At 40.9% G+C, this 125,527-nt stretch overlaps 4 protein-coding genes and 1 pseudogene across 7 annotated transcripts; 1 reads left to right on the top strand and 4 right to left on the bottom strand.

The window, feature by feature from the left end:
• Window positions 1–4,483: 4,483 nt before the first annotated feature.
• Window positions 4,484–5,633, top strand: LOC141493182 (olfactory receptor 6B2-like). The gene has a single exon (XM_074194157.1). It carries the CDS (start codon window positions 4,550–4,552, stop codon window positions 5,486–5,488), a length of 939 nt encoding a protein of 312 aa, XP_074050258.1. The 5' UTR covers window positions 4,484–4,549; the 3' UTR covers window positions 5,489–5,633.
• Window positions 5,634–17,407: 11,774 nt separating this feature from the next.
• LOC141512537 (phosphatidylinositol N-acetylglucosaminyltransferase subunit Y-like) lies at window positions 17,408–17,960 on the bottom strand. Its single transcript, XM_074221557.1, has one exon. The coding sequence runs from the start codon at window positions 17,947–17,949 to the stop codon at window positions 17,653–17,655; it is 297 nt and encodes a 98-aa protein (XP_074077658.1). The 5' UTR covers window positions 17,950–17,960; the 3' UTR covers window positions 17,408–17,652.
• Window positions 17,961–29,759: 11,799 nt separating this feature from the next.
• On the bottom strand, window positions 29,760–67,223 carry LOC141493174 (uncharacterized). 3 transcript variants are annotated; one of them, XM_074194134.1, is made up of 6 exons: window positions 67,120–67,223; window positions 48,205–48,246; window positions 45,673–45,725; window positions 37,791–37,917; window positions 35,441–35,536; window positions 29,760–31,373 (listed from the first exon to the last, which is right to left on the bottom strand). In XM_074194134.1, exons 3-6 carry the CDS (start codon window positions 45,703–45,705, stop codon window positions 29,980–29,982), a joined length of 1,650 nt encoding a protein of 549 aa, XP_074050235.1. In that variant the 5' UTR covers window positions 45,706–45,725; window positions 48,205–48,246; window positions 67,120–67,223; the 3' UTR covers window positions 29,760–29,979. The 3 variants fall into 3 exon arrangements, with proteins under 3 accessions (XP_074050235.1, XP_074050228.1, XP_074050241.1); XM_074194127.1 differs by lacking the exon at window positions 67,120–67,223 and having other exon boundaries at window positions 48,205–48,472; XM_074194140.1 differs by lacking the exons at window positions 45,673–45,725; window positions 48,205–48,246; window positions 67,120–67,223 and adding an exon at window positions 37,475–37,597 and having other exon boundaries at window positions 37,791–37,874.
• Window positions 67,224–71,275: 4,052 nt separating this feature from the next.
• On the bottom strand, window positions 71,276–92,854 carry LOC141493158 (uncharacterized). Of its 2 annotated transcripts, none has more exons than XM_074194108.1 (4): window positions 92,658–92,854; window positions 85,539–85,665; window positions 83,284–83,379; window positions 71,276–77,070 (listed from the first exon to the last, which is right to left on the bottom strand). In XM_074194108.1, the coding sequence occupies exons 1-4, from the start codon at window positions 92,754–92,756 to the stop codon at window positions 74,876–74,878; spliced, it is 2,517 nt and encodes an 838-aa protein (XP_074050209.1). In that variant the 5' UTR covers window positions 92,757–92,854; the 3' UTR covers window positions 71,276–74,875. The 2 variants fall into 2 exon arrangements, with proteins under 2 accessions (XP_074050209.1, XP_074050218.1); XM_074194117.1 differs by lacking the exon at window positions 92,658–92,854 and adding an exon at window positions 92,405–92,482.
• Window positions 92,855–122,195: 29,341 nt separating this feature from the next.
• Window positions 122,196–125,126, bottom strand: LOC141493155 (class I histocompatibility antigen, Gogo-OKO alpha chain-like; annotated as a pseudogene).
• Window positions 125,127–125,527: the final 401 nt, after the last annotated feature.

The raw sequence follows: 125,527 nt of genomic DNA, 5'->3' as shown, positions 1-125,527 counted from the left end.
GCTCTCCATGTACCACAAGGGAGACTGGAAAGTCTTTGGCTACTTTCAGGTTTTGAAGCCAGGGTTCTAATCCCAAGTTCGGAGACATTTACCAAGCCTCTTTGTGACTCTGTTTCCCCTCAGAGCACACCTGTCCTAGAATGTCTCCTGTCTGTCCACTAGTAACTCTTAGCATTAGTTTGTGGATGGTCAGCAATGCAACCCTCCTGTCTGGTCAGTAGAGAAGGAAAGAAATCCATGACTTTCCAGGGATGTCATAGAAACGCAAGGGGTATATTTAAGTGGATAGTGAAAGGAACAGGGCGGAGGCAGCAGAGGCTTCTCCTTGGCTTTCCTGCCTTTGCCCAAGTCCTCTACAGCACAGGTCTCAACCGCCAGCAGATCTTCAAAGAGCTGTGCTATTGGGTTCTCAGAGTCACACTCTGAGGTTTGAGTGGGGGTTGAGATCAGTCATTGATGGTCATCTACAAGGAAATAAGGAACAGGGAATTTTCACAGACTTTAGACCCTGGCCAAAGGTGAGTGCTGTGCTCATGCCTATACCTGGAAGTCCCCAAATGGAGGTTTATTTTGTAGAGTCACTCAAGGACCTAGAGGAGGAAGGAAAATGCCAAGTCCCAGGGCAGGTTCAGCCATATCTGCTCCTCCAGGTCCTGAGACCAATGCATTCTTTCACTCTTTCCTGTGTTAGAAGCCCCAGGTCTACAATCAGAGGCTTCAGCTGGAGACCCCACTCTGTTCAGGCACTCCATGTGACCTTGGGAATGCTCTTCACCCCTTCTCAGGTCCCACCCAGTTGTCTTTGACCTTTCTCTCTTCCCCTCTGTCTCTCTTCTTGTTCCTTCACTGGACCTCCTCTGCTTTCTCCTGCGCTTCTCTGCTACCCTCCCTGCTATCTTGCTTTCCACATCTCTTAGAACTCTCTCTTTCCCTAGCTCTTTTTCCTTCTAGCTCGTGCCCTATTACTTAAAGTTCATTCATGACTTTAAGAGTTCTTTTTTTAAAACATTAAAATTTCAACTCAGTTGATATGGATTAAACGTGAAAGAGAAATATGGCAGGCATTGTCTTGGGAACTCACACATAGAAATAGGTATGATATGGGAGAGACCATGATGGGTTCAAAGCAGGAGACAGATTGGATTATATAAGAAATCTGTGCCTTTGAGGAAAGGGAGCAGGTAGAGACATCCATCCAAAAGGGAAATGACATTCACCAAAGCAAGAAGATGGTAGGGTCAGAAGGAGAACGGGGGGCACCTCTGACTGTGTGAGGAGCAATGACCCCCTGGGAAGGTTGGAAAGTCAGATTCCAGCCACACAAGGGAGAGTTATGGGAGCCATTGGTGATCAAAAGGCTGTGCATCAGAGAGAGGGAATGAATGACTAAACAACTACTCTGTGACAGACCAAGTTCCTGTTCCCTAGGTTCTTTGGGGTAGATTATACAAACATCACTGTCCTCATTCTGCGGAGAAAGAAATTTCGGCTCAGAGACATCTTTTTTAGAGAGCTGTTAACATCTGTAGTTTCTTTCTTCTAGAGGGTGACAAGGTATTTGTCCAGGCTGGGGGCCAGGTCTTCCCTGACTTTAGGCCCAAAGATAATTGACTGAATCACCCAGTGCTTAGAGTCAAGTAGAGAGGGGAACTAGAAGGTAGCACAACCAGGTCAAGAATTAGTATAATGGTTCAACAGTGGCTTGTTAGGGTTAGAAGGAATCAGGATGACTTTAGGGACAGAATAAATGGAAGAACCGATAGGAGTTCTGAACAGAATGGATTTTGGGGAAGGGTCAGGAAAAGGGAAGCATGAATGTAGCTCAAGGTGATGAATCTAGGTGCCCAGAGGATGGGAGAGGGTGATAGTGGTAATTAGAACTCTTTTTTTTGGTTTCTCTAGGAAAGATGGATGGATGGATTAATAATTGGATAAGTAAATAGAAAGATGAATAGATTGATAAATGGTAAAGATGGATGGGTGGATGAATAGGTGGGTGGGTAGGTGGATGCATGGGAGCGATAGATGGATGAATAGCTGGCAGATAGACGACCAGCCAGCCAGATAAGTAGGAAGACAGACAGACAGGCAGAGACAGCTACATTTTGCGTCCAACCCAAAGAGAGAGAAAACAGATGCCTGGGTCCCCTCTAAAAGGGACCTCCTAATCTCCCCCTGCTGGGGCCACTCCAAAAGTCAATGGACACCACAATGCCATGAATTTGGGTCTTCCTTCTTGTTAAGGAGAATCACACATTGGCTTTGGGTGGAAAGCTGTCCCTGAGGTGAAGCCAGTAGAGTACTTCAAAATAAAGTAGATTTCCTCCCCCTCAACTGACCAATACTTGTCCAGCTCTCTCTCTAGTTTGATGCAGATGTCAGGAATTCCCATTTCACTTCTTGGTACTTCTTTCAAGTAGGTGGAAGTGGCCTGAGGCTACGGATAGGTCTTGCACTTCTTGGTCAGAGCTGCTTCTTGCTGAGATGCAGAGGTGGGATCCAGGCTTCAAGTCTACTCCTCAGGCAGAGGCTAAAGTACATCACACAAGACTCAGCATCAGGGAGGAGGCAGATATAAGGTCAGAAACAGGAATTCAGAGTTAAGTGGTCTCAAATCCCCTCTGGCCAGCCAGACTCTCCTTGAAGGCATCAGTGGGGGTCCCAAGGTCTGCCCCAGGGAGGACAAAATCAAAAGCTCTCAATGCCATAGTAGGTGGTGCTCCTGCCCAAAAGGGATAGTTCAAATCAATTGGGGGTAAAACTAGTTCAGTGGTTTCTCTGTGTGTGTGCGTGTGTGTGTGTGTGTGAATGCATGCATGTGAATGTACATGCTCAGAGAGGTGACTGACAGACATACAGATCATAGGTCAGCAGAAGGTGTGATCACACCAGGAGAAGTTCGAATCTTTCCCCAAGGATGTGGGGTTTGGAGTGAAGCTGGAGAAGACAACTCTAGAAGATTGTGATGACAGGCAGGGCAATGGTAAGGATAACTTCCAGGTCCAGCTGGTGCACCCCTCCCAAGCCCTATTCTATCTCGCTAGAAGAGGCTTCCTCCCTAGCTGTCTCTATTGAGTTCGACCCTTTCCTGGGAGGTCTCAAAGCTTATAAAGATTGTATCATGATGCTAATAGAACTCATAGTACTTTAGGTTAGATGTTTTTCAATCATGTCTGATTCTTCCTATCCATGTGGACCATATTTTTTCTTGGCCAAGACACTGGAGTGGTTTGCCATGTCTGTCTCCAGTGGATTAAGGTAAACAGAGGTAAAATGATTTGACCACAGTCCCACAGCTAGTGTCTGTGGTCACATTTGAATTCAGGGCTTCCTGACTTCAGGGCTGGTGCTCTAACACTGAACCATCTTCTAGTTTAGGGCAAGCTTTCCTTAAAATGACCCTGGATGGAGGCAGCTAGGTGGTGCAGTGGATAGAGCACCGGCCCTGGAGTTAGGAGGACCTGAGTTTAAATCTGACCCCAGATACTTAATAATTACCTAGCTGTGTGACCTTGGGCAAATCATTTAACTTTATTGTCTTCTTAAAAAAACAAGACCCCAGATGACCAGAATTCATACCAACCTGATACAGAGTAGCAGCTTTCTCTGAGAGATGTTGTTAAAATGACACTAACTTTTACAATTGTTTTGTTTTATATTTCTGAATTCTTGTACCAGATCCAAAGCTCTATTGTACAGCAATTTTTGCTTCGGAACAAATAGCCATATTGGAAGCTGTATTTCCTGTCCTTTTTGTAGCTAGGACACTGTGATCCATCTTGCATATGGGAAGGCTGCAAGAGGTAGACTATCTGAGCCAAAACTATTCCTTCTCTTTTCCTTGGTAGGTGAAAGACAAAAATCCTTAAATAGAAGATCCCTGTTCCTCTGAATTTCCATCACATATTTTTCAGTAATGATAGAATTTGTTCACTAAGTACCTTCCTTATTCAATATATTAAGACCATGTGAATGTTAATTGTAAATAAATTATGTTCTTAGAAAAATAAAAAAAAAAACAAGAAAGCAAATTACCCTGGGAAACAGGTAATGGGTTGCTACCCTCTTCTCACAGATAGGAAAGCTGAGTCTCTGAGGTGATTTGCTATAGGTCACAAAGCAGAAGCATAGAGACCAGGTTGGGGAGCAGATGGTCCCTCATCTGAGATCTCATGGAAGATCTTTCTGGGGGAGTTCAGTTATGACTTTTTGAAAATGGGCCTTTTTTTGGTCCAATGGGCTACCCTTCCATGATGCTTCCTGATTCAGTTTACGAAGTCAGGAGCGGCAGGAGGGTGGAGGAAAGCATGTTTTGAAAGAAGGAAGAGCTCTGTCTGTCATAGCTAGGGGACCCTGAGGAGACCATGTAACTTCTCACTGTCCCAAGAGGGGAGCTGGCAAAAGCCAGTTTATGTCTTTGGCTGGAATTATGCCCAGACCCCAAACCAGAGCAAGGCTAGAGCTCTCTGGAGGGTTTTTCCCCTCTCTGAGCATCTCTGCCTCTGTTTCCCCCTGCCTCAGAGCCAGCTGTCTTCAGCCCCACCACAGAATGAGGGGAGAAAACGTGACCAATGTCAGAGAATTCATCCTCGTGGGCTTCCCCACGGCCCCATGGCTGCAGTACCTGCTCTTTCTGCTCTTTTTCCTGGCTTATCTCTTCGTCCTGGCAGAGAATGCCACCATTATCCTTGTCATCTGGGCCTCTGCTGTCCTCCACAAGCCCATGTACTACTTTTTGGCAAGCCTGTCCTTCCTGGAGGTCTGGTATGTCTCCGACATCCTCCCCAAGATGCTGGATGGTTTTCTCTTCCAGCGGAGAAGTATCTCATTTGTGGGCTGCATGACCCAGCTCTACTTCTTCAGCTCTCTGGTCTGCAGTGAATGTGTCCTCCTTGCCTCCATGGCCTATGACCGCTCCGTGGCCATTGGTCAGCCCTTGCGTTACTCAGTTATCATGACCACAAGCCTCTGTGTGCGACTAATAGCCTTCTCCTATACTAGTGGCTTCACCATCTCCATGATTAAAGTCTATTTCATCTCCAGTGCCACATTCTGTGGCTCCAATGTCATGAACCACTTTTTCTGTGATTTTTCCCCCATTCTCAAACTGGCCTGCACAGACTTCTCCACAGCTGAGTTGGTGGACTTTGTCTTGGCTTTCATCATTTTGGTGTTCCCACTCATTTCTACCATGCTCTCCTATGGACATGTCTGCATGGCTGTGTTGAGAATCCCCTCCTCTACTGGCCGATGGAAAGCCTTCTCCACCTGTGCCTCCCACCTCACAGTGGTGGTCATCTTCTATAGCGCCATGATATTCACATATGTCCGGCCCCAAGCCATTGACTCTCGGAGCTCAAATAAACTGATTTCGGCCATCTACACGGTCCTAACTCCAATTGTGAACCCTCTTATCTACTGCCTGAGGAACAAAGAATTCAAGGGTAGTCTAAAAAAAACTCTGGGCATTGACCAGGCTGCAGGGTAGGACCCCACTCTCCACTCTTAGTGACATTCTATGACCCAGGACCCAATGGAGCCACATCAGTCAACTTGAAGAGCCACAGTGATAATAGAAGCGCTGGTGGTGCTGCACATGTGTAAGGACTGAATCAAAGACCAGGGATGGAAGTGGGGTTAGATTTTTGGTGTGTCCTCTCTCCATCCTTGCTGTCATCTGTCAACCACTGTCTTCATTTCAGTAGTGTCTTTGGTTTATTTCTCTGTGCCACTGTTTTATTTTTTTTGGCAAGACAATGAGGCTAAGTGACCCATCCAAGGTCACACAGCTAGGTAAATATTAAGTGTCTGAGGCTGGATTTGAACTCAGGTCCTTCTGCCTCCAGGGCCAGTGCTCTATCCACTGTGCCACCTAGCTGCTCCATTGCCATTGTTCTTAAGGATCCGCCCCAGACCATCAGATTTGGAAGGCCCTTAAGGGCAGTCTAGTCCAATACATAGCCAAACAGAGTTTCCCTTCCATAACACACCTAACCAAGCACTTTGAGCCACCACACCCAAGGAAACAATAGAGAATTTCTCTTCACTTAGCAGTGCTGAGAGTCTCTTCTTCCCTCCCCCTCATCTGCAGCTAGAGATTTTACCCAAAGCTTCAATCTGTGTTCATTGTGCTGAGTATTTATTGTTAATCTTGATTCATTTTAATAAAGCACTCATCCTTGTTTTGTTTTGTTTTTGGCCAAGTAAGACTGTAAATGCTGCAAAAGTCACTTTCACACAAACCTGGGTAAGTTCCCTGAAGGACAATCCTTCAGATTATATGGCGGACCCTCCAGAGAAGGACGTTGCAAGAGGGGTCTGAGGGGTAAGGGTGGACTTTTGAATGGCAAATTGGACAACTCTCCAGAAATGCAGAAATATGAGGAAACCAGCCCTTGCTGTGATCCTGATTTCTTATGCTTGCAACCTTAGAGAGGTCTAAGAGCAGACCACCTCTGCTCTTAGCTCCTTTGAGAACTGATTTGAGTTGCTGTTTTGATTGTTTAGATTTGAGAAGGGGCAGCTAGGTGGTGCAGTGGACTCTGCCTGGAGTGAGTCATTACCTTGAGTTCAAATCTGGTCTCAGACATTAACTAGGCTGTGTGACCCTGGGCTTAGCCCTATTTGCCTCAGTCTCCTCATCTATAAAATCAGCTGGAGAAGGAAATGACAAACCACTCCAATATTATTGCCAAGAAAACCCTAATGAAATCACAAAAGAATCAGGCAACCTCCTGAACAACCTAGTACCCTGAAGGGTGCTGGATATATAGCCTCTCTGTCATTGATTCTAGACCTCCATGATGGATTCTCTTCATTTTATGGGGTTCCCTGCACTGCAGTTTCATTTAATCATTTAACAATTGGATTAGCTTTTTTGACTTAAAGTTATAATTGGAAAATAAATCCGCACAAATGCTCATAGACTTGGGTGCATAATCCTATCTCCTCCAATATCCCACTTCATACTAAGGGAGAGGGAAAGGATTAGGTTCACAGATTAGCTGAGTTCCCAATACAGCACATCTCTGAAATCTGAATTTTCCTTGGGCTTGATTAAATGACTTGCTGACTTTTCAGGGCTTCCCACCTGGGCTGACAGGGTTCAACATCAACCTTAGAATCTTGCCTCCAAGAGTTCTAATATAATCCTAAATTCATGTTTGGAGCTCCTGGATCAATGGGGATTCTACCTGTTGCACCTAGAACCAGATAGGATAAATTAAATAGTAAAATGAACCTATAAACGCACCCATTTCTTGGGGTCATGGAATAGAAGATGGCCCTTTCCATTTTACCAGCTCAGTTCATGATTCCAATACCTTGAGGGACCTTGGAGCTTCATCCTCTGTAGATAATGTGGAAAAGAGAGGATAACTACCCCAGTCTGGTTATGCAGTTTATCAAAAGAGGTTACCTAGCTGGTAGGGGAACATCTTAGAAGTAGGGTGCTTTCATACTAGGTGCTATGAACATGTGCCAGCCAAGTCAAATCAAATCCTGGTTACTTGTAAAAGAAAGTAAAGGAAAACTCATCTCCAATGGATCCCACCTTCCCTTCTTCCCTCAGGCTGCAGTGGGTGTCAGCATGGACCTCTTCCTACTCTCTACTATGGTAGAAATTGTTATCTTAATGGAGAGTGATTCAATCCTAGATCTTATCCATTCATACAAAGCACAGTTCTGCTGTATCTGTATATTAGAAAGCTACCGATCATATTAGCTGTGAGGTGGTTGGTGGAGACAACCTGGAATTGTAGTTTATGAGTCATTTAATCCTTTATATTTCATTGTAACTTTTTCCTTCTGTTTGCCCCTAAAACCTTAGACCTGTTGTTCATTTTTCTTGGTTGTAATTTTCTGGTGTGGCTCCCTTCTTTGTGAGCTAGGCAGTTCTTCTATTTCCAGTTTCTGGGAGAGGGAGGGAAGGGATCTAGTTGAGAAAGCCCTGTTTCCTTTCCAGTTGGCCCATGAGGTGGGGACAGAAGTCTGAAGGCTTTCTTTGACCTTGTCCTTTTGCATAGGAAGAAGTAGGAGTGAGAGGTTGCAGATACCTTGATCAATAGCAGCTCTCAGGGGTTCCCATTACTCAGGTTATCCTTCCCCACTTTCCTCCCATACTGGGGGAGAGACTTTCCTCCTTTACTTGGATATCATAGGGGTATCTCTCATTACAGATGCAAGGACTCAGCCTCTAGCATGAGAAGTATCGACCTAGCCCCCATTGTGTATAATGCTGGCAGTAGTTGTTGGCCACGAATCCTTTTCTCCAACACGGGGGCAATTATGTCCTTATCCCAGACATAGTATAAGACCCCCAATACCCTATGTTCTTCTCCCCACCCCCAATGAAGGAGGTACAGGGGGCCCAAAACACCTAAATCATTCTGCCAAAGTAAAGTCTGTGGTGATGGAGGCAGGGAGTTTTTCTCTACTAGCTGCCTGTCCCCTACACATAGAAGATGGATGGAAGACATCCACTGCAGAAACTTTGCCCAAGCTAGAGAAAGGAGAAGAGAGGGAAGAGATCAGAGGACGAGAATGGATTGGAGGTTAGTAGGAGTTCTAGGAGGAAGGAGGGAAGTCATTGGATGTTAGATGTTCGGAACAACTTCCTCTCACTCAGATCTGTCTCAGAGTAGGAGGGTCTACCTAGGAAGGTAGTGAGTTTGCTATCCCTGAAAGTTTCCAAGACTGGTTGAGCTCATGTTGTGGATGTTGGGGAGGGTATTCTTGGTCAGATATCAGTTGGAATTAGAGGAGAGTGAGGTTTCTTCTAAACTGGTAGTTTTGTGGTTCCTTGAGGAGGGTAGGTGAGTTTATTTCTATTACAATTGTAGGATCCTAACCCTCTCTTCTTCCCATATACCTGGGACCCCCCCTCTCATCTACCCCTGGTGTCCTTACTTCACTAATTACCTGAACCACTTCTTCCCATTCTTCACCAACAAGGTGTGCCTTGTCAACATGGCTGGCAGAGTTGATTGTTAAATGTTTAGTGTAAACTTTTTTTTTAGTTTTTTTTTGTAAGGCAATGGGGTTAAGTGGCTTGCCCAAGGCCACACAGCTAGGTAATTATTAAGTGTCTGAGGCCGTATTTGAACCCAGGTAGTCCTGACTCCAGGGCCGGTGCTTTATCCGCTGAGCCACCTAGCTGCCCCTTTAGTGTAAACTTTTACTTACAATTAGGTTTTGATTAGTTGCTTTGTTGACTGACTAGGCTGAGAAGACTGTGTTACCAAAGCAAAGTCAGCTTAAAATTGTTTCTGAGAGGTGTTCAGAGGACCCAGTGAAGGGAGGAGGGTTGTGGGATTAAATCCTTTTCCTCTTCCTCAGCTCTTGATCTGACCCATCTGATTCACCCACATCAGGGGAGATGAGGAAAGATCTGAAGAACTTCTGCTGGCCCCCCCAGGGGTACTGGGGTAACTAGACTCAATCCTTTTCTTTAAGACACTCCTATGTTTTGGCCCTAAACAAACAGCAGAGTGAGACTTTAAAGGTTAGATTATGGTTTTACACCCATGGTCTGCCCCGAATTTCTCAAAACACAATATGAGCTATTTATTTTCTACACATCAAAAACATATCAAACCAGAGGCTAAACCACTATTCACAAAAGTTCATTTGACATAAATCAATCTAAAATAGGAGTGAGTGACTTCCTCCTCTCATTTGTGGGGAGTGGGATGGGGAGGGGACATGAGGTAGGAGGCATTTCACATTGACTCTGCACCCACCAAGGCCAGGCTTCGATCACTTCCTTGACTGTGGTTGTCTTCTCTAAGACCAATGTTGTTCTCTAAGACCATCCAGCTCTGACCGGAAAGAATCCCTGGACTTTCAGGTTCCCAAAGTCTCCTCCAAGCTTGGGATAGATGCTCACACTCACCTAAGATCATGAAAAAACATAGACAAATGAGGATAAAGCAGCCAGAGGCCTAGAAGCAAACATGCTTCAGGTAGAGAGGGCATCCCCATGGTTCCCAACAGAAGCAGAGAAGAGCCAGCCCAGCCCCCCCCCCTCAGTCCATACTCAAATCTCTGAGCTATATGATACTCTAAGGTGTATTCAAATGAGATATCATTCAGGCAGAAGCTGACCCTTTGAAGTGACTCAGATCCCTGCCCCAGCTCCCTCACAGGGACCATTCTGGAACTTTGGTACTAAAGCTAGAGATCTTGATTGGAGTGGGTTATCTGAGACCTCCATGTCCATGGAGACCCCAGCAGTTTGGAGAGAAGCTGCATGTACACACTCCACAGAATGGTTCCAAGACTCCTTTAAATGCTTGTGGAACAGGAAAAGGAGATACAAGGGAGACCCCTGCTTGCTTCCCTAACCCATGTCCTGCCTCCCTCTGAAGCTTTCTCCTTCATCTTCAGGTACACCAGCAACCACAGTCCCAAAGGATACCATCACCAGCAGCAGTAGCATCCCACTCTGAAGGTGTATGAATGGGTGGGGTATGTGTGGGGCTGGGGGTACAACTTGGTTATATGCCACCATGACCCTTGGTTGTTAAATGGAAGTCCTGACCCCTCTCCCTGCACTCTGCTCCAAGTCCTCACTGCAGAGCACAGCAAGATTGTGGCTCAGTACCCAGGTTTCCATGTGGCAGGTATATCTCTGCCCCTCTCCAAGCCTGGCAGGTCCTATTCCACCTGTGCAGGGTGTCCTCTTCCCTTCTGGGAGACCTGCCTCTCCTCCTCTTCCTATAACCAAGTCATTCCATAATCAAAAAAGTTCTGGAAGTGGAAGCCCACTACCTCAGGGTATGGGTCCCATGTTGGTCAGAGATCCTGTCTGGGGGCCTGCATATAAGGCATGCTCATTGAAGGGAGAAGAGGATTGAATGATGACTCTCCAACATCTTACCCTGAGAGTCAAGTCTAAGACAATCACTAATTCTCATGTCCTTGGGGATTAGTCCTTAGCAGGGACTGGTGTTACCCCAAGGGGCTGGGTAGAGTCAAGGTTAGGACTATTTTACCACTCAGGTCCACCAGAGAAGAGAGATTTGTAATCAGGACCCCAGGGGGCAGATTGGGGGCTGGGGGGATATTATCCTGAGTTCAGTACCTTTGTCATCCAAGAGTTTCCTTTGGATCTTAAGGAGTCTCTGGATAGAGTGGACCATCATTCATTTCCATCCTGTTCCTCAATTAGGCCTCTCTCACTCTCTAGGAAGTCCAGTCCATTGTAGAGGGCTGCTGTCTTCTTGGAGATCACAGTCCAATTTGACCTAGAGGATGTGGGACCCTGAATCCCCATGCTTGTCAAGTCCCTGTTCATCTCCCAGGGCCCAGGCCTGGTCTGTGTCTTTCTGCTGGCCTGGGATCTTTTGAAGATCTGACTGATTTTTCTAAGGGACCAAGGTTCCTTCTCTCAAGCTTCAGAGGCCTCTGACCCCTTCTGTTATCCCCCGCCAGACCTTGCAGGGCCCAAATTTCCTTCCTACTTCCACCCACATACTCACATCCTAGGTCACCAAGAAGCTTCTACCCTTGTCTTTTACCCTTTCTCCTTCCCTCCCTTAATCATGTGTTAGGTCAACTTCCCTAAAGAAGGTTTCTCATCTCTCCTTTTCTGTCACAGCTTTGGTCACTAATTCAGAGAAAACAGTCATCTTGGCATATGATACAAAGGGAGAAGATGGTGGGGTGTGAGAGAACACAGACCAGTTAGATGGGTGAGGAGCTAGTTGAATGGCTGAGGCTCATTGAGGGTTAATTGGGAGAGAAGTGCCACCAGGATCTAAACTTTGGCACCCTTGGTTGTCTGCCATTTTGCTCGTGGACTTCCATTAGGCCGAGATTAGATGAATCAGTCTATTTCTTCACTTTGTCTTTATACTGCATGTACTTAAATATGTCCTTGTCTCCCTTCATTTCAGGGAGCTCCTTGGGACAAGGGTTGATTCCATTTCTTGTAGGAACAGCACCTATCACATAGGGAGGGCTTAGTAAAGGTTCAGTGTTAGACTGAAAGACAGGTAGCATTCATATGAGATCCACTTCTGACATTGGGCCAGGAGGGACAGGTTGGGTCAATGGTCCCAAGTGAATGAGAGGAAGTTCAAGAGAAATTGAAATTAGAGGCATCACAGAATAGACTCAGAACATAGAGCAAGCTGGAGGTATATGGGCTCTTTAGCCACAATTGTTAGAAAGTTTCCTCACTTGAGAAATCCTCATGACAATAAAATCACAGGACTGGGTCCTATCCTTGGGGTTTCTTGTCAGTGCAATGATGGAACAGACCTATTACTTTGGGGAGAAAATCACAAAAACTGATGACAGTTTTTTATTCAGATCTATTCTACCTTTTCACAGAACCTATTGGAACAAAACTCACAGGCAGCTCACCAAACTGAGGTCTGAGCAGGAATTCTTTCTCTACCCTGTCTTGGTAGATTCCCAGTCTTGGTTCCTTTTGAGCCCAAAGACAATCTTACCCACTATCACTTCTGTAAGGTTTCTGATAAAAATTTTGAAAAAGGATTTATTCAGTTAGTGGCACTTTCTCTTTTTTAAGGTGTAGAGTAAGTTTATAACTTTAGCCTTTCTCAGAATGCATAGCCTTTCTGAAGCAGAAGGGAAATGGGGACATTGCCTTGGGGTCCCCAAAATTGATAAAGGTCAAATTTGTTCTGCTGAGAAAATGTATTTTTCAATGGCTAATCTTATCAGAATATCCTGGGTTAGCAAGAAATTTCTAATATTTCTAATAATTCTGTTTTAAAATGGAATCATTCTTATTTAGCCAGGAGGGAATGAGGTAAAGTCAAGATTGTCCTTTTTCTGTTCATTCCCCTTGGTCTCAGGGCTTATTTAATTTCCCCAAATCTAAGAGTCCTTAGGTTCACTCTCCTCTTCACAATTTTCCCCTTGGATCCTTCCTTAGGACTTTCATCAAACTTGAACTACTTGAGGTTTTATCTTTAATATATCAAGGCAGTTGTTTGTGCAGCCAAAGAGGAATCTTAGTCCAAATTGGGTCATGGCAGCGAGGAAACCAAAATATGAGAGGAATAAATACTACAGAATCCAAATCAAGGCTAAGGAGGAAATGTGAATCAATCAGTTATAATCACCACAAATCTGAAAACAGTAAGAAGGCAGCATAAGTGCATGACATCAGGGAGGTATGAATGGATTTGATTAGAATTATGCTAAATCACCAGTCCCACTTTCTCCACCATAGTCATCTGGGTCCAATGGACAGATATCAGTCAGGATGACTGGAGATGGCTCTGGATGCAAGACAATCAGGGTGAAGGAATTTGCCCAAGGTCATATAGCTAGTGTCTGAAGTCACATTTGAACTCAGGTCCTCCTAACTCTCGGACTGGGGCTCTAACCACTGCACCATCTAGCTGCCTAAGAAAAACCACTAAGCAAGAAGTGAGGGTTGGATTAATTTCCAAAACTCAATTCTTCTAAAGTTTCTGAAGCAATTGCATTGAAAAATAATAAATATTTAGCAAAAGTATCCATAATTATATGGGGAAATTGGATATTAAGAGTAGGTATCTCTGTGAGACCCAAGGTGTTCCCATTCAGTGATAAAAAACATCACCAGTAATTTTGTGAGGAACTGGAACAAGGAGGAACTGGGTTTAAAGTTCCAGTTTTTGTCTTGAATCTGTGCCTACATATCCTTCTAAAAGGAAAGAAAATTCTAAGAGTCAGAGACATAAAGATAAGTGTATAGTCAGGACAAAAAAGGAACACAAAATGTATCTTAATGTCCTTTAAGACAATACAATCCTTGCTCTAGGGTCTTGGGTTTAACTGGCTAATTCATGAAATATCTGCTTCTGGGAGACACTTTTCCCTTGGGAATTCTGAGTCAAAATGTTCTGTCTTAGACCACTGACCAGAACGTGTCTAACTTTTTGTTGTCACCAATCACATAATGCCTCTTAAGCGGGTTTCTTGGGTAATGTTCTCAGATCTGCTAGTGATAACACTTAATATAAATGAGTAAGGTGTGACCAAACCTAATCACATTGTCCGTCCTTTAATTAGTCCTTAAGGTGAAAACTAGTGCAAACCTTATGGTTAAGCTTATAAGTGTCAAGGGGACCTGAAACTGCATTTCAATTTTCACATACTATTTGCTCTTTTCTATCTTTTCCAAGACCTTTACATGCTATTGACATAAGACTTAAGGAAGAATTTTAAAAAAGAATCCTTGAGGACCAGACCTGGGGAAGTATGTGCCCCAAATAGGAAAAACCATCAATGGACATTTTCTTAGCAACTACTAGGATGATTTTCCATATGAAATCCTCGATCCAAATGGAGAATTTATAGACAATGATAAAACGTATTTAAAGCTCTTGGTTTTAGATATTGGCATGAAATCTATCTATTCAAATGAATCTTCTGGAGGAGGTCTAATCCCAGGCTCCACCTTTATTACCTCCAGAGTCAAATATAAAATATATCATTATAGGATCACTGTCCTTATGTAGCCTTTTGTCATTGTTTTCACTGGCACAACAGAGTAGAAGTTCTAAAGCTCCTAGTATAATTGTAGCTGCAAAATATTTCAGTGTATTTTTGAAAAACAACCACATGGATCCCAGTCCCAGGAGGAAATAGTTTAATCTCGATGCCTTTCTCAAGTTAATGCTTACTATTCCGTTAAAAATGCTAGTCTTTATATATTTTTCAACCTTTCTCCCCTTTTGAAGATTATACTTGAATTCATGTCTTAGCTTCAGCTCATGGAATAGGGAAGGGTCACTTGCACAGAAAGAAGGTGAGACTCTTAAAACCATAGGCTTAAACATCAAAATGCAACTTTTAAACTAGTGAGTTATTGATCTAGGTCAGGAAGGTGAGGCAAGTAATGACTACACAGCCAGAACAGTAGAAAGACAAATAACACAGTCCTTTACATTTGCTCAGAGAATGGGTTGTTTGGAAAAATGAGACTCATTCTAAAAACCTTCACAATTCTTTTCCCAAGGTCAGGGAATTTGCTATGAAAGCTGAAGTATAGATAAGATGGTTACAATATCAGGACTGTCCCAGAAGGGTCAAATCTAAAGTCACAGAGAACAAGCTTTATCTGATTTTTAGCTAAAAGTCAAGGAGAGCCAGTTGTGCATTTAACCTCCACACTATCCAAAGCATCTGATGGATAGGTTCACATTCTAACAGGTGGGAAACTTTCTACTCATAAAGGAAATAGCATATTGGGGAAACTGAGTCAAGAAAATTATTTCTATAAGGTTGTCTTCTCCATATCACCAGCAATTTCCCTACATTTTTAACACATGGAGATGATACTTCTTTTGACTATCTCTTGACATTTCTCTTGAATGGTTGATTACTAGCTTAAAAATCATTCAGTTAGACACAGATTAAATACTTGGAGCAGATCAAATTACTATCATCAGAGGTTCCATCTCACATAGTAAATCCCATTGTTTAAAATTAAGGCAGGGCACAGTTGTTCCTCAAGCTAATGGCAATATCATAAGTTTTCAATAAATTACAATTACAAAATTTATCCTCAGTGCTTTTTAAGTAAATACAATGATTTCCAAAACTTTTAGTAGGTTCCTTCTAATTTAATGTGTTTTGATGCAAAAAAAATCAGTAAAGGTTTAGAAAATAATCACATTTGAGAATTTTACTCACAAAGTGAATGTATTCAACCCTACCCCCAAAAAACCCTACTTATCGTTACCCCGGATGGCTTAATACACTGATTATCATCCCCTATGACAAACCCCAAATCTTTGAAAGTAGATTCTGATGATCCAAAGTGGACTCAAAGATGTAACACCAAAACATACCATTTAAGTAATCATTTTATCTAATAAATTTACATAGGTTGCATAACATTCAGGACTCAGACAATTTACCACATACAAGGCAATATTTAAACCATCACCCCATTAGCATGTGTGGTGGGAAAATGGGTTCCTCTGCCAGCCTTAGTCTCAGGGCAGAATTTACAAAACCCTTCCTTTCTCCTCTTGGGTGGCAATACTGATGAGCTTTGGTGACCTTACCCAGGCAGATGATTCAGTGGGGCTGGCCACTTGGTAGCACTTTTCACAGTGAATCTTCCCAAGGTAGCAAATTAACTTTGACAACCCAGAGAATACATTTTAAGCCAGAAGAGCACACTATCTTCCTGACAGAAGGTAGCTAATAAGTGATAGCTTGAAGCCCTAAAAATCATAGCATTGCAATCAAAAGAAGAGCAAATCACTGAAGGATACAAATGCATCATTGGGAATCACCCCACAAACTGACAGAGCTTCTAGTGAATGATTTTCCCACCTCACAAGGCAAGCCACACATCAGCCTAACCCTAACATAAAACACTATTAGGGATTTAGCACAGAAAACACAAAGTGCTCAAGAGCATCAATATAGCTGAATGAGTCTCTGTAGGATTGCTGCAACACTCTACAACTTTACCTTCTATACCAGAAGCATTGGGCACTGACCAATTTGCACTTGAACTCTCAGAAGGAACTACAAGGGTGGCACCAATAGTTGCTGTTCAGGTCACAGGTCAGCCACGCTGTAAATAACAAGTTTCCTGAATTAATTGATTAAATCCAATACAAATCTGTACTTCAAATAACTCAATTTTTAACATACAAAACATGATTTCAACTACTTTTGGGCACCCAGAATGCATCCAGAGTCATTGCCATGAAGTTTAGATATGAGAAGCCTAAACACTGGGGGAGAAACCAGAATTTCTCCAAGAGTAATCTACAGCTTGCTATGTCTATCAGTTCTTCTATTCTCTTATCTCAATGAGATCTCAACCTTCTGTCAACTTTCTCCAGTGCTTACTGAAAACCTGGGTTTTTCTTGAGTCCATTGTCAAGATTATAATTTCTGGCAAATCTTTCCTGTTTGGTGAAAAATCCACAGGTTGGCATTCGTGCTCTTTGAGAATCAAAATTGAGGTGGATTTCTAATGTTTCTACTTTTAGGACCATCCTGCTTGAATCGCATTTCAAGTCTACACTGTATCAAGATAGATCACCTTGGATTCCATCCCCCCTTTTTCCTATCCAGATCAATTTCCAATTTGTTGTATGCTTTTGCATGAATATTAGTTCAAATGAATTTAACTGAGACTAATTAATGAGTAAATGATTTGGCATAGCCTAGTCTTTGAAAAGATTTTTCGTTATCATTTCCTTCCATTTCAAAGCCTTTCACCCAGGAGAAAATAATCTCAAAACCTTTTGACGAATGTGTTTCACTTTGAGTCGAGGATAATCAGAACTAAAACTGAAGCCCTTCCGCAGATTAAGATACAGGAGACCATCTGAAAGTAAAGAATTAGGAGCAGGAGCGAGGGCCTCCCCACCCCACCCCGCCCTTCCCACCCCCAGCACCCCACCTCCGGCTCTGGAATAAGAAGGCAGGATGAAAGTGAGCTGGCCTAAACAACTCTTACTCCTACTGGATCTCTGAGAGGGATGAAAACCTCAGGTCCCCATGAAAATGAAAACGAGATCATCCCAGTCCATGAAGTGTTAAGTGGAATGAAATAAGAGAGCATCTTCTCATTTAACTGGAGACAACAGGCCCTACTAGGAAATGCTCTGGGGGAGGTGGGCTGGGCTGGGGCTGGGGGGCGGGGCTGGGCTTGCATTAATTCTGGGTCCAGGTCCAGAGGTAGAGGATCACGCAAACGGGCAGAATGATGGGCAGGAGCAGACTGTAGAAGCACAGGCTGGTGGTGCTGGTGCAGCCATGGGGGAAGTTCTCCTCCACCGAGGCCGAGTAGATGAGGCCCGCCAAGGAGATGAGGGGCACTAGGACCGTCAGCGTGGGCAGCGACATCAGCATCTTCCTCTGCTGCTTCCTGGGGCTCGGGGCTGGGCTGGCCTGGAGTAAGGTCCACGACTCCGGCTCTTTCCCCTCCGGCTGCTTATTGGGATGGATCATCCGAGCTGCCTGAGCTGAAGGACCAGGGAGAGCGGCCGTCAGCACCGAGGCCAGCTCCCGGGCAGCGGGAGGAGGGGGAGGGGGAGGATGGGGGCGGGGGGGACCAGGGCATACCTGTGCGGCTCCGGAAAGCCAGGTCAGACCCGAGATCCGCGTCCACGGCGGCGGGAGGCGAGGCCGGCCTTCACCTTGGGCTGGCTGGCACCCCCTGGTCCTCCGCGCCAGCCCCGTCGGGTGATGCCAGCTGCTCCCTCCTCCTCCGCAGCGCTGACGCAGCTATGCCGCACAGCCTCCCTCTCCCTCCCTCCATCTCTCTCCCTCCCGCCCTTTCTCCCTCTCCCTCCCTCCCTCTCTCAATGTCTCTACCTCCCTCTCTCTGACTCCCCTTTCCCCTCCTCTCCTCCTCCTCTCTCTTTCTCTCCCCCTCTCTCTCCCTCCTCACCCTCTCTCCCTCTCTTTTTCTTCTCTACTTCGTTTCTCTCTCTCCTCCACTTCTCTCTCCCTCTCCCTCCCCAGAGTTTCAGGGATGAAAAGCTTTCATTATAGTTCTAATTTCCCTTTTTAGAGTCTACAATCTTTCAATAACCAAAAACATAGATAATCTCTAAAGCTCAGAGATCTACAAAGAAAATCAATCATGCCAAAGGAAAATACTGTAGGAGGTCTCTCTTTATAGCTTAAATAAAAGGGAAAAAATGGAATCCTAGGAATTTTGCTTATTATATTTATCCTTAAACCAAGTTGCATGCTCTGTTGGTTTCCAGTGACTCAGTCTATCCTTCAGGTTGAACTAGAATTTCTATCTCCAGAGACCATACAAAAGTGAAACGATCTTAAGAATGATCAGGCTTGGGGCAGCTAGGTGGCATAGTGGATAAAGCACTGGCCTTGGAGTCAGGAGTACTTGGGTTCAAATCTGGTCTCAGACACTTAATAATGACCTAGCTGTGTGGCCTGGGGCAAGCCACTTAACCCCATTGCCTTGGAAAACAAAAGAATTTCCTGATTTAATGTCAAAGTAGAAGGAGGGCTTATGCCAAGAAGAGTCAATCAGGGTTTCAATTTGGCTGGGAATTAGGGTTAGGAAGAAAATTAGTTTCTAACTTCCCTTTAGGTCAGAGTCCCTAAATCTTTCAAAGTGATTTGTCTTTACCAAACAGTTATCAAAGTATAAACCATTCTCTTGATTCTGCTCACCTCTCTGTATCACTTCATAGAAATGTTCCCAGGTCTCTCTGAAACCTTTGCCTTTGTCTTCCTCTACAACACAATTATATCACATCACATTTATATCTCATAATTCGTTCATTCAGTGCCCAATTTCTTGCCACTTCTTCAGTTTCCAGTTCTTTGGCACCATAAAAGAGAATGACTATAAATATTTTTGTTCATCTTTAGTTAGACTCTGCTTTGCTTGAGACAAATACCTTTCTTATTGCTTCCTCTACCTTCTACTCTTTCCATCCTGTTTCCCTGTTTGAGAAATGAAATATCTGTGCCCAATATGTATATGTGTGTGTATTTTTCCCTCATTTGACCAGCTCAGATGACAGTGAGGTTCAAGTACCACCCACTCCATCATCCGGAGGCAAGAAATTATGGGCATAGGGAAATATTATAATTGGAAACAAATTTTGTAATCTTTTTGGACTGTTAAAATCCTATAATCATATATATTGAGAACTGCTCCTTGTAACTTTCTCTGCACTCTTAAAACATTCCTTTTTGACTTTGACTTTGACCTTTCCATGCTTCTTTTGAGATCATTGGAACATAAAAAAACACTCAAATATCTGGTCTAATTAGAGACCCTCTATTATCTCTGATGATAATTGGGTTCAGAAGTGATACATGAATTATCTCCCATTTTGGTATGTAAATTTATTCTTATTTCATTATGATTGTCTTCTCACGTTTGCATTTTTTCTTGGCTTCTGTATTTGTATTTCAAATTTTTCATGCACAGCTATAATCTCTTAATAAGGAATGCTCAGAGGTCTTCTGCTTCCTTAAAGATCCATTTCCCCCCCTCTCTACTGGTCCTGAAATTAAGACTTGGAGAATAGTTGTGGCTAATACATAGTAAGATTTAGGATTGTACTTAGTTTAGCTACTAGGCTATTCTTGGTTGTAAGCCTATATCCTTTCTGGTATATTCCAAGCTCTATATCCCTTTATGGAGTGACTACTAAATCTTGTGTGTTTCTGCCTTTGGCTCCTTGGGAGTTGAATTATTTCTCTCTAAGTTGCTTGCATTATTTCTTCTTTAACCTGGAAGTTCTGAATTTTGGCTATAATATTTCTGAGAGTTTTCATTTTGTGGTTTCTTTTAGAAGGTGAATAATGGATTGGGTTTTTTTTTTTGTATCTCTGGTTCTCAGATGTCTTGTAACTTTTCTTTATGATTTATCTTTTTAAAATATAATTTAAATTTTTTCTCTTAAAATTTTATTTATTTGAACTTAAATACAAAAACCAGAAAAAAGAATATTTCCATGTACATAGAATATAACAGCATTCAATACGAAATCAGTTTCCACTTCACAGTTTACTTTCTTTTTAAAAAACCAAGAACGTTACACATCATTTTCTGTCACCCTGCTTTTCTGTGCTTCCTTCTAATTTTTTTCTTTTATTCTCTCCTGGGCAATTATTTTTTCTCCCTCCCTCCCTCCCTCCATCCTAAAGAAGGCTGTCATTAGACAAAAACACATATATGTAAAACCAAACTATACATATGTCTATTGAATAGTTCTTTCTCTGGATTTGGATAGCTTCTTCTTTCCCAGGTCCTTTGTACCTGATTTGGGATTATCTTTAAATGTTTGTTAGAATTCACTTGCAAATCTATCTGATACATTTTTCTTAGGGAGCTCATTTATGGCATATTCAATTTCTTTTTCTCAAATAGTTTTAGTTAGGGCAGCTAAGTAATGCACTAACTAGAGCACCAGCCCTGGAGTAAAGAGAAACTTAATTCAAATCCCACCTCAGACACTTAATAATTACTTAGCTGAGGGACCCTGGGCAAGTCACTTAACACCATTGCCTTGCAAAAACCCAAACAAATAAACAAATTAAGTAGGTTTGGTTAGCTATTTTATTTCTTCTATTAATCTAGGTAGTTTATATCTTATAAATATTATTCTATTTCCCTTGCATTTTAAAATTTCTTGTCATAGAATTGAGCAAAACAATGCCTTATAATTACTTTGTTTTAAACTTCACTACAGCATAATCATCCTTTTTATTTTTAGAACTAATGATTTGATTCTCTTCTCTCTTATTTTTAAATCATTAAACAATGATTTAAAATTTTTTTCCACAAAACAATTCCTAATTTTATTAATTCAATGGTATTTTAAATATTAATTTTATTCATCTCACCTTTAATTTTTAAGATTTCCAATTTGATGTTTAATTGTGGATTTTTAATTTGTTCTTTTCTAGTTTATAAAATCGAATATCCAAGTCATTGGTTTACTCTTTCTCTATTTTATAGATTATAAACCCCCTAGAGATATAAAATTTTTCTCTGATGACTGTTTTTGCCACATACCACAGGTTTTGATATGTTGTTTCATTATTGATATCCTTTTTCATGAAATTGATTGCTTCCATGAATTTTTTTAATCTATTCATTCTCTAAGGTTGTTTAGTCTCTAATTAGTTTTTCATCTTTTCCCATTGTCTGTTGTTGAGTATAATTTTTATTACACTGTGATCTAAAAGGGATGTATTTATTATTTCTACTTTTCTGTATTTAATTTTAACGTTTTTGTGCTCTAATACATGGTCAATTTTTGAAAAGGCACCAGGTACTACTGAGAAAAAGATATATTCCTTTCTATAACCATTCAGTTCTCTCCAGATAATTATCACTTATAACTTATCTAAGAGTCTATTCATTTCCTTGACTTCTTTCTTAATTATTTTTGGTTAGATTTATTTATCTCCAAGAAAGGAAGATTAAAATCCTCCAATATTATAGTATTACTATGTATTTCTACCTTTAATTCATTTAAATTTTTAATTAAAAATTTAGATGTTATAGTATTTGGCACATATGGTTTAGTATTGAGATTGTTTCATTTTCTATGGAACCTTTTATCACAATGCAATTTCCCTGTTTATCTCTCTTAATTAAATCTATTTTAACACTAAATTTGTCTAAGATCATAATTACTACTTCTACTTTCTTTTTAAACTTCAGCTGAAACATAATAAATTCCTCTCCAGACTTTTAATTGTTTATAACATTCACTTTTAAATGTTCCTTGTAAACAATTTATGACAGAGTCTAATTTTAATCCATTCTGATATTCATTTTTGTTTTATAAGTGACTTCATCTCATTCATGTTCTTTTTTAAAAAAAATTAATATTTGATTCTTTTCTATTTACAAGTAAAAACAATCCTTTAAAAAATTTTATTTAAAGTTGAGTTTCCGGGTGGCTAGGTGGCACAGTGGATAAAGCACCAGCCCTGGAGTCAGGAGTACCTGGGTTCAAATCTGGTTTCAGACACTTAATAATTACCTAGCTGTGTGGCCTTGGGCAAGCCTTTAACTCCATTTTCCTTGCAAAAAACCTAAAAAAAAGTTGAGTTTCAAATTTTATCCCTCCTGTTGTCCCTTCTCCATCTCCTTCCTGAGATGGTAATTATGTATAATTTTGCATAACATTTCTATATTAGTCATTTTGTACAAGACTTGAATAAAAGAAAATAATGAAAATGAAAAATAGCATGTTTCAGTTTATATTCAAATAACATCAGTTCTTTCTGTGAAGATGTATAGTATCTCTTGTGGAGATTCAAATTGTCCCCCCTTCAATAAGTGACTAAGGCAAAGCTCTGAGACAATGGTAGGACTCATGGTTCTCTCTAATGGAGTGGTCATTAGATCTTCCTTATGATGTGAGAGGTTCCTTCTGGGACCTTGTTTTTATAGGGTTTGATACTCAAATATGCAAAAGACACATGATAAATTACAGAATCTTGAGGGTCAAATAGACATATTAGGGGAGTGGAGGGGGATAAGTTGGGTGAAGTATGGGACATTTCTATCGACTATAAGTTGTCATAAATTGGCTAATCTTTACATGTTCTTTGAAGACTGGGTAGTCTTGAGGATGGAAATCAACTCTGACTGATTAACAAGTAAGGAGAGAATCAATATTATAATGAGAAGTGGGTCTGTTCTAATGTAGGTTTGGGAGATGTGACACTGTTCACTCAGTTTTGATCCAAGAGACTTATCAATTCATTTAGGACACTCTAGATAAAAGGGAGAGTCTAATAAAATGTTCCAGAATCTGCTAGTTCATCTAAACCAGAATTTCTTGATCTTTTAAAAGACAATATATGAATTTTCCTGGTTTTGCTCAAGATTTCATCTCATTATCAGCTCTGCACTTTTAAGGCTGTCTAAATAGCCTACAGGGATTGAAGTATAAGGAAACAAAAAAGGGAAAATTCTAGCTCTCCTCAATAGTAAATGATTATTAATATGAGATAAAATAATTTCAATTGTTTAATAACCTTTTGTGCAAGTTCCAAATTATTCTACAGAATAGTTGAATCAGTATATAACTTTGTCAACAGTCTATTAATGTTTCAACTTTCCCACAACCCCTTCAACATTTGTCATTTTCCTTTTCTGTCATATTAACCAATCTAATAGGGGTGCGGTAATAGCTCAGAGTTGTTTTAATGTGCATGTCTCTGATTGTTAGATTTAGAGCATTTTTTTCATATGACTCTAGAATCTTTAGTTTTTTCAACTTCACATTCTCTGATCATTTATAAATTGGGGAATGAATTATATTCTTAAAAATTTGACTCAGTTTTCTACACAATTAAGAAATGAAGTCTATCAGAAACACTAAAAATAATATCTCATCTTTCTGTTTTCCTTCTAATCTTGGTCACATTGATTTGTGCAAAAAAATTTAATGCAGTCAAAATGCATTTTATAATTTTGCCTTTATCTTGTTTGGTCATAAATGTTCTCCACAGATCTGACAGATAAATTATTCCTTTCTTTGCATTCTTTTCATTAATTCCCTTGATTTTCTTGATCTTTTATTCTTGCAGATGAATTTTATTTTTCTAGCACTATATTTTATATTTTTTTGGTAATCTGCTATGGCATTGAATAAATGAATTAATTTAGGTAGAATTATCGTTTTTACTGTATTAACTCAGCCTACCCAGGAGCAATTGACATTTTTACAAATCTTTTGATCTGACTTTGTGTGAAGTATTTTGTAATTGTGTTCATATAGATTCTGGATTTGTCTTGGCAGGTAGATTCTCAAGTATTTTATACTGCCTACAATTAACTTTAAAGGGAATCTCTCTTCCTTTCTCTTGCTAAGTTTAATTGGTCATATATAGAAATACTGGGTTTATTTTGTATCCTGCAACTTTGCTAAAGTTTGTTTCAAGTCATTTTTTTTAGTTTATTCTCTAACTATACCATCATTATCATCTTCAAAGAATAAGTTTTATTTCTTTATTGCCTATTCTAATTCCTTCAACTTCTTTTTCTTCTATTATTGCTAAAGTTAACATTTCTAATATAATACTGAATAATAATGGTGATAATGGGTATCATTGTTTTACCCCTTGTCTTATTGGGAAAGCTTCTAGATTTTCTCCATTATGTATAATACTTACTGATGGTTTTAGATAGAAACTACTTATCATTCAAGACAAAAATACATTTATTCCTATACTGACTACTGTTTTTCTTAATAGGAATGAGCTTTCTCAATTATCTATCAAGATAATTATATAATTTATCTTTGTTTTGTTACTCATATGGTAAATTATGCTGACAGTTTTCCTAATATTGAGCCACCCATGCATTGCTGGTACAAATCTCATCTGATCATAGTGTATTACCATGTTAATACATTGCTGTAATCTCTTTGCTAATATTTTACTTAATTTGATCTGTTATTTTCTTTGTTTTGGCTAATCCTGATTTAAGGATCAGCACTATATTTGGGTTATTAAATAATTTAGTAGGATACCTTTTTCATCTATTTTTTCAAATAGTTTATATATTATTAGAATTATTTGTTCTTTCTATATCTGATAGAATCCACTTGAAAATCCATTTGATGGGGCAGCTAGGTGGTGCAGTGGATAGAGCACTGACCCTGGAGTCAGGAGGACCTGAGTTCAAATGTGACCTCAAATATTTAATAATTGCCTAGCTGTGTGACCTTGGGCAAGTCACTCTTAACCCCATTGCCTTAAATAATTTTTTTTTATAAAAGGAAAATTCATTTGACCCTGGAGGTTTTTTTTTTAAAATGGGAATTTATTGATGGCTTCCTCAATTGCTTCTTCTAAAATGGAATTATTTCAGTATTTCATTTCCTCTGCTAATCTGGGCAGTTTATATTTTTGTTAATATTCATCCATTTCACTTCCATTGTTAGATTTATTGGTAGACATTGGGCAAAATAGTTCTTAATTATTATTTTGATTTCCTCTTCATTGGTAGTGAATTCAACTTTTACTCTGTATCTCTGCTTCAAATGTTTCTTGAAAACATTTTATAGGATTTTATTTTTAATTCACTGTTATCTGTTTCTGTTTTATGGGAGAGTTTAACCCACTCATAGTTATGATTACTAGCTGTACTTCATCCTATTTCTTTCCCCTTCCCCATTTATACTTGTCTCCTTTCAGTCTGTCCCTCCTTACCAGTATTTTGCTTCTGACTATTGCCTCCCTCATTCTCCCCTCCCTTTTCTTTTCCTTATTTCTTCCTACTTCTGCTCTCCCTTTTATCAGCTACCCTCCCTTTTCTTTTCCCCTTCCCCTCCTACTTCTCTATGAAATAAGTTAAATTTCTGTACTCAAATGAGTGTGTATGTTATTAACTCTTTGAGCCAAGTCTTATGAAAGATTTAAACAATATCCACCCCCACCTTCTTTTTCTATATTAGAAGTATTTTGCACCTCTTCATGTGATATAATTTTTTTTTTAGATTTTGCAAGGCAATGGGGTTAAGTGGCTTGCCCAAAGCCACACGACTAGGTAATTAAGTGTCTGAGGTCGGATTTGAACTCACGTACTCCTGACTCCAAGGCCAGTGCTCTATCCACTGTGCCACCTAGCCGCCCCCATGTGATATAATTTACTCCATTCTGCATTCTCCTTTCTTTTTCTCCCAGTACAATCCTTTTATTTTTTATATCATTATATCAAAGTCAATTTATACCTATATCCTCTATGTATACACTAAGTGACCTAATAGAGATTCAGTTCTCCAGAATTACAAATATCTCCCTGTGTAGGGAGGGATGTAAGTAATTTAACCTTTAAAATTTTTTTCTTTCATGTTTACCTGCTTATGCTAAACTTGAGTCTTGTATTTGAAGATAAAATTTTCTGTTTAGCTCTGCTCTTTTCATCAGGAAAGTTTGAAAATACCCTATTTCATTGAATGCCCATCTTTCTTCCCCTGAGGGTAGCTAGATGGCACAGTGGGTAAGAGCACTGATCCTGAAGTCAGGAAGACCTAAGTTCAAATATAACTTCAGGCACTTACTGTGTGACCTTGGACAGATCACCTAACCCTGATTACCTTGCATCCAGGGCCATCTTCAGTCATCTGGATTCATATATGGCCACTGGATCCAGATGACTTCAGAGGAGAAAATGGGCCTGGTGACTTGGCACAGCACCCCCTCACACAAATCAGTTCTTGTGCTTATAATGGCATCACCTCCCTGATGTCATCATCTTCTTCGAGAATGAAGGACAAACATAAACATCATCATTTTGCTCTCTGGTTTTAGGGTAACAAGGCAGTTTTCCTTGCTAATTTCTTGAAAGATTCTATTCAGATTTTTTTTATCATGGCTTTCAGATAGTTCAATAATTCTTAAATTATCTCTTTGGACCTATTTCTCAGGTCAATTTTTTTCCCAGTTAGTTAGCTTACATTTTCTTCTATTTTTTCATTCTTTTAACTTGTTTGACTAATTTTTTATGTCATTGTCATTAGCTTCCACTCACTTGATCATAATTAAGGAATCATTTTCTTCAGTTAGTTTTTGTCCCTTGTCAAATGAGAATTATGATTTTTATACTGATCAGTCTGATGTACAATGAATTTACCAATAATTTTGTTTCTAGAGATCATTTCCCCAGGAAACTCTGGATTGGGAGTTAGAGACAACAAAATAGCCTGGAGTAATTTCTTAACCTGAGAAGGCTGCATTATTTCTCTGGCCTGTACTTGCTTATATTAAGTGAAATGAATCAGAAAAGTGTATAAGCTTTTCTGTACCCAAGCTTTAGTATCCCCAAGACTAAACAATCAACTTAATCATTTTCACAGGATTTGGGAATATTTGTATTGTCCTATACTAGATAGCTTTTTCTGAGAAAACCACTCCTCTTTTTCCCTCCCTTCCCACTTATTTCATATATATAATTCCAGTTCAGCAAAGTGGAGAAATCCCAATTTGCAAATCTGTTACTTATAATGAAAAGAAACTACTACTTCATTACTGACACTGTCACTGACTTGCTCCATTTTACCCAGGTTAGAGACTGGCTTAGCAAAATTCTATTAACCACCTCTATTTGGTAGATTCTACTTTTTAAGGAGTTATTTTATTCAGTGGATTTTCCTCCCTCCTTTGACCAATTGTATTTTTCAAGGAATTGTTGTCTTCAGTCAATTCTGTCTTTCCTTTTTCAAACTGTTGACTCTTTTTCATATCTCTCCTTTCTTTCCCAATTCTTCTTCTGTTTCTCTTATCTGATTTTTAAAATTCTTTTTGAGATCTCCCAAGAAAACCTTTTGGGCTTGAAATCAATTCATATTCTCCTTTGAGATTTTGCATGGCATTGACATTTAGACCTCTTTTAAGTTTGTATTTGAAATTTCCCTGTTATCATATTAGCTTTCTGTGGTTGGGCAGGTCTTCTCTATTTCTTGTTCACTTTTTAAAATTGATCTCTTCTTCTGAGGCACAGGGGCCATTATCCAAAGCTTCTTGTGCTGGGCTCCAGGAGTCTGGTCACTGGCTTTCTGCTCCAGTGCCTTAGGTACTGGTGGCTTGCCCACTACTCTGAGTGATCTGGTAGACTTGCACCTGTAATGTTCTGGGCTCCAGAGTTGGCAATTTGTTGCTTTTTCTAGAGCTGGAGATCTCACAGCCTGCCTGTTTTGCCATTGGCATGCTGAGCCAGGGCTCTGGGCTCTTGGTTACTGATCTGTCCTGTGGCTAAGAATCTTTGGCTGGAGTGGAATCCATTCACCTCTTATCCCACTGAGACAGATGTTTGCTTGAAGTCCTTCCAAGTTATCTTATCTAGAAAATTGTTTCATTCCACCTCCTTGTGAATTCTGTCACTCTAGAATTTTTTAGAGACTTGATTTATTGTTGTTTCCAGGGGAAACTAGGGAGAGCTCAGTCAACTTCCTGGTTTCTCTCCACCATCTTGGCTCCACCTCCAGTCTTGGGTAATTTTGATGAAAGGGTCTCCCAAGCTTGATTGAATGAAATTCACCTTAGACTAGAGATGTCTTATAAGGTTGGTGGGGTCACATAGAGGAGAAGGTTAGCTCTACCCCTCAGAAACTGAGGTCTTGAAATGAGGATAGGAAAAAGATGAACTCTGAATTTCCCTAAATCATTAGCTATTAATAATCATTTGTCGTGTGTGTGTCTGTGTGTGTGTGTGTGTGTGTGTGTGTGTGTGTGTGTGTGTGTTCCCCATTGTTGGGGAACAATGCTAGGTAGGGATAAGAGAACAAAGACATGATCCCTGTGGAATAGAGAGTAATGAGTGAAGTGGTCATCCTTGTTGGTCAGTTATAATGAAGGGGAATTTACAAACAAATGGGGAAGGTCATGAGAGGAGCAGTGCTCAAGACACCAAGGTGCCAATGAATCGGCTTAAAACACAGAAGATGAGAGCAGGACAGTGTGATTATTTCTCTATTCAATTTCATGCCGATTTTTGTAAAAAAAAAAGATTCACAAATGAGGTATTGCCAGCTTCATAGACAACTCTATGTCTACAGAAATGGCCCCATTTACTGATGTTGGTTAAGATTGCACTCACCCCAGACCTTGAAACTTCCAGAGGAAAGTTTTCATCTCTTCATCCTCTTTATCCTTTTGCTGATCAGATCATAGGAAAAGGTCAGTTTGGATTTACCTTTTCCTCAAGGAGTTGCGACAGGGCCCTTTGGCTGTCCAAAACCCCTGAGTGCAAGTGACAAACAGCATAGATGCCTCTTCTGAGGATTCAGCTCCTTGAGAATAGCCTTCCAGACTGGTGGGGCAGGAGCATCTGTGGGAAGCTGCAAGGTCCTCTCAACTTTTTGACCTAATAATTCAACTCTGCTTCAAGTACATCAGGAAAATCCTGTCCTTATCATCAGGAATGCTGGATCACAAAAATCAGAAGGCAGAGGAGTTTGTAACCCAAATGTGGGCTGAATACATACATGTAGGTGGCCACAAAAGAGCACAAAATTCCCCTAAGTTGCTCCAATTTTTATACCTTTGATCAAACGTCTCTGATTTCAATTCTCCAGAGATTGTTCCCCAGTTTACAGAATACTAATGCTCATCCTTTTCCTTATTCTGAGAATATTGTGTTTTTGAAAACATCAAGATGTCTTTTTTTCACCCACTCCTGTAATTTGTGAGTTTATGAGCAATTTGATTAATTCCTTTTGCTGTTTTGCAATGTGGAAGGTCAGCACAAATTAGCTTCCTTAATTTCACCATTCTGATACTTCAAGACAAAAATTAAACTCTTCACCAGTGGCCCCCATGTTCCAGAGAAAGTCATGACCCCATGGAGCACCTTCATATGACTTCTGTACAGTATGAATTCTCTGGTGTAAAGTCAAAGATGATCCCTGACTGAAGGCCTTCCTACATTGAGTACATCAATGACATACCTAGAATGAATTGTCTATGAAGCTCTGAACTCCATTTCAATGCCTTCTCTCATTCATATCAGCTATAAGATTTCTATCTCCTATGAATTCTCTGATGGGAAATAAGGACTGACTTTTCCCTGAAGGCTTTACCGTGTTGATTACATTCATAAGGTTTCTCTCTACTGTGGATTATCTGATGTTTAATAAGATGGGAATTGTCTCTAAAAGTCTTTCCACATTGATTACAATCATAAGGTTTCTCTCTAGTGTGAATTCTCTGATGTACTGTAAGATTGGCCCTCTGTGTAAAAGCCTTTCCACACTGATTACATTCATAAGGTTTCTCTCCAGTGTGGATCCTTTGATGTACAGCAAGACTTTTTTTACATTTGAAAGTTTTCCCACATTGATTACATTCATAGGGTTTCTCTCCAGTATGGATTCTCTGATGTGCAGTAAGTGTTATCTTCTGTGAAAAAGTCTTCCCACATTGCTTACATTCATAAGGTTTCTCCCCAGTGTGGATTCTGTGATGTGCAGTAAGTGTGGTCTTCTGTGAAAAAGTCTTTCCACATTGATTACATTCATAAGGTTTTTCTCCAGTATGGATTCTCTGATGTACAGTAAGAGTGGTCTTCTGTGAAAAAGCCTTTCCACACTGGTTACATTCATAAGGTTTCTCTCCAGTGTGAATTCTCTGATGGTCATCGAGGCTTTTCTTGCATCTGAAGGTCTTTCCACATTGATTACATTCATATAGTTTCCCACCAGTGTGAATTCTCTGATGGTCAGCAAGACTTTTCCTGCCTCTGAAAGTCTTTCCACATGGATTACATTCATAAAGTTTCTCCTCAGTATGAATTCTCTGATGATCAGCAAGACTCTTCCTACATTTGAAAGTTTTTCCACATTGACTACATTCATAAGTTTTCCTCTGATGTACAATAAGACTGTCACTTCGTGTAAAAACTTTTCGACATTGATTACATTCATAAGGTTTCTCTCCAGTGTGGATTCTCTGGTGTACAGTAAGACTGAACCTATGTGTAAAAGCCTTTCTACATTGATTACATTCATAAAGTTTTACTCCAGTGTGGATTCTCTGATGTTGAGTAAGATTGGAGCTCCGTGTAAAAGTCTTTCCACATTGTTTACATTCATAAAGTTTCTTTCTAGTGTGGATTCTCTGATGCTCAGCAAGACTCTTTCTATATTTGAAAGTCTTTCCACATTGATTACATTTATAAGATTTCTTGTCAGTGTGAATTCTCTGATGTATAGCAAGATAGGACCTTCTTCTGAAAGTCTTTCCACACTGTTTACAGTCATAAGGTCTCTTTCCAGTTTGAATTCTCTGATGTGTAGTACAGGTTTCTCTCCAAGTGAAATCACAAGGCCCATCACTCATCAGTCTTTGCTTATGAGTTTCTTCCATGGAAAGGCTAAGTTCTGTAGGTACTCCTTTCATTTTAAGTCTGATCTCTTCTGAAAGAAACAAACAATAAAACAAATCTACACAGACACTCTACACAATACACACACACACACACACACACACACACACACACACACACACATCCCCTTCCCTCCATTGGCAGAACACGAACTCATTTACTTTCTATTTTCCCAGACAAAGAAAGAAAAATATTTAAACTGAAATGAGTATAACCAAGGATGATTTAATAAACAAAGTGCTTCACACACAATCACACTGGATTCTCACTACAAACCTATGACATAGGCTAGGCTGGCATTCTCATTACATTTACAACTCAGGCCACAAGCTCAAAATGGCTTCACAGACTAGACAGAGGTTTTCACTTCCACTGTCTTCATTTTTCATCCTTTCTTCACAGATACGCTGTTATTTGGTGCACAAATACTAAATATTCAAATTCTTTCATGAAATATCCTACCTATAAATATAATGTAATTTCCTTGGTGATTTTTTTGCCTCTTGCAGTATCAGAGGGCACATGAAGAATACCAACAATATTTTTTGCGTTTACCTGAGGCATAAGAGATTTTGTTCTGATTCATTAATTTTTGAGGGGTTGCCATTAAATAAATAAGGAATAACCATTTTTTTTTTAAAAACAAGCCTTCCCCAATTGACAAATGGTCAAAGGATATGCAAAGGCAATTTACAGATGAGGAAATCAAAGTGATCCATAGTCATATGAAAAGTTCTAAATCACTAATTATTAGAGAAAAGTAAATTAAAGCATCTCTGAGGTGCCATCTCACACCTCTTAGACTGGCCAATATGATCAGAAAGGACAATGATCAATGTTGGAAGGGATGTAGGAAATCTGGGACACTAATACATTGTTGGTGGAACTGTGAACTCATCCAACCTTTCTGGAGAGCAATCTGGAATTATGCCCAAAAGGCAACAAAAATGTGCATAACCTTTCATCCAGCAATACCAATACCTCACAAATCTCTTGAAGGATTGAGATAATAGTCCAAGGAATTTGAACTAAACATTTGTCAATTTCTTTCAGAAGAGTTCACCATAAGCAGCAAATAATTGTCCATTTGGGTTACAAAGATATTTATCCATTGGGATAAAACATATCCATGTTTCAACCATAAAAGACTTCTTTCAGCAGTGATTCCAAACTATCATGATCATATACTGCTTTTGATCATACACCTGCAGTGATTAGATCAAACTCTGCTTTTGACAAATTATAGCACATTTTTTCAATTTCTCAATTTGATATCCATGTGCATATGGTCACAGATCCCTACTGTCTGTCTGGCATTGCAATTATAGCTCATCAAAGCCATATTCACCAGATGAAGATGTTGCCTGGGTTTACACTCTAGCTCTTTGAAAACCATGGTTGTCAGGCAGGCATGGTAGAAGCCATTATGAAACCATCATGGACCACCACAACCCTTCTGCAAAAGAAGACCTTAGCCTACCACTCACTGCTCAGTTAAGCTCTCTAATTTGAACCTGTTTTCCATTTATGTTAATATTCTTTGATCTGGCAGCTTCTCAAAGGAATTGGCTGGCAACTTGGGTTAGTTATTCAGTAGAGCTTCAATGAGAGTGCAGTCACTTGGCCAGTGGTGGAAAAACAAGTTATATCTGAAGAAATTCTATTCTTTCAAAAATTGTTTTGTATATAAACATTATTAAATAAACAAACAAGCCCAGAACAGGATGTAGATTTGATCTTCAAGAGTATTTTCATGAAATAAACTACTTGCAGGGCAGCTAGGTGATGCAGTGAATAGAACACCAGCCCTGGAGTCAGGAGGACCTGAGTTCAAATATGACTTTAGACACTTAATAATTACATAGCTGTGTAACCTTGGGCAAGTTGTTTAAGGCCATTGTCTTGCAAAAATAAAAAAATTAACTACTTGTCATGAGCCAATACAAAAATAAATGGGTTATTTTTTAGGTTTTTGCAAGGCAATGGGGTTAAGTGGCTTGCCCAAGGCCACACAGCTAGGTAATTATTAAGTGTCTGAGTCCAGATTTGAACTCAGGTCCTCCTGACTCCAGGGCTGGTGCTCTATCCACTGAGCCACCTAGCTGCCCCCCAAATAAATATTTTTAAAAGTAACTAGCAATTCATTTTGGCTAAAATGAATTAGAGAGCTAAAAAAAAATGGATTTCCATCCCTCAGAAAGAGAGTTTGTTCAATTCTCCTTCCATTTTCCATGTTACTCATGTGTAAGCATTTTCAAGATATTCTGTCTAAAAACCAGAATACAATGAGTGGCATAAAGAAGAGAATACTGGGCCTAGAGTCAGGAAGTCCTGAATTCCATTCCCTCCTCAGAAACTTGCTGGTCTTAAGACCACAGGCAAGTGACAGGACCTCTATTTGCTAGAGTTCAAGGGACATCATATTTTTAATGTCCATGAACTTTACATAGTGCCATGAAAATGCTAGCTAGCCCTTTTGCTTTGTTTTTGATTTTGTGCCCCCTAATTCTGTTCTCCTTCTTATACCATATTACCCTCATTCCATTTATTCCTTTATTTCCCTGTTGAACTCAGTGTATCTCCATTCAAAACCACTCTTGTTTCCTAGTGGATCAACTCAAGAGTGAGGTTTATGATATGTTGTTCCTTCTCAAAATCTCTCTGTTTGTAAACTAGATTCTGAGCTCAGGACAGTAGGGACTGTCTCTTACCTTCTGTTGCAGGGAGCACAGTACTGAAAATAGAAGGTGCCTAATCAATGTGGATTGATTTCCTGAATGTGCCCTGGGCTGACACCAGGCCCAATCTCTACCCCAATCCCTGCATTCTGGTCTTTTCTTGTCCATTCCTTGTCCATTATTCCCTTTTCTGGCCACTCTCCTTTCTAGGTTTTAGGGACATTACTTTCGCCTGATTCTCATCTCCCAGGGTCAAAACTAAATTCATTCCCTTTCTGCCAACCTTCCCTTCTTCCTGTATTCCTAATGCTGTTCAAAGTATCCTCCCAATAGTCCAGGCCCAGAAATACATAGTTAGGCACTGCTCATCCATTCTCATACTCCCTCCTACCTCCCTACTACCATATTCAATCTGTTGCAAAGTCCTGTGATTCCACCTGTTGACATCTCTTGGGTCTACCTCCTTCTTCCCCAGTACTGTCACTTTCTTGGTTCAGACTCAAATCACCTCACACCTGAAGTATTTAAGAGCCTCCTGGTTGGTGCAGCCATCTCAGGTTTCCCTTCAGACTGGTCATTTCTCTACCCTGTTGTCTAGTTCATCTTCCTTCAAATCTTACCTGACCATGTCACCATCTACTCAACAACCTCCTCCAGCTCCCCAGCAAAACAATCAAATATAAAATCTGTTTTAAGGTTATTAAAGCACATCATATGTAACCCCTCTCTTACTCTTCCAGTCTTCTTTCACCCCATTCTCCCCCACCCTCGATTCTGACTCTGTGGGTTTTCCTCCCTACACTTATTGCCCAGAATCTTGCCCTGTATCTCCAAAATCTCAGTCAGAGCCCAACCTTCCACAATAAAGCCATTCCCAGTCCTCCTTAATCTTAGGACATCCTCTCACTTCACTAGCTCTATTCTATCTTGTCCCTAGTTGGTTTCTATATACTTGTTGGTGTATTGTTGGCCCCACTAGACTGGGAGCTTCATGAGAACAGGGGAAGACCCTTGCATCTCTTTATGTCCCCAGTGCTTAGGGCCTGGCGTGTAGCAGCCTCTTAATAAATCTCTGTTGACTTGAGGAAGGTCTAAGAAAGAGCTTATGTTGTGTAGCCTAATCCCTCTTTACACTTTCAGCAGAGATCCACGCCTCCAAATAACAAACAGTGAATTCCTATATGTTCATAGCTTGATCAATGGCAAGAGCTGAAAGACCAAGGAGTTCAACCCTTCATTTTACAGATGGAGAAATGGAGGCTGTTCAGGAGTTCAGGAACTGACCCAGGAATCAACTGCTAAAAAATATTTGAAAAAGAATTCCACAGCAGGTTTCCTGTCCCCAAATCTAGACCTGCTTCATCACAATGTAGAAGTCTCATATCATCACAGCTCATAAACCTGCCTTCCCCTCACTCACCTGGACCATGGCTCCTTAGGTCTTCTTGCTTCAGTATCCATGGTGCTTCCCTTTGTTCAAAATAGGAGATCACATCTTCTCTGGGAACTGACAGACCTGGCATGGAGAACCAGATAGGATGAGCTTGGAGTGAAACTTGGAACTTAGTCCTCTTTAGGAAAAGGAGTGTGGATAAACTGCCCCACTTGGAGAATCTCTTCATTATGTTCACATATACAAGTCTGCACTGACCCATTAGTGTTTGTAATGTTGATAACCTAAAATAAGACATGCCATATTATACTGTTGTGTGATCTGTTCTAAGGAACAACCAAACTCCCTGTCACCAATCCTGTTATGCTCCATCTGGAAGAAACACCTAAACCCAAACCTGGGTCAAAGGGTTATTATGCCAGATCAGTCTTAAGCCCTAATAAGGACCTTGATCCTTCATCTATCTCCCTATTCTCCTGAATGGTTTCTCCCTTCCTGAAACTTGTGTAAACCTTGTATGCTGTTCATTTGCAAGTGTTTATCTCTTTGAGTGAGAGTCTCCTGGTGGTGAACTTCAGAACCCTGGTTGATCCAAATTCTGATTCTTGGACAGTCTGCTCTTCCTAGCAACACCAAAGCCATGGACACAAGGACCACAGGACTTCTGAAATATGGTTTCATAGCATTTATTTTGGGGAGTTTTAGGGAGAAGATGGAGAAATTACAGAACCAATCTGGAACCAGAAAATTTGGCCTTGGTGCATTTTCTTCATTGGTTTTTGTCTTTGGTCCTCGAGGACCAAAGTGACATAATTATGCTAATCTTGCAGTGAGTTCAACTTGGCTAATCAGACCAATATGAGCTCAGAATGCTCTACAGATGTGGGCACAAATAGTCCATGTGAACATCTGGGATGGATTCTCTAAACTGAATCTCACATTTCCTTTGAAATGTAAAAATGGTAAAAATGATATGGGCGATGTCTTTTGATTCATAAGTAAATTGGATTTAAGTGTGGCAGAGCTGCACAAAGTCTTTAACCTCACTTTTTCTTACAAAGTTATCAGTGTCCAATGGCAAGACAGAGTCTAGATAACTGAGGATGGCTTGAGATGTAGTGGATGACCTTAATGTTTTCTATGTCTGGCCAAGCTCCAAGCACTCCACACTTTAGTCCTGATTCAGCTGCCTTCATGGCCACTGGACTGAATTGTTCTCTTCTATTCATTCCACCAGGGAAGTCTTTTTTTTTCTATTTTGCTTTGTTTTTGTTTTTGTAGATCAATGTGGTTAAAGGACTTGTCTAAGGTCACACAGCTAGTGAGTATCAAGTGTCTAAGACCAGATTTGAACTCAGCTTTTCTTGATTCCAGGGCCAGTGCTCTATTAACTGTGTCACTAAGTTGCCTCCCCCCCTTTGTTTTGTTTTGTTTTGTTTTTGCACTAAGGAAGTCTTTATATGCTTGGGGTAGACAACCCTCAAGCTAGTTTAGCCTATCTGCCAAAAAAGTTTCCTGGGCTGTTCCTTGGTGGGAAGTTTGGTGGATCAGGTTGACAGGAAATGTGGAAAGTAGTCCTGAAAAGGTCCTAGTCTTCCCTGAACACACTATACACTCCACCTTCTTCCTAGAAGGATGGACTCATTGCTTGGTTTCCATCTTCTAGAAACTAGGGGCAGCTGGTTGTGTAGTGGAGACAGCTCTACAGACAGGAGACTTGAAATCTGGCCTCAGACAGCTACCATCTGAGCACCCCTGGAGAAGTCACTAAACTCTTTACCTCAGTTTTCTCAACTCTCAAATGGCGATAGTAATATAACCTAATTTGGAGGGTTATTATGAGAATAAAGTGGCCCAGTCCCTGGCAAATAGATATGCTTAACTTCCCTTCCTTTCCTGCCATCTGTGCTGGCATTTGGGGCCACATGAAGGAAGATTAAGGACAAACCTGCCTCACTGGACAATGGAGAAGCTGTGAGCTATAAACTATGCTTTTGAAAAGGAGACTATTCCAAAAGCTAACTTCATCACAATGAGGAAAGAGTTGTAAGAGAGAGTCACCTGAGTGATTTTCAGAAATATAGCAGCAAAGTTCATATCCAGGAAGCAGTTAGGCTCAATAAATTGAGATTAGGCTATATCTGAGATGCTTCCACTGTGGCAGGACCTTTGGTCTGAAGCAACCTAGAATTGGGAAGAAAAGCTTCCTCAGGTTCCCATCACACAACAGAAAGACCTTTTGAAGGAAAACCAAGTACAAGGAAGAGTCTGTCTCATCACATAGGAGATCAGCTCTATTCTCTCTCTATTAATGGATACGTTCCAAATCCCGCTCACTGGGGAATGAAGACATTCCCTTTGACTGCAGATTCCTTACCTAGGGAGAGCAGGTTCCCAGCATTCTCCAGCATGACCTCTTTGTACAACGCCTTCTGAGAATGGCCCAGGAGGTCCCACTCCTCCTGGGTGAAGCTCACTGCCACATCCTTGAAGGTCATTGATTCCTGAATCATCAAAAGGCAAGGAAAGTAAAGCTAAAAGATACTTCAGAGTTAAATAGTCCAATACTCATCAATTTGTAGGAGGAAAAAAATTGAAGCACAAAGAAGGGATTTGCCACAGTCACTAAGAGGCTAAAGATATTTAGGGAAAAGCACTTATATCATTTTATATCATCAGTTTTATATTTTATATTTAATTTATTTATTATATAATTATTATATATTGTATATTGTATAATATATAATATTTGCTATATTAATTATATTATGTTTATTGTATTTATATTATATATTTATGTTTTATATCATCATTTTATATCATCAGTTGAAATATTTTACTATAAAATGGCCTCCCTTGGAAACAGGGAGAAAATGTGTGTTCTGTCTATCCTATCTGAGAGAGGGTGATATGAAATTTCTTTCTTATCAAAACTGATTTAAGTGATATCTTATATAGAAAATTCTGTGAAGAGTTTACAAGAAGCTGGCAAATACAATGTATTCTGAAGAAAAGATTCATATGATTACTTAGATCTAGTTTGCTCTTGAGAGATTGAAATAAAGTTTTATCTGGATGAAAATATAAAGAGGATGCCAAAGAGATATTTATCAAAATCCAAACTACACTAAGGGTCTAAGGGTTATGAGATACAATACAGCCTTTCTGCAACCCCAAAGATTCTTTTTTTTTTTTTTTTTTTTTTAGTTTTTGCAAGGCAATGGGGTTAAGTGGTTTGCCCAGGCCACACAGCTAGGTAATTTAAGTGTCTGAGGCTGCATTTGAACTCAGATTCTCCTGACTCCAAGGCCAGTGCTGTATCCACTGCGCCACCTAGCTGCCCCAACCCCAAAGATTCTTAAGCAATGAATATGCGCAAACTGCTTTATGGTTCCTTTATGAATCTCATTTTTATCATCACAATAACTCTAGGAGGTGAGTGCTATTATCTCCAACTGAATATTTCTTTCCATTTTATTTTTTAAAGTTGCTTAAAGCATAGTGAAGGCCAAAGTATACAAGTAACCCCCAAAGAGTCTGAGACACTGGCCCACAAGACCATTCAGAACCCAGAGACCAAAGTATAGACATGGCAAAAGGGTAATTCAAAGTGCTAGATAAATGGAAATTCTCTTCTTTTTTCTTGGAGTCTCCATGAAAATCCCCTGGGCTATAGCTCTTTGCTGGGCTTCAAGAGGTTAGAGTTCCTGTAGTTCTGAAGCTACCTTTCCTTGGTGTGTCTAGTTCTTGGCTCCTAATTCTAGAGACAAAACTAAATGTTCCCTAAATCTTGATAAAACTGGGGAGAAAAAATATATTACCCCATGGATAAGAAATCCTCCTTGCTCCCTATCCCCACTGAAAATTAAATGCAAAACCAACCTTCTGTTTTCAGTGTATATAATCACATAAAGCACATTTACAAATTGGCTACATCCAAAAGTTTCATTCTGGCCTGAGTCCTTCACTATGTCAGGACGGGAGATGGGTGGTAGGTTTCATTAGTCCTCTGAAATCAAAGCAGATCACTAGAGAGATCAATTAATATTTACAAAATTGTCTCCATAAAAACTGTTACTCTGGTTCTGTTCCCATTGCTCTGTATCAATTCATACAAATCTTCTCCGACTACCTGAAAACCACCCTGGCATCATCTCTTACAGTACAGTCATACTCCATTGAATTTCAAGATCATCACTGACTTCAGCATTTATTTTTATAAATAAATTTATTTATTTACATTATTACTCAAGGTCAGTTTCTCTATGCCCTCCTGGAGGAGTGACAGGGTTGAACTGCTGTTCTCCTGGGTCCTGCTGCTGCTCTCTTGGGGATATTGAATGTTACCTTACTCCACAATCTCAAGGACAGCACAGTTGGGGGTCTGCAAGCTTTCACTGCTCTCTAAGGGGTCTGATCTATGGCAAAATTGATTGCAGTTCCTCTTGCTCACATTGGGATCTTAGTTCTGCAGGGTCCTGAGTTGGTTTTCAGTCTTCTGGGTAACAGTAAATCTACCGACCTTGGCCACTATCAGCCCTGGGGGAAAGGCTGCAGGTCACATGTTAGTCTGTGATTCCTACATGATTCTTGGGTATGCTTCAGACTGGGTTTGAAGCTGGGACTGAGTCCCTGCTCTCCTCTTAGAGAATCTGAGTCAGAATAATGACTGCTTCTGAACCTGGTCCTCTCTAGGTATTCCACCTGGCGTTTATAACTGCTCCTTACTCCCAAATGATGCCTCTAGGCAAAGGTCCTCACCTATTTAATCTAGGACTTGGTAATAGGCACCAAGATGCCAGTTAGCACCTGTCCAAGTTCCTCAGGTTTCTCTCCTCTGCTCCCTTATATTCCATTTGTTGGCAAGGTCTACTGATTTTACCTTTGCAACATATCTTCAAGAAGATCCCTTCTCACCTCTAACACTTCCGCAACCCTGGTCCAGCCACCTTGACTATTGCCATAGCCAGCTGATGGGTTTACTTTCCTCAAATTTCTCCCTATTCTTATAGTGATTTTTTTCCTAAAGGGAGAGTCTGACCATGTCACCACCCTGCTCTACCCACTCAATAAACACCTGTACAAAATACAAATACAAAACTGAGTCCCTACCTAAATGTATTCTTTTTGATCCAGTGACACTGACCGTCTTGCTGTTCCATAAACAAGACATTCCATATTTCAGCTCCATACATTTTCACTGGCTTTTCCCATTCCCGTAATAGTCTTTCATCCTAGGGCAGCTAGGTGGCACAGTGGATAGAGCATCAGCCCTGGAGTCAGGAGGACCTGAGTTTAAATCCAGCCTCAAACATTTAATAATCACCTAGTTGTGCGGCCTTGGGCAAGCCACTTAACCCCACTGCCTTGCAAAAACCTACAAAAAAATAGTCCATTTTTTTTTGTTGTTCTGTCATGTCCAACTTTTTATGACCTTAGGATTTTCTTGGCAAAAGTACTAGATTGGTTGGCCATTTTCTCCTCCAATTCATTTGATGAGAATCTGAGGCAAAAAGGGTTAAGTGACTTGCCTAGAGTCACATATCTAGTAAGGGTCTGAGGCCAGTGTTCTGACTCTAGGTCTGACTCTCTATTATACCATCTAACTGCCCTACTGCCTTCCCTGGCTTCCTTTAGGTCTCAATTTTAGTCTCATTTATGGGAAGCCTTTCCCAACTCCACTGAATTCTAGGGTCTGCTCTTTTAATTATTTACTGTTTTGCATATAACTTGTTTTTGTCTTCCCCATTAGACTATGAGGTCCTTGAACTGCCTTTCACCTCTTTTTGTATCCCAAATACTTAGCTCAGTGTCAGCACTTAATGAATGTATGTTGATTGATTAACTTTGTCTAAGATTTCTTGCAGGAGTTTTTCATCTTCCTCTTCTGAGAAGAACACTAGGCCAGGAGTCAGGAAGGCTGATCTTGGAGAAGGGCTTAGTTTACATCAAGTCTCAGACACTTAATAGTTTTGTGACCCTGGGCAAATCCCTTAATATTTGTATCAGTTTTCTCAAATATTTAAATTGAGGATAATGTTTCTGGGGGTGGAAGAGCCAGAATGGCAGAGAGAGAGGAAACTATGCAGTGAACTGCTCTCCACAAACTGCTAATAGTTCTGGACAATGCAAGAGATCAAATCTTGATGGGAAAAACAAGAAAAACCTGTTAGAGCAAGAATTGAGCATATTTATAAATGGAATGAGAGTGCTTAATGGGAAATAAATAGGAAAGAAAATGTTATGGAAGAAAGAATTAAGAAATTAATAGCTTGGCACAAAAGGGTACAAAACCTTGCCCAAGCAAGAAATTCTCTAAAACTTTACATAGACCAAATAAAAGCCACAAGTCAATAAAAAATATTAAAACAAAAACAAGAAACTGAAAAAGGAAGAAAATGCAATGTATCTCATAATAAAAATAACTCACATAGAAAAAAGAACAATAGAAAATTTAAGTATCACAAGTTTTCAACTGTCCAGATATCTTGAGAATCCAAGCACAAAGTGAAAGGAAACCACATGAGGGGTCAATCTAATTTCAAGACTGACTAAAGGAAAAATTTGCAATTATTAATGTCAGGCATTGAGTTAAACACCTTGCCAATATCTCACTTTCTGAAAGAAATCTCTTAATGAAAACTCCCAGGAACATCATAGTTAAAATGCAGAGCTTCCAACTCAATGAATACTACAAGCAACCAGAAACAATTCAGGTATCAAGGAGCCACTAATTTTAGGATCACATACAATTTGGCAGCAAACATCATTAAAGAGTAGAGAGCTTGGAATAAGATATGCCAGAAGGCGAGAGTAATTTATTCAACAAAAAAGAGTATAATGACTCTTAATGAAAGGATTTGCAAGCCTTCTTCATGAAAAGACCATAATCGCAGAAAACTTTTGAAGTTCAAACACATAAAAAAAGCAAACAAGTATGAAGCAACCTATGTGACTAGATAAAGGGTAAACCACTTATATTTAAATATGGAGAGATGATATGTGTCCCCTCTGATCTCTCTAAGGTCTTATAAAGGGAATCAAATTAGAAAAAGGCCTGGGAAGGGTTTTTATTATATCTTGATGATCTTAAGGAAAAGATGGAAAGAGGTTAGATAAACAGGAGAATTAGGAAATATGATCTCAAAAAATGAGAGGGCATAAGGGGCAACTACATAAACAAGGAGGAGGGAATGGGTGGAAGTATCTGATGACTGAACCTTAGTCATCTAGTCAAAGGATGGGAGAAGACACACAACACAGATTTGGGAGAAAGGAGAGGGGGAAATGGAAAGGATTAGTCTAAGTAAAACAAATTCAAAAGATATATAGGAATATTTATAGTTCTTTTTGATTTGGCAAAGAAATGGAATCTGAGGGATTACCTAGAAATAGGAGAATAGATAAGAAAGTTAAGTCCCTAAATATAAAGGAATGTTATTACATTGATCTTGAATTTGCATACTGAGCAACCAAGATTCTAGAGGACAAATGATGATGAAACATAATGCCCACTACCTAGAAGTATTTTTTTAAGGACACAGGCACTGTGGGTATTTTTTTCACATTGACCATAAATTGTGTGTAATGGGTTTTGTTTTTCTTGAGTTTTCAATGTGTGTTGGGAAAGCAAGAGGGAGGATGAGAAGGTGGATCCTGACTGATAGAAATAAGGACTAATGGTTACATGTTTGTAGACAGGTGATGTTCTTTTTTTTAGTTTTATTTTGCAAGGCAATGGGGTTAAGTGGCTTGCCCAAGGTCACACAGCTAGGTAATTATTAAGTGTCTGAGGTCACATTTGAACTCAGGTCCTCCTGACTCCACGGCCAGTGCTCTATCCACTGAGCCACCTAGCTGTCCCAGACAGGTGATATTCATTGCAGATTTATATAATTTTCATTGAGAATTGTGTTTAGAATGATTACATACTTTCCTGCAATAGGGGTTAGTTTTTCTTCCTCAATGAATGGAGGGGATGGGAGAAAGGGAAGGGAAAGAAGATGAATTTCTAATGTTAAAAAAGGCAAAAATTGAATTTAAAAAATAAAATAAAACATTTTCCTCCAGATCTTCCTGACTATAAAAGTAAAACTAAGATGGGGATGACACTGACCTTCCAGGGTCTGTGGTAAGGATCAAGTAAGGTATTGGCAAGGTGTTTAACTCAATGCCTGACATTAATAATTGAAAATTTTTCCTTTAGTCAGTTTTGAAATTAGATTGACCCCTCATGTGATGTCTGTCAAAGGTAGCCCCCCTGCCTGTTTAGCTACCAGCCCTGTGAAAGGGTCACTAGCTCCTGGGATTCTAATCTTCTCCTACCACAAGGTAAGGCCAGTTTTTCCCCCCTGAAAGGTGGCAAAGTTGTGTGAGGACATGACTTAGTGGGTAAAGGTTCAACGTGCCTTCTTCCAAGCAGTATTCTGAGGGTCTCTGGGCCCCTTCACGTGGCTGTCTGGCAAACGGAAGGCATAAAGCATCTATGCATGGGAAATCAGGGTCCTTCATGTAAGACAGATTTCCCAAGATGCTGCATTGCTACACCTTGCTCTGCAGATCAGATGAGCTCCCACATGGAGGAGTGTTGTCTAATCAAGCCAAAGAATGCCAGGCTCCCCAGTGAATGGCCTTTTATAAAGCTCCTTTTACTTGATGAATGACCTAGGGCTATCTTCTCTTTGCATCTAAACTGAGTATGGGCTTGAGTCATTTTTATCCCTTATACCTTTCCTAATTCAGTCTATGACCTGCTGTAGCCTAGAGCAGAGCCAAAATTTTCATGGCCCCTTTCCTTCCTTTCTCCTAGTTGCTCCTATTGTACATGGCACTCTACACGTGGGAGACCAAATTCTACCACCAGGAATGCAATTTGTAAAGTAATATGGTATGCATTTAAGCTAGTCCTGCCCAGGAACAACAGAAGCAAGGATGAGAATCCCAGGAGTCCCTGTCTTTCAATCATTGTATCAGAGTGGATCTTTGAAATACAAAAGCAATAGAATGGCCCCAGAGCTGGGAGAAGACCCTAGAGCTGTCAAGATAAGAATTCTTGGGTTTGTGTCAACAGTCTTTCTAAATGCTGTTGGTTTTGACCTAAGAACTGGAAAAGGAGAAGGATTCAGAGATCTGGGAAGGCTTGTATGACCTGAGACAAAAGGATAAGAGCAACACCAGGAGGACAATTTCAGCTCTGACGATAGGATTCTGCCCCAGGCTTGTCCAGACAAGACTTGGTGTGAAGAGAGTTTGGCCAAAATTAAAAGACAGGAGAGGGGAGAAGCTCTGTGGGTGGGTGTGGTGGTGGGGAATTGGGGGAGTCAATAATGCTAGGCAGCCATAAGAAAGCAAAGACTGGACCACTAGGTAATAGAGATTACTGAGTGAAGTGGTCATCCTTGTCAGTCATTTGGAATGAGGGGGAATACAAACTGCATGGGGTGGGGAGCAGTGCTCAAGACACCAAGAGCCAATGAATCAGTGTGAAACATAGAAGATGAGAGTGATGAAGTGGAAATATTTGGCAGAAAGCAAATAGTAAATGGCATTTGTACTTTTTCATTCTGATTTTCTGTCTACAAATCTTATCTTAGGTATATGTATTTTTCTAACATTTCTGAAAAATCTTATTTTGTTCCTTTTTGTGCTGTCCTTGTATCACTAACAACCATCTCACTATCCCGTATCTGATCAGAAGCTTCCCCATATCATGTATCCTGTACAATGTGTCAGAGTTGTCATGCTCCAGACATGGACCAGCACCATCTGGCTCACTAAGGCACACAAACAATATTGAGATAACATTGTTGCCCAAATAACAAACGAAGGATCCTTGATTATTTCTGATGCCATTCTCTAAACCACACTTGCATAGAAAGCATCCTTCCTTAAGCCTTCCCCAAACCCCTCACAACTCCCTCCCTCCCTTGTTTTTTCCTTTAAAAGTTATGTTTATCTTTTCACAAGTTGCTAGTTCTTAGAACTCAGCCTACTTGGCAAGCTACATCTTTGCTCAAGCATAAATAAAGTGATCTGTCCCCCATAATTCTGAGTCTCTGAGTCTGAACTCATTCTGCTCAACCCAAAATTAAACTCCATCAAGAGCCAGGTGTTGTTGTTATTGCATTCAATGTCATGTCTATTTTTGTAAAGAAATGAGCCACAAGTAAGATATTACCAGCTTCAGAAATAGTCTTCTATGTCTTTGGAAATACCTCCATTACTGAAGTTGGTCACATCAGAGGATAGACTACACTCACCTGGGATGAGGGTCTGTTGCTTCCAGGTGCCATTTTCTCTGAATCCAGGTTCCCTGTGTAGGTAGCAAAGTAGCCAAAGTGATTCCCTTTTGTAAAGTTCCTCCATCTTGTCCCTCATCTTTATCTGTTTCCCTTTATGGCTCCCCAAATGTAAAAACAGCCAACTGTTACTTACAGAGGTCACACCTGGAGGGTTTTAATTCTATATCTTTCTGATAACTAGGAGCCAACCAGGAGCCATCTGGAGAGTTCCTCTCTTTATAGAAAAACCCATCTCTCCCACCCCATAATCTTAGTCCTAGATTGACTGCCTTGGTGCTCATACTCAGGGTGATTGTCATTTGTGGACCTTTAGAATAAAAGGCTTCCAATTTCTTTTCATCTTTGGTTGCTGGATTTGATCCATTCCTGCTTGGGTTAGGCCTTAGTCCTCTGCAGATGAACTGGGGAGGAAGAAGGATACCAGAAGAGAAGAGGACTTTTCCCTCTATTCCTAGGCAGGAGGCTGGCCTTCAGGGATTTAGAGAGGAGATTCCAAAGGAGTCATTACAGACCCTGCCCTCAGGGGGAGGATTACAACCTGGAGAGGAAGGCAGCAGGGAGGGTCAGTTTTGAAAATGAAGATGATCAGAACAGGAAGATGAGTTTCCTTTTTCTCTTAGACTTTCTTTTCTGTCCCCTCCCCTCCCCATCAGAGACCCAGGAGGCAGAGGGGACTGGGGAGCCCACATGGGATGAAACCAGTCAGAGCCTCAAAGACCCCTGGGTCAGAGTTCTTCCTTTAATTGGTTCTTTGCCCTCCTTGCATCCCCTCTTCCCAACTAACAAACATATTAAACTGACTGCTTGTTCTAGATGGAGAGAAGCTTGATAGGGAGTGCTCTGGAAGGGAGTCTCTCCAGGGAAAGACAAGGGAATGAGATTGGGAGACAAAATCCAGGCTGGGATTCAGGCCCCTGGTAGTAGAACTGACTGACCATGAGGTTGACCATCACGTTGCCAGAGCTAGCTGAGTATTTGAAAGAAAGTATGGGAGAGAAGAGGTATTAGACTGACCACTGAAGGTCTACAGAGCCATCGTGCTGACCTCATTGCTATATGTCTGTCTATGAGACCGGACAGTATACCAGTGCCATGTCAAGAAACTACATCTCTTCCATTTAAATTGTCTTAGGAAGATTCTGAAGGTCACCTGGCAGGAGAAGATCCCAGACACTGGGGTCCTTTCTCTGTCTAAACTGTCTAGGACTCCAACATTACTACAGAGAGTTCAACTATGTTGGGCTGGACACACTGATGGAATGCCAGACTTAGGCTTGCCAAAAAAACTATTTTATGGAGAACCCACACAGAGCAAATGCTCACAAGAGGGTCAGGAGTGATACTGAGAAACCCTGGTATCTCATTGAATAATGTTAGAATTGATTGTACAGGGTGGCTAGGTGGTGCAGTGGATAGAGCACCAGCCTTGGAGTCAGGAGTACCTGGGTTCAAATCTGACCTCAGATACTTAATAATTACCTAGCCATGTGGCCTTGGGCAAGCCACTTAACCCCATGGCCTTGAAAAAAATCTAAAAAAAAATTGATTGTACAGCTTAGGAGACCCTGGTACAGGACCACCCAGCATGGTGTGCCTTCATCAGTGAGAGGGCTGCGCTCTATAAGGACAAAATGAAGCCCAAAGGAAATGTGACATCCAGAAGTTTAGAGTACCCAATCTAGGGGTTCACATGGACGATTTGTGTCCTACCTGTAGTAAAATATTCTGAGCTCCTTTTGGGCTGATAAGCCACAGAAGGAGACCCTGTAATTTGTCTCAAATATAGTGATGTCATTTGAGTCTTCTTCAGTAAAGGACAAGAACCAAGGGAACTGAAAGCTCTAAAAGAATAGGGGGAAGAGAAGTCTGGGAAGAAGGGCAGAGGGATGGTCTGGGAGGCAAGGTAGTCTAACCTAGCTTGTGAGAGGGGAGCCAGGATGCTGGACAGGGACAGGAGGGCTCCAGATGGACACAGAACTGGGAAATAGGAAGGCTGTGTCCTGAGAGGATCTGGGGAAGACTTCTGGTCGAGTTTAGATTTGGAATCCCTCAGGAGAGCCAAATGCTGGGGAGCTGGGGTTCAAGAGCCACATTTCAGATAAGGGGAATCAGGAAAGAACTTTGGATCCTGCATCCAAGGTAGGGCCTGGGAGTGGGAAGGTAGGACTTGTGGATCCCTTACAGGGGGCTGGTTCTGAAGGCAAGACAACTGAATCTCTAACCAGGAGGAGTCAGGGAGTGAGGAAGGTTCCTCTCGGGAAGGCTGATCCCTAGGAGCAGTCTGAAGTCAGGGGAAATGTGACTCAATGGTAAATCTGCCGAGACGCAGCCAGAAGTGAGTGGGAGGCTAGAAAAGTTTTAGGGAGCTGGTCCAGGAGTCAGGCCTGGGAGGCGGCGTCTGGCAGACCTGGAGAAGGAGACCCAATGGCAAGGACGAGCAGCAAGGCAAGATGTCTTGGGGGGGGGGGGGGCTGGCTGACTCAGACCTACCTGGGATCTGCAAGCACAGAGTGGGCTTCCGGAAACAGCAATCTAGAGTCAGGGAAGAGAAGAAGGACCTCAGAAGCAGGGAGGCCTGAGCGATCTGGGCTCCAGGGTAGGCAAAACAGTCTTTGCTCCAAGGATGCCCGCTCCCCCCAGTCCATCGGAAAGGGTCTTGCTAGTCTCCAGAGCGCCGCTGGGTCCAGCCATGGAGGATCTCGGGGCGCTGGAACCCTTCCCTCCAATCACACCCAGGGCCAGGACTCAAGGACCCGGACTGCCAGTCCTCCCAACCCCGCCCCCTCCATCACGTGGAATGCTTTCACCACTGCAATGATCTCCTCCCCAACCTCCCCCACCCCAGGGTGGTCATCTGGGAGAGCTCCTCCTCTCCAGTTCCTCTAATGCCTTCCTCCCTCCCTCCCTCCCAGACTCAGCCCTTTCCTCTTCTGAGCAGGCCAGACTAAGTGAAAGTGATGGACCCTCTAGGAGGAGCTGGCAGCAAATGGGAAAATCAGGCTGCTCTCTCCTATCTGAGGCTGTGAAGCCAGGTTGGAGAGGACTGAGTTTCTCCCAGTCGGATGAACTCTGATTGTAACTGGGACGACCCTCTCTCTACAAGGAGACCAGACCTTACTGCAAAATACACCTGAAATCTGACATCAAGGCAATGTGATCAGGAATTGCAAGAATAAGGATGAAATGTAATTGGATCAGAATGACTATTCTCCTTTGAATACAGTTTAGCGTGATGGATGGATGAAATGATTTTTCTATCTAAGAGAATTCAGAAAGGCATTGAATTGAATTCATATTATTTGGCAATTTTCATTCAGGTTTAAATCGATAATGTTATTTATGTTATTATTATACTTCTCATTTTTCTTCTATTGGAATAGTTGGGAAACCATTGTGTAAGAAATGCTGCAATTTGAAAAATAATTTTCAAGAGTGATACAATTGTATCCATAGAAACTGAACTTTTCTGATCTGGGTGCTATGAAAGTATGAATTAAGCTGTAAGACACTGTGGTTACAAAGTTTTAAATGGTTACATTTAATTGAGTGTATTTTGATTCAAAATTAATAACTTACTCTGAAAAAGATAAAAAGGGATCTCTGAAGTTCTTTCTCTTTAGCCAAGGTCATTAAATCTTATCAGACACTGGGAAGAAAGCACTGAAAGTTGTCCAATTTTATTTTAATTTGTTTTTTTGCAAGGCAAATGGGGTTAAGTGACTTGCCCAAGGCCACACAGCTAGGTAATTATTAAATGTCTGAGACTGGATTTGAACCCAGGTACTCCTGACTCCAGGGTTGGTGCTCTATCCACTACGCCACCTAGCCACCCCCATTTTAATTTTTAAATGCTATTTTATTTTTCAGCTGCATGCAAAGATAGTTTTCCACATTCATCTTTTGTAAGCTGTTATGAATGGCTCATAAATACTTAGTTCAGAGTGATTAAAACGGCTTTAATAAGACATCTTTACAAAAAGACTACCTCTCTCAAGGGGAGAGGGGTGCTGAATCCTGGAAATGCTAGGTCTTATATGCATTTTGAAAGGCTTGTTCCTCACCTCTTATACCAATCATTGGCTGGGGTCTAATGGATACAAGTGCCCTCAGATGTTTTTCACACAGGGGAGGGAACAGTAATTTCTTTGAGCAGGGGCAAAGGAGGACAGACCCTAGATTAACTCAGAACTAGATGGGGCAGACCTGATCTAGTCCCCAGTTTTGATCAGGTTTGATCAAGTCTTTTGTCTTACACTCACATACCTGTCCATTCACAATAATACAGGCAGACCTTAGTCTTTGTAATGTAAACTAATAATCTCCTTTCACATTCTTGTGGAACCCAAACACACCCAAATATTACTCACATAAGCTTTGAGTTCTATATTTTCCTCCCTCCCTCCTCTCCTCTCTCCCCATATCAGCAAGTAATCTTATATAGGTTATATATGTATAATTATGTTTAACATATTTCCATAGTATTCATATTTTTTTTTGCAAGGCAATGGGGTTAAGTGATTTGCCCAAGGTAACACAGCTAAGTAATTATTAAGTGTCTGAGGCCGGATTTGAACTCAGGTCTTCCTGACTCCAGGGCTGGTGCTCTATTCACTGCATCACCTAGCTGGTCAACTGTGTTGATAGTTTTTCAAATATTGAAACAACCCTACATTCCTGGTATAAATCCTATCTCATTATAATGTATTTACCAAGGGATGTCTTGTGATCTCTGCTCATTTTTTAAAAAATGCTTTTGCATCAATATTTATTAGGGAAATTGGTCTTCAATTATCTTTCTCTGTTTTGGCTCTTCCTCATCCAGGTGTCAGCACCATAGTGGTATCATAAAAGGAATATGGAAGAACTCCTTCTTCACCTAGTTTTTCAAATAATATTAACAGAATTGAAATTAATTGTTCTTTAGATGTTTGGTACAATCCAGCTAGTCTTGGAGGTTTTTTCCTTAGGAAGTTAATTGATGGTTTATTCAATTTCATTTTCTAAATAGGGTTATTTAAATATTTTATTTCCTCTTCTGTTAATCTAGGAAATTTATATTTTTGTAAATATTCATTGATTTCACTTAAATAGTCAGATTTATTGGCATACAGTTGGGTAAAATAGCTCTGAAATATTACTTTAATTTCCTCCTCATTGGTGGTGAGTTCAATTTTTTCATTTTTGATTGTGGTAATCTAGTTTTCTTCCTTCTTTTTGAAAATCAAATTAACCAAAGCTTTGTCTATTTTATTGTTATGTTATTGTTTTTTCTTTAAAAATTTCCCCCTCAATTACAGGCAAAGATAGTTTTCACTATCCATCCTTTCGCAAGCTTTTGAGTTCTACATTTTTCTATCACCTCTCTTCTCTTCCCCTCCCCATGTCAGCAAATAATCTGATAGTGGTTGAACATGTACCACCATACCAACATACTTCCCTATTAGGCATGTTATGAAAGAAAAATTAGAACTAAGGAGAGAAAATATCAGGAGAGAGAAAGAAACAACATAAAAGATTTTAAAAATGAACAAGGTATGCTTTGCTTTGCATTCAGATTCCATAGTTGTTTTTTTCTGGATGTGGATGGCATTTTCCATGACAAATTTCTCAGCATTATCCTTGATCACTGAAAGGCTGAGAGGAGCTGAGCTCATTATAACTGATTATCTCACAATGTTGCTGTTGATGTGTACAAGTGTTTTCCTGGTTCTATTCACTTTACTCATCATCAGTTCATGCAAGTCATTCCAGGTTTTTTGAAAGTTTGTCCACTCATTATTTCTTACAGAACAATATTATTCCATAGAATCATATACCATAACCTGTGCACTCATTCCCCATTTAATGGGCAATCCTTTAATTTCCAATTTTTTGCCATTACAAAAATATTTATGTACATATATGCCTTTCCCCTTTTCTTATGATCTCTATGAGATGCGGACCTAGTTTAAAGGGTATGCACAGATTGATTGCTTTTTGGGCATAGCTCCAAATTGCTCTCATGAAAGGTTGAATCAGTTCAGAACTCAACCAACAATGCATTAGTGTCACAATTTTCCTACAGCCTCTCTAATACTGATCATTTTCCTTTTTTTCATTTTTAAAATTCATCTTTCTATTTTTATTAATATTTTATTTTTCCGACTAGATGTATGAAAGTTTTTCAACTTCCATTACTTGCGAATTTGTTACATATTTTTCTACCACTCACCTTTTCCACCCCACTTTCTTCAGCAGCAGTCTAGTTAAAGTCGTATATATTCATTTGTGTTTAACATGTGTTTACATATTAGTCATTTTGTGTATGAGGAATTTGGACTAAGAGAAAAGAAAGAAAACCATGGGATAATAAGGAAAAACATGAAAAGTTTTAAAAAAGTGAATTAAAAAATTTTTTTAAATAGTAGCCATTTAGATTCTGTGGATTTTTGTTTGTTTTTTGGTTTCATTTTGTTTTCCTCTGGATGTGGATAGCATTGACAATAAGAGATCTCCCAGGGTGGTCCTTACCTTCTGAACTGCTGAGAGAAGCCGCACCCATCATATTTGGTCAACCCACAATTTTGCTTTCTTTCTCTCTCTGTCTCTGTCTTTCCCTCTCTCATTCTCAGAACTCAAAAGACTTCTCTCTCAATCTGCCCTCCTTTCTATCAGCTTCCCCTTCTCTTATCCCATTTCTATAACCAATTAAATATCTATGTTATGCACACACTTCCCTCTATACTTCCCCTCATCCTCCCCTCCACCATAATAGTTCTTTTGAGTCTCTTTTATGTCTGCAACTAGGTGACACAGTGGATAGAACACTGACCTTGGAATCAGAAAGACAGGAGTTTGAATCCAGCCTCAGTTAGTTACCACTTACTAGCTGTGTGCAAATCACTTAACTCTGCTGCACATCCAGGCCATCTCCAGTTGTCCTGATTCATATCTGGTCACTGGACCCAGATGGCTCCAGAGGAGAAACTGAGACTGGTGACTTAGCACTGCTCCCCCTCATTCAAATCCAATTCATGTACTTGTCATGGCATTACCACCCTGATGTCATGGTCTTCTTCAAGAATGAAGGACAAACATCATCATCATCATCATCAGTATCTGATAATTTACTCCACTCTATATTTCTCTTTCCCCTTCTCCCAGTGCATTCCTTTCTCACCCGTAATTTGAGTTTTTTGGATGATGATAATTTTTAGTTCATACCCATTGCCTCTGTCAATATAAACTCCTTCTAAGTACCTTAATGATGAAAAAGATTTTAGGAGTATGAGAACTCATTTGCCCTCCAGAATATCAAATTCAAAGATCTCAGATCCTTTAATGTAAGATAGAAACTGCTAAATCTTGCGCTATCCTGACAGTGACTCCATGATATTTGAATTGTTTCTTTCTGGCTGCTTACAAATATTTTCTCCTTGACCTGAAAGTTCTGGAATTTGGCTATCATATTCCTGGAAGTTTTCATTTTGGATATTATTCAGGAGATGATTTGTAGATTCTTTCAATTTCTATTTTATCCTCTGGTTCAAGAACATTAAAGCAGTTTTCCTTGATAATTTCTTGATGTATAGTGTGCAGCTTCTCTTTTTGATCATGGCTTTCAGATGGTCAAATAATTTTAAAATTATTTCTTTCTAGATCAGTTGTTTTTTCAAGGAGATATTTCACATTGTCTTCTATTTAGCCCATTTAGCTTTTATTTTATTGTTTCTTGATTTCTCATAGTCATTAGTTTCTATTTGTACAATTTTAATTTTTAAGGAATTATTTTCTTCAGTGAGCTTTAGTACCTCTTTTCACATTTGGCCAACTCTATAAAGAATTTTTTCTTCAGTACATTTTTGTCTCATTTTCCATGTGGACAATTCTCCTTTTAGGGCATATAATTACTTATTGGTCAATCCAATGATTTTCTTGTTATCAGTCTCATTTCTCTTCCCAGTTTTTTCTTTCTTTTTTTTTTTTAGTTTTTTTTTTTTTTGCAAGGCAATGTGGTTAAGTGGCTTGTCCAAGGCCACACAGCTAGGTAATTATTAAATGTCTGAGGTCAGATTTGAACTCAGGTACTCCTGACTACAGGACTAGTGTCTATCCACTGTGCCACCTAACCAGCCCCTCTCTAGCTCTTGATATTCAAAATCCTTTTTGAGCTTTCATGACCTGAAACCTGAGACCAATTTATGACTTTTGATATAGTTGTTTTGACTTTGTTTTGAGTTTGTGTTTGATCTTCCCTGTCACCATGATAATTTTCCATAATCAGGATCATTTTCTCCCATTTGTTCATTTTCTAGCCTGTTTTTTTTTAACTTTCAACTCTATGCTAAAGTGGAAAGGGCATTGTTCCAAGTTTTAGGTCTTGGTTTTTTACTACTTTTTGTGCCCATGTTCTGGTCTGTGAGTGACCACAAGCACTTTTCAGCCCTGAAATAGTGACCAAGGTCCCTGCTCCCCTGAGGTTTCAAATCCTGCTGAGCTTGTGCTCCTCCTTTCATTGGGACTAAGACCAGGTCTGCAACACAGACCCAAGATAGAGTAACTCAATAGATTCCTGCCATGGTGCCAGCAAAGAGACCCTTATAAATCTTTTTGATCAATTAGCATCTCTGGACTGAGAGGTGTGGTAATTGTCAATGCCACCAGTGATTCACTTGCCTTCAAGGCTGGTTTGCTTGCTAGGGACTGGTCTGCCCTGAGCTGTGCTCCACTCTCATCTCAGTGCATCAGACCTTTTCTGCCAAGTTATCCTGGGCTGAAAAATTATTTCATCTCATCCTTTTGTGAGTCCTGCCACTTTAGAATTTGTTTTGGAGGGGTTTAAGGGAATTTGAGTGAATCCCTGTCTTTTCTCCATCATGTTGGCTCCTTGTCTCTCATTTACATTGAATGTTATAATTACTTTTGTGCATTACTCTCCATCCCGTTCTTCCTCTCCTTCTCAGTCTTTCCTTTCACCCTATCCCTTCTCAGTTTTCTCATTTACTTCTAACCACTAACTTTCCTAAATCATAGGTTTATAAAGAATTCCTTCCTTTGCCTTTCCTCTTACTCTCCTATTCCTTAATGTATCCACCCCTTTAAGAATCTCTCCCTTATCTTCTCTACTTCTTTATAAATTTCTACTTCTTTATAACTTTAGAAGGCTTTTATAATCTTCTAGATCTGTATGTTATTTTCACTTTAACCCAGGTCTGATAAGGATATGGCTTCAGCATTACTAGCCCTTTACCCCTACCAGTTTCCATTGTAATTCCATTCACATCTCATTTGTAAAAGATAATTGCTCCATTTTACCTCTCCCTATCCAATTTTATTTTTCAGAATCATCTCATTATACTCAATTTAACTCCGTCTTCTATCTATCTATCTATCTATCTATCTATCTATCTATCTATCTATCTATCTACTCTTTCAAACTAACCAAGTCATGATAATATTAAGAGTACAGATTTTCCCATATAAGTAAACAGTTTGACCTATTGAGTCCATTATAACTGATTCCTCCCAAGATATCAAACTTCAGCTTACCCCTCTGTCCTATAATTGAAACCAGGGACTCCATTCTCCTGCAAGTGCCTGCAGTCAGCAGGTCCCCACTTTTCTGCTACTACCCTTACCAGGTATACGTTCACTCCTCATCCACAGCTGCAGCCTGAGATTGTGTCTCATAAGCAGAGTGGCATTCAGTGACAAGGCATAGGAAAGTCATTCAATCTTCCCTTGTTCAGTCTTCTGATCCCCAATCGTGTGAAAGTTTCTGAAGCTGAGGCTGGTGTCCAACACAGCTGTTTCCAAGCTTTATTTCTTGATTCAGCAGAGTCTACCTGGAATTGTTTGCCCTTTAATGGAGTCATGTCCTCTCAAGTTAGCTCAGGATGGCAAATATTTTCCTGGACATTTAATTATTTCTATAGCTAACAGTTAACTCTGAGGTGATTTTTTTCCTGTCCAATTGTGCCATCTTCCCAGAATCCTCTCCATGTCTTTTCCTTTTTGAGGGGTGGTGTTGAGGCAATAGGGTTGTGTCTTGCCCAAGATCACACAGTTAAGTAATTATTCAGTGTCTGAGGTCTGATTTGAATTCAGGTCCTCCTGACTCCATGGCCAATGCTCTATTCACTGTGCCACCTAGTTGCTGCCTCCATGACTTCTAGAAATATGTCTAGACTTTTTAAAAAATATCAATAGCTTTCCAGTATTTTATTTATTGAGAATTATTCTTATCCTTATGCATTCGAATCAGTTCCCAATAGACTTGCGTATATCAAACCTCTACCTGAGAAACTTTCTACTTGACTTTTCTGCCTTCTAAGTTTTTAGTTTTACAAATTCCTTTCATTTTTTATATAATCAAATTGTCCATTTTATCTCCTCTTATTATGACAATCTCTTGCTTGATGAATTCTTCTCACACGTAACTGAAAGTTTCATCTTCTTCCCCATTCATCTAGTTTGCTTATGGGTCATAAGGGAGCTTAAAGAGAACCAGGACTTCTGGTATAGGAGCTTGCTAAGCTCTTTTCAGGACTGCTCTTCCTCTTTTGGGGTCTACCTGGCACTCAGTTCTCACATGTGGCTTCAAAAAGCCATAGAATATGTAACAGTCACACCTTGATAAGATCTTAGCAGACACACTAAATGAGGTTGAGAGTAACCACCAATAAGCCATAAATCCATGTTAGTTGGGGGGGGGGGGGCTCTCTACCTCAAGCATGTGAAGAGATCCCCAGTGGACTGGGTGAATGAGAACACTTTGGTTCAACTGCCATAAGACAGCTGAAGCAGGAACTCTGAAATGCTTAGAGCTTGATCAGATATCAAGGATACCAAGGTCAGCCACTGCATCCTTGACTTTTGCCAGCTGTTTTGAGGTTTTTTTTTTTTGCCACTGAACACTGATGACTGAGGCTGATGACTGCATAGCTCTGCCTCACTTAAATCTAGTTTATGCACAAATCAAAAGATAGCACCCATGCAATATCTCAAAGTTCTGTGAGGATATACTTGGAGCTGTAGTGGCCTAGACCATAGGGCTGTCTTATTGGACTGCAGGAACAGTGGGATTCAGCAGTCCTCTGAGTATCGGAGCAACTTTTTTTGAAGGATTTCACTGCTCACCTACTGTTTTCAGGAAGCAGTTAGAAAATGTACACTAAAAATTGCTTCATCCAATCCTGGTCAACTTATATGTAGCAGGTGAGGATTCCACCCTGTGGTTAAAATATAAAAAGAGGATAAAGCACCGGCCCTGGAGTCAGGAGTACCTGGGTTCAAATCTGGTCTTAGACACTTAATAATTACCTAGCTGTGTGGCCTTGGGCAAGCCACTTAACCTCATTTGCCTTGCAAAAACCTAAAAAAAATATAAAAAGAATGCACAAAAACTTTTGTGAAGATAATTCTACTGCCCACTGACAGGGAATGTGCACATGCTTATGAGCAATAAGAAATCCAGTATACCTTAAGGATGAACTGTTTTTGATGCAAGAAATGTGTCATCCTATGTGGAACTCTGATTTTTCTTATGACTATTTTGTTTCACTTGACATTAGAAGCACCTGTTAGAATATAAGCAAATTATTTTCATCCCCTAAGGTATTCTAATTGTTTAGGAGGATTTATAAAACAATGGTTTGTGTTTATGTCAATTTGAATATGGATAAATAAATGAATATATTTACTATAATTTTTGTGAAATCTGGGTCTAGATGCAATTTGAGATTATTATATTTTTACATTCCAAAATTTTGGTTATTTCATTTTTAAACAGTCCTTATGTGTAACAACTGATAGCATGAGTTGTGAGCTTTTTGATAATTGTTACCACTGTAAGATTATAGTCATGACATGTCATATTCTGATCTTTTAGAGCTGAATTCACTCTTGATTATGGGAATTTGCCCTAATGACCTCATGAGACTGAAAACTGTCCTTCTATCTGAGTATGAATCCGGGCACTGAAATTTTATGTTGAACTAAAGACCTATGAGGCTGGTAACCCTATGAAATTGGGATACTGCAGGTAACAGGTTTAAGCTGGACTTTCCTAACTCGGTTTTCAAATACATCATTTGAAAATGTCCCGCCTGGCAGATTTAAAATTTGGATCAAGGCATTTGGTCATCTATATAACCTTACCTGGAAACTGACATATCAATAAAAAAGGAAAATTTTCCTTTCTTATGTCCCTAATCCTTATGGTAAATTCCTGTAATCATGTCGTGATTACAGGTACAAAAATGTTAATTTATGCCATTTTTTTACTTGCAATTATTTAAATTCTAATTGTCAGGCTAGTATATGATCTTGGCATGTTGTCAGCTACATGTTCCTTTGAGAATTAAGTTCCTTTAACTTTTCAAAGTGCTTAGGGGATATTTAAACAAATATTTTTTTTGTAACATCAGAATATGATTCTCCATCATAACTTTCTCAAGTTCTGTTTTAAGGAATGTTAGTCAACTAAATATATTCAAAGAAGGATGACCTGTGGTCTATTTTTAAAATGTTCCTTAAAATTTTTTTAAGAGAAATTATTTTCAGCTAAGATTTTTTTTATTCTTTTAAAATCTGGGCAAAAAAGTTAGAAATGTTTTATTTATAAATCACCAACTAGATACACACTATTCTAAAATGATTATCAAATATGTATGTTACAAACTCAAATTGATTTGGAAAATATTACATGAATTTACTTTTTTAGCAGAATCCTTTTTATTATGGGAATTATTTTTGTTAATGGAATAGCATCTTCCAAATGGGTGAAATAAATGAATAATGCCAAGTATAAAACAGGTTTGTTTGCATAAAACTAGTTTGATTTCAAATGTCATATTTGTAACTAAATTCTCTGTGTGACTATTGGCAAATCATATTGTAATTACTATGATCTAGGAGGTTCTGAAATTATAAGTATTGAACTGATAAAATTTGTGTTGAGATATTTTTTCCTAGAAAGGCACGTAACCAAGTGTAGTCTTTGAGAGAACCCAGAGGATATAGTACACCTGATGTTTCCAGAAGAAAAAGAAATGGACCAGAATTTTATCTTATTCTTTTTCTCCCCTCTGCACTTATTATTAGTGTTATTTAATCAAAGCAGAATGTCCCCTTTTGATCTTTTAACTTGCACCCTTGATTCTGTAAATGCATCATCCATTCTTATGCTCCACTTAGACATTTATGTTGCCTCCCATCTCTTAGTTCAGGAGATGCTATTTCTCCAATATGCCCCTCTTTTCTTTATAATTTTTTTCTTTATTTGATCTATAGTTTACTTAAGTGATGTCATTTTAGATCAAAATGGGGGAATGTCAAAGTTAATTTTTATAGATGATGTTACTGGCCAAAGTCTATGTTCTTGATATATAACTAAGGATTATGTATTTGGAATTTCTATCTTTCCTAATGTTGTCTGTTCTAACAATCACAGGGAGACAGATGAGTAGAAATTGGGAAACCTGACTTTTTTTTTTATTGTGAAAACCACATAGGTTTCTGATATTTGTTAAATTTTAAATTCAGGTATAACATAATTATCTTTTTTAAGCAATGTAATGATATATTTGTGAGCAAATGCTTGATCCAATTTACCTGCCACCAGAAGTTTTAGTGATCCCCTTATTCTTTTTAATACCTCTCTTTTTCTCAGTTAGGGTGGTCATCTTGGATAGATGGCCTCCACCTATAGGTTTCTCAATCTTAGAAAATAAAGATTATGTCTAACATTTTTCTCTCATATTATTTTAATCCTAAAATTTTAAGGTTTACATTATCCACCTCTTCAATGTTACCTCTGCCAGATTTATGTCAATATCCTTGTCTCTGTGTTCTTTTATAAAGGACTCTCTCTATTGCCATTTCTGTCCTTACCTGATGCATTTATTCTCTTCTACACCTGTTGTTTGAGGTATTTGAAAAGCAAACAATCTTTTCAGTTCTGGTTTTATTTCTAAAACAATTAAACTCTTCTTTATTGTTGAACATCGATATTTTGTCCTATGTAGTTAAGTTTAGATTTCTAAGATAGCTTTCAGAAATGTCTTTTCCTTTGTATAAGAAGACCTTTCTTCTGATAGCTGTTGAAATTATAATTTCTGAATTGAATTGTTAAATTGAACTTCTGGGTGTCTTGAAGTTTGCAGTCTAGGGTTTTTTCTGTAGGCAATCTGAATTTTGAATTGGAGCTTCATTTTCTATTTTTCAGAAGCAATGAGCTCTCTTCTATTATTTCCTTGATTATGATGTTAAGTTTTTTGTCCTATTATGTTCTTTTGGGAGACCTTTCATCTCAATACATCATGTCTTTCAGATCTAAATTTTTTATTTCTCTTCTGTTAGATTGTCTTTCCCTTCTGTAATTGCATTACCTAATGACAATTCTTTTTTGTTTCCTTGGTGAGGTTTGCAAAAGTAGAATCAAGTGTTTCAACTCTTCTCTTCATTATTTTTGTTTTGTAAGACATAAATTCTACTCTCATTTCTTTTAAACCAGTTAGGAATCATATTCTCCTTACTCTTCTGTCTCACCAGGGGCTGGGTTGTTTTAGTTCACTTTGCTGTATTTATTCATAGATGTCTGAAATAATTTATGAGATCTGGTGCAATATATCCCTCTGTCATTACTGTTTTTCCTGATTGATCTATTTGTTTTGTGATTTTTTTCCTTCTTTGTACTTTCTTTTATTCTCTCCACGTCCCTCACTTTACCCCCACCATCCTGTTTTACTTTTATTAGCTCTCACTTCTGATGAGTACAGGGTGGGAGATCTTAGAGCCTCATCCCACCATGAAGAATTCACAGTTCACCAGTCTAAGTCTCTGCCCCAGTTGACTTTTTTTTTAGCTTTTACAAAGGAATATTTATTTATTGAGAGGGTATAGCAAGGACAAAAGTGATAAAAAACACTTTCCCACCCTCCTCCCCAAACCAAGAGGCACATTTTCCATTCTTTTTTTTTTGTTTTGTTTTTCTTTTCGCAAAGCAATAAGGTTAAGTGACTTGCCCAAGAGTGTCTGAGGTCAAATTTGAATTCAGGTCCTCCTGATTCCAGGGCAGGTGCTCTATCCACTGCACTACCTAGCTGCCCCTCACATTTTTCATTCTTACACACACAAATATACCCAGTTGACTTCTGAGTGGTCAGAATAGGTGTCAACTGGACACTAACTTTTCCTTTAGGCTTGGTGGAGTACTGCATAACCTACTGGCCTCATCCCATCCCTCCACACATACATATACATTCTCCTCTCCTAGTGATGGTGATGGTGTATCTCCCTCAGTTTCTTAGTTTTCTGGTCCCAGCACTGGCAAGCATAGATTGCAGCACTGATGATTCTAGGATGCAGTGCCCCCCCCCCCCCGGAAAGGTTTTTGTTCCTAAAGGGCTGTGGTCAAGCTGACCAGCATGGCCTGAGCATTTCTATGGTACTGGAAGAGAGAAGGGGATGAAAGCAAGGGTAGATTCTGATGCAAGCCTGTGAAAAATCACTGAGTGTTAGGTTTCCAAAGGATGTATCACTTGACGAGAGGATATAATTGGACAGGATTTCATAGGTAACTATCAGAACAATACATCACAAAGGCAAGGGTCCCAGGGGTGATTGATTAGGCCAAATGATTCAGGTTACATGCAGGAATGTGGAAGTAAGACAAAAGGAAAGGTAATAAAAGAAATGAACAACCAATCAAAGAACTGGTAGAATTCTTTAAGCCCGACCTAAACTACCAGTACCTAAACCAGCTCAAAATAGAAAGGGTTCAACCAGGGTCTCTGACCTATCTCAAGCATGCACACTTAAAAAGCTTCATGCATATTAATTTACACACCTTCTGTGATGATTGAGGCTCATTAACAAAACATGTGTTGTATGGTGAGGGGGGGACATATTAAGGGGTGTTATGAGGTGAGCATAGTGATTAGATTATACCCCTGATGATGAGGACCTATCCTGACTTGAAAAGGAGGGGAAAAAGCTTTCCAAACCATATTTAAGATCAGAAATTGTTGCAATTCATGGTGCCTCTCGCTAGGGGGAGCACCTGCTTCCTACAAGAAAAAATAATTAAATTTATTAATTTATTAATAAAGAGGGCAATTTGGTAATTAAAAATTGTTTTCTTATCAACTTCTCAGCAGCCAACAAAGTAGAAGTTTTGTTTTTGATTTTTTTAGGAGAAATGCAATGTGTTCCTTTGTATTGATTTTGTTAATTATTTCAACTTGTATGCCTTTTTAAAAAAGAGATAAGGGGAGGATTCTTCAGAAAATTCCAAACTCTCCAGATCTCCTTCACAAACAAGTCAAAAAAATACCTCACAGTGAACATGGAGTAGCAAAAGTAAACAAATGTTAGAACAGAACAATGAACCTCCTTGGGACAACCAGAGCAGATCCAAAGAAGGATCCCAGGACTAAGTTTATTCCAGTGAAGTATAAACAACTCCAGGCTAGTTCTCTGAAACAGCAAGAAGCAGCCCTAGGAGTAAGCAGGTTGGGAGATAGCTTCTGCCTCAGCAACAGGAATTCTTACCTCCCAGATAGTGTGGGAAGTCAAGATGTATGAGCTAGGGAAAAGAGGGGGAACCTTTGCTGAGAAGGGACACCAGGTCCAGCTGTAACTGTGGATGAGATCCTAGGCAAGAAGGAACCAGTACACACCAGGGGAGTGGAGAAGCAGTACCTGGGGGACATTGGTTGAGGACCTTACAAGGAGAACTGAGTTCTTGGTTTTGATGCCAGGCTAGAGGGAGAACAGAATATTATAGTATGTCTGACTGTGGGTAGTCAGAGAAATATGAGCTTGGAATGCCCTACCAAGTTGGGCACAAATAGTCCATGTGAACACCTGGGATGGTTACTGTAACCTTACTTATCTCATATTTCCTTTGAGCTGCTTCTCTTGTGACTTGCTCAAAGAGTATAACACCCTCTTTGATGAGAGTCCTGTGTCAGTGTCTCCCATGCTGCTCAATCATTAAAGTTTTTAAGAGAAACCTTCAAGGTGAACTTCTATCACTTCTGATCCCTTGTGAGCCCTTGCCCTATATGAGTTCTCCATAAAAGTCTTATTGGCAAGCATGTTTGGCACCCTAACCATGGGACTAGCTCATCATATTTGTGCTCTCTGGTAGCATATTGATTGTTCCTCCGTCATCCAAATGAAAGACCAGTCTTCTGCCAAGGACTTTACCAGCAATAAATAAAAGAGAAACCCCCCTGTGATTGTCACAGGACAACTTCTTCATGCCAGATATCCTGGAAAATTTCAGTCAGCTTTTGTATGATTCTTCACCTTGTAAATCTCCACTGAATTAGAATCTGTACCAGATTCTGTGCCACGCTAAGAACATTCAAAATCTCCTCTTCAGTTAGACATTCAGCTAGGGACACAGTGACTTCACATTGCTTGATGACGGTCTGTTAAGAACACTAGGGAATTGTTTGATCCATTTCTCTAGGATCATGTCCCTATCATTAATCAATGTACCTCCATTACTATGGAGTAGTTGGGATACACCATATATCTTTTGTCTATAAATAGCCTTTAGTGCATCATAAAAATACTTTGGATTGTTACTATCTACATAAAACTGAATTTCATCTGTCTTCTAACTGAGCCAAGAGTTCTGCATCTCTCTAAACTTCATTTGCACTTTACTTTTGATGGATGTTACCTTCTTGGAAATGGGTAAACTATTCTGCTGGTAAACCCCTGAGGAATTCTCATTTTTCATTTAACAACTTCTGCATTTCCCCAACATTTTCATCAAATCTGTCTTGATGTTTGCAAGTATTCTGACCCAGATGAGCAAATGGAGTGCTATACACCAGATCTCTGAAAGTTGCCTATTCCTTCTCTGCTCCACTGTGTATTGGCTCAGTTTTCCCTCCAAGTTAGCAAAAAACTGTTCCCATTCAGAGAGAATCTCTTGACATTAATTCTTCTAGTGGTCATTTTGCCTTGGGGGCCACTGCTTTGGTTGAATGTGAATATTTAGCTTGGAGAGGATAAGTTTGTGATGAGTCTAGTACTCTGCACTTCACATTGCCTTTGTCATTCTCACATCCTATTTCTTCTCCTTTCATGTAGTGTATTAGATGCCAGTGTTTGCTGTGAGGGTGTATCCGGGAAGTTTTATTGCATTTAGGTAAATGGAAGACAGTGTGTTTGATGAGAAGGTCATGAGATGCACATGTCTTCAGTAGTAAGTAACCATTGCTATTGCTGTTTCTGACTTCATTTCTCCCAAGGACTCCGTTATGTCTGGTAGTCTAAGCCTACCTACACTAGCATTAAAGTCACCCAGAATTAGAAGCTTGTCCTCTATCGGTACAGTGATGATAAGGGTCTTCAGGTCTTCATAAAATTTTTCTTTGCCTTCATCAGTCAGGGTTTGTCATGGTGGGAGCATGATGATGGTAGCATGTCATTTTCCTTCAAGTGGCATTGCATTGTCATGAGCCCAGAGTTCACTCTTTTTGGCAGGCAAACTTGCTGACTAGATTAGTTTTGATTGCAAAACCTATCCTAGCTTCAATGTGCAGTCATTCCAGAAAAACTCTGACTTCAGTAAACTGACCTTCATTTCCCAGTCTTGTTTCACTCAGGGCTGCTATTTGGATGTGATAACAACTGAGTTCCCTTGCAACAAGAGCTGTTCATCTTTCAAGTCTATTGGATCTTATGTTGTCTATGAGTTTGGGCATATTACATGTACTGATGGTGAGTGGAATCTTTTTTTAAGTTTTTGTACATTTTTTTGTGTGTTTCAACTAAAGATTGAGATCCCCATCTGCCCCCATAATCAGATCAGGGTTGGATTAACACAATTTTCAGGGCAGCTTTTCTGGCCCCTTCCTCAAGTGAATAGTATGATTCTTAAATGGCTGCTCTGGTACCCAGGGAGCTTCCAAATCCTACTGCTGCTTTCAGTGAGGAAATGACCCTATGACCTGGGTCACTGTGTGCAGGATTGTAACTACAGCTCCCAGTGTGTCCACACCTGCTGCTTCATTACTTGCTTGTTGCCATAGCACATTGAGATAGGAATGGTAAAGTGGTATGGGAGTTATCTTTAGAACTGGCTTTAAGTGAGATAGAATTGTAGAAAGTCATCAATCTCACTCTCTTCCAAAGTTATCACTGCCCAATGGCAGGAGAGTGTCAAGACAACTGGTTATGGTTTGAGATGTAGTGGATACTCTTAGCATCTTTTTCTTTTTTAATTTTAGAAAGGTTTTATTAATTTTGAGTTTTAATTTTCCCCCCAATCTTTTTTAAGCACTCCACAGTGCCTACTTCAGTTGCCTTCATGAATGAGTGAATTGTTCTCAATTCATCCATTTCACCAGTGGAAGACTTCACATGCTTGGGGTAGATATCCTCCACAACTCACCAAAGAATTCAAAACTTCTCAGTTACCCACAACATGGTTAAGCCCATCTGGCTGAAAGGGTTTACTGGAGTGTGGTCGCTGTGCCTGCTATAGCTTATTGGAGCCATAGATGAGAGTTACTTGTCTTAGGCAGACATTAAAGGTGGAAAGCAGCCCTGAAAAGGACTCAGCAACCCTCACAACAGAGGTACTAGTCTTCTTTGAAAACACTGAACTCCCACTGAACATAGCAGGTGCTATATAAATGTTAGCTATTCTTTTTATCATTGTCATTTTGATCTTGACTTTTTTCTTCCCCAATTCTGCTTTTTTTAGGCCACTTTATCCTCATTTCTCATATTCCCTTACTTCTCTGTTAAACCAAATTTATTTTTATTCTATAACTCTTTTCAAGTAGATCAATTAAGAGTGAGATATATGGCATAATGTGTCTTCTCAAACCATTTCCACATTTGTAAAGTAGATTATGAGCCCTGTGATAGCAGGGACTAGCTTTTTAGTTCTTGATAACCTCAGGGCTTGGCACAGTATCTAAAACAGAAGGTACTTAATCAATTTTTACTGGTTGACTGACAGAGCCACAGCCTCTACCTGAACCCCTGGTGTTCTGGCCTCTGTCCTAATTGTCAAGTGCATGTTTTGGCCTAAGCCCACATTTCTGTCTCTTTCTTGCACCTAATTTATTTATGTAGGCACCTCTGTCAGGTTCTGACCCTGATGGAACCTGGACAAACCCAATAATGAAATTAAAGATGCTTTTTTTAAGGGTCTCCCAATATGGGATACCTGGGGGTCTCTAGCTCTCAAGTCCCTAAATAAGGTGTCACATGAGCCTAATGAACACAGAAATCAAGAAAGGGGCTTCGCCTGATGATTTATGCAGAATTTTGCCTTGGATTATTTCCAACTATGGCAAATGCCTTCACTTTCACTCATGCTACTGAATGGAGAGAGAAAATCACGAAACCAGGCTGCCTGGGTTGACTACAAATTTAGGCTACATAATTTCAACTGTGCCGAGACAATTCTTTGACATCTCCCTGATTCCCTATGCCACTCACTACAGCAATTTTTCCAAATCTTTTCATTTCTCTCCAATAGCTTGCTTCCAACTCCCCCCATTTGCCTCACCTGAGAATTTCACTGAAAAAAATCTGCCAATTATTTAGAACTGTACTATCTTCTTCCTCCTATCACAAAAATCAGATGCCTTTTCACTTTTGAAAAAATGAAAAGGTCACCTTCTGCTTGTTAAGGGAAATCTTTTATATGTGCAAAATAATCCCATTCTATCCCATCATCTATTTCAGAAATTCCTCAATTAGTAACACACTTTTTTAGCCTCTCCCACACTGATTCCTTTCCGACACACACAGACACAGACACAGACAGACAGACAGACACACACACCCCCAAACCAATTTCTCTCTAATCCTAAAAACACTCTCAATGATCTATGTATCCCATGAGAAAATGTTATATCTTTTTTCCTCTAGCTAAACAGCTAGAGATGGACATTTATAACTGATATATCCAACTCCTTTTCCTTACCTCCTCTGAAACTCTTTGCAGTCTAGCTCCCAATTTCATTGTTCAACTGAAACTTCTTTCTTCAAAATTACCAATAATCTTGAAATTTCTAAACTCAATGGCCATTAATCCTCATCCTTCTTGACTCTTCTATAGGCTTTGACACTGTCAATCATCCTGTTTTCCTCTAATATTTAGTGATACTACTCTCTGGTTCTCTTTTTGTCCCCATAAGCAAAATGAAACTCAGTATCTTTTCCTCAACTCTCCTTCTTTCTTTTCTAATGACCCGAGGCATTCTCCAATAGTTCAGGCTAAGAAATGAAGTGCCAGACATGCCTCATTGACTCTCCAATACTCACATTCCTAATTTCTTTATTCAATCTGTTGCAAAGTCCTGTTGGTTCCACCTTATCTTCCATTTACCCCCCCCCAACACTGTCATTTTCTTGGTTCAGGTCCCAATCACCTCACACCTGAAATACTGCAAGAGCCGGCTGGTCCAGTTGCCTCAAGTCTCCCACCAGTCCAGTCAATCTTCTACCCAGTCGAGTTCATCTTCCAAAAGCTGATTCTTATCCTTCATTATCGAAAAAGACCAAAATGACATCATTATGTTAGAGATGAGTTGCAATGTGGCTGACTGTAGTTGATCAGACTAATATGAGCTCAGAATACCCTCCCATAAATAGTCCAGTGAACACCTAGGGTGTTTACTTTAAACTTACATATTTCATGTTTCCTTTAAGTTGCTTCAATTCTACTTTGTTCATAGAGCATGATGTCCTCTCTGATGTGAGTTCTCCATAAAATAGTTTTTTGGCAACCATATGTCTGGCATTCTAACAGTGTGACCAGCCCACTGTAGTTGCACTCTCTGAAGTAATATCAAGGAAGACCAAAATGACATCATTGTGTTAGAGAGAATTTAAAGTGTGTCCAATTGTGGCTGATCAGAGCAATTCAAGCTCAGAAGGCTCTACCACAGGTCAGGCACAAATAGTCTATGTGAATACCTTGGGTGTTGCATATCTTGCATATCTCATGCTTCCTTTGAACTTCTTCAATTCTGCTTTACTTGGACTTCCCGCCAAGATGGTGGAGAGAAGACAGGTACAGTTCTAAAGTCTCCTGATCTTTTCCCCATCTATCATATGAAACAAACCTCTTAAAAGAAATCTGATCCACAAAACCCAGAAAGAAAAGCCAGGAGAAAGAACATCTACCTCAGGATTTGTCTCCCCCAGCAGCACTGGATGAATTTGGGTGGGTGAGTCTGGGCTCAGAGGGAGGATCAGCCCCTGATAAACCAGATTAACAGCTGAATTGGAGCCAGGAGTCTGAGGGCCCCAAAGCCAGACCTGCTGGAACAGAGGTGGGGCTACACAGCAGGGGCTTGAGTCAACTAGGGAGCAGAGGCACTGGTGTTGCTGCTGTCCCTGGGGAGCTTGCAGACAGGGCTGGGGGGGGGGGGGGAGTTCCAGTGCAGGAGAACTGCAGACAACATCCCTGGGCTCCTCTGGTTTGAGGAACTAAGAGTCCACACCACCATTACAGCTCAGACCTCTTCCCTGAACAAACAAATGCAAACTAGTTCTGCCTCAGGCCCAGGTGTGTGAGCAGAAGAACCAGCCCAGCTGACAAATGACTCCAGGCCAGGGTAAAGACCACCACTGATTGAAGGCAAAAGAATTCAATAGCTCCAACTCCTCCATTCAAGCAAAGGGAGAAGGCCTCAACAATCAAGGTCACAGATACTCCAGAGAAAGCAATGAACACCTCCTACTGGCCAGCCAGAGAAAGTGCACTCAGTTAGTAAAGCCTCTAGCAATACCAAGCCCCTGTGAACCAGGCCCTCCCCAACTCAAGGTCTTAGCAAAATGAAGAAGGGTCAGCGGAAAGGTGGACCCATAGAAAAATTCTTGGAAAGGAAAGACCCTAACTCAGAGAGACCTGGAATCTCTGAGGAGAATACGATCTGGTTTTCAGCACAGAAAGACTTCCTTGAAGAAATAAGGAAGGAGCTTAAAAATTTGGGAGAGACAATTAATACCTTGCAACAAGAAAACAAAACCTTAGAAAGTACAATTGGACAAATACAAAAATGAGAATAATTCTCTCAGATCCTCAATTGGGCAAATGCAAAAAGAAAATAATTCTCTCAAAACCTCAACTGCTCAAATGGAAAGCTCTTTCAAAAGTAGAATTGACCAATTGGAAAAGGAGTTGCAAAAGGTTAATGAAGAAAACTCCCGCCCCGGCCCCAAATGGAGTCTACAGAAACTAATGACTCCATGAGACAGCAAGAGTCAGTTAAACAAAATCAAAAAATAGGAAAAAATAGAAGAAAATGTAAAATACCTCATCAACAAAACCATTGACGTCGAGAATAGATTGAGGAGGGGAAACCTGAAAATTATAGGACTTCCTGAAAACCCTGAAGAGAAAAAAGCCTGGACAATATTACAGGATCTAGTGATGGAAAAATGCCCTGATATTAAGGAATCAGAGGGCAAAGTAGTTACTGAAAGAGTACATCAATTCCCCACCACAAAAAGATCCTAAAATGAAAACACCAAGGAATGTTGTGGCCAAACTCCAGAACTATCAGATAAAAGAGAAAATCCTGCAAGCAGCCAGAAAGAAACAATTTTTTTTAGGTTTTTTTTTTTGCAAGGCCACACAGCTAGATAATTATTAAATGTCTGAGACCAGATTTGAACCCAGGTACTCCTGACTCCAAGGCCGGTGCTTTATCCACTGTGCCACCTAGCTGCCCCAGAAAGAAACAATTTAAATATCAAGGAGCTACAGTAAGGATCATGCAGGACTGGGCTGCATCAACATTAAGGAATCGAATGGCCTGGAATGAGATATTTGGAAGAGCAAGGGAGTTCGGAATGCAGCCAAGAATCTACTTTCCCGCAAAGCTGAGCCTTCTCTTCCAGGGAAAAAGATGGACATTTAACGAAATGGAAGAATTCCAAAAATTTCTGATGAAAAGACCAGAGCTAACCAGAAAATGTGGACATCAAACAGGAGGTTCAAGAGACACATGGAAAGGGTAAAAAAAAAAGGGGGGACAGTAAAAGGAAAAAAATGCTATCCAGTAAGTTGAAACTGGCTACATCACAGCACGGGGAAAAAAGATTCTCATAAATCTTGAGAACTGTAACTCTAACAGAGAGAATATACCTAGCCAGAAATGATGGACAATGATGACCTATCCATGAGACTGCTATCTAAAGAGATGTAACTGACTTTAACCCCACTTGGGAGAAAGACTAATAACTCTCAGGAATTTTGATTCTATTCGATAGAATATACCAAACTAGAAGGGACAGACACTCAGAATTTTCTATGACTTAGATAGAATGATCTAAAAAAACACTGCCTTCTTAAAAAGGGGGACAGGAAAGAGACGGGAGGAGGGAGGGGATTGAATGGGGTAAATCTCATTACACTAAGAGGTACAAAAAACCTATGGTAATAGAGGGGAAGAAGGGAGCAGATGAGAAACACCTGAATCTTCTCATCAGACTTGGCTTAAACTCAACCTACACATACATACTCAGTTAACTTATAAAACATCTAACCTTTCAAGTATTAAAAGGGGAAAAGGGGAGGGGGGATGGAGGAAGGGAAGGGGAGTGGAGGGAAAAAAGGGAAAATAACAAAAGGAAGGGAAGGGAAAGGGGAAAAAGGGAAAGGGGAGGGGTGATATAGGAGGGCAAACACACTGAAGGGAGTGGTATTCAGAAACAAAATACTGGGGAATATGGATAAAGGGGGGGAGGGGGAAAATACAAACAGAGGGCAATAAAGAATTAGTAATCATAACCTTGAATGTGAATGGGATGAACTCTCCCTTAAAACTTAAGCAAATAGCAGAGTGGATTAAAAACCAGAATCCTACAATATGCTGCTTACAAGAAACTCAATTGAAGCAGAGAGATACATATAGAGTAAAGGTAAAAGGTTGGAGCAAAATATATTTTGCTTCAGCTGAAGTAAAAAAAAGCAGCTAGTGGGAGACCTCAACCTCCTACTCTCAGAATCGAATCATAAAATAAACAAGAAAGAAGTTAAGGAGGTAAATAGATTGTTAGAAAAATTAGATATGGTAGACTTATGGAGGAAACTGAACGGGGATAGAAAGGAATATACCTTTTTCTCTGCAGTACATGGAACTTATACAAAAATTGACAATGTACTAGGACATAAAAACCTAATGATCAACTGCAGAAAGGCAGAAATAGTGAATACATCTTTCTCAGATCACAATGCAATAGAAGTCATATGCAATACTGGGCCAAGGAGATATAGACCCAGAGCAAATTGGAAACTGAATAACCTCATTTTAAAAAATGAGTGGACCAAAAAACAAATTATAAAAAGAATTAACCATTTTATCCTAGATAACGATAATAATGAAACAACATACCAAAACCTATGGGATTCATTCAATGTGACTCTCAGGGGATATAGCTCTAAATGCTTACATGAATAAATTGGAAAAAGAGGAAATCAATGAAGTAAATATTCAACTAAAAAAATTAGAGAAAGAACAAATCAAATATCACCAATTAAATACCAAATTAGTAATTCTAAAAAATTAAGGGAGAAATCAATAAAATCGAACGGAAAATAACTATTGAATTAATAAAACGAAAAGTTTGTATTATGCAAAACCAATAAAATTGATAAACCTCTCATTAATCTGATTAAAAAAAGAAAGAAGAAAACCAAATTGCTAGTATCATAAATGAAAAAGGTAAACTCACCACCAATGAGGAGGAAATTATAGTAATAATTTGAAATTTTTTTGTCCAACTCTATGCCAATAAATTTAATAATCTAAGTGAAATGGATGAATATTTACAAAAATATAAGTTGCCCAGGTTAAATGAATAAGAGATTAAATACCTAAACCATCCTATCTCAGAAAAAAAAATTCAACAAGCCATCATTGAAGCCCCTAAAAAACAATCTCCAGGGCCTGATGGATTCACAAGTGAATTCTACTAAACATTTAAGGAACAATTGGTTCCAATTCTATATAAACTCTTTGGAAAAATAAGGAAAGATGGAACTCTGCCTAACTCTTTCTATGAAACCAATATGGTGCTGTTACCTAAACCAGGAAGAGTTAAAACAGAGAAAGAAAATTACAGACCTGTTTCCCTGATGAATATAGATGCGAAAATCTTAAATAAAATCTTAGCAAAATGATTACAAGTTATCACCAGGATAATACATTATGATCAAGTAGGATTTATTCCAGGAATGCAGGGTTAGTTCAATATTAGGAAAACTGTTAGTATACTCAATTATATCAACAACAAACCTATCAGAAATCGTATGATCATATCAATAGATGCTGAAAAAGCTTTTGACAAAATACAGCATCCATTCCTATTAAAAAACACTAGAGAGTGTAGGAATAAATGGACTGTTCTTTAAAATAATTAGCAGTATCTATCTGAAACCATCAACAAGCATTATATTCAATGGGGAGAGGCTACAGGCATTCCCAATAAGATCAGAGGTGAAACAAGGGTGCCCATTATCACCACTACTATTCAATATTGTAGTAAAAATGTTAGCGCCAGCAATTAGAGAAGAAAAAGAAATTGAAGGAATTAGAATTGGGAAGGAAGAGACAAAACTCTCACTCTTTGCAGATGACATAATGGTCTACTTACAGAATCCCAAGAAATCATCCAAAAAACTACTGGAAACAATTAGCAATTTTAGCAAAGTTGCAGGTTATAAAATAAACCCTCATAAATCCTCAACTTTTCTATATATGTCTAGCAAGATACAGCAGGAAGAGCTAGAAAGAGAAATCCCATTCAAAGTAACCTCAGACAATATAAAATACTTGGGACTCTATTTGCCAAGACAGACTCAGAATCTTTTTGAAAACAATTATAAAACACTTCTCACACAAATTAAATCAGATTTAAATAACTTGGCAAATATCAACTTCTCATGGATAGGTAAAGCTAATATAATAAAAATGACAATTCTACCAAAACAATTCTGCCTTACTCCAAGAGCACTCTCTGATGAGGGCCTGTCATGCTGGGTGGTTCTGTGCCAGTGTCTTCCATGCAGCATAATAAATTCCCAAGTTCTTAAGAGAGAGCTTCAAGGTATTCCTGTATTGCTTCTTTTGATCCCCTTGTGAGCACTTGCCCTCTGTGAATTCTTCATAAAATAGTCTATTTGGCAAGCATATACCTGGCATTTGAACAGCATGGCTAGCCTATCAGAATTGTACTCTCTGTGGTAGCATTTGAATGCTTGGCAGTTTAGCTTAAGAAAGGACTTCAGTGACTGGCATTTTCTCCTGCCAGTTGATCTTCAGAATTTTCCTAAGACAATTTAAATGGAAGTGATTCAATTTCCTGATATGGCGCTGATAGACTATCCAGATTTCATAGGCATATAGCAATGAGGTCAGCACAATGGCTTCTGTAGAACTTTGTAGTCAGTCTAATACTTCTCTCTTACACTTTCTTTTGGAAACTCTGGCAATACCTGTGTCAATCTCATTATCAATGTGAACCTTCCTGGAAAGGACACTGCCAAGATAAGTGAACTTGTCCACAGTATTCAGAACTTCTCCATTTGCTATAACCGACAGTTTCACATATGGATGGTGTGGTGCTGGCTGATGGAGCACCTGGGTTAGCACAAGCATCAGAGAATCAATACACACTCTGTTGCATTTCAGGTTCAGAGGCAAACAGAAGATCCTGCACCAACACTGCTTCCACTGTGGTCTTGGCTTGTAGTGTTTTCAAGTTGAAGAATTTGCCATTAGTGCAGTAGCTGATCTTGAAGTCATGCTCATCTTCAGTTAAGGCATTTGATAACATGGATGAAAACATCATGCTAAAAACCATGGGAGCAAGAACACAGACTTATTTCACTCCATCAGTGCCTGGGAAATCAAGAAAGCATTATCCACTATCCAGAACCTGGGCAAGCAAGTCATTGATTGATATACTATATTGATGAACTTCTCTGAGCAACTAAACTTTGATATAATTTTCCATAATCCCTCACAACAAAGTATGGGTCGATTCTCTGCTGCTTGTGCTCATTTTGGACTAAGAAACATAGGTGCTCCATCAGCTAACATCATATCATCCTTATATGGAACTACTGATTACAGTAAATGGGGAAGTTTTGAATACTGTGGGTAAGTTCACTTACCTTGGCAGTGTCCTTTGCAGGGAGGTTCACATTGACAATGAGATTAAGAATCGTATTGCCAGAGCTAGCTCAATATTTGGGAAGCTCTAAAATAAAGTGTGGGAGAGGGGTTATTAGACTGACTACAAGACTGAAGCTCTACTACTCTACTACAGAACCATTGTGCTGACCTCATTGCTGTATGCCTGTGAAACCAGGACAGTCTACCAGTGCCATACCAGAAACTGAATCACTTCCATTTAAATTGTCTCAAGAAAATTCTGAAGATCACCTGGCAGGAAAAAGATACCAGACACCAAAGGCCTTTCTTGAGCTAAACTACCAAGCATTCAAATGGTACCACAGAGAGTACAATTCTGATAGGCTAGCTACGTTGTTCAAATGTCAGGTATATGCTTGCCAAATAGACTATTTAAGAGGAATTCACAGAGGGCAAGTGCTCATAAGAGGAACAAAAGAAGCAATACAGGAAACACCCTGAAGCTCTTTCTTAAGAACTTTGGAATTGATTATGCAGCATGGGAGGCACTGGCACGGAACCAACCACCCAGAATGACAGGCCCTCATCAGAGTGCTCTTTGAGTAAGGCAGAATTGAAGCAGCTCAAAGGAAACATAAGATATGCAAGATATGCAATACCCCAGGTATTCACACATTCTGAGCTTGAATTGCTCTGATCAACCACAGTTGGGCACACTTTAAATTCTCTCTAACACAATGATGTCATTTTGATCTTCTTCAATAAAGAAGGACAAGAGGCAAACAGCCAATTAACCAATAACTTCATCTATTTCTGTAAGGGGAAAAAACCCCCAAAATCCTTTGTTATTTTGATTAGTGTTACAATATGTAAATAAATTTCATAAGATTATTCTCTTTAAGAATTATCCTTTTTATTATGCCAATCTGAAAAATCTACAAAAGTTGAATACCCTCCAGTTATTTAGTTGCTTTAATTCTTATCTCCATAATATAGCTATACAAGCCACAAGAGTCCTAGGTAGATCAATTTATAAGGAAGGGATGCTTTTTGTTACTCTGATGACGGGTTAAGTGTCCTTTCAGGCTGAAGGATTTCCCACATTCATTACATTCATAAGGTTTTTCTCCAGTATGAATTATCTGATGTTTAGTAAGAAGTCCTCTCAGGCGAAATACCTTCCCACAGTCATTACATTCATAAGGTTTTTCCCCAGTATGAATTGTCTGATGTACAGTAAGATGTCCTCTCTGGCTAAAAGCCTTCCCACATTCATTGCATTTATGAGGTTTCTCTCCAGTGTGAATCCTTTGATGTAGAGTAAGGAGTTCTCTAAGGCGAAAGGACTTTCCACATTCTTTGCATTCATAAGGTTTCTCTCCAGTATGAATCCTTTGATGTCGAGTAAACTGTTCTCTCAGGCAGAAGGCTTTCCCACATTCATTACATTCATAAGGTTTCTCCCCAGTATGAATTCTCTGATGTCGAGTAAGATATTCTCTCTGGTGGAAGGTCTTCCCACATTCATTACATTCATAAGGTTTCTCTCCAGTATGGATCCTCTGATGTCGAGTAAGATCTGTGCTCAGTAGGAAAGCCTTCCCACATTCCTTACATTCATAAGGTTTCTCTCCAGTGTGAATCCTCTGATGCCGTGTAAGATCTGAGCTCAGGTGGAAGGCCTTTCCACATTCATTACACTCATAAGGCCTCTCTCCAGTGTGGATCCTTTGATGTCGAGAAAGGTGGGCTCTCAGATGGAAAGCCTTCCCACATTCCTTACATACATAGGGCTTCTCGCCAGTATGAATCCTCTGATGTCCAATTAGGTCTGTATTCAAGTGGAAGGACTTCCCACATTCCTTACATTCATAAGGTTTCTCTCCAGTATGAATCCTTTGATGTCGAGTGAGTTCTGTACTCAAGTAGAAGGCCTTCCCACATTCCTTACATTCATAAGGTTTCTCTCCAGTATGAATACCTTGATGTCGAGTAAGTTGTTCTCTTAGGTGGAAAGCTTTTCCACATTCATTACATTCATGAGGTTTTTCTCCAGTATGGATTGTCTGATGTTTAGTAAGAAGACCTCTGAGGCGAAATACTTTTCCACAGTCATTACATTCATAAGGTTTTTCCCCAGTATGAATTGTTTGATGCACAGTAAGATGGCCTCTCTGGCTAAAGGACTTCCCGCATTCATTACATTTGTGAGGTTTCTCTCCAGTATGAACCATCTGGTGTCGAGTAAGATCTGTGTTGAGGTGGAAGGACTTCCTACATTCATTACATTTGTGAGGTTTCTCTCCTGTATGAATCCTCTGATGTCGAGTGAGGTGCTCTCTCAGGCGGAAGGCCTTCCCACATTCTTTACAGTCATAAGGTTTCTCTCCAGTATGAATTCTCTGATGTCCAGGAAGGTATCCTCTCTGGCTGAAGCTCTTTCCACATTCATTGCATTCATAATGCTTTACTCCATTATGAATTTTCTGGTGATGAGGAAGTTCAGGTGAACTCTGGAGGAAGGACTTCAAAAATTCATAAGATTTTCTCTCAGGGTGAATCTGATGGGAAGAAAGGGATGAGTTGTGGTTGAAAGATTCCCCACATTCACTATATTCAGAAGGTATTTCTCCTTTGTAAATGTGTTGATTTTCATTTACTTCTATGGTTCTGGATGAAGCCTTCCCAGATTGATTACATTTAAGAGTTTTCTCTCCAATAATTTTCTGATGGGAACTGATAGTTGGGCTTAGGAAGATGGGTTTCTCACATTCATTAGACTTACTAGGTTGCCCTCCAGAATAAAACTGAGGATATGTAATAAAGTTTGATTCAGATGTAGAAACTATCTCTCTAAAGCAAATTTTGTCATCTTTCCTTGATTCTGAAGATAAAATAAAGCTATCTCTGCCTATATTGGATTTGAGAAGATCCTTTTCTAGAGATATTCTATGTTGTACAAAAAACTTTGGTTCCAGACTGATACTTTGGACATATTTATCACCTATACAATCCATCATTGTATTGGGAGTTTTCCTTTGGGTGACATTTATTTTGTCCTCCATGCTTTGCTGCCTTTCTAATCTGGCACCACAGTCCCAGGCTTCTCTCCTTTTGGAGAGACAGAGACCATCTTTTGGACATCTGTCCTGGAATAAGTGCTTCACAGAAACATTCAGTTCCGAAATTGACTCTTTATTTTCAGGCCCAGTCTCCCAACCTGAAAAGAAGAAAGAAAATGGAAATATCCCTGGTATCCACTTGCTGTACACCCAGTACTTATTCTGTGCCTGTTCCAGAAACAATTATTGCTAAATTTTAAAAGGGAGAACATGTGGCACAGAGGATAGAGCACCGCCCTTGGAGTCAGGAGTACCTAAGTTCAAATCCAGCCTCAGACACTTAATAATTACCTAACTGTATGACCTTGAGCAAGCCACTTAACCCCATTGCAAAAACCTAAAAAAGGGGGGGGGGGACAAAGAAGCCTTATTGGTACAGTCATGTCCAGTCTAAACAAAGGTTTCCCATTGTCCCTCACCACCACCTTCTGAGGGAGGAACAACAGAAAACTGTGACATTCAGAATAATTTTAGTGATTTGTTCAAGGATAACCAACTAACCAGTGCTTGAAACAAAAGAAATTTAACTGTCATTTCTACCCCATAGTCTTTTTGTTTCTATACAATGGAGGATATATACAACTCTTGGAAATATTGAAGAAGAACCTTGATGGTTGTTTTGGAAGAACTTCTTGTATTAGGTGAAGGTTGCCTGTACTATCTCTCAGTTTCATTGCAAATTTCTGATTCTGATTCTAAGCCTTTCTTATATTTATGATAATGAAAATACTAACAATGAGTCTGAGAAGCCCATTTTCAATATGTGACACATAAGGCACTTCTATGTCTTGGGAGGCAAAGATAAAAACATAGTTCCGACAGGATATCAGGATGAAGATTGGAGTCAGTCACTCTGCATTTTGAGGGCATTTCTTATATGCTAGACATTGTGTTAGGCACTGGGGATACAAAGAAAGACACAAGATAGTTCCTGCCCTTGAGAGGCTCATGCTTTAACGATGGGAAACACAACAAACAAACATACAAGATAGATGCAGGATAAATAAGAGATTGTTAAGAGAGGAAGGTACTAGAATTAAGAGCGGAAACTTTCCTGTAGAAGGTAAGATCTAAGGTGAAACTTGAAGCAGGCCAGGAGGTGGAGATGGAGAGGGAGAGGACACAAAGCACGGAAGACAGTCAAGGAAAACACCTGAATCTAATGAAATGGAGGATCTGAATGTCTAAGGAGAATAGAAGGGTCATCATGACAACCCAATGAGTGTGAGACACCACCTCTTTCCCTCCCAGATTGATTTTTTTGGGAAGGAAAATGAGGCAATTTTTATTTCAACTCTAACTTAGCACTTAGACCAAGGTCTCCCACTACATCTGGAGCCATCGTCTTGAATATTTCTTGCCACAGGACTCTGATGACTGTGGAGAAGGGTGATGACCTCACTTAAATCCAATGCACTACCAAGTCAAGACATCACCCTCCTGATGTCAGTTTGAGAACAAAGGATGGTCAATAGACACTTTTGAGACATTTACGTCACTGTTTCTTTCATTCTGGCAACTAAAGGTCACCACAGTGCATTCCGTACAGGGTCTGGAGTGAGGAAGACCTGGATTCAAATCCAGCCTCATATCCTTTCCAGGGGGTGACCCTGGGTGTATCACTTAACCTCAGTCTGCCTCTGTTTCCTCATCTGTAAAATAGGGATAATAATTGAACCATTTCTGCAGGCTGTTGGAAGAACAAAATGAGCTATCTATAAAGCATTTTACAGAACTTACTGTAATATATAAGTGCTAGCTGTACTTAGTATTCATAATGCGGAATGGATTTTGTGTCACTGTAGTTTTCTTTTTAAAGAAGTGTTTACTCATGTTCTGTGATCATGATGACTGAAAGGTGCCCCTCTGTCATATATTTGAGTCCAATGTCCTCATGTTTAGATTAAATTGAAACTTCTGCACCTGCTTATCCTAATCTCTGCGTGTGAACATTTGAAAACTCTATGCCATCACTGAAATGATCTCTTTTAGTTTTAGAATCACCTCTGCCCAGTGTTTGGTTATAGAGTTTTCCTCTAAGCAGAGGGGAGCTGTTGTTCTTCACACCATGAGACCACATATCTATTAGAGGATAGCTTCTAGTCTTCTAATACTTGGGTCAAATTCCTACATGGTTTATATACCAGACTATTATTAGACATTTTTGAAGTATAGATTTTCTCTAAAAAGAATTTCTTGTTTTATTCTGGTTAGGGTTTTTTTCCTGAAAAAGTTTTTGAATTTTATGGAATTGAAATTGTCTATTGGGGTAGCTAGGTGGCACAGTGGATAGAGTACCAGTCCTGGAGTGAGGAGGACCTGACTTCAAATTTGACCTCAGACACTTAATAATTGCCTAGCTGTGTGACCTTTGGCAAGATACTATTGCCTTAAATAAATAAAATTTTTTTTAAAAAGAAATAGTCTATCTTATCCTTTAGAATTACTTCCATTCCTTTTCCTCTGCATTCTTTTCTGAATTTTCTTCCATTCCCGTGCTCTACTTTTTTTCATTCTAATAGGACTTTTAGGACCTTTAATATTTCTTCACTGGCATTCACTGGGCTACTTGGTATAAATACCGGTCTATGCCCATTCTCAGGCAAACTGTTCTTCAGTTTTCCCTGTAGTTCTGGCCAAACAAAGAGTGATTCATCCAGTGGGAGAAGAGGGGAAAAAAGCTGATATACTCATCATGAAGGAGAGAGAAAGAGTATTGGAAGAGATGGAGTCATGAGGTCTAGGGCAACTTCAGGTACTAAAAACAAAACAACCCCCAAATCCCTGAAACATGTAAATACTGTGCCAAAGAAGTCTGAGAGATCAAAAGTACTAGAGATGTAAGTCAGAGATGGAAAGTAGCAGGATTTTCAAGGAAAAAAATGGGAATATAAACTGAAAATGATAGAATAAGATCTTGAATTTATTTTCTAGCAAATGAATTCATTTAAAATGAATCATTAAGGGAATAATTAGTCAATGTCTAGAAAAGGCAGTGGTGACCCCAATGGGCTCTACAAGAACAGGTCAGGCTACCTTGATTCCATGGTACCAAGTTACCTTGCCCTTGGTTCCACATTTCACCTTTAGGATTTATATAAAAGTACTAATTATGAAAAAGTATAAAGCAATATTTACAGAAATAAAGGCCAAAATGACTGGCAACATCTCCATAAAATGGATGATACCTAAATTCATCTCTAAATTTAATGTTTTATACCAATCTAACAGCCACAAGGATACCTCATGAAAAATAAGAACGATAAAATAAATAAAACAAAAAATTAAAAGAATAAATATGTATAACATTTTGAGGAATTAATGAAAAAAGATAGAAAAGTAGGAAGCCTAGCATTATCACATCTCAAGCTATTCTATATCACTCAAACAGCATTGTTAAGCCATAGAAAAATAGTTGGTAAATGAAAGATTTGATAGATCTGTTTGCAGAGGTAGCTCAAATGTACCAAAATGTACCATCCTTCCATAGATAAATGACCAAAGGCATCTACAAATATGATTTTACCATGGCTAAGGGAATAAATATATCTGAGATCTGAGTATCACTTGGAGACATGACAGAGGTCACCAGAGAGAAAGTAGAAATAAGAAGAGGGTCCAGGACAAAGTCTGGAAGGATACTACCGTTAATGGTGGGGATGAAGAGCTGGTGTAGGAGCATGAAAGGAATGGATGGAAAGGAAAGAACAGCTACCTAAAAGCTAGGAGTAGAGAAAAGAATAACCAGGATGAGAGAGTGATCCACAGTGCCAAAAGCTGCAGAGAGGTCAAAAGAAGGAGGACCGATAAAAGACTGTCAACTCTGGAGTTGAATGGAAAGGTTGGAAGTCAGATATCAGAGGGTTAGAGGAAAGTGAGAGAAGTGGAAATAGCTTTGCCATGTTGAGATGAGAAGGGGATGGTAAGATCAAGTGAGGGTTTTCTAAGGATGGGGAAATAACTAGCAGATAAGGAGAGCCTGAAGATTGGTGGAGGGAGGACATGAAGGAGAGAGTAATCTACAGGAGAAGATTGGAGAGGGTGGGATCAAAGGCACCTGCTGAAGGCTTGGCCTTGGTGAGGAGGAGAATAGAATAAAGGAGGAGGCCTAAGGAATAGCTGCTGTGGTGAGTAGCATGGAGAACTGATGGGCCCAGCAAAGGTTACTGGTCAACCAACATTTATTAAGGCTTTCTATGTGCTTAAACCTGGGGATAAGAAGAAGAGGCAAAAGACAGTCCCTGCTGTCAAGGAGCTTACTATGGGGGGGGGGGGACATGCAAGCAAGTCTAGACAAGTTGTAGAAAGGATAAATGGGAAATAATCAAAAGAAGGAGGACACCAGAATGAAGAGGGTCTAGGAAAGTCTGGGTAACAAAATCTGTAATGGGTCCAATCCCATTTAGTAGTTCATGAATAGGAGCAAAGGGTTTAGTTGGAGGGATTCACCCAGGACCGTGGCTGGACCAGGTGCCACCAGTGGCAGGACTAGGAGAAAAGGGATTCAAGAGAAGGGGGAAGGAAGGAGAGAAGAGTCAGATCATGGCCAATGGCCTTGGATGATGGAGGAGGCAGAGGTCAGGAGTGAGGATGCAGGACACATTTAGGAGCAGTAAGATATGGATGGAAGAAGTGAGGATAAGGAGGGAAGAAGAGACAGAGGAAGGGTGAAATGGGAGGAGAGAGGGGGGAGGGAGAGGAGAGAGAGAGAGAGAGAGAGAGAGAGAGAGGAGAGAGAATGAAAAAATTCAGGAAGTGTTAAGAGAGATGCAGGGGAATTCTGATTTATTCACTAGTAAGACAAGAGTTATGAAAAAAGATACCTTTTACAGAAATAATTATCAAAAGTGACTGGTGTGGGTGAAAAAAATGCAAATCAGTGAAATATATTAGAATCCACAGAAGGTGGCACAGGGAATAGAGTACTGGGCCTGAATTTGGAAAGACCTGAATTCAAATGTAACCTCTGTCACTTATTAACTATGTGAATCTGGTAAGGCACTTTACCCTGTTTGCCTCAGTTTCCTTATCTGTAAAATGAACTGGAGAAGGAAATGGCATACTATTCCAGTATCTTTGCCAAGAAAACCCCCTAAAATGGGGTCATGGAGAATTGGAAACAACTGAAATGACTGAACCACAAACTACTAGGACAGGAGCTTTAAATCAGTAGGAACTAGTGGGAAAATGAGAAAGCATTCTGTAAGAAAATAGATTTTACCAACATCTTACAACAAGGAATAAAATGACCTAAATAAAAGTTCTCATCCTTTTAAAAAAATAGGGGAAAAAGAGAAAGTCCTATCTTTTAAAATTAATTGGAACAGACTAATGGTTATAAAGGACAGATAATTTTTAAGTATAAAAAATTTGAATTTAAGAAAACTTATGGACTGTGAAAAAAAATCTTTGCATCAAGTAATTCAGAAAGAAGTCTAATATTCAAAATCTATAGGAAATTCATTTTAGAGTAAGTTTTTTCTCATTAGGTTTTTCCCAAAGGTTAAAAACTCTCTTTTTAAGAGGAAAAAAGTTCCAAATCCCTACTCCTGAAATTCAATGAAAATAAAACTAGGGCTTATCACCTCTCTCTCATCCAGTTGGCAAAGACAGTAAAAGGTAGATGGAAAGAGCCAATGTCACCATCTTGCTGGTGGAACAGAGAAAAGGCCACGGGGACTTTCCAGTCATGAAAAAGAATCTCTAAAAAAAGGGAAGCTTCTGATGCAGTCACAATTCTCCCAGTAGAGATTGCTGCTTCTTTGGGGATCTTGAAATGGAAAGAGAATTCTCTGGGAGGAGGCTGATAATTGGGAAGTGAATGTGACTTCAAAACAAATAGCTTAGAAAGGAATTCTCTTTTGGGAATACTTTTTCTTGGGGTTTTTAAGAGAGTTTTTAAAAAGTAAAAGGTTAACTGGCACATCGTTCTAAGAGGGGCAGACTGAGATATTCTATCACAGGAAGGAGGGACAGAAATTTGGTTCTGAGAAAGGAGTACAGGATCTGGGGTGAAATGCTGATTCTGCCTCTGGCTGTCTGAATGAACTTGGCCGAGTCACCTCACACTGTGTGGGGCCTCAGTTGATAGCAACAGCCCCCAAGGTCCCTGCTGGATCCCCATTTAGGGTCCTAAGAGCTCTGCTGATTTCTTGAGGTCACACTGAGTGACCCTCCATTTTCTGACAACCTGGGCTTTCTTTCTCCCATAGGTCTGGGCTATAGACGGGACTGATTGCTCTATGACTGACCAGCAGAGAGATATACTGGTGCCATGGACTCCCCTGCCAGGAGGTCAGTTCCTCACTCACCTGGACAGCAGCTTGCTGGCAATCTCCCCTCTGGTCTCCAAGGTGCCTCCCCTTGCTCCAGCTGGTGGATCACCTCTGGCTTAGACATGGCTAGTCCTGTTCAAAGGAAATAGGAGTCTTGGGGTAAAGAAAGAATTGTGGAAGGTTCCAACAAAGCTCAGATCTCCGAGAATCACTCCCCAAAAAAGAGGAAAGAGAGCCAAAGATAAAACAGAGTCAAGAAAACCAAAAGAGCAATCCCAGGAAGTCCCTTCACTGCACAAGGACACCACATGTTCTGGTCAAGTAGGTGCCAGAGGGTGGGACTCCAGTCTCATTCATGATCTCTTAAGCTCAGATGTATTAGGATTGGTCAGGTACAGGACCTCTGAAGTGCAGGCTGCACAAATCTATCTCCCTAATCCATCCCCTTGTGGTCCTCATCTCTGAAGCCCCAGGACATTCTTCCTCATAGTCTTTGTCTTCATCTCCATTCCTGCCCTCACACTTCACAATGAGGGGACCCAAACTTGGCTGCTCCACTCTCCACCTTGGCTCCACACAAAGGGGGCCATACCCTTGACCCTGTCCACCCTCACAAGCGTTTCTCTTTTATCATCCTATCTGCCCCTCACTCTCCTGGCTCTTCTCCATTCTCTCCTCAGTTCTTTCCTAGCCATGACTCTGGCCTGTGAAGTTTTTCTCACCTCTATCTCTTAACCCTCTGGTCCTTGACTTGAGAAACCCTTGAGCCCCCCTTTCTACCCCCCAACCCCTCTCTCCATATCATGTCATCAATCACATCTTGGGATGGGTGAATGGTAGGACTGTTCTGACCAATCACCTACCTCTTATACATGGGCCAGGTAACAGAGTTGAAGAAAGTCACAAAGTTTGGCTTGGTTCTCATATAAATTCATCCTACTTCATCTCACCTGGGCCCTCCCCAGTTCTCCAGTGTGATCCCAGTAATGGCTGTCCCCAGCCCTCTTGTCTCTCCTCAAGCCTCTTACAATATGCTTTCCCCATCATCTCTCAGCTGGGATACTGCAATGAGGTTATGTGCCATATCCATCCTCTGACTATGCCATTTTCCTAAGGTCCAGGCCTGACCCGACAGTCATCAATCACTCCCTGTCACCTCCTGGAACAAAGACCACATTTTGACACCTCTCCTTGGCCTGGTCCCTTGCTTCTGTCTTTCTTAGCCTTCCTGGACCATGCTCCTCTCTTCATCTTCCTTGGCCTCACCAGGTAGCTTCCCATGCCTTAGACCCCTTAACCACAATCCCAACTTTCTACTTTCTCTGGATGGATACAATATCGTGCACAGATCAATTGATTTATATGTTGTCTGACTCACTGTCAGGGGTTTTCCTCCCTTGCACACAGTAGGTGTCTTCCCAAGACTTGTGGAATTTTTCCCCAGGAAGAGAAAGTCCAAATGAGCCCCAATCATGCCCAGGTCTCCCTCCCCTGGACCCCCCATCACCTCAAGCTACTACCTGCTATCCGTACTCCTTTTCACAAGTAAACTTGGTGCAGACTTGGAGTCAGGCTTTTGTAATCTGACCTTAGTCTGGAACCACTCTCTCCTAACTGCTAGCCAGGACAGCCTTCTCTCTGCCCTCATCCGATAAGGTACATAATCTAATTCACCTGAATCCCCTCTCCTTCTGTGCCTGTTCATAACCCTGCTATCCTCAACATGTGATGTTCTGCTCTCTCGATGATTTTTTGATAGCTACCTTGCCTCTGGACTGATCTCTACCCCCAACCTGTCACACAATACTTGGGGGTTTCCCAATGGATATCCCCCCAAACCTTCCCTCTCCTGAGTCTTTCCCCCTCACAGATGTCATATCCATCTGATTCCCTGTCCTCATCTCCACTCACACTCCTCAGCTCAAGAGCCTCATTCCACACAATGATCAAAGGCACTGAGGTCTTTACTCAGCTCCCTGGAAATTAATGATATTGATTTAACTGTGTTCACCTTCTGTCCCCAATAGAATGTAAACTACTGAAAAGCAGAGATGGTTCCTTTTGTCTTTGTGCTCCCAGCACCTAGCAATGGGACTGGCAATCAGGAAGTGCCTAATACATGGTTCAATGAGTGAGGAAATGAGTTCCTTGGTCTAAGAAGATGAGGACTCTCTGGTCTCTGCAGGCCAAATAGTTTTCCCTAAGCCTTTTACAAATGACAGCTCCAAAGACCCCAATGGGGGGCTGGGGAGGGGGAGGCAGAGAGAATTCCAAGGGGAAGCCATCCTCACCTAGGCAGAGTAGGTTCTGGTAGGTCTCCAACATCACGTCCCGGTATAGCTCCTTCTGAGAAAGATCCAGGTAAGCCCACTGCTCCTTCGTGAAGACCACCACTACATCCTGAAAGGTCACTGGTTCCTGAAACACCAAATGCCTTTGTTTGTGCTTGTCCAGGGACCAGTCCTCAAGTGGAACTGGGAGTAAAGGGCCCAGAGACTAGGGATGGGGTATAGTTCTTGGGGTTCTGGACTCATTGAGATCCATCCAAATATCTATCAATGCTTTGGCTGCATCAGTAACAACTTCTGAACTGTGTAATTAAAGAATTAACCTTGTGAGGGAAACAGCATGGGGAGGGAGGGAGCAGGCTGGCCTGGAGGTCACAAGACCTGAGTTCAAATCTTCTTACTGTGATGGTGGACAAATCACCATGCCTACTAGGAGTCACCTTCCTCATCCAGAAAATGAGGGGGATTGAGGGAATACCCATCAGCTGGGGGATGGCTGACCAAGTTGTGGTCTATTATTGTGATGGCGTGTGACTGTGCCATAAGAAATGATGAGCAGGGAAAAGGGAAGACTTAAATGAACTGATACAAAGCGAAGTGGGCAGAACAGGAATAATATTGTTCATAGTAACAGCAGAGCAACAGTGGTCAAGAATGATCTGAGGCAATGTAAAGGACTCGTGATGGAAAAGGTTCTCCAGAGAGAGAAATGAGGAACTCCAAAGACAGATACAGATTTTTTTCCAAAAAATTTCTTTTTCTTGCCTTTTTCCCCTCCTGGTCACACAGCTAATATGGATATATATTTTGCATGATTTCACATGTATAATGGTGATCATACAGTTTGAGGGACGGGGAAACAAAAAAAAAAGAAAAATGTTAAAAAAAAGTGCTTAGTCTAGTGACTGGCACATTGGAGGTACTTAGTAAATATTGACTAATTAAAAAAAGAGAAAGAAAATAATCAGTTATATTTGATAATCTTTAAGATTCCTTCTAAGTCCTTGAGTCCTGTGATTTCCAAATGGTACTCCACATTGTTTTTGCAAGGCAATGGAGTTAAGTGACTTGCCCAAGGTCACACAGCTAGGTAATTAAGTATATGAGGTCAAATTTGAACTCAAATCCTCCTGACTCCAGGTTCAATGTTCTATTTTTGTTTTGTTTTTACTCCACACTTTGGTAACACTAACCCTATTTTATAGGTATTCAATAATTCCATTACTTTAATTTTAATTTAATATCTCCATCATGGAGATGGGGTGAGTTAGGAAAGACTCCCTGGAACCTCCCTGCCAAAAAAGAAGCACCTGAGCTAAGCTCAGATCTAGGTCTTTGACTCCCAGGTTCCTGCTCTTTCCACTGCTCCATCTTGCTTCTTGGATCAAAGGTCAAGTTCTTCCCTGCATTCCTTCTCCCTGAAAGAACACTATCCTTTATTCTGATATTCTCTACTCTGGCTTTCACCATGTTACCATCAGCTGGTGCAGTCCTTGGAGGGATTCGCTATGGGGGAAGGTTGATGGCATTGCAGCTTAGGCCATGGCAGACCCTCAGCTGACCACAAAGGAAAACACCAAGGGGCCAGATGGTGAAATACCTAAGGACAGACAGAACCCAGGTCTGGTCCATCAACCTAGCTGTCCTGCAATCAGACTCAAAGCTCTCCTTCAGCAGTGGCCCACCTTTTTCAGTGATATTCCTGGGGTGAGGCAGGGAAGGCTGTGAGACATCCAACATGAAGGTGAGCATCCCCATGGGAAGGGAGGATCACCCAGGGGAAGCCAGGTAGAAGCTGTCATCGGAGAAATGTGTGCTAGAAATCGAAGGGGGCCAATCATGTGGTAAGAGGGAAGAAGTGAGGGACTGTCTCGGCAATGATGAAGGGCTCTTGGTTTCAATATAACTTGATGAAGGCTTCTGGTATCTTAGGAGGACTTTGTGGGGCAAACTTATAGGAAGATCTAAACGAGAATGGCCTAGGAGCAGCAAGCATGGATGTGCTGTAATCTCTATCAAGGAAAGGATACTCCCCTTTGCCTCTCAGTGAGATAACTAATATATATATATATATATATATATATATATCTGGGTTCCTCAGTGTAGAAGTCATGGTAGTGACTCTGAAGCTAATTCTGAATATTTCTATTAAGTAACCCATGCCTTCCAATTGCTTCCTAACTATATAATTAGCACAAATTGGCTTATTAAAATAAATTTTCCATGGCAACTCCCAAAGGGCAAATTTTACCCCAAAATGTGAACTTCAAAGCCCAAATTTTTTGGTCAGACACTGGAAAAACTCCAAGAAATTAAGCCATCAATCTTCATTCTGAGCCATATTCATATACTTGTCAGAACAGAGATTTATCCTGCACTTTCCTGCTCCCAAAGCTCTTTCTCATAATGAGAACACAAACTCATTTGTGAGCTTTAAGTTTCACCCATGCTATCTCATTTGGTCCTCATAATCCTGGGATGCTGGTGGTATTCTCAAAACAGACTGAGGGGAAAATTGACTTGTCCAGGATCACCTGGCTGCTAAGCCTCAGGTCTAGAACTCTAGCCCTGGAGCCATCCCTGTTCTGATTCACCTAACAAGCAGGCAGGGCTGACCCTGAAGGTCCTAAAGCAGGAAAAAGGCTTAGATGTGTTAGGCTAGTCATCAATGGAGCCAAGACTGGAGCTGGGGACCCCTCAGTTCTCCCAAAGCCCACATGAGTTCTAAAAGGACCCATTGCTAAATGTCCTGTTCTTCCCAGTCACCTGCTGGAGGAGTATCTCACCTGGCCCCTAAACTTGGCAGGCCTAGCGTAAAACCAGTCCCCAAAGGGGACACTCATCTCCCTTTTCTAGAAGCATTCCATATCTCTCACCTCCTCCAATGGATTAGAAAACTTATAAAGCACAAACATAAGATAAAAACATTAACCTTTTTATTCTTAGCTTGGCTTGGAATGAGGAGAATCTGGAAGCAGGAAGAAGTACAGAGTGTGTTTTACCAAAAATCAGGAACCTCACAGTTTGGAAGAGGCACCAGAGTCAATAGGAGGGAGCTTGGGATCATGGCAAGAGAATTCAATGAAGAAACAAGGCCTGAGTGTGATTCTGCAATTTGAGACTTCCAGCTTGTGTGATCTCAAGTAAGTCCTGACCTCTCTGGTTCTACTTCTAGGTCCTAGGGCTGAAATTTCTACAACTTCCCTAACAAGGGGTCACCCAGGCTCCCATGGAAACCCCCCTCCCAACTGAGTCCACAGCCCTTCTGGATGACTGATTCTTGGGAACTGCTCTGAAAATCTAGCCTAAATGTTTTGCCTTCTAGCTCCAAACAGAACCAGCTGGACCCTCTTCTACTAGATGGTCCTACAAGTACTCAATAAAGGCTATTGGCCTCCCTGAGTACGGGCCCATACCCTGTCCCTCATTTTGCCCATCCTCAGTCCAAGTCCCATGGGTCTTCCCCCCAAAACCCTTAAACCATGTGGTTTATCACTGAAAAAGGAGTCTTTCTGCTGCCACCCTGGTAACCCACCACTCTGAAGTCTCAGAACAAAGAATGGGGCCACATACTTTGAAAAGATGAGTCTTTGAAAGCAAAAAGAAGTAAACCAGGTAGTATTTCTACAATATGAAATTTAATAAGCATGTTTTACAAACTTCCCAACAGAACTCCAGTTTTGTGTGGCTCCCAAGGCCAGCTCCTAGTTTTCTGGGGCTTTGCAGGAGGCAGCAGGGTCACTGAATTGGAGGCAGCAGTGGCAGCATCAAAGACAACCTAGAAGGTTGACTGGAAAGGTCTCCCACATCTGGCTAAGAGTGGAGACAGTCCAGCCCAGGCTGCTCCAGACCTGGGAGTCACTGAAGCAGCGGCAGCAGCTGCAGAAGCCTCTGGAGCTCTCAGTTCACTGATAGTAAGGGAATCAATTGAACATGGAGTAGGAAGCAGAACTGGCTCAAAGAGGAATAGCAAACACTCAGTTGAGGATAGAAATATATCTTACCCTATCAGAAAACAAGAAAGGAAGGGAATAAGAGAAAGGGGGAAAGGTGATGGAAGGGAGGGCAAACTGGGGGAGGGAACTGTTAGAAACAATTTTGAGGTAGGCAGTATGAAAGGGGAGAGAACAGAATAAATAGGAGTGGGGGAGGAATAGGTTAGTAACTGTGCAAAAATTTTTGAAGCAAATTCCTCTGATAAAGGCCTCATTTCTAAAACAGCAAACTGGGTCAAATTTATATAAATAGGAGCCATTCCCTAATTGATACATGATCAAAAGATATGAACAGGTTTTAGATGAGGTTATAAATATAACTGTATTTTAAAAATGTTCTAACTTACTAAGGATTAGAGAAATGCAAATTACAACAATTATTAGATACTGTCTGCCTATTAGATTGGCTAATAGGACAGAAAAGGAAAATTACAAATGTTGAAGAGGATACAGGAAAAATGAGGCATTAATGCACAACTGGTGGAGGTGTGAACTGATCCAACAATGCTATAGAGCAATTTGGAACTGTGCCCTAAGGACTATAATGCCATACATGCCCTTTCATGTAGCAATGCCACTACTAGGTCTGTATTCCAAAAGAGATGAAAAACACAAAGGAAAAGGACCTATGTCCAGGGATATTTGTAGCAGTTTTTTTTCTGGTGGCAAGGAACTGTAAAATGAGGGCTTTACCATCAGTTGGGGAATGGTTGAACAAATTGTGGAATGTGAATATGAAGGGATGTTATTCTGCTACATGAGAAATGATGAGCAGGATGCTCTCAGAAAGGTGGGGAAAGACTTCCAGGAGATGGTGCAAAGTGAAATGGACTGTGTGTAAAGTAAACAACAATATTCTAAGATGATCAGCTTTGAATGATTTAGTTATTCTCCGAAATACAATGACTCAAGACAACTCTGAAGGAATTAGGATAAAGAAAGCTATCCATCCCTAGGGAAAAAGCTAATGATGTCTGAATACAGATTGAAGCAGTTTTTAAAATTGATTTTTCTTGAAGTTTTTTTTTTGGCAAGGGGGGGTGGATGGGTAGGGGATGAGGTCTATGTTTTCTGTCACAATATGACTATGGTGAAAATATTTAACAAGACTACACATTTATAGCCTATATCAAATTATTTGCTTCCTCAATAAGGGGGATCAGGAGGGAGGAAGGGAGAGAATTTAGAACTCAAAGTTGTTTTGGTTTTTTTTTTTGCAAGGCAAATGGGGTTAAGTGGCTTGCCCAAGGCCACACAGGTAATTATGAAGTGTCTAAAGTCGAATTTGAATTCAGGTCCTCCTGACTCCAGGTTTCAGTGCTCTAATCCACTGAGCCACCTAGCTGCTCCCACCTATATCTTTTGGAATGGACAAATTACTCAACAGTATCCTTCTGAAAAGGGGACTCCTTCATCCAAAATGATGGGAACCCAGAAACACTTCCTTCCCTGGTCCAGGGCATCTCAGCCAGGCTGGTCAATCTCTGGGGCTGTGGATCTGGCATTCCCAGATTGGGGCTTACCTGATGCTTTCAGCTTGGGAGCAGATGATGGGACAGGTGAAGAATATGATATACCATCATTCTCACCCTTTTGTGGGGGGAGGGGTCTGACACCTCTCAGGCAATAAAGAGAACTAGATTGTCTCAGTTTTTCCTCTCACTTCCAGGCAGATACCTATGCTCCAGCTCCAAAGCAACAGGGCATATTCTGCAGAGACTGAACCCCTCCTTTTTTTTCTCTGGACTTCTTCCCTTACTTCCTGTTTTAAGAGCAGGACCTCAAAATTACAAACCTCCTTCCAATTTAGGATCACTAACTGAATCCTTATCTTGTCACTGAGGCAGGTTCAGGGCTCCCCATTAATTCCAGAGTTCTTCAATCAGACACAAGCACATGAGCAACTCTAACATGGCATTATGAAGCCAAGTTTGCCCTAGCAATTGCTTCTACAGCTACCTTTTTAAGTTTTCTTTTTTGAAAATAACATTTTTTGGGTGGCTAGGTGGCACAGTAGATAGAGCATCAGCCCTGGAGTCAGGAGGACCTGAGTTCAAATCCAGCCTCAGACACTCAATAGTTACCTAGCTGTGTGGCTTTGGGCAAGCCACTTAAACCCCATTGCCTTGCAAAAAAAGCTAAAAATAAATGAATAAATAAATTTTTTTGACTTCCAAATTCTCTCCCTTCAGCCCCTCTCCTAACTATGGAGGTGAAAGAACTTTTTGCTTATCAAGGCAAATGCAGATGGCTTTTAGATGAAGATATATAATCACAGAATTAAATTAGCTAGTAAGAGAATTTATATCGCTCTCTCTTTGTTCCTCTTTTTAGCAGCCAGGGCAAGCTCCTGTTTTTGTGGAGCTGACCCATGTGCCCCCCAGCTATGGAATTTCCAGTTGGAGCAATCATCCTTGATGAGAGCAGGGTCATGCATGGAGACCGCTGCTCCATAGAATAATGAATTTAGTGGGTGTCTGCCCTTTCCCCTCCATGGTCCCATATCCCCAAACTCTAAAGGTTGGCAAAAATAACAAGTTACACCCAAACTGTCCCAGAATCTATTTGGCCCAATCAAAGGTCAAGTGACTTGCCTCATCCAACTGAATTATGTTCAAAGCCACTTTCTCAAGACACCTGTGACCCTTGCAATTAAATAAATCACCATGCTGAGAATGTTGAACCTCAGACGAGCAACAGGAATCATGACACAAGTGACATCCTGCAAAACATCGGGAAAGCATTCCCGCAGTCCGCGGCGCTCTACAAAATCTCCTTTCCCGGGGGGGACCTCGCTCCTACGTGGCGCCCCGGGGCGCGCTCCTGGCCCTGCTCGCTTCACTCGGTGTCGCGTCATTTTCTCGGGGTGCTCACCATTTCTTACACAGCACAGGGGCACTCCGTTAGTCACCTGCAAGCCTCGGCCGTCCCACGGACCACAGAAGCGGCTGCGCCCCGCTTTTGTACAAATCGCCCCCGACCTCTCTGGGGTACGGGCCCGCCGGGGGGCGCCTCGGCCCCCCGTGTCTACGAGCCCGGGCCCGGATCCGACACGGCCCCGCACGAGCCCCCGCCGCCGGCCTCCGCGGCACTGGCGGGGCCCGGCCTTGTCCCACCCCCCGCTTACCTGGGGGGGCCCGGCCCGGGGCGCGGGGGGCGCGCCTCCCCTCCCGAAGGCGGCGGCGCGGGGGGCGCGGAGGAGCAGCCACGCGCCGGGGGCCTTCATGTCGTCCGGGCGGCGCCCGGGCAGAGCCGGACCCCGGGGCCTGGGGCAGGGCCAGCCCGGCCGGAGCCCCGGGGGCTGGAAGCGAGGGAGACCCCCGGCGGAGGGCGCTCCCGGGAGAAGCCGAGGCGGGGCACCAGGGCCGCCGGGCTCGAGAAACGGGGTGCCAAGGGGGGGGTGGACCCCGGGGCCGGGGGCGGGGCGCCTGCGGGAGGCGGGGGGAGGGGCGCCTGCGGGAGGCGGGGGGCGGGGCGCGGGGCGCCTGCGGGAGGCGGGGGGCGGGGCTTCCGGGGGCTCGCGGATTGGCCAGGAGGTCGGCTCCTGGGGGCAGGGATCGACCGGAGGGGCAGGAAGCGGACGCGGCGGGAGTCTGCGGCGAGACAGCGGAACCGGAAGCGGAAGTCGCGCGGGCCCCCCCGAGGCGTCGAGGCGGTCTCCATGGCTGCCGAGGCCGGCCGCTGAGGGCCGCGGTGCTTTCTGGGAAACGTAGTCCATAGGCCTGACCCGTGGGAGGCCTCGCGGAGGAGCCGACCTGATAGACCGCCAAGGTTTGGAGAATGGAGGAGACACGGACATGTCTGTAGTTTGACCTCGACGGACCAGTGTGAATCCCCCCATCGTGGCCTCTTGGCGGGGGAAAGGGCAGAGTTGGTGGCGCCTTTGGCAGACCTGCCCAGGCCCTCGGAGCCGGCCCCGCCGGAGGCGAGGGGGAGCAGAAGCAGCCTTTCTGAGCCCCCCTTCTGAGGACAGGCTGGTATCCGCAGTCCGGCAAGACCCCATTTCTGGGGTCAGATTTCCAGCCCCCCCCCATGCATAACCAGCAAGCTCAGAGAAACATCGATAACGTGGCGTGTTGGTTCTTTCTCGAGACTTTATCCCTTCCTAGCATAACTTGGAGGTGACACACGATTAATTTTTCATCAGTAGCCCGAGGAGAGAGCAAATAAGCCAAAGGGAGACCGTGGAGAGAGCCTGGGAGAGGCCCGAGCAAAGTCAGCCTCCTCCTCCTCAGGGAGATGGCACCCAGCAGGAGATGAGGGAGAGGCCACAGCGGCAAGCTCCGGTTTTGCCTTTCTTTAAATTTTTAAAAATTTTGAACATTCATTAAAATTGTTTAAAGTTCACAGTTCCCTCCCTTGCTTCAACCTCTCCCCTCCCCACTGAGAAAGCAAGTCATATGGTAACAGCTATATATGTGAAAGCGTGCAAAACAACTTTCCATACTAGCCATGTTACCAAAAAAAGCAGAAAATAAAGTTAAAAGATTAGACTTCAATTTGCACTCAGAGTCCATCAGTTCTTATTGCTAGAGGCAGATAACATTTTTCATCATGAATCCAAAAGTTTGGGTTAAAAAAAAGACCTTTAGCATTTTCCTTCTGCTAGGGAGACTATTAGATCTTAAAAATACTTTGAATTACATCACCTTTCTGGCATTCCTAATGTGGCATGGTATTTGTTCTTGCCCAAGCTTGTTTGTCATATGGGCTTGGCTTTTAGTTTGATAAAGGTAATTTTGGACATTTTTCAAATTCTTTTCTTTTTAAAAATATAATTAAAATTTTCCCCCAATTACATGTAAAGATAGTTTTCAACATTCATTTTTGTGAGATTTTGAGTACCATATTTTTCCCCTCCCTCTTCTTCCCATTCCTCTTCTCAGAACAGCAAGTAAGCCATGTTGTGAAAGAAGAATCAGAAAATGATCAGAAAAAAAACACAAGAAAGAAAAACAAAAAAACAGTTATAAAGATAATATACTTTGATCTACATTCAATCTCCACAGTTCTTTCTCTGGATGTGGATAGTATTTTCCATCATACATCTTTTGGAATTGTTTTTAGTCACTGTATTGTTGAGAAGAACTAAGTCTATCATACTTGGTCATCACATAGTATTGCTGAACCATATTATTCCATCACATTCATATACCACAACTTGGTCAGCCATTCCTCAATTGATAAGTACTCTCTCAGTTTCCAATTCTTTTTTTTTTTAAGGCAATGGGGTTAGGTGACTGTCACACAGCCAGGCAATTATTAAGTGTCTGAGGTCAAATTTGAACTTGGGTCCTCCTGACTCTAGAGCTGGTGCTCTATCCACTGCACCACCTAGCTGCCCCAGTTCCCAATTCTTTGTCACTATTAAAAGAGCTGCTATAAATATTTTTGTACATGTGGGTAATTTCCCCTTTTTCATGATCTCATTGGAATACAAACAATGGTTGTGTGCCTGGATTATAGTTTTAAAGCCCTTTGAGTATAGTTCTAAATCGCTTTCCAGAATGGCTGGGTTGATTTACAACTCCACTAACAAGGCAAAAATGCCAGTCCCAGTTTTCCCACATCCCCTCCAATATTTATCATTTTCTTTTTTTGTCAAATTAGCCAATCTGATTGGTGTGGGGTTGTACCTCATAATTGTTTTAGTTTACATTTCATTAAGAATGATTATGGGTGGCTAGGTGGCATAGTGGATAAAGCACCGGCCTTGGACTCAGGAGTACCTGGGTTCAAATCCGGTCTCAGACACTTAATAATTACCTAGCTGTGTGGCCTTGGGCAAGCCACTTAACCCCATTTGCCTTACAGGAAAAAAAACCTAAAAAAAAAAGAATGATTAGAACATTTTTTTGCATGACTAAAGATAGCTTTAATTTCTTAATATGAAAACTTCCTGTTCATATTCTTTGACTATCAATTGGAAAATGAGTTGTATTATAAATTTCACTCAGTTCTATATTTTATAAATGAGGCATTTATCAGAAGCATTGACTGTAAAAATTGGTTCCCATCTTTCTGCTTTCCTTTTAATAGTTTTGTGCAAAAAATTTTTAATATAATTAATATAATCTTGTTAGATCATAAATTTTTCCCCTCTCCATAGAGCTGAGAAACTATTCCCTCCACCTTTTTTGTATTAATCATGTACCCATTTTGACCTAATCTTGTTATAGGGTCTGAGATATTAGTCTGTCTGGATTCTGCCATACTATCTTCCAGGAGGTTCACTACTCTATTTTTTTTTTTTTGGTAAGGCAATGGGGTTAAGTGACTTGCCCAAGGCCACACAGCTAGGTAATTATTAAATGTCTGAGGCCAGATTTGAACCCAGGTTCTCCTGACTCCAGGGTTGGTGCTTTATCCACAGCACTACCTAGCTGCCCCTCACTACTCTATTTTTTAGTGAAACAGCTTTGATTACTACTGTTTTATAAAATAATTTTAGATCTTATTTATGGCTTGGCCACCCTCCTTTGCATTTTTTTTCATTAATTTTCTTGATATTCTTGACCTTTTGTTTTTCCAGATGAATTCTGTTACTACTTTTTGGAAGTTTGGTATGGCACTGAATAATTAGATTAACTTAGATAGAATTGTCCTTTTTATTAATCTAGCTCAACTTACTTGTGAGCAATTGACATTTTTCCAGTTGCTTAAATCTGACTTTTTGTGAAAAGTGTTTTGTAATTGTGTTCATATAGTTTTGGGGTTTGTCTTGGCAGGTAGACTACCAAGTAGTTTATGTTGTCTGTAGTTACTTTAAATGGAATTTCTCTTTCTATCTCTTGCTGCTGGGTTTTGATGGCAATATATAAAAATGCTGATGATTTATGTGGGTTTATTTTATATCCTGCAACTTTGCTAAAGTTGTTAATTACTTCAAGGAGTTTTTTAGTTGAGTTTATTAGGATTCTCCAAGTATGTCATTTTATCATCTTTAAAGAGTTAGTTTTGTTTCCTCATTGCCTATTCTTATTCCTTCAATTTCTTTTTCTTCTCTTATTGCTAAAGCTAACATTTCTAATTCAATTTTGAATTAATACTGATAATAAAGGACATTTTTTGCATTATTATTGATCTTACTGGGAATGCTTCTAGCTTATCTCCATTGCATATGCTGCTTGCTGATGGTTTTAGATAGTGATTGTCATTTTAAGGAAAGCTTACTCCTATGCTCACTAATGTTTTTTAATAGGAATGAGTGCCGTATTTTGTCAAAACCTTTTTCAGCATTGATTGAGATAATCATAGGAATAGAACAGAGGACTGTATACAACATTTGTAGATATGACTAAGGCCTTTGATACTGTCAGTCATGAGGTTTATAGAACATTTATGCCAAAATTTGGTTGCCTGGAGAAGTTTATCAGTATTGTGCATCAGTCTCATGCATGCTTGGGTTCTGGTGCTCTCAAGATTTCTCAGTCACCAATGGAGTGAAACAAGTTGTGTCCTTACTCCCATGTTTTTTAGCATGAAGTCATGTTATCAACACCTTCACTGAGGATGAACATGGTCTCAAGGTCAGCTACTACAGTGATGGCAAATTCTTTAACCTGAAAAGGCTACAAGCCAAGACCAAAGTGGAGGGAATGTTGGTGCGTGGTCTTCCATTTGTAGATGATTGTGTACTCAATACAGTCTCTGAAGTTGAGTTGCAACAAAATCTGGATTGATTCTCTGCTGCTTGTGCTCATTTTGGTCTAACAATTAACACTAAGAAAACCCAGGTGCTCCATCAGCCAGCACCACACCATACTTGGAACCATCAATTACAGCAAACGGAGAAGTTTTGAGTACTGTGGACAAGTTCACTTTCCTTGGCAGTGTCCTCTCCAGGGAGGTTCACATTGAGGTTGACACTTGCCAGAGCTAGCTCAGTATTTGGGAGGTTCCAAAAGAAAATACAGGAGAGAAGAGGTATTAGACTGACCACCAAAGTGAAAGTCCATGGAGTTGTAATGCTGACCTCATTGCTCTATGCCTGAGAAATCTGAACAGTCTACCAGCGCCATGTTAGGAAACTGGATTTCTTTCATTTAAATTGTCTTAGGAAGATTCTGAAGATCACCTGGCAGGAAAAGATATCAGACACTGAAGTCCTTTGTCAGCTAAACTACCTATCATTCCAACATTACTACAGAGAGTGCAACTCTCTATAGATGGTCATGTTGTTAGAATGTCAGAAGTACTCTTGCCAAAGAGATTGTTCTATGGAGAACTCACAGAGCAAGTACTCACAAGGGGGTCAGAAGAAGTGATACCGAGACACCCTGAGGGTCTCCTTGTAGAACTTTGGAACTGATTGTACAGCACGGGACACCCTCACACAGGACCATCCAGCATGGCATGCCCTCATCAGTGAGGGGGCTGCACTATATGAGGAAGGCAGAATGGAAGCAGCTCAAAGGAAACATGGCGTCTGTAAGTTTAGAGTATCCACTCCAGGTGTTCATAAGGACTATTTGTACCCAACTTGTGGTAAAGCATTCCAAGCTCATGTTGATCTGATCAGCCATGGTCAGACACACTGTTATTTGTCTCAAACATAGTGATGTCATTTTGATCTTCAATAACAAAAGACAAGAACCAACCAACCAATAGTAGTTTATCTTTCCCTGACCCTTTATACATATAATTTTTATTGCATCATGATCTGAAATGGATGCATTTTTTTCTTTCTTACTAATTTTTAGCCTAGTTTTTAGTTTTTCAAGTTGAGTTCTGCACTTGGACCACAGTGGACAGAGTCCTATTGAGGGAAGGGATCCTGAAAGGTTTTAGGGACCCTGTTCTGGTTTGCAGATGATTCTGAGAGATTTCATGGAGCCAGGCACCTTGTTTCAGCAAGCCCTTTTTTTAATCATAAATTCAAAGAGTCAGGGAAAGAAAGGATTAAACATAAGCAAGGGAAATGTCTATAAAGATTTTGAACCTTAGCCAGTTATCCCTGAGTTTAGGGAGTTTTTCATTTGCAGAGTTTTCAAGGATGGAGTTTGAGAGGAAGGGAGGGCAAGCAAGGGGTCCTTAGAGATATGCTCTGTCTGAGAAGACAGGCATCAGTTTACACAACATGCTTATGTTGTAATTCTCTTTCCACACTAAGTTAGGTCCCATAATATCACAGTTAACCCTTTCATTTCAAAGTCCAAGTTACACACTTCCCTTAACTCCATCGGTCCTAGGTTTCAAGTGGGGCCTGCTCACTGACTTTCTGTGATGGTGCCTCAGATGGCTTTTTGGCCATTGGAACAAAGTGTTTTCATCTATCTATTCCACCAGTGGAAGACTTCACATGCTTGGGGTAAACAGCCACCTACTAACAGATGGGTTTGAGACTCCTCAGTTACCCTCAATCTCATTTAGCCCATGGCCGCTATGCATGTTAGAGCTTCTTGGAGCTACAGGTGAGAATTAGGTGACTCAGGTGGACACCAAAGGTGGAAGGAAACCCTGAAAAGGGCTCAGTAGTCCTCACAACAGAGGCACTAGGCTTCCCAGAACATATCCCATACCCCTTAAACAATGTAAGTTCTAGGGATAGAAATACAAATAAAAACAAAGATAGTCCCTCGCCTCAAATGTTTTACTGTCTAATAGGAGAAGAAAACACACAAAAAGAAGCTGAATAAGGAGGGGGAATATGGAAGGAAGGGGCAATAGAGAAGGTACCCAGCACCATCCACTGAAGAGGTCCAAAAACAGGGGGGAAACAGGGAGAAAATCAAACTGAATCCCTTCCTTAAACAGATGCCCTGGAGACTATGACCCTGATCTCTAACCAGAGGGTCCAGTCAAAGGATGATGATATTGTCCTTCATTCTTGAAGACCATGATATCAGGGAGTTGATGGCATGATAAGGACATGAATTGGAATTGAGTGAGAGGTACCTCATCAGCCTCACTTTCTCCTCCAGAGTCAGATATGAAGCAAGACAACTAGAGATGACCCTAGATTCAAGGCAATTAGGGTTAAGTGACTTGCCCAAAGTCACTCAGCTAATATGTGTCAAGCAACTGAGGCCAGATTTGAGTCCCATCCTCCTGACTTCATGGCCAGGTTTCTTTCCACTATGCCACCCAGATGCCTTCTGTGTAAGTGAAGAGAAGGGTTAGCAAAATTGTTGTGTAGGTAAAAATGATGAACTTTGGGAATCTCTCCCCATGAAACCCCACCTCCTTGCTCCCTACCCATCTTGTTAAGAGTGGCAATCTGCCTTCATGTCCATGTACTAAAAAGTGTTGTCCCATCAGATGCTTTGACTGAAATCATGGAATGGACAAGCCCCTTCTCAATTTGAGAATAAAGCAGGTAAGTCAGGATATTTCGCACTCCCTAAACTAGGATAGTTAGGTAGTGCAGTGAATAGAACACCAGCCCTGGAGTCAAGAGGCCTTGGGTTCAAATCCAGTCTCAGACACTTGACACTTTCTAATTGTGTAACCTTGGGCAGTTCACTTAGGCCTAATTGTCCATATCCAGGGTCATCTCCAGTCCTCCTGATTAATATCTGGACACTGGACCTGGATGGCTCTGGAGGAGAAAGTGAGGTCCCCCTCACTCAAATCTTGTCATGGCATTACCTTCCTGAAGGACAAACAACCAACCAAAAACTTGTATCCTTTTCCCAGAGATAGGAAAGATTTCTTGAAGGGGAGATATAATTTAATTTGAAGGAAGAGGAGGAACAGTGGAGGCACCCAGATCAATGAGAAAAATTGACCTAGAAAACCATCTGCAGCAACCACAAAATTCAGTAAAAATTATGGAAGGAATTTATGAGAGAAATAGATTTAGGTAAAAAAAGAAGAGAATCATTAAAAGGGGGTTTAGGTTGCACTAAATTTAGATGACTTCCAACTCTGATTCTGTGAAGTATTCCTTGATTAAGGTAAGAATTGAGTCCTAGTAATAATTTAGAAATTCCTGTAAGTGAGGAAATTAAATAATTTAGAAAGTAATATATAAAAATGAATTGAAAAAGCAAATACGGGTGTGATTAATGCAAAACAGTAATTTTGTCAGAGGGTATCCTAGCAGGATGGAGGAAAACAGATCATTATGAAATGGAGAAAGATCCAAGAAATACAAGGTAGAATAATGGAAAAGTCTAAAGACTTTTCTATTTATTTTCCTAGAAAACTGGTGTACCAGACAGCAGTGCTATGGAGAAGGGAAACACAAAGTCAAAGGTTGGGATTTTTTAAAGGTCTATTGAGATCAAAAGAAGAAAGATGGGATGGGACTTGATCCAAATAGTCTGACAGCAGAAAATAATAAGAAAGTGAACTATTCAACTTTTTCATTGCCTTTCCACATATTGACTTCAACATGATTTGAAATGTTAAGGTGTCCTTTACATAGCAGACTTCAATTCAGGTCAGTCTGGAGACCGCCATGGTGTTGTGGAAAGAGGATTGATTTTGGAATGATAGGATATAGGTTCAAATCTTCATTTTGCTATTTCCTATCTTTATTATCCTGGAAAAAATATCTTAACATTGTTTGTCTTCAATTTCCTATTAAATAAAAGAGACTATCTCTAAGATATTTGCAAAGGTTAATTTGATGCTATCCATAACATTTGAAGTTTATTGGTTTCCTAGTTGGGGTTCTTAACTTTTTACTGAGTTGCCTCTAACCTGGTCATGACAAAGCAGGCCAGAAATAGTCAGTGAAGCAGATAGTAGTTTCTTAATTACTTGCTTTGCAAAGATCAGATATGATAATTATGGAGTTACTACATTCCTTGGAACTTCTCCTTGCTACTGTGGGGCCAGATGTTTTATAAGTGATCATAAATGGTAAGGTGACTCCTAGAGCAATCAGATTTGGGGCATGAGTTTCCCAGGACAAGCTCACCAGGCAGGACAATAGAAGGATCACATCACTTGTGACCAAGTAGGAATCCTGTAGGAATGGCTGGGTTGATTGTGTAGTTTTGGAGATTACAGTATAATACAAGTGATACTGAAACACTTCATTTAACACAGGCAAGCATAGTTCAAGGCAGGACCTTTTGTGGTTGATGGATGACTTCTTTTAGCTTGTTTTCACTGTTTACCCAGGCCCAGAGCCTTCCAGTGAAAAGGATCTCTAGAAAATAAATTATTATTAAATTCATTATATAGATCATATCATATTAATAAATACAAAAATCATAATTCTCTTGACAGGGTGATGAGAAAATCCTACCAAATGCACCCAGGTTCTTTGTTTCTGAAAAAATAAAAAGGTCACTAGAAATTCACATTTTCTGATTTCAGATAATTTAGAACCAACTTTAGCTGAAATAGTCTTCCTCCCCATTTTAATAATTAAGTTTTTTTCCTTTTATTGTTATTGAGTTGTGTCTTTTTGTGACTCCATTTCAGGTTTTCTTTGAAATGGTTGGCCCTTTTCTTCTCCAACTCATTTTTCAGATGAGGAAACTGAGGCAAACAGGGTGAAGTAACTTGCCCAGGGTCACCCAGCTGAGGGCTGAATTTGACCTCCTAACTCCAGACCCTAGACAGTGACATTTGTCTGCCCCTATTGTGGGGAGGAAAAAGTCTACTTTGATTCCAAATTCCATTTTCTAGACTGTGATTTGCTTTTTTTTAAATTGAAATTTTATTTTTTCCAATTATATGCAAAGGTATTTTTTCAACATTCATCCATTTGAAAAATTATGAGTTCCACATTATTCTACCACCCTTCCTTTCCCCCCCCATGGTGGCAACCAATCTGGTAAAAGTTGTACATGTATAATCCTTTTGAACATATTTCCTTTTTAGTCATGTTGTGAAAGTGGAATTAAAACTAAGGGAAAACCAAAAAAATGAGGAAAAACATAAAAGAATTTTTTATTATATAAATATTTTATTTATTTTCCAATTATATACAACATAAAAGAAGTTTTTAAAAAAGTTAACATAATATCCTTTGTTTTGCATTCAGACTCCATACTTTTTTCTCAGGATGTTAATGACATTGTCCATAGCAGGTCTCTCAAGGTTGTCCTTCATCTCTGAACTGCTGAGAAGAGTTGCATCCATCATAGCTGATCATTACACTGTTGTTACTATGTACCATGTTCTCTGGGTTCTGCTCCCTTTGTTCAACATAAGATCCTATAATTTGTTCCATGCTTCTCTAAAGTCTGCTCATGATTTATTATAGAACAATAGTACTCCATAACATTCATATACCATACTTGTTCAGTCATTTCCCAATTGACGGATATCCCCTCAAATTCCAGTTCTTTGCCAATACAAAAAGAGTTGCTATAAATATGTTTGAGCATGTGAGACTTTTCCTGTTTTTTTAAAAATGATTTCTTTGGGATCTAGGGCTATTACTGGTATAGTTGGGTTAAAAGCCATGACCAGTTTTATTGCTTTTTGTTTCAGAATTTTCTCCAAAATGGCTGGATTAATTCATAACTCTATCAACAGTGCATTAATGCCCCAATTTCCCCACATCCTCTCCAACATCGATCATTTTCCTTTTTGTCATCTTAGCAAATCAGGTAGGTATGAGATAGTACATCATAGTTGTTGCAATTTGATTTCTTTTTTAATCAATAATGATTTGGAGCATTTTTTTTCATAGAGTTAAAGGTAGCTTTAGTTTCTTCATCTGAAAACTGTCTATTCCTACTCTGACCATTTATCAAGTGGGGAATGGCTTATAATCTTACAAATTTGATTCAGTTCTCCATGTATTTTAGAAATGAGTCCTTTATCAGAAACACTAGCTGTGAAAATTATTTCCCAGCTTGTTGCATTCCTTCTAATCTTGGTTGCATCGGTTTTATTTGTACAAAAGCTTTTTAATTTAACCTAATCAAAATCATTTATTTTGCAATTTATAATGTTCTCAATTTCCTGTTTGGTCATAAATTTCTTCCCTCTCCATAGATCCAACAGATAGAGTATTTCTAGTTCTCTGGTTTTCTACTCATTATTCTTGTAGACCTGACCTGGGGAACAAAGCCAGGGAAGTTTTCAAGACTTGCCTGAGTCACAGCTGGAGTGGATGTCATCAAAATGGGGTTGCTAAAGCCCTCCTCCACAAATCAATCTGTAGATTCTTCAGTCCTCGGACAGCCTCCGGTTTTTTTTGGGGGGGGACCTTCTTCCTAACTTCTCAGGAAGGGAAAGGGTCCCTTGAGGAAGGCTGGAGGAAGACCCAGAAGAGCGGAGAGGACTGGGGCCTTATTCTCTGGTTCCGGTTCCTGGAGCGATGATGAAGAGGACCAGAGCCGTTGGGTGGCCACCAGAGAAAGGAAGAAGGGCTGGAAGCCGGGGATTCCTCCTTGTCTGGTTCAGTTTTGATGGGCTAACCTGCCCGGGGCTCTTTCTGCCGGGTGACCAGGGACGTTCTTTATATTCTATTTACTATTGGGTGGCCGAGCCTCGGGGCAGCCAATCAGAATCTCCATAGCTCCCTGACTGGGGACCACGGACAGTTCCCTGTCCGGGGACCACGGACAGTTCCCTGCCTTCTGTCTCTTTGGTGGGGACTTCGGTCCGGCCAGAGACCTGGGCCGGTGAGGAGGGAACAGCCATAAACGGCCGCCTGGAGCCTGGCAGAGCATGCCGGGGAGATGTGGAGGGGGATGGGGTTCTGGATTCCCGGAGACCTGGAACCTGCCATTCCTTAGTTGGGCTTTGGGGAGGGTGGGGGAAGGGTGTCTTGGCATCGGTACCTTAGCTGGGGTGGGGTGTGAGATGGTAGGAAGTACGAGGCCAGGGGGCGTGGAGGCAGAGGTGCCCCGAGGGAGGATGGGGGAGATAGTCCTGGGGGCGTTAAAGAGGAGGGCGCGGATGGAGAACCCGAGCAGGCGCATGGGGGGCAAGTGAGGCCACAAGGCGGGGAGCTGAGGGTGCGGAGTGTGAGACCCAGAACCCGGACCAGAGATGAGACGGGGGCGGGGGGCAGCGTCTAGGCGAAGGGGGCGCTCTAGTGGTGAGAATGACTAGGGCCGGACTAGGTGCACCAGCAGCGTTGGGGGGCGGTGGGATTCGGAGTCTATGGTCTCCCCATCTCCCGTCCACCCCCGGCTAGGGCGCGGAGGCAGAATCACCAGCGTCAGGAGCAAGGCCCCAGTCCCACTCCCTCCCCACCCCGTTCTCAGGGCCCCACTCCCTGAGGTATTTCTATCCCGCCTGGCCCCAGCCCCGACTCGGGGAGCCCCAGCTCATCACCGTGGGCTACGTGGACGAGCGGGCGTTCACGTGCTTGGACCGCGACGGCCCGGGTCCGAGGATGGAACCGTAGGCCGAGTGGATCAAGGAGATGGAGCCCCAGTAGGGGACGTGGATCTCCAAGGCAACCCCCTAGAGATGGAGAAAGAGGTGCTGGCTAGGACAGGTACTGCCAGCCCTCCCCAGTGTGTGCGGCACTCAGGGCCCCTGGGTGGCCCTCCTCCAGCCGGCCCTTCTCCGAAACCTCGGCCCCAATTCCCAGGGTGGTTCCCTTTAGCCTCGCCTGTCCTTTTATCCCTGAGGGGAGAGTGAAAGAGAAAACCTGGCAATGCCTTTGACCTTTGCCCCCAAACCCTTCTTCTGCCCGAGTGACCCACCACACAGCCTCCCCCCCCCCCACCACCATGGGGAGGTGGTCCTGGCGTACCCGACTCAGGACTTTTACCCCGCGGAGATCTCACTGACTTGGCTGAGGGATGGGGAGGAACAGCTCCGGGACCTAGCCCTAGTGGGGGACCTTCCAGAAGTGGGCAGCTGTAAGGGTGCCCCCAGGGACAGGAAGGGAATTCAGCACCGAGGCTGGCTGAGCCCCTCACCCTGAAATGGGGTAAGGACAGTGTGGAGGGGGTGGGAGAAGAGCAAAGGGAGGTGGAATGACTAGGGGAGACTTAGAGAAGGGGTTATTGAATCTCAGGCCAGAGAGGGGACAGGGCCTTCCATTTCCCTTTTCCATTTTAGAGCTGCTATCCTCCTCCACCTGGATCATCGTGAGGGTCATTCCTGGTGTCCTCTTCCTCCTTCTCATTGCAACCATTGTTGGATTTTGAAGAATTCATCCAGGTAGAACTGCAGGGGGTGGCTAGGAGCAGGCACCATGGAGATTCTGACATCCTTTGACCTGGCAGCTTCTGCCCTCAAGTCCTCTATTTCTCATCTAAGGGACTGGTAAACAGACCCTAAGATTTGACATGTACAAATGTACAGGCTGCTGAGGGGGGCAACTTCTTCAGACTCAGATTGGAAATGAATGTGGGGATATCTGTCAAAGGAATTAGGTTGCCCCTCCCCCCACTCCAGGGGGGGGGCACATTGCGGACCAGACTTGGAAAGCTTGGAAACCTCAGGACTTAAGGTTGGGAAGGGCCCACATATGGTGCCTCTTGTCTTTGTTTCTCTTGGATCTAAATGCTTGACTGGAAGGAGGCCTGGGAGAGCAGTTACAGTCATTTACTGTCTCCAGGACAAATCCAGTGACTTCTGAGACCCTGCTATGGTCTCCTCTCCTGGATTCCTCACTGAACATTTTTTCTTTTCCAGCAGCAGGTAAGTGAAGGACTGACCTGGAGGGTAGACAGAAGGGGCAAGGTCATGGTAACTCTGAGACAGGAGGAAATAGAAGGCAGAGGAGAGACTGCCCCCAGGAGTCCTTCCTTGGGGTTTTCTTCTGTTCCCATCCCCTGGTGCTGGAAAGTCTGTCCCTGACTGGATGTTTCCCTCCTTTGTCTCCAGGCAGTGACAGTGCACAGGGGTCATATGGCTCTCTCACAGTGAGCCTGAAGAGGGGCTGCAGATGTTCGCTTTGCTCTGTATGTCTGGGGGGCACTTGAGGACCTTTCCACAAGATTCCTTGTCCCCTAGTGGCTTACAAGGAACAGGATTAAAACATTGTTTTTCTATCTCTGATGAAAAATGAGTTCACCGAAATAGGAATTGTCTCTCCTAGAACTAGAGTTGCTTTTCTGACTTTAGTCTCTAACCTCTGTGACCCCCTCCCCCTGATTCCAGCTTTCCCAATTCCCTTTCTTAGCGATTACAGGGGACCCTAAGCAGGAGGGGCTGCTTCAGGAGGCCCTCTTTAGAGGAAATGAGTGATGGACCCAGGTTTGACCAGCCTACTGAATGGCTGCAATGTTCTAGAAGGCTTTGGAAGCAGATTAAAGTGTAGTTCAGAAATATTTAACAAAGAAAAGAAAACATGACATGTCATTTTAAAACTAAGTCAATATACAGCCTGCAGTGACCCTCGAGTAGAGATTAGTGGTTGCCATATCTATTTGAGGACAGCTAGTGATGGATAGAGTGCAGGGCCTAGAATCAGGAAGACTCATCTTCCTGAAGTCAAATCTGGTCTAAGACACTTTGCTAGCTGTGTGACCCTGGGCAAGTCACTCTCCCTTACTTGCCTCAGTTTCCTCATTTGTAAAATGAGATGGAAAAGGAAATGGAAGACCAATCCAGTGTCTTTGCTAAGAAGCTCAAATGAGGGCACAAAGTGTTGGATGTGATTGAAAATGACTGAACAACAACAAAAAATTTCTATTTGAATTTGACATCTCTGGTTAGATAAGTTCTGAGGACCCAAGCCAGTTTTACATCCTGAGATTCTGATTTCCATGCCACTTATTATTGGTTAATACCAAGGAGTTCCCTGGCCCTTTGGTGCTCTCTTCTTAACACATGGGACCCTCTAGGGATACTGAGACTACCTATTGTGAGCAGTTGTTGGGTCAGCATCCTTTTGGAGCTCCATGTCTCTTTGCTGGGGTCAAGATGTGGCAAACCAAGGCCTTCTCCCCCAAACAGGAGCCAGCCTGAGAAGGGCTTCTCTGCTTTGCTTTCTCCCTCTACTAAGTCTTCCTGTGGCTCATAGGTTCAAAACGAGAGCTCTTACTTATTCTTAGCCTTAGTATTACCGATGATGCAAATGTTATCCTCATTTTACTGATGAAGGAACTGAGGTATTGAGAGGTTCGGTGAGGTTCCCAGTGAAAGTCAGAGTTAGGACGTGACCTCAGGTCTTCCTTAACACTCCAAATCCTGGCAGCAGCCCTCATTGCTTCTTGATGCCTCATTCTGCAGCTCTCCGCCTCCTGAATACACATTTTAGAGCAAGGATTTCCCTTAAAATCTCTCAGTATCTCTGGAATCTTATGACAAAGGCATAAGTAGGATGGGAGGGGAGAGGAGGCACCCCTGGGAGTCACAGTCATGCACTTCCAGCACACCCTGGGTTTGGTAGCCAAGTCCTCTCAATGGCAGGCCTGAATTCAACCTACCTGGACCTATCCAAAGTGAGGGGAATATTAAATCTGTGAGGGGGATATTAAAATATTTCATTTTCATAGGTATTTGTGTGAAATGAAATTGGAGTTCACTTCCTCATTTGCAGCAGATAAGAGGTCTAAGTCTCAAGAGGGTGAGGTGGCTCAGTCAGTGGAGTTTCAGATTTAGGAAGACCTGGGTTCAAAGCTCATCTCAGATAACTTTTGTGACCATGAACAAGTCACCTAACCTCTCACCTTAAGTTGGTGTGAAGATAAAATTAGATTATTGTTGTTTGTCCTTCCTTCTAGAAGGACACCATGACATGCGGGAGGCAATGGCATAGCATTCACAAGAATTAGATTTGAGTGAAATGGTTCTGTACAAAATCACCAAACTCACTTTCTCCTCTGAAGCTATTTGGTTCCAGTCAGATATGAATCAGGATGATTGGAGAGGTCCTGAATGGGAGGCAATCAGGGTATAATTAACTTGTCCAGCTGGTATCAAGTGCCTGAGGCTGGATTTGAACTCAGGTCCTCCTTACTCCAGCCCTGGTGCTCTATCCACTGTGCCACCTAGTTGCCAAGATGTATTGCTCAAGTGCAAAACCTATTATAGAACTACTACCTGTGATCATTATTGCTTTTAAGTGCTAATTCCTATGACTGTCAATTCCAAATAGTCTTTTCATCATCCTGTTATACATTTTTTTTAAATTTGTTTTTATTAAAGATATTATTTGAGTTTTATTTGAGTTTGCTTCCCTCCCCCTGCCCCCCCCCCATGGAAAGCACTCTGTCAGTCTTTACTTTGTTACCATGTTGTACCTTGATCCAACTTGGGTGTGATGAGAGAGAAATCATATCCTTAAAGAAGAGAAGTCTAAGAGGTAACAAGATCAGACAATAAGATATCTGTTTTTTTCCAAATTAAAGGGAATAGTCCATGCACTTTGTTCAAACTCCAGTTCCTTAACTGAATACAGATGGCACTGTCCTTTGCAGACAGCTCAATATTGTTCCCGATTGTTGCACTGATGGAATGAGCAAGTCCTTCAAGGTTGAACATCACTCCCATGTTGCTGTTAGGATGTACAGTGTTTTTCTGGTTCTGCTCATCTCATTCAGCATCAGTTCATGCAAATCACTCCAGGCTTCCCTGAAATTCCATCCCTCCTGGTTTCTAATAGAACAATAGTGCTCCATGACATACATATACCACACTTTGCTAAGCCATTCCCCAAATGAAGGACATTTGTTTGATTTCCAGTTCTTTGCCACAACAAACAGGGCTGCTATAAATATTTTTGTACAAGTAATGTTTTTACCCTTTTTCATCATCTCTTCAGGGTATAGAACCAGTAGTGGTATTGCTGGGTCAAAGGGTATGGACATTTTTGTTGCCCTTTGGGCATAGTTCCAAATAGCTCTCCAGAAGGGTTGGATGAGTTCACAGCTCCACCAACAGTGTAGTAGTATCCCAGATTTCCCACAACCCTTCCAACAATGATCATTATCCTTCCTGGTCATATTAGCTAATCTGAGAGATGTGAGGTGGTACCTCAGAGAAGCTTTATTTTGCATTTCTTTAATAATTAATGATTTAGAGCATTTTTTCATATGGCTATGGATTGCTTTGATCTCCTCATCTGTAAATTGCCTGTGCATATCCTTTGACCATTTGTCAATTGGGGAATGGCTTTTTGTTTTAAAAATATGACTCAGTTCTCTTTATATTTTAGAAATGAGTCCTTTGTCATAATTAGTTGTAAAGATTGTTTCCCAATTTACTACATTTCTTTTGATCTTGGTTACATTAGTTTCATCTGTGCAAAAGCTTTTTAATTTAATGTAATTGAAATCATCTAATTGGTTTTTGGTTATGTTCTCCAACTCTTCCTTAGTTATAAACTACTCCCCTTTCCATAGATCTGACAGGTAGACTAGTCCTTGATCTTCTAATTTGCTTATAGGATTCTTTTTTTATGTCTATGTCCTGTAACCATTTGGATCTTATCTTGGTAAAGGGTATGAGATGTTGGTTTAATCTAAGTTTCTTCCATACAAACTTCCAATTATCCCAGCAATTTTTATCAAAGAGGGAGTTTTTATCCCAATGGCCGGACTCTTTGGGTTTATCAAACAGCAGCTTACTCTAATCATCTCCTGCTTTTACACCTAGTCTATTCCACTGGTCCACCACTCTATTTCTTAGCCAATACCAAACAGTTTTGATGACTGATGCTTTATAATATAATTTTAGATCAGGTAGGGCTAAGCCACCTTCTTTTGCACTTGTTTCCATTAATCTCCTGGCAATTCTTGACTTTTTATTTCTCCATATGAATTTACTTACAATTCTTTCTAATTCATGAAAGTAATTTTTTGGAACTTTGATTGGTAGGGCACTAAACAGATAGTTTAGTTTTGGTAGAATTGTCATTTTTATTATATTAGCTCTACCTATCCATGAGCAGTTGATATTTGCCCAGTTATTTAAATCTGATTTAATTTGTGTGAGAAGTGTTTTATAGTTGTTTTCAAAAAAATTCTGAGTCTGTCTTGGCTACTAGACTCCCAAATATTTTATATTGTCTGAGGTTACTTTGAATGGGATTTCTCTTTCTAGCTCTTCCTACTATTTCTTGCTAGACATATATAGAAAAGTTGAGGATTTATGAGGGTTTATTTTATAACCTGCAACTTTGCTAAACTTGCTAATTGTTTCCAGTAGCTTTTTTGGCTGATTTCTTGGGATTCTGTAGGTAGACTATCATGTCATCTGCAAAGAGTGAGAGTTTTGTCTCTTCCTTTCCAATTCTAATTCCTTCAATTTCTTTTTCTTCTCTAATTGCTGATGCTAACATTTCTAATACAGTATTGAATAGTAGTGGTGATAATGGGCACCCTGATCTTATTGGGAATGCCTCTAGCCTCTCCCCATTGAATATAATGCTTGTTGATGGTTTCAAATAGATACTGCTAATTATTTTAAGGAACAGTCCATTTATTCCTACACTCTCTAGTGTTTTTAATAGGAATGGATGCTGTATTTTGTCAAAAGCTTTTTCAGCATCTATTGATATGATCATACGATTTCTGATAGGTTTGTTGTTGATATAATTGAGTATACTAACAGTTTTCCTAATATTTAACGAACCCTCCATTCCTGGAATAAATCCTACTTGATCATAATGTGTTATCCTAGTGATAACTTGTTGTAATCATTTTGCTAAGATTTTATTTAGGATTTTTGCATCTATATTCATCGGGGAAATAGGTCAATGATGTTCTTTCTCTGTTTTAACTCTTCCTGGTTTAGGTAACAGCACCATATTGGTTTCATAGAAAGAGTTAGGCAGAGTTCCATCTTTCCCTATTTTTCCAAAGAGTTTATATAGAATTGGAACCAATTGTTCCTTAAATGTTTGGTAGAATTCACTTGTGAATCCATCAGGCCCCGGAGATTTTTTTTTAGGGAGTTCAATGATGGCTTGTTGAATTTCTTTTTCTGAGATAGGGTTGTTTAGGTATTTAATCTCTTCTTCATTTAACCTGGGCAAGTTATATTTTTGTAAATATTCATCCATTTCACTTAGATTATCAAATTTATTGGCATAGAGTTGGGCAAAATAATTATGATTTATTACTTTAATTTCCTCCTCATTGGTAGTGAGTTCACCTTTTTCATTTATGATACTAGCAATTTGATTTTCTTCTTTCTTTTTTTAAATCAAATTGACCAGAGTTTTATCAATTTTATTGGTTTTTTTCATAACACCAACTTTTGGTTTTATTTATTAATTCAATAGTTTTTTTGCTTTTGCTTTTATTAATTTCTCCTTTAATTTTTAGAATTTCTAATTTGGCATTTAATTGGGGATTTTTGATTTGTTCTTTCTCTAATTTTTTTAGTTGCATATTTAGTTCATTGATTTCCTCTTTCTCCAATTTATTCATATAAGCATTTAGAGCTATAATATATCCCCTGAGAGTCGCTTTGAATGAATCCCATAGGTTTTGGTATGTTGTTTCATTATTATCATTATCTAGGATAAAATGGTTAATTCTTTCTATAATTTGTTTTTTGGTCCACTCATTTTTTAAAATGAGGTTATTTAGTTTCCAATTTTTTCTGGGTCTATATCTCCTTGGCCCAGTATTGCATATGACTTTTATTGCATTGTGATCTGAGAAAGATGTATTCACTATTTCTGCCTTTCTGCAGTTGATCATTAGGTTTTTATGTCCTAGTATATTGTCAATTTTTGTATAAGTTCCATGTACTGCAGAGAAAAAGGTATATTCCTTTCTATCCCCAGTTTCCTCCATAAGCCTACCATATCTAATTTTTCTAACAATCTATTTACCTCCTTAACTTCTTTCTTGTTTATTTTATGATTCAACTTATCTAGATCTGAGAGTGGGAGGTTGAGGTCTCCCACTAGTAGAGTTTTGCTTTCTATGTCTTCCTGTAGTTCTTTCAGCTTCTCCTCTAAGAATTTGGGTGCTGTCCCACTGGGTGCATAAGTATTCAATTTTGAAACGACTTTATTGTTTATGGTACCTTTTAGGAGGATAAAGTTTCCTTCCTCATCTCTTTTAACGCTATCTATTTTTATTGCTGCTTTGTCTGATATAAGGACTGCTACCCCTGCTTTTTTTACTTCAGCTGAAGCAAAATATACTTTGTTCCAACCTTTTATCTTTACTCTATATGTATCTCTCTGCTTCAAATGGGTTTCTTGCAAGCAGTATATTGTAGGATTCTGTTTTTTAATCCACTCTGCTATTTGCTTATGTTTTAAGGGAGAGTTCATCCCATTCACATTCAAGGTTATGATTACTAATTCTTTATTGCCCTCTGTGCCATCTTCCCTTTGTTTGTATTTTTCCCCCTTTCCCCCCACTTTATCCATATTCCCCAGTACTTTGTTTCTCAATACCACCCCCTTCAGTGTGTTTGCCCTCTTATATCACACCCTCCCCTTTCTTTCCCCTTTCCCCTTTCCCTTTTTCCCTTTTTCCCTTCCCTTCCTTTTGTTATTTCCCCCCTTTTCCCCCACTCCCCTTCCCTTTCTCCATTCCCCCCTCCCCTTTTCCCCTTTTAATACTTGAAAGGTTAGATGTTTTATAAGTTAACTATGTGTAGGTTGACTTTAAGCCAGGTCTGATGAGAAGAAGATTCAGGTGTTTCTCCTCTGTTCCCTTCTTCTCCTCTATTACCATAGGTTTTTTGTACCTCTTAGTGTAATGAGATTTATCCCATTCACTCCCCTCCCTCCTCCAGTCTCTTTCCTGCCCCCCTTTTAGATCATTCTAAGTCATAGAAAATTCTGAGTGTCTGTCCTTTCTAGTTTAGTATATTCTATCGAATAGAGTCAAAATTCCTGAGAGTTATTAGAGTCTTTCTCCCAAGTGGGGTTAAAGCCAGTTACATCCCATTAGATAGCAGTCTCATGGATAGGTCATGAATGCCCATCATTTCTGCCTAGGTGTATTCTCTCTGTTAGAGTTACAATTCTCAAGATTTATGAGAATCTCCCCCCCTCCCCCATGCTGGGATATAGCCAGTTTCAACTTACCGGATTGCATTTTTTTTCCCTTTTACTGCTCCCCCCCCTTTTTACCTTTTCATGTGTCTCTTGAACCTCCTGTTTGATGTCCACATTTTCTGGTTAGCTCTGGTCTTTTCATCAGAAATTTTTGGAATTCTTCCAGTTTGTTAAATGTCCATCTTTTTCCCTGGAAGAGAAAGGCTCAGCTTTGTGGGAAAGTAGATTCTTGGCTGCATTCCGAGCTCCCTTGCTCTTTGAAATATCTCATTCCAGGCCCTTCCATCCTTTAATGTTGATGCAGCCAGGTCCTGAGTGATCCTTACTGTGGCTCCTTGATATTTAAATTGTTTCTTTCTGGCTGCTTGCCGGATTTTCTCTTTTATCTGATAGTTCTGGAGTTTGGCCACAACATTCCTTGGTGTTTTCATTTTAGGATTTTCTTCTGGTGGGGATTGATGCACTCTTTCAATAACTACTTTGCCCTCAGATTCTATGATATCAGGGCAGTTTTCCATCACTATATCCAGTAATATTAAGTCCAGGCTTTTTTTCTCTTCAGTGTTTTCAGGAAGTCCTATACTTTTCAGGTTTCCCTTCCTCGATCTATTCTCAAGGTCAGTGGTTTTGTTGATGAGGTATTTTACATTTTCTTCTATTTTTTCTATTTTTTGATTTTGTTTAACTGACTCTTGCTGTCTCATGGAGTCATTAGTTTCTGTAGACTCCATTCTTTTTTGGGGGGGGAGGAGTTTTCTTCATTACCCTTTTGCAACTACTTTTCCAATTGGTCAATTCTACTTTTGAAAGAGCTTTCCATTTGTCCAATTGAAGCTTTGAGAGAATTAATTTCTTTTTGCATTTGCCCATTTGAGGATCTGAGAGAATTATTCTCATTTTGTATTTGTCCAATTGAGGATCTGAGAGATTTATTCTCATTTTGTATTGGTCCAATTGATGCTGTGAGAGATTTATTCTCATTTTGTAATTGTCCAACTGATGATCTGAGAAATTTATTCTCCTTTTGTATTTGTCCAATGGTACTTTCTAAGGTTTTGTTTTCTTGTTGCAAGATATTAATTGTCTCTCCCAAATTTTTAAGCTCCTTCCTTATTTCTTCAAGGAAGTCTTTTTGTGCTGAAGACCATATTGTATTCTTCTCAGAGGTTCCAGGTCTCTCTGAGTTAGGGTCTTTCCCTTCCAGGAATTTTTCTATGGATTCACCTTTCCACTGACCCTTCTTCATTTTGCTAAGACCTTGAGTTGTGTGGGAGCTGGTTCACAGGGGCTTAGGATCGCTAAAGGCTTTACTCACTGAGTGCAGTTTCTCTGGCTGGCCAGTAGGAAGTGTTGGTTGCTTTCTCTGGAGTGTCTGTGACCTTGGCTGAGGCCTTCTCCTTTGCTTGAAGGGAGGAGTTGGAGCTATTGAATTCTTTTGCCATCAATGGTAGGCTTTATCCCTGCCTGAGGTCATTCCTCAGCTGGGCTGGTTCTTCTGCTCACACACCTGGGCCTGAGGCAGAAGTAGTTTGCATTTATTTGCTCTGGGAAGAGATCTGAGCTGTAATGGGACTCAGAGTTCCTCAGACCAGAGGAGCCCAGGGATGGTGTCTGAAGCTCTCCTTCACCAGAACTCTCCCCTCAGCCTGGTCCCCAAGCTCCAGGGGGACAGCACCAACACCAGCACCTCTGCTTCCCTGCGGACCCAAGCCCCTTTCATCCAGCCCCACTGCTGATCCAGCAGGTCTGGCTCTGGGGCCCTAAGACTCCGGGTTCCAATTCAGCTGTTAATCTGTCTGATCAGGGCCTGATCCTCCCTCTGAGCCCAGACTCACCTGCCAGAATTCGTCCAGTGCTGCTGGGTGAGACAAATCCTGAGGTAGATGTTCTTTCTCCTGGCTTTTCTTTCTGGGTTTTGTGGGTCAGATTTCTTTTAAGAGGTTTGTTTTATATGATAGGGAAAAGATCAGGAGACTTTAGAACTGTACCTGTCTTCTCTCCACCATCTTGGCCAGATCCTGTTATACATTGAACTGATGACTTTCACCCTATTCTTTCAGGCCTATAAGAATTCCTCCCAGTGTGAAAGTGGCATTCATCATTTTTTTCCCTAAACAGGGACACTCCTTCCACCCAATATGTATTCATGGTATCATAGAATTTAGAATTATAGTATCATCCCATGCATATGGAAAGAGAGTGAAGTCCTCTGAAAAAACAAACCTTTGAAGACTTCATGCTTCTTAGTGAGCTTAGGAACTTCCCATAGGGTCATTGATCTGGAGTCCTGGGAGGCTACCTAATGCAGTCACCTGGACAATGCCCAGGACAGAGGAGACTCAAGAAATGCTATTGGCCTGCCTGACCCCAATCCCCAGATCCATTCCTCTGATCTCTAGGACTTTTCTTTGAAAATAAAATCTGCTTGACAATGACTAACAATGAAGAACAATGACAAATAACAACTTAATGAAAGAAGATTCTAGAACTAGAAGCTCCTTAAGGCGCCTTCTGGATCACTGGGAAATAAAATAAATATATATGGGACAATAGTAAATAACAGAGGAGTATGAATAGATGCTAACTTGTGAAGTCCAGACCAGGGCCATGGGCATTCAGAGAAGAGAGTCTAGGATAGCCAGGGATGGTTTCACAGTGAGAATGGATTTCAGCTTCAAGAGAGAAGTGATATTGTTCTGTGACAGAGTTCTTTACAAGGTTCACTCACCCCTGAGGAATTTGATGATGGTTTTCAGAGGGTCTGTGAACTTGGATGGGAAAAAAACCCCACATGTTTATTTTGATTAAATTCTAATTGAAATATAATTATTCCTTTGATTATTAAATTTTCAAAAACCACAATAGCATTCTTCTAAATATCTGCATCATTCTGAGAAGATATTTATAAGCTTCACCAGATGATGCACAAAGATGTTAAGAAGACCTAGACAGAACAGGAACAGAAATGATCAGAGAAAATGTCATTAGGTCAATGTGGGTCACAGTAATTGTTGGTCAAATTAACCCTACCCATATCACCATAATGGCCAATTTATTTTTAGATAAAATGTATCAATAAATGTATTTATTATACATAGGCAAGAATCTTTTAGACTAGAACAATACTGAGAACTTGACTAGTTTCCTTCTCACTTCGCACTTCTGACATAAATGAGTGCATATACATACATATGTATAGAAGACAATAACTGCGAATCAATTCATCCAAAACATTTAATAACTTACTACATGCCAGTCACTGTCCTAGGATCTAGGAATAGAAAGACATACATGGAACATTTCCTGCCTTTTAAAATTCTTCCAGTCGAAGTTTATCTAGGACCAGTTTTCTGTCACTGTGTTTAATAAGAGCACTGCTATTTTTACTTTTGTGTTATTATGAACTTGGCAAACATAGTCTATCTTTATATGAAGAACAGAAAAATGTATTTGGAATTGTTCATCAATTGCTTTCATCTTATATCACATGATGAATTTGTATAGAATGAAGAAACTTACCCATTTCTCTGTATTTCTAAATTTCTGCTCTCTTCTATGGTTTTTTTAATGCTTACTTGATGAAATTTTCTTTCTTTTTTATGTCACTCTCACCACCAGCTCCCAAATTGCCCTGATCCTCAAATCCCACATAACAAAGAAGTAAATTACAACAAATTCACTTATTTGTTTTGTTTGAACTCATACATTTTGTTCTGCAACTTTAGTTCATCATCTCTCCCCAGCTGGAGAATCAGTGTCTTTGGGGATTGTGATTAGTCATTTCATTGATCAGAATTTTTAAGAATTTCAAAATTGAGGAGTGGCTAGGTGGTGCAGTGGATAGAGCACCAGCCCTGGAGTCAGGAGGACCTGAGTTCAAATGTGACCTCAGACACTTAATAATTACCTAGCTGTGTGGCCTTGGGTAAGCCACTTAACCCCATTGTCTTGCAAAATAAAAAACTAAGAAAAAATAATTTCAAAATTGTTTTCTTATACGGTGTTGTAGTCAGTAAATAAAATGCTCACCTGACTCTGCTCACTTGACTGAATCTAGTCATATAATCTTCCTGGGTCATGGGATTTGTTTTATTTTCATTTCTGCTGTTTTCATATTAGCTTTGTTAAATTTAAAAAATTTTAATTTTAAAAAGTAATTTTCATCAATAGAAATTGATTTTATCTTCCTCTTAGTTCCCCCTTTCCATTGACAGAATAAGAACTAAAGACAAAATCTGTATAACAAAAATCAGTAATCAAGCCAAACTAATTCCCACAGTGGCTATTTCCAAAAAACCTACTACATGTTCTAGGCTTCCCATGACCTGTCTATCTGGGTGGGTATTATGTTTCATTGTGAGTTCTCTGAAATTCTGGTTGGTCAGTGCATTGATCAGAATTATTGAGTCTTTCAAAGTTGATTGTTTTTACAATAATTTTTTTGTTTATAAAAACTATTCAATAAGGTTCTACTTGTTTCCCTTTTAGCTATTCATAAATCTTCCCAGTCTCCTGGTTTTTAAATGTTTTGACTCTGCTAAGTAGAATTCTTACTTTTCAAGCACATTATATTTTTGTAGTTTTAAAAATATTTTGTTAATGTTTTATTTTTGACAAGATTCAATTCTCCATGACCCCTCCCCCTCCCCCCAAAAGTTTCTTTCCTTCCAAGAGAAAATCAAAAGCTTTAAACAAAACTGATCATGAACAAGTAGGGAGCATTCTACCCCTCATCACTCAACTATCTCCCTGGATGATTGTGCAGATCAAATGAATGGCACATGGTAGATATTTAAGAATGCTTTTATCCTTTCCCTTTCACCTTTCTTGAAATGTAAATTTCCTTCTTCTGCAGAACCATAAAGTCTGTTCTGTATCAGAACTGAGAAAGAACCAGCAGAACTATTTCCTCCTTTTCTGACTTGATATTTTATGTTGTTATCAGCTATATTATAGAAATATAAAGCACTGAGGTTTTGCCCATTGCAAAATGTAAGAATTTATTTAAATCTTTTATAGCAGTAACAAGGCCATTTTCCTACCTTCTCAAGTTGATCTTTGTTTAATTGTTGAGACAACTGTGAAAGCCAAACTTGTAGATACAATTAGAGGGGACAAGGCTGTTTCACAAAGACAGAGACTGTCTTCAGATGCATAACCAGAGAGAAACAGACCTTGAGGAGTACAGAGGCAAACACTCAGACTCACAAACCCCAATAAGAGCTGAGAAGCCAGTTTTTGACCAGGAAAAGACTAAAGAAGTTTAGTTTTTATACATTCAAAGATATTTTGAAAATATTTACATCAGAATCATTTTTGGTTGAGTACAGCCTCTACCTCCCTCCCCAAATTCTATTGAAGAAAATAAAATCTCCTTTCCTTTAAGAAATAGATTTCCTAGGGACGCTAGGTGGCGTAGTAGATAAAGCACCGGCCCTGGAGTCAGGAGTACCTGGGTTCAAATCCGGTCTCAGACACTTAATTACCTAGCTGTGTGGCCTTGGGCAAGCCACTTAACCCCATTTGCCTTGCAAAAATCTAAATATATATATTTCCTTCCCTTTCTCTCAACCTGAAGGTATTCAATAAAGAAGCAAGCTCCAGCTGATGGCCATAAAGTTTTTTGTTTTCTCCACCTCCTTCTCTTGTATCACCTTCTTTTCTCATTCCTTTGATTTATATTCTGACAGTATCTTCTCATCCTTAATTCTTCCTCCTCCATTTACTCTTCTTACTCCCTCCTTCTCATATGTCTTGATTCAACACATATATAATAATCATATATTGAATTTTGCAGTGGAAAAATAATAATTGTACTTTTTCTCTGGTGATTCATAATCATAAGTGAGACTTGGACAACCAGCTATGTAGGATGAAAGTTTCAGTGGGGGGGGGTCATGAAGGATGAGTTAATTACCTACAGGACAACAAATCTGAAGTGTCCAAGAGATTTGGGCATAAAGATGAGGAAAGAGACTAGGGCTAGATAAATTGACCTGAGAATCATCAAAATAGAGGTGATCATTTAATTCCTGGGATCAGATGAGATCACCAAGTAAAACAGTTTAAAAAAAAAGAAAAGGGTTTAGGGCAGAGCCTTGGAGATACCAACAGTTAGTGGAGAAGACAGGCAGGAAAAACCCATCAAGAAAGAAAGGAGAACTAGGAGAAAGCAGAGTCATGAAAACCTAGAGAGGAGATAATATTCAGGAAAAGGTGATCAGTTTTGTCAAATGATGCAGGTAGATGACGAAGGATGAGGATAGATAAGAGGACATGAGATTTAGCAGTGAAAGATATCAGTAGTATCTTTAGGGAAAAGTTTCATTTGACTGAAGGAAGCCAGATTAGAGAGCAGTCAGTAGAGAGTGAGAGGAGAGGAATCCAGCCCAGTCACCAACACCCTCAGTCAGCCTCAGTTCATGACATACACAAACTGTCTTTGCCAGACCTTGCTGCAGTTGAACTTGTTATGTGTACATGAAGTTAATCTGTATATAAAAATTAAAAGTACTAATATTTCTCAGCATCATTCATTTTGGCTAGTGCAGAGGAGAGGGAGGAGAATCTAGCCGATGGAAGTCAATGCCCAGTCTTTTGGTGTGGCTAACTATTGGACTTGCTGTAGTACATGGCAGTTTGAGAATTGGCTTTGTGTGCCAGTCCTCCTGGGTCTGGCCTAGATTCTCAGTCCCTGATCAGAGATGTCCTGTGGCACAGGACTCTGATTCAGAGGAGAGAAATACCAGTGGCATATGACTGAGTCAGTTCAGGATGACTTGTTTATACCAGTCTGGTCAGTATTTTCCTGAGGAGTATCAAATGTCTGGACATGTCCAGAAGTAGGGTACATAAATTCTGGACCATACAATTTAAAGAGATAGATGACTGAGACTCATGTGAGATGTAATGATGGTACCTGGATCCCTTGTAAAGTTGCACAAACTGGGGGGACTTATTAAGGGAAACTGTGACTATGAGTTAGTGTGGACTTGCAAGGAAAGTGCTGAAAGGGCCATTTGCAAGAAAAATAATTTAAGGAACACCACTAGATATATTAACTATTCTTGGGGTTGGTCCAATGGCATAGAATCAGGGATTTATTTTGATCAATTTTGGAGCAGGGAAGACCTACCTAAAGACATTGGTATAAAAACTTGCCAGTGAAAGGAGGTACAGCAGCTTTGGAAATGTACCTATTATCATGCTGATTATATGGTCAGTTTAGGAGGGCCCCTCCAAAGTAAGGATGAACAGTATTATCTATTTGTTAGAAACTGGGAGACTATATTTCTGGAACACTAACCAGCACTAAAGGGACATTATTGGATTTGTTGGACTACTGCCTACACTCATTTGTTGGTCAGGGAGTTGTTATCTAGACTTAAGGACCTGCTACTTGGTCACAAGATGGGAATTAGGGCTATAGAACCCCAATTTATATCCTGTATAGACTAATAAGACTCTCAGATGTGGTGGAAATAATTACCAATAGAACAGCTAGGGTCTTGTACTTGCTGGCTGACCTAGCCATGCAAATAAGAGAGGCAATTATTCAACATAGATTGATATTGGATCACCTGTTGGCTGAAGAAGGAGGAATCTATGGTAAACTGAACTTATCAAATTGTTGTCTAAAGATAGATGATAATGGGCAGGTGATAAAGGAAATAACTAGGGATATCTGAAAATTGTACATGTTCCAGTCCAAACCTGGAGAAGCTCACTTAGTACCTCTTGGATGAATTGGTTTACTGGCTCATGGTGGAAACAGTTACTGGATATCTTACTATTGACCCTAAGTGGGGTAATCCTATTACCCATATCTCTCTGGTGTATGATCCAGTTAGTAACCTTACTAGAACAAAATTCTATCAGTAAATTAGTATGGGTGTATGTCTCTAATAATGAAGAGATAGAAATATTGATAAAAAAAGTCAGTAGTCCTATCAAGGATAAGAATTATGAATTTATTTGAGGAAGACACTACTGGTAAAGCATGAAGACTTAGAGTATTGTTGGTCTCTACAGAGGGTATTGTTGGTCTCCACAGGGTGGAGTATCCCTATGCTATCCATTACAAAGAAGGAATGCCCCCAGCCAATCACAAAACTGGGAGAGTTCTCCTAATCTCATTGCAAAAATGACCAGTTTAAGATTAGAAGAAATTAGTCCTTAACCAGTTAAGGGTGTCTTAGAGATTTAAAAAAAAATTTTATTTTTGAGAGGTGGCTAGGTGGTGCAGTGGATAAAGCACCAACTCTGGAGTCAGGAGTACCTGGGTTCAAATCTGGTCTCAGACACTTAATAATTACCTAGCTGTGTGGCCTTGGGCAAGCCACTTAAACCCATTTGCCTTGTAAAAAAAAAAACCTAAAAAATTTATTTTCTTAAGTCCTCCTGACTCCAGGACTGGTGTCCTATCCACTGCACCACCTAGCTGCTCCTTTTCCTAGAGATCTTGACCTAATACAACTGAGTTTGTGCAATTAGGTAACTTGAATATTATCCCCCACACCCCCTGTGATGACTGGGGTTCATCAGCATATCATGCATTGTATGATATGGGGGGAATCATATTAGGGACATGTCATGAAATGGGTGAACTTCTTAGATTGTAACTCAAACTCTGAGAGCCTATGAAAATCCAAGAGGGAAGGAAAAGAGTTTCTAAAGACTATAAATTACCTGATGTTCAAATACTTCTTTGTGCCTCATGCTAGGTGAGGCCCATATCCTGCAGGATTTGTGAATAAAATCTACAATTTTCTCTTACTCTAGCAGGTTTTTCTTTCATTCATTTATAAGAGAACATCATTAAAAACAAACTAGATAATTTTGATTACATTAAATTTAAAAACTTTTGCACAAACAAAACCACTGTAACCAAGATAAAAAGAAATGTAGTAAATTGGGAACAATTTTTTACAACTAGTATTTCTGACAGAGAACTCATTTCTAAAATATATAGTGAACTGAGTCAAATTTATAAAAAAAACAAGCCATTTCCCCAATTGACAAATGGTCAAAAGATATGCAGAGGCAATTTACAGATGAGGAAATCAAAGAATCCATTCAGAAATTTTCTGCAGCCAGAAAAAGCTCACAGGGATCAGTCCAACATCGTGTGTGTGTGTGTGTGTGTGTGTGTATGTGTGTGTGTGTGTGCATCTCCAAAGGCCTCTGGCCCTTCCCTGCTGCTGGTGTCTCCCTACAAAGAGGGGCCAATGAAAGGAAGGGAGGAGGCCTTAGAAGTGGGGTGAGGGCACTAAGGGTGTTGCCCTGGGTATGGTCAGTAGAGTTCAATGAGGATCACAGGGTCTAGGATGGGTAGAGGAGCCAAAGGCAGCAGGAGCAAAGCAGGAATTGAAGCCTGGCTTTCTTTCTCAGGTCCTTAGCCTACAATTCTCTCAAACTGAAGACAGATAGATTGAGGGAGATCCTCAGAGTCTCCTTGGGCCTCCAACTTCTCATGATGCTGAAGGGTCAGCCTCACCATCCATCCCATCCTCACCCCAACCACTCCCATCTCTGCTTAACAGCAGCCCCTCTCTTGTTCCAGGGCCCCAGGGTCTCAACTGTGGCAGAGAGAGAGAGAGAGAGAGAGAGAGAGAGAGAGAGAGACATCTGACCCATGTGTCTTGTCATTGCCTGGAGACAAAGGAAAGAGACACCCCACTTTCCTTCAGAACCAGGGGATGGTAAGAAAAAGAATTCCAAGGAAGGGCTCCTGGGGGCAGCCTCTCCTCTGTCTTCCCCTTTCTCATGTCCCTAAGGTACCATGGTCTGGCCTCTTCTGTCTGCCCTCCTTGTCAACCCTTCACTTACTTTCGGCCAGATCATAGGCTCCTCCTTTACCACCTGGAAAAGGGAAAAAAAAACTTCCAGTGAAGAATCCATGAGAGGAGGCCAAATCAAGGTCTCAGAAGTCACTAATTTGTCCTGTAGTCAACAAATAAAATTGAGACTGCTCCCCTAGTCCAACCCCAGGCCAGCATCTAGATCCAAGAGGAAGAAAGAAAAGAGAAGCCACTAATGGACTCTTCCCACATTCCAGTCCTGCATCCATGGGTTTCTGAGTCTGGTCTACACTACCACCATCTGCTGGGGTCACTCAGCAACTTTGGCAGAATCCCCTTATTTGTGACCTGAGTCTGAAGCAGTCCCCCTCAGCCAGTGAATCAGACTTGCAGGGGGTCCTCCAGAAAAAGGTTTGCTGTTCCTGGATCTGTTCATCTAGAATCTTATGGTCTATCAGTCCCTTAAATGGGAGAATAGAGAACTTGGGACAGAGGGACCTTCCAGGTCAGAGGACCCTTGAGTCCTACCCACCTGAATTCTTCTTCCTCCAGATCACAACTCCAGCCATGACTGCAGCGAGGAGGACCCCAGCAAGGACCCTCACAATGATCTAAGTGGAGGAGGACGGCGACTCTAAATTGGGAAAAGGGAGTGAAAAGGGCCCTTACACCTCTCTGGCCTGAGATTGACTAAACCCTTTCCCGGCACCCCCAGTCCCTCCACTTCCCTCTGCTCTTCTCCCACCCCCTCCACACTGTCCTTACTCCATTTCAGGGTGAGGGGTTCAGCCAGGCCTCGATGCTGACCTCGGCCGATGTAACTTCCTTCCTGGCCCAGGGGTACCCCCACAGCTGCCCATTTCTGGAAAGTTCCATCTCCCCCAGGCCTGCTCTCTATGAACTCCGTATCTTGGAGCTGTTCCTCTCCATCCCTCAGCCAAGTCAGAAAGATCTCCGCGGGCTAAAAGTCCTGGACCCGACAGGTCAGGGTCACCTTCCTCGGGAGGGCATTGTGGCGGGTCACTAGGGCAGAGGGTGGGTCTGGGGGCAAAGATCAGAGGTATTGACAGGCTCTCCCTTTCCCCCTCCCCTCCAGGGGGTACAAGGACAGAAACGGAGTGGGGAGGGGGAGAGAAACCACCTAGCATGCCGTTCCTGAGGTTCCGGGGTACCTGGGGATCAGGAGCCGGGGCTGGGGCATTGAATGCCACGCCCACGGGACAGGGCGGGCAGTACCTGTCCTGGTCAGAGCCTCCTTCCCGATCTTCAGGAACTTCTACAGCCACATCACACACTCCCCCCTGGATCCAGGTAGGCTTTCCGTCTCTCCGCTTCCCTCGCTGCCTCCCACTTGAGTTCGGTGTATTCCGCCTGGGGCACCGCCGCCCTCCACGTCCAGGTGTCGGTATCCAGAAGCCCATCGTAGGCGTGTTGGTAAAACCCACGTTGGAGGCGGCCTTCCGGGGAGACCTCGCAGCCGAACATGCGCTGGATGGTGTGGACGCCTGCCCGCCCCTACCCGGGTCAGCTTGGTCAGACTTGGCCCCCGTCCCCACCCGGGATGACCTCGGAGCAGCCGCTTCAGCCAGTACCCCCACCTCGAATCTCCAGGGGGAGACGTTACGTGTCCCCCCCCCCCCCCCGGGCTCGAACTCGGCCCCTCTTCTCCAGGTCTGGTCTCGTCACGCACCTCCCTCGCTCTGGTTGTAGTGGCTGCGCAGGATCTCCAGGCACACTGGGTACGTCTGTGCGTTCCTCTGGTGGAGCCGCGTCTCCCGCTCCCGGGTCCACTAGGACCACCTGCTTGATCCACTCGGCTCGCGGCTCCTCCCTCGGACTCGCGCTGCCGCTGTGGAAGCGCGTGAACTCCTGGTCGTCCAGGAAGCCCGCGGAGATGAACCGGGGCTCCCCGAGCTCGGGCCCAGACCAGCCGGTGTAGAAATACTTCAGGGAGTGAGAGCCTGAGAGGGGCATCGGGGAATGCAGAGCCCCGACCCCGGCGGCTCTGCGTCCGCAGCCAAGCCTGGAGGGGGACCCCGGACCGCAAACCCTAACCCCGCCACAACCGGCACTGGGGGGTGCACCCGGCCGGGCCCGAGTTACTCTCGCTCACGACTATAGTGCTTTGAGATCGGCAAAATGCCGTCACCTACCCCAACCCGGGTAGGTCCTAATGCCCACAGACCTAGGCACACAGCCGCTCCCTATGAATTTCTTTAATAAAAGGGCCTCTGGGTCTCTGTCGTCGCCCTTAAACGCCGGGGACGCCCCAGGACTATCGCACCCACACTCCCTCAGCAGCCCACGTCGTCACACCCACCTACTAATCCACCCCCCCAAACTAAGGAACCGCCACCCAGACCCCCCCTTCTGCCAAAGCCCAGTCGGGGACCACCGGCC

Source organism: Macrotis lagotis, chromosome 1 (assembly GCF_037893015.1).
Source record: "Macrotis lagotis isolate mMagLag1 chromosome 1, bilby.v1.9.chrom.fasta, whole genome shotgun sequence".
Taxonomy (NCBI): Eukaryota; Metazoa; Chordata; class Mammalia; order Peramelemorphia; family Peramelidae; genus Macrotis; species Macrotis lagotis.
Note: the sequence above shows the minus strand (reverse complement) of the source record. Positions and strands in the feature narration are given on the sequence as shown.

Excerpts from the sequence above, each read along its gene's own strand:
- LOC141493182 (XM_074194157.1), top strand. The coding sequence starts at position 4,550 with ATGAGGGGAGAAAACGTGACCAATGTCAGAGAATTCATCCTCGTGGGC.
- LOC141512537 (XM_074221557.1), bottom strand. The coding sequence starts at position 17,949 with ATGATCCATCCCAATAAGCAGCCGGAGGGGAAAGAGCCGGAGTCGTGG.
- LOC141493174 (XM_074194134.1), bottom strand. The coding sequence starts at position 45,705 with ATGGCACCTGGAAGCAACAGACCCTCATCCCAG. Across the intron at positions 35,537-37,790 it reads TGGGAACCTGCTCTCCCTAG|GTCTGTCAGTTCCCAGAGAA; the intron begins GTAAGGAATCTG and ends TCTCCATGCCAG. Across the intron at positions 31,374-35,440 it reads CCTAAGGAGCCATGGTCCAG|AAGAGATCAGACTTAAAATG; the intron begins GTGAGTGAGGGG and ends TGTTTCTTTCAG.
- LOC141493158 (XM_074194108.1), bottom strand. The coding sequence starts at position 92,756 with ATGAAGGCCCCCGGCGCGTGGCTGCTCCTCCGCGCCCCCCGCGCCGCC. Across the intron at positions 83,380-85,538 it reads CCAGAACCTACTCTGCCTAG|GACTAGCCATGTCTAAGCCA; the intron begins GTGAGGATGGCT and ends TCCTTTGAACAG. Across the intron at positions 77,071-83,283 it reads GCCAGCAAGCTGCTGTCCAG|GTTGGGAGACTGGGCCTGAA; the intron begins GTGAGTGAGGAA and ends TCTTCTTTTCAG.